This window comes from Crotalus tigris, unplaced genomic scaffold (assembly GCF_016545835.1).
Source record: "Crotalus tigris isolate CLP2741 ecotype Arizona unplaced genomic scaffold, ASM1654583v1 scf7180000020772.518028, whole genome shotgun sequence".
Lineage (NCBI taxonomy): Eukaryota > Metazoa > Chordata > Lepidosauria > Squamata > Viperidae > Crotalus > Crotalus tigris.
In genome coordinates, this window is record NW_024098172.1 from 390,001 (window position 1) to 518,028 (window position 128,028).

Below are 128,028 nucleotides of genomic sequence, written 5' to 3' on the forward strand. Positions count from 1 at the left end.
CTCCAGAATGTGTGGGTATCCGAACACTGGAGGTTTTTACAGAAGAGTTTGCATAGTACAAGGCAATGGTGACGAACCTATGCCCTCTCTGTGGGCACACGTGCCATTGCCCCAGCCTTGCCCCCCCGTGACCCCCCTCACACAGAAGCCCCGTGGAGGAGTTGCCCTAAGCGTGGCCCACGCGGAGCAGCGCAGCCAAGGCCAGGCGCCAGGCAGCGTTAGACAAGACTCTACCCACACGCCCCATCATGCACAGTGATGCTGCGGGCGCAAGCAGAGGGTTGTGGCCCTGGGCTGCCTGGGTGATCTGCGGTGGCCTTGGAGGCGGTGAGTGCCCTGCGGGTAGCGGGGGTGGGGGCGAGGCAGGGGGTGGAACAGGGGAGTGGGACCAGTTGTTGGGCATTTGGTCTCTAAAAGGTTCGCCATCACTGGTACGGGTCCCCTGCTTCGGCAGGGGGTTGGACAGATGACCTCCAAGGTCCCTTCTGTTATTCTGCTATTCAGTTATTCTCGTTAAGTTCATTTAACTGACTTTCCCTGCACAGTAATGGAGGCAAGATATTTGTCCTATCCAGTAAACTTTACTGTACTTCCTTGGGTGAGTAAGTACAAATTTGTAACTTTGAGTTCTAGCTTCCCTCTTTGCCTGACAGAATGCTTTTGAACTGGGAACGTTCTCAATAAATCCTAATCAAATGATCTTCCTGTCCTGGATTGCTTAATAGCGCGTGCCGGAGGCAGGAGGCGAGATCCAGATTTGGGCAACCATTTCTCCTCGCTGGCCCCTTGCCTTCCCTGCCCCATTAGCTTTATTACTAGCCCCCTGCCTTCCCTGACCCCCCATTAGCTCCGCTCGATTCCCCTGGCTGGTACCCTACCTTCCACGATCCCATTAGCTCTGCTAGTGGCAGACCGTTCCGCTGAGTAATTGTTCTTCCAGTTCGGAAATTTCTCCTTAGTTCTAGGTTGTTTGTCTCCTTGATTAGTTTCCATCCGTTGCTTCTTGTCCTGACTTCAGGAGAATAGGTGGACCCCCCCACACCCCTTTTCTTTGTGGCAGCCCCTCAGATATTGGAAGGCTGCTGTAATGTCACCCCTGGTCCTTCTTTTGACCACAAGCCACTCAGATTCACTCCAAGCATCTCTTTGCAACTAGGAGTTCTGTTTTAGAGGCCGCCTCGCATATGTGATCATTATCCACTTTAACTATTGTGGAATTCTACAATCAGTCCTCCGCGTTTTAACGGGAGGAAAGCTGGCTGTGTTCACAACGACCAGGCCTTATTAAGTCACAGACCAAGCAGCTGCATTCACACCGCAACCAAGCTGCCTGAAACTGACTGGACCTTAATCAGAGTCGCTCCGAAGACTTTTGTTGTTCTAAAAAGGCCTGCACTGCTTGGGAAATGAATTTTTAATCCCTGCCTGTTTGTGAACAGTCACAATCTGTGACAGTTGATAAACGAGGAACTACCTTGATAGGAGAGGAAGAAGATTCTTTTAACTTGCTGAAATCATTTCAGCCGCCTCAAACTTTAACTCCCAGGAAAAATGGGGATCACTGATCCCTAGGGGTGCTGCGACCGGCATCAATACACATTGATTTGCAATACCTAAAGTCTGATCAAGTTACCCTGGAAATGCTGCAACAGTCATAAGTGTGAGGAATGGTCATAAGTAGCTTTCTCCCATGGTATTTTAACTTTAAATAGCCATGAAATGCTATTCTCTTCATTAGACTAGATATACCCAATTCCAGCAACTGTTCCTTATATCTTTTAGCCTCCAGTCCCCTGATCCTCTTTGTTGCTCTTCTCTGCACTCTTTCTAGAGTCTCGACATCTTTTTGACATCGTGGTGACCAAAACTGGATGCCATATTCCAAGTGTGGCCTTACTGAGGCCTTGTAAAGTGGTATTAACACTTCATGTGATCCTGATTCTATCCCTCTGTTAATGCAGCCCAGCACTGTGTTGGCTTTTTGGCAGCTGCAGCACACGGCTGGCTCCTATTTTAACTTTAAATCGTCATGAAATGCTACACTTCAAAGTAAAATAGCGACCTAGGACCTTGCTTCACACTTACAACCGTCATAGCATGTTCATTGTTACGTGATCAAGATTTGGGTGCATATATTTATGACCCTGGCAGTGTCTGAGGTCTGTCGTCCCATTTGTGGACTCCTGGGGTTTGGACTAGAACAGTGGTTTCTCAACTTTTTAATGCCGCGACCCCCCCCCAACCAGGTCGTAAGTCGAGGACTACTCAACCGGTCGTAAGTCGAGGATACTCAACTGGTGCATCACCTTTTCCAGAATGGGACTTTTGGGGGGGCTCAGAGGGCAGAGACAGCCTGGACAATTCCTATTGGCTTTTGAAAGCCAATAGAATTAGACTCTATTCAAGAGAGTCTATTCTATTGGCTTTCAAAAGCCAATAGAATAAAAGGGAGTAGTACAGCTAAGGAAAAGGGGGGAAAAAATGGCGGACTGCGTTGTTCGGCAACCCCTGTGAAATGGTCGTTCGACCCCAAATGGGGTCCCGACCCACAGGTTGAGAACCACTGGACTACAAGGTCTTGATCTTGTAAATTGTGGTCACATGACTGCAGGAACGGGGCAGGCGGTGGCCGAACACCCAAAATGCAGCCACGTCAGAATTTTGGAACAGGGTCGTAAATGCCACTTAGTGACCAGTCGTAAATCAAGGACTGCCCATATAACTACAAAAGAACCTCCTACCCCTACTTTACAGAAAGGTGAGGAGTTGTGGCCTTCAAGATTTTAGTAACAAAGCGCTTCACACCTCAAGGGACTTCTCGTCATAAACCACGCATGAACAAATTTGTCACACAATGCAAGAAGGCTTTTATTCATTTAGCGCTGGTTGGGGGTAGAGTATTTACATCTTATTCTTAAACGGTTGTAGGCTTTGGGTCACTTTAGGGCAGCTTCGAATTCTAAGCCCGTTACGCCAATGAAACGCCAGTCCTCTGACACCTTAATAAAATTGTGGTTTTCCTTCTTGCTTGTTTGCCAGGTGCACCAGTCGGAGAAGGAGATCTCCGTCCGAACTGTCCAACATGGTCAAATTCCTTTCCAGAGATATCCATCCTCTCTCGCCGTTCTTATGCCTGCAGGCAGCATTGATGACGCAGAGCTCTGTAAAAAGATGGGAAGGAGAAGAACCCGTTGAGTTTTGGCACTGCCTGCCATGCCTCCAAGGTCAGTCCCAGACAGGTAGTCAAGATGAACAAAGCATTTCCTAGCCCTCATTTGTGGGGTTTTAGCTACACAGCACCGTGGTGGGGTTTGGATGGTCCCCAACCCGTGGAGTTGTCTGAAATGGTATAGGGCAGTGGTGGCGAACTTATGGCACGGGTGCCAGAGGTGGTATTCAGAGCCTTCTCTGTGGGCACACGCACCGTCTCCCCAGTCCTGATCTATCTGGGAATAGATTGGTGTTTCTCAACCTTGACCACTTTAAGATGTGTGGTCTTCAACTCCCAGAATTCTGGGTGTTGAAGTGACCACGGTTGTGGAAACACTCAACTAGGTAATGCTGTTTTTCATTCTGGGCCAATGGACAAAATAAAATGGCTGCTATTTCTGTCACAGCCAGTTTGTCTATTGGACTTATTATAGGGAGCTGAAAAACCTGATCATGCAGTAGAAAAAATGCCAATACGAGCAATCCTCATTGAGTGATTGCAGTTAGTTGCAACTCAGTGATTAAACAAAATATATATGTGTGTGTGTGTGTGTGTGTGTGTGTGTGAGAGAGAGAGAGAGAGAGAGAGAGATCACTGATTGTTATCTCATTCAGATAAATTTCTCTGTTACAGTCTCCTACGCCCAACCATTTCTTTTTCCTTGTTTTGTCCCCTAGCAAGGCAGAAAGCTACTTAATCAAGCTCGGTTTTATTGAGCAACTCTCCTCCCAGCATAACGTGTCTTTAAAATGTTGTGACTGCAAGTCAGCAAGTTCAGTTTTGTCACTTTAGTTGATTAGTATGGTCCCATCGGCTGCCAGCTGCTGCCTGAAACTGACTGGACCTTAATCAGAGTTACTCTGAAGACTTTTGTTGTTCTAAAACTTGGGAACTGCTTGGGAACTGAATTTTTAATCCGCTCCTTTTTGTGAACAGTCACAATCTGTGACAGTTGATAAACGAGGACGACCTTGATAGGAGAGGAAGAGGATGCTTTTAACTTGCTGAAATCATTTCAGCCGCCTCAAACTTTAACTCCCAGGACTACCGGGAGTTCTGGGAGTTGAAGTCCAACACATCTGGAAGGCATCTGGTTAGAGAACGGAATACTTTAGGGCTTCAGAGAAAAAAAATAACAATTCACAGCACTAATCAACCTAAAATTTGGCTGAGGATGTGTGCAATTAAATTCTTCTCTTCAATAGGCTAGACCAGGGATAGGCCACCTTGGCTCTTTTATGACTTGTGGACTTCAACTCCCAGAATTCCTGAGCCAGCCACGCTGAGGGGAAAGGGAGGTTTCCAAGCTGAGCCATGCTGGCTCAGGAATTCTGGAGTTGAAGTCCACGAGTCATAAGCGGCCTAGGCTTAGGCCAGAGGTAGGCAACCTTGCTACTCTTTTGATGGTGGACTTCAACTCCCAGAATTCCTGAGCCAGCATGACTCAGCTTGGAAATCTCTCCCTTTCCCCTCAGCGTGGCTGGCTCAGGAATTCTGGGAGTTGAAGTCCACGAGTCATAAAAGAGCCAAGGTTGCCTACCCCTGGGTTAGACGTACTTACGTCCCTCAACCGTTCGTCATATGAGGTAGGCTCCAGATCCTTCCTCATCTTTACGGATATCAGTGTCTATGGAGACTCTGAACCGTCCAGGTCATGATTGTCCCAAAGGTGCTTTTCAAAGAGCAACTGGATCATCCTTAGTTTTTTTTCTTGAAAACACTTCACTTCTTGGACAAGCGTTTGTCCGAAATGATGTTGGGTCTCCTGCTTGAGCAGGGGGTTGGACTAGAAGACCTCCAAGGTCCCTTCCAACTCTTGTTCTCCTCCTCCTCCAAGAAAGCTTCTTCAGTTCTTTCGTGGCAAACCGAGACAGCCAGGGGCAGAACTGAAGAAGCTCCCTGGGCGAGAAGGGAAACAACGTTTCCTGAGTTTATAACGTTTCATTAGATGATAGAATAAGATGCAAAAATTTACAAAAGCAAATCTTAGGACAGCGGGGGGGGGGAGGGAAAGGGGAAAGAAAGTGAGGAGGAGAGAGGGGAAGGAAAAAAGAAAAGAGAAAAGAGAAGAAACAAGAAAAGGAAAGGAAGGAAGGAGATGAAAGGAAGGGAAGGAAAGGAACGGAGTGAAAGGAAGGAGAGGAGAGGAGAGGAAAGGAAAGGAAAGGAAAGGAAAGAGAAGAGAAAAGAAAAGAGAAAAGAGGAGAAAAGGAAAGGAAAGGAAAGGAGAGGAAAGGAGAGGAGAGAAGAAAGGAAAGGAAAGGAAAGGAAAGGAGAGGCGAAGAAAGGAAAGGAAAGGAGAGGAGAAGAAAGGAAAGGAAAGGAAAGGAAAGGAGAGGAGAAGAAAGGAAAGGAAAGGAGAGGCGAAGAAAGGAAAGGAAAGGAGAGGAGAAGAAAGGAAAGGAAAGGAAAGGAAAGGAGAGGAGAAGAAAGGAAAGGAAAGGAGAGGAGAAGAAAGGAAAGGAAAGGAATGGAGAGGAGAGAAGAAAGGAAAGGAAAGGAAAGGAAAGGAGAGGCGAAGAAAGGAAAGGAAAGGAGAGGAGAGGAGAGGAGAAGAAAAGAAAGGAAAGGAAAGGAAAGGAAAGGAGAGGCGAAGAAAGGAAAGGAAAGGAGAGGAGAGGAAAGGAAAGGAGAGGAGAGGAGAGGAGAAGAAAAGAAAGGAAAAGAAAGGAAAGGAAAGGAAAGGCATTGACTTCCAACTCCCTCGGTTGCAGTAAAAAAGAGCATTAACATCGAACTTCAACTTTTTACTTTTCCATACTAGATTAAACTAGCCATTACTATAACAACAAACCAACCTGATCAGTAAAACCCAAAAACGAAACATTTTTGAAGGAAAAAAAAAAACACACAAACCAAGAAAGTCCAGTCACCTTTTGGAAAAAAAACAAACAAACAAAAAACACCTTTGGGATTTAACGGTACAGCTTACGTCTCCCACGGGTATGAATGCATGTCGGGCTCCTATTTTGCAAATAAGGGCAGGAAGGCTAAATGCAAACACCTGGGATGCTTTTTCTCCTTACCTGTCGGACTTCTGCATCGGGCATGGACCTCTTTCCTCCTCGGGGGCAGTTCTGGACGTAGCAGGCTGAAGACCAGGTGAGAAGGCAAAAGAGGAACACCGCTAGGATCCCGGCAGGCATCTTAGAAAACTTGGCAAACAGGTGCTCCAGCTGTCCTGTGCTGTTTGCATCTGATTCCCGCCTATTTATGTTGCTTGGAGCAATGATGCAGAGCTGTGTAACCCTCCCTCCATGCTTGCTAGAGGTGGGGGAGGGTGTGCCCAGACTTCCCACCCTTAAGATGCCGTAATTGTGTGATTGCTGGTTTGCTGCAGGGACAGCAAACAGCTAGCAAGGAGTGGAAGATTTCTCTCGGCTGGCCTCCTGCTCCCTCCATTTGCTCTGGTGGATTATGGGGTGAAGAAAGGAGTGTGGCCAACGGTAGGGATAAGTGTGTGAGGAAAGGTTGAGAACAGAGTAGGGAGGGGAAAGAGAGAGAATCGATAGAAAGGGAAGTAGGCAGCGGACTCAATGAATCAAACATGGGCCAGCCGTGTGCTGCAGCTGCCAAAAAAGCCAATGCAGTCCTAGGATGCATTGACGGAGGGATAACATTAACATCATGCGAACTGTTAGTACCACTTCACAAGGCCTTGGTAAGGCCACACTTGGAGCTTTGCATCCAGTTTTGGTCACCGTGATGTAAAAAAGATGCTGAGATTCTAGAACAGTGTTTCTCAATCTTTTTAATGCCGCGACCCCCCAACCGGTCGTAAGTTGAGGACTACTCAACTGATCGTAAGTCGAGGACTACTCAACTGGTGCAGCACCATTTGCAGACTGGGACTTTGGGCGGGCTCAGCAGGGCAGAGACAGCCTGGACAATTCCTATTGGCTTTTGAAAGCCAATAGAATTAGACTCTATTCAAGAGAGTCTATTCTATTGGTTTTCAAAAGCCAGTAGAATTAAAGGGGAGTAGCACAGCTAAGGAAAAGAGGGGGGAAAATGGCGGACTGCGTTGTTTGGCGACCCCCGTGAAATGGTCGTTTGACCCCAAATGGGGTCCCGACCCACAGGTTGAGAACCACTGTTCTAGAAAGAGTGCAGAGAAGAGCAACAAAGATGATTAAGGGACTGGAGGCTAAAACATATAAGGAACAGTTGCTGGAATTGGGGATGTTTAGTTTAATGAAGAGAAGGACGAGGGGGGACAGGATAGCAGCGTTCCAGTATCTCAGGGGCTGCCCCAAAGAAGAGGGAGTCAGGCTATTCTCCAAAGCTCCTGAGGGCAGGACAAGAAGCAACGGATGGAAACTAACCAAGGAGAGAAGCAACCTGGAACTAAGGAGAAACTTCCTGACAGTGAGAACAATTAACCAGTGGAACTGCTTGCCTCCAGAAGTTGTGGGTGCTCCATCACTGGAGGCTTTTACAGAAGAGATTGGACAATGGTTTGTCTGAAATGGAATAGGGTCTCCTGCTTGAGCAGAGGGTTAGACTAGATGGCCTCCAAGGTCCCTTCTGTGATTCTGCTATTCAGTTTATTCTGTTAAGTTCATTTAACTGACTTTCTCTGTACAGTAATGGAGGCAAGATATTTTGTCCTATCCAGTAAACTTTACTTTGTACTTACCTTGGATGAGTTAAAGTACAAAAAATTATAAATTCTGAGTTCCAGGTTCCCTCTTTGCATGAGAGAATGATTTTGAACGGGAACGTTCCCAATAAATCCTAACCAAATGATCCTCCTGTCCTGGATTGCTTAATAGCGCGTGCCGGAGGCAGGAAGCGAGATCCAGATTTGGGCAACCATTTCTCCTCGCTGGCCTCTTGCCTTCCCTGCCCCATTAGCTTTATTACTAGCCCCCTGCCTTCCCTGACCCCCCATTAGCTCCGCTCGATTCCTCTGGCTGGTCCCTTGCCTTCTATGTCCCCCCATTAGCTTCGCTCTGTTTCTCCTGGCTGGTACCCTGCCTTCCACTTACCTTCACTTACCCTGAGAAATCTTAATTATGGATCTTGATTCAAGCACTGTGTTGGCTTTTTTGGCAGCTGCAGCACACGGCTGGCTCCTATTTAAGGGATCGTCCACCAGGACGCTTGCCTAAAAGTAGAACCTTACTTTTTTCACCGTTGAATTTCATTTTGTCAGATAGCGCCCAGTGTTTCAGTCTTCCCAGATCCTTCGGTATCTTAAGCCTTTCTTCTGGAGGGTTGGCTATTCCTGTCACCTTGGTATCATCTGCAAATTTGATGAGTTCCCCATCTATCCCCTCGCCCAAATCGTTGATGAAGATGTTGCAGAGCACTGGGCCCAGAACAGAGCCCTGGGGCACCCCACGACAGGGCTTTTCAACCAGTGGTACAGGTACCACCTGTGGTACATTGGCACCTGGCAGGTGGTACGCGACCATCCTAGAAAAGGGGTAGCGGGGGAGGAGAATGAGCTGAACCGGTGGTGGCAGCACTGCACAAGCCTGAGTGAGAGATGGCTGGAGCTGCAGGGCTGTCAGGGCTCAGCGGAAGCGCCAGGATCAGCACTTCTTCGGGGCTGTCAGGCCTCAGCGGAAGCGCCAGGATCAGTGCCAGGCTCCAGCTGGAGCTCGGAGCTGCTCCTGGCGCTTCTGCTGAGTCCAGAAGAAACACCAATCAGCTGGACCTCAGCACTGATCCTGGTGTTTCTGCTGAGTCCAGAAGAAGCGCCGATCAGCTGGAATGTTGCAGCCTCTCCAGGGTCTTGTGATTTACATTCAGATACTTGGCAACTGATTCATATTTATGACGGTCACAGTCTGTCAGGGTCATATGAAGTGACCAAAACCTGCTGCAACCATCCAGCAGAGGGGGGGGAAATAAAAACCAAACACCCCACCCCACCCCCGCTGCCAATCCTCAACAGAAATGCTCACAACTAAGCGAACTGTTATAAGTCGAGGACTACCTGTACTTTATCACTTTTTTTCCTTTTGGGGGGGGTGTCATCAAGTTTTTGACACCTTGCTAGGCGACTCGGATGTTGCCATATCCTAAAAGTGGTACAATGGGTGAAAAGTTTGAAAAACCCTGCTGTAGATTGTCAAGGACGATTTCCAGCACTGGTTTTCTAGTCTCAGATGTATGTATGTGTTGAGTCCTCGAGTCAACGGCGAAAGAAGAACACACATTCTGTTGATTCTAACAGCCTTTATTCACAGCAGCTCTCTCCGACACAACTCAGAGGCTCGCAGGCCTCTCTGTCTCCTTTAATAGAATCCCCGGGCAAAAAGGTAACAAACTGGTGCACTTCCGCGCCTTGCGCATGCGTGCAGGCCGGCGCCACTCAGTCTGGTCCTAGGCAGCTTGCAACAGCCCAGGACCATTGCAACGTCCCGAGCCTGCTTTTGCAGGCTCAGGACACAACAGTATGTATTCAGAATCCAGAGAAGAGCAACTAAGATGATCCAAGACCTGGAGGCTAAAATATACGAAGAACGGCTGCGGGACTTGGGTTTGGCCAGTCTAAAGAAAAGAAGAAATAGGGGAGACATGATAGCAGCGTTCCAGTATCTGAGGGGCTGCCACAAAGAAGAGGGGGTCACGTTGTTCACCAGAGCACCAGAGGGAAGGACGAGAAACAATGGTTGGAAACTGACCAAAGAGAGAAGCAACCTGAAATTAGGGAGAAACTTCTTGACAGTGAGGACAATCAACCAGTGGAACTGCTTGCCACCAGAAATCGTGGGCGCTCCATCATTGGAGGTTTTTAACAAGAGACTACACAATCAGCTGTCTGAGATGGTATAGGTCAGGACATACCCAATTCCAGCAACCGTTCCTTACATGTTTTAGCCTCCAGTCCCCTAATCATCCTTGTTGCTCTTCTCTGCACTCTTTCTAGAGTCTCGACATCTGGTGACCAAAACTAGATGCCGTATTCCAAGTGTGGCCTTACCAAGGTCTTGTAAAGTGGTATAAACCCTTCACGTGATCTTGATTCTATCCCTCTGTTAATGCAGTCTAGCCCTGTGTTGGCTTTTTTGGCAGCTGCAGCACACAGCTGGCTCCTGTTTAAGGGATTGTCCACTAGGACTCTGAGATCCCTCTCGCAGTTGCTACTGTTGAGCAAGGTACCACCTATACTGTACCTGTGCATTTGGTTTTTCTTGCCTAAATGTAGAACCTTGCTTTTTTTGCAGAACCTTACTTAGTTGAGGATCACCTGTAATGTCTTCCTTAATGAGACTATACTTGGATCACGGTCTTCAGTTTCAGGTGTTGGGATTTACATTCCCCAAATTCTCAACCAGCACGACCAAAATAACAGAAGAACATGAGCAGCGTCATACTGGACGGGTCCCCCACCCTCTCTAGTCCAGCTCTTTGTTCTCCCAGTGGCCAGCCAACTGCACCAGGAAGCCCATCAATCTCCCAGTAGATGTCCAACCTTGATATTGTTTAGTGTCTAAGTTGTGCCCGACTCTTTATGACCCCATGAAGCACAGCACACCAGGCTCCCTGGTCCGCCATGTCTCCTAGAATTTGTCCAAATTCATGTTCACTGAGTCAATGACAATATCTAACCATCTCATCCTCTCCTCATAGACCAGGGGTCTTCAAACTTGGGCCCTTTTATGAGTTGTGGACTTCAACTCCCAGAATTCCTCAGCCTGCGTGCCTGACTGAGGAATTCTGGGAGTTGAAGACCACAAGTCATAAAAGGGCCAAGTTTGAAGACCCCCGATATAGACTTTAAGAGGAGTGGACTTCAACTCCCAGAATTCCTCAGCCTGCGTGCCTGGTTGAGGAATTCTGGGAGTTGAAGTCCACAAGTCATAAAAGGGCCAAGTTTGAAGACTCCTGATATAGACTTTAAGAGGAGTGGCCATCGACTCCCAGAATTCCTCAGCCAGCGTGCCTGGCTGAGGAATTCTGGGAGTTGAAGTCCACAAGTCATAAAAGGGCCAAGTTTGAAGACCCCTGTCATAGGCACTATCCATCTCATTCTAACCTTCCAACCTAGACCTAAGGAGAAATTTCCTGACAGGGAGAACAGTTAACCAGTGGAACAACTTGCCTCTAGAAGTTGTGGGTGCTCCATCACTGGAGGTTTTCAAGAAGAGACTGGACAGCCATTTGTCCAGAATGGTCTAAGGTCTCCTGCTGGAGCAGGGGGCTGGACTAGAAGACCTCCCAGGTGCCTTCCAACTCTATGATTCCCAAGTTCCTTCTGCCAAGCCAATCTTGAGGTCCATCCATGACTATCCAAGAGCAATATCAACTATTAAGGAATCTCATATTTGTTAGATTGAATCTGGTTTTTTTTTCTTCTTCTTTGACCTTCATTAGACCCAATCAAGCTTTTTGCTAACTTCTCAGCGCCGGACAAGATCTGGAAACACTTAACAATATTTGCAAGTTGGATTAGTAATCTGTCCACTCCTGTTTCCTATCAGCTAATTGTCCGGAAAGCAACCTTTGACACTTGCTGTCCCTGGCTTTAATATTGGGCACTTAAGCAGGACCCAGGTTGCTAATGGCAACGTTAAAGAACATTTTCAGCTCAGCCCTGGATTGCAAGAAGGACAATCAGCAGAATACATTTTAAGTAATATGTTTTTAAAAAATTTTAAAGACCGAACAGGGATGTCAACGCTGCTAACATCGGATGTTTTTGCATTGACAACAGAGGAAAATGCAGCCATCTTTTACCTTTTGCTTTTAGAGTTAAATCAGTGGTTCTCAACCTTTTTAATGCCGAGACCCCCAACCAGTCGTAAGTTGAGGGCTACTCAACCGGTCGTAAGTCGAGGACTACTCAACTGGTGCATCACCGTTTGCAGAATGGGACTTTTGGCGGGCTCAGCAGGGCAGAGACAGCCTGGACCATTCCTATGGGCTTTTGAAAGCCAATAGAATTAGACTCTATTCAAGAGAGTCTATTCTATTGGCTTTCAAAAGCCAATAGAATAAAAGGGAGTAGCACAACTAAGGAAAAGGGGGAAAAAAATGGTGGACTGCATTGTTTGGCGACCCCTGTGAAATGGTCATTCAACCCCAAATGGGGTCCCGACCCACAGGTTGAGAACCACTGAGTTAAATGATGCTGGGAGGGGGTATGTGAAGGAGAGTCCAGCTAGACATAACAACACTAAACCTAGCGTGAGAATCAAGGTTATTGTAACCAGAGCTGATAAGGAATTGGCGGGCTAGAGAACTGGAGAGGAAGCCTGTGCTTCAAGCTAATTGGGGAATGTGAATTATGACTGTTAATTGGAGGAGGGAATTGTGCTTTGATACTAGGTGCCAAAGGGAGGAGAATTCAGTTTTTGGCTTCGATTATGCACTGCCGATGTTATGCTACTCGAAATAAAGATTCTTTAAAGTCAACAATACTTTGAAGTTCTTTGAAGAGTTTCATCTGTCGGAGCCATGACAACGGGACTGTAGAGAGAGCTTTCTTCTACAATGGACCTGTGGAAGAAGAGAATAGGGAAGTCCAGGTAGTTTTCAACTTACGGCCACAAATGAGCCCCAAAAGGTCCGTTGCTAAGTGAATCATGCAGTCGTGAAGCGAATCTGCCTTGCCCCATTGACTTTGCTTGTCACAAGCCGGCTGGGATGGTCACTAATGGGGGATCACGTGACCCCAGGACACTGCCAGGGTCATAAATACCTGCACCCAAATTTTGATCACGTGACCATGGAGGTGCTGTGACGGTTGCAATTGTGAAGCGCGGTCCTAAGTCACTATTTTCAGCGCGGTTGTTACTTTGAAATGTAGCATTTCATGACTAAAGTTAAAATACCTTGGGAGAAAGTTACGTATGACCATTTCTCGCACTTATGACTATTGCAGCAAGCCCAAGGTAACATGATCAAACTTTAGGTATTGGAAATCAATATGTATTTATGACGGTCGCAGCATCCCAGGGGGTCACGTGATCCCCATTTGTGACCTGCCGAGCCAGTTTCTGACAAACAAAATTGATGAGGCAAGATGGATTTATTTAGCAGTCTCATCTCCAATCAAACTAGAGCTGGAAGGGACCTGGGAGGTCACCTAGTCCAACCCCCTGATCAAGCAGCAGACCCTATAGCAGTTCAAACGGGTGGCTGTCCAATCTCTTCTTAAACACTTGTAGTGATGGAACACCCACAACTTCTGGAGGCAAGCAGTTCCACTGGTAAATTGTCCTCAATCTTAGAAAGTTTCTCCTTAATTCCAGGTTGCTTCGCTCCTTGATTCGTTTCCATCCGTTGTTTCTTGTCCTGCCCTGTGATGCTTTGGAGAATAAGCTGACCCCTTCCCTCTTCTTTGTGGCAGCCCCTCAAATATTGGAAGACTGCTATCATGTCCCCGTTGGTCCTTTTTATTTGTTTTGTTGTTTCCTGTGTTTAATGTTGCACGCTGCTCGCATCACCTACATGAGATGGACAGCTATGAAAATTTGCCAGTAAATAAATATATGTTGATTCTTGGAACTTCAGAAACTCACAAGCATCCACCATCCTGATGAGCCATCCTAGCAGGCATGACACAACTTAGGACAGGGGTCTTCAAACGTGGCCTTTTTATGAGGCTGGCTGAGGAATTCTGGGAGTTGAAGTCCACAAGTCATAAAAGGGCCAAGTTTGAAGACCACTGGTATAGACTAAGAAGAGTGGACTTCAACTCCAAGAATTCCTCAGTCAACTGCATCCAGTTTTGGTCACCACGATGTAAAAAAGATGTTGAGACTCTAGAAAGAGTACAGAGAAGAGCACAAAGATGATTAGGGGACTGGAGGCTAAAACATATAAGGAATGGTGGCTGGAATTGGGTATGTCTCGTTTAGTGAAGAGAAGGATGAGGGGGGACATGATAGCAGTATTCCAATATCTCAGGGGCTACCCCAAAGAAGAGGGAGTCAAGCTATTTTCCAAAGCGCCTGAAGGCAGGACAAGAAGCAACGGATGGAAACTAATCAAGGAAAGAAGCAACCTAGAACTAAGGAGAAACTTTCTGACAGTGAGAACAATTAACCAGTGGAACCACCTGCCTCCAGAAGTGGTGAATGCTCCAACACTGGACGTTTTTAAGAAGAGACTGGACAGCCATTTGTCCGAAATGGTATAGGGTTTCCTGCCTGAGCAGGAGGTTGGAGTCGATGACCTCTAAGGTCCCTTCCAACTTTATTATTATTATTATTCATAAACGGGCCCCGTTTGAAGACCCCTGACTTGGGAGAACAAAGCCATCAGGACAAGATTCAGCAGTCCATCTGCATTTTGGAAAACCAAGGCCTCTCTTTTGACGACAGCAGAGTCCACATGCTGGACAGAGAGGGCTGCTGATTTGTAAGAGGAGTCCAAGGGGCATCTATGTCAAAACTGAACAAGCCTCTCTCAACATAGGAGGGGGGGGGAATCCGACATCACCTATCTCCAGTCTACAACACAGTCCTTTCAGCAGTCCCAAGAAGGCTCCACACCCATTTGCACCACTCAGGTGACCCTGAAGACACAGATAAGCCTCCAGGTAGCTTTAACGACTCGCTAAAAGAACGCAAATGACCAGCAGTCTGCAAGGCGTATAAATCCTTCCCTCCCCCACCATCCAGTCAGAGCTGAAGAAGCTTCTTAGATGAGAAGCAAAACGTCTTCAAGGAAAGGATCTCCTTGGAGGTCATCTAGTCCAATGGCTTGCCCAGCGCAGAAATGGTTAAGACTATGATCCCATCCCTGGCTGCTGGAATTGGGAATGTCTAATTTAATGAAGAGAAGGATTGTGGGGGGAGGGCTATGACATGATAGCAGCGTTCCAATATCTCAGGGGCTGCCCCAAAGAAGAGGGAGTCAAGCTATTCTCCAAAGCACCTGAAGGCAGGACGAGAAGCAACGGATGGAAACTCATCAAGGAGAGAAGCAAACCTGGAACCAAGGAGAAACTTTCTGACAGTGAGAACAATTAGCCAGTGGAACAACCTGCCTCCAGAAGCGGGGGTTGGACTGAGCAGGGGGTTGGACTAAATGACCTCCAAGGTCCCTTCCAAATTCTTCTTCTTCTTCTTCTTCTTCTTCTTCTTCTTCTTCTTCTTCTTCTTCTTCTTCTTCTTCTTCTTCTTCTTCTTCTTCTTCTTCTTCTTCCTATTATTATTATTATTATTATTATTATTATTATTATTATTATTACTATTATTATTATTAACAAAGAAAGTCCAGTTGCCCCTTGAAAAACACCTTTGGAACAAGCAACTCATCCTCTCTTGCTTCCTGTGGTGGGAAGAATGCATGAGAGCTGCTGGTGTATGAATGCTTGCAATTTGCTTCTCAGCATCCCGATGGGTTGGGTTGGAACAGAGCATCTCCAAGCTCCACCCACCCACCCCTTGGCTCCGCCTTTCCCTTGGCTCCACCTCCTCCCTTAGAATGCATAAAAGCCACTCGGTCCAAGCTGCATCCATCCTTCAGCCAAGGAGCATCCCTCCGCTGAACAGGTGAGTCAGCCGGCCCCTTTTCTTCCCTGATTCATAAGTTTGTCTTTTGACCACATCAGTGGTGGTGGTGCTGAATTTCTTAAAGGGGAACAGAGCTTATTTTAATTGGGCTTGCTGGGCGAGGGAGCTTAGTTGGAATCTATATTTCTGTTTTCTTTTTTTTTTTAATCTTTATACAGCAGGGTTTGGTTGTCTAACTCTAACCCAGTGGTTCTCAGCCTGTGGGTCGGGACCCCATTTGGGGTCGAACGACCATTTCACGGGGGTCGCCAAACAAGGCTGTCCGTCATTTTTTCCCCCTTTTCTTTGGTCACGCCCCTGGCACCCGGTGATGTATAAGTGGTTGGGGGTCACCACAACATGGGGAACTGTATTAGGGGGTCGCGGCATTAGAAAGGTTGAGAACCACTGGTCTAACCGATTTCCTCCGGTTTGGTGTCCTTGAGTTGAGTTTTGAAGGTGCTCAGAAGTTGAAATTAATGCAAATGTGGGTGGTAAAAGAGAAAGGAGGCATGATTTTGGTACCTCAGTGGAACAACCTGCCTCCAGAAGTTGTGAAAAGGGAAAAGAAGAAAAAGGGAGACACGATAGCAGTCTTCCAGTTTTTCAGGGGCTGCCCCAAAGAAGAGGGAGTCAAGCTATTCTCCAAAGCCCCTGAAGGCAGGACAAGAAGCAACGGATGGAAACTCATCAAGGAGAGAAGCAACCTAGAACTAAGGAGAAACTTCCTGACATAACAATTAACCAGTGGAACAACCTGCCTCCAGAAGCGGTGAATGCTCCAACACTGGAAGTTTTTAAGAAGAGACTGGACAGCCATTTGTCCGAAATGGTACAGGGTTTCCTGCCTGAGCAGGGGGTTGGACTAGATGACCTCCAATATCTCTTCCAACTATTCTATTCTATTCTATTCTATTCTATTCTATTCTATTCTATTCTATTCTATTCTATTCACACCTGAAGTTTTTAAGAAAAGTCTGGACAGCCATTTGTCTGAAATGGTATTGGGTTTCCTACCTGAGCAGGGGGTTGGACTAAATGACCTCCCAGGTCCCTTCATTGCTCCTCGAAGCACGAAGCTGAAAACACCAGCCTGAAGATGACGAATGGGACTTCATCGAAACATCGCCAAGATACTTCCAATTTTACACGGGAGAAAACCCGAATAACCAAAGACCTACATATAAATACCCGCGAAAACCTCAGAATATATATATATGTATGTATGTATGTATGTATGTATGTACGTACGTATGTATGTATATGAGGCATAGAATCAAAATTACGTGATGAGGCATAGAATCAAAATTGCGTGAAGTATTAGAATTGCTTTATAAAGCCTTAAGACCACATTTGGAATACCACATCAATGCAAAAAAGACGTTGAGACTTTGGAAAAAGTGCAGAGAAGAGCAACAAAGATGATTTAAAGGCCTGGAGATTAAAACATATGAAGAATGATTGGAGGAATTGGGTAAGGCCAGCCTAAAGAAAAGAAGAAATAGGGGAGACACGATAGCAAGTCTTCCAGTATCTCAGGGGCTGCCCCAAAGAAGAGGGAGCCAAGCTATTCTCCAAAGCACCTGAAGGCAGGAGAAGAAGCAACGGATGGCAACTCATCAAGGAGAGAAGCAACCTAGAACTAAGGAGAAACTTCCTGACAGTGAGAACAATTAACCAGTGGAACTACCTGCCTCCAGAAGCCGTGAATGCTCCAACACTGGAAGTTTTTAAGAAGAGACTGGACAGCCATTTGTCTGGAATGGTATAGGGTTTCCTGCCTGACCTCCAAGGTCCATTCTAATTCTATTATTGTTGTTGTTGTTGTTGTTATAATGCTTCACACCGCAAGGGACTACTGTTCACAAACCACACATGAACAAATTTGTCACACAATGCAAGAAGACTTTTATTCATTTAGCGCTGGTTGGGGGTAGAGTATTTACATCTTATTCTTAAACGGTTATAGGCTTTGGGTCACTTTAGGGGTGCTTCAGGTTCTAAGCCCGTTACGCCAATGGAAACGCCGGCTCTCCGACACCTTAATAAAATTGTGGTTTTCCTTGTTGTTGCTTGTTTGCCAGGTGCATCAGTCGGAGAAGGAGATCTCCAGCCGAGCCGTCCAACATGGTCAAATTCCTTTCCGGAAACATCCGTCCTCTCTCGCCGTTCTCATTTCCGCAGGCAACATCGGACACGCAGCTCTCTGTAGAAAGATGGGAAAGAGAAGAACCCGCTGAGTTTTGGCACTGCCTGCGATGCCTCCAAAGTCAGTCCCAGACAGGTAGTCAAGACGAACAAAGCTTTTCCTAGCTCTCGTTTGTGGGGTTTTAGCCACAAAGCACCCTGGGTGGGGTTAGGATGGTCCCCAACCCGTGGAGTTGTCTGAAATGGTATAGGGCAGTGGCGGCGAACTTGTGGCACGGGTGCCAGAGGTGGCACTCTGAGCCCTCTCTGTGGGCACGCGTGCCATCGCCCCAGTCCTAGGCCTTCAGCTGTGTTTTATAAAACTTTTTCGCTTTAGGCCTCCGCCGCCATGTGCAAAAAAAAAAAAAAAGGTTCAATCAATCAGTCAATTTCAAGTTCTCGCGGGAAAAAAAAACCCTGCAAAGTTGGAATTGATTGATTGAACTTTTTAGTCCCACCCAGTCTGCCGTGACCACCGCAGCCATGCCCACCCAATGGGCCACACCCACCTAATGGGCCACACCCCCCGGCACCCAACGATGCATAAGTAGGTTTTGGGTTGCAGTTTGGGCACTCGGTCTCTAAAAGGTTCGCCATCACTGGTATAGGGTCTCTTGCTTGAGCAGGGGGTTGGACTAGAAGACCTCCCAAGGTCCCTTCCAACCTATAATTCTATGTTCTAAGTCAGTGGTGGCGAACCTATGGCACACGTGCCAGAGGCGGCACTCAGAGCCCTCTCTGTTGGCACGCGCGCCACCGCCGCCAGCAGCAGGTGCATCAGGCTGCTACCGCCGCCCGGAGCAGGAGCCCCATCCAGCACAAAGGAGACGAAGTGGCCGACTAGCAAGCTTGAGTAGAGGTGGTAGAGCAGAGGTCACCAACCATTGATGATTGGTGGACTGGAAGAAAAGGGAGGGGGAAGTATTTTACACGTGTGCATGTGCACATGGGGTGGGGCAGTTAATAAACGAGGGCTAGGACAGTTTTGTCACTTAAGTTGATTAGTATGCTCCCATCAGCTGCCAGCTGCTGCCTGAAACTGACTGGACCTTAATCAGAGTTACTCTAAAGACTTTTGTCGTTCTAAAAAGGCCTGCACTGCTTGGGAAATGAATTTTTAATCCGCTCCTTTTTGTGAACAGTCACAATCTGTGACAGTTGATAAACGAGGACTACCTTGATAGGAGAGGAAGAGGATGCTTTTAACTTGCTGAAATCATTTCAGCCGCCTCAAACTTTAACTCCCAGGACTACCGGGAGTTCTGGGAGTTGAAGTCCAACACATCTGGAGGGCATCTGGTTAGAGAACGGAATGCTTTAGGGCAGCGGTTCTCAACCTGTGGGTCGCGACCCCATTTGGGGTCGAACGACCATTTCACGGGGGTCGCGAAACAATGCGATCCGCCATTTTTTTCCTCAGCTGGCGGCACCGCGCATGTGCGCAGTGCCACGCATGTGCGCTGTGCCACGCATGTGCCGCCGCGCATGGGGGCGCCGCCGCGCATGCGCGGCTTGTCCTTATGACTGGGGTCGCTGGTATAAAAAGGTTGAGAACCACTGCTTTAGGGCTTCAGAGAAAAAAAATAACAATTCACAGCACCAATCAACCTAAACTTTGGCTGAGGAGGTGTGCAATTAAATTTTTTACAACTTGTCTGATATTTCTTTTTCTCCCTCCAGTTCCCTTTTCTTCCCCACTCCTATTTTTCCCCCTCCCATTAATACCATCATTGCAGCAAATGCCAGGGGCTGCGCATCGCCCGCCCGCCCCGCAGGGCTTCCCACCAGCCTCGCAGGGAGAAGGGAGAAAGGTCTCTTCCAAGCAACGCAGAGTTTCCGAAGTCCCAAAATGGCAGCCCATCTCTTCTCCACAACAGATGTTGGGCCCGAAGCACTTTCCTCTGTTGCCAGGGCCACAAGGGATACACTAAGACAGAGAGAGAAAAAGGGGAAAGAAGAGGATTCACATCTGGAGGCATCAGTTCCTGCTGAGCTGCTGTAGTTCCTTCCTGGTGCTAAATCCCCAAAGATTAAGGTAGACTGCTGCTCAGCTTGGAGGTTCCCTAAATGGCCGCTAATTTCCTGTGCAATTTTTCAAGCGTCTTTCGAACATGGTGTCACCTTCAAATGCCAGGAATGCTCACACCCAATTGTAAGACACACATTGCAGAAAAAGCAAAAATGATAAAATGAAAAAATGGCAAGTGATCAGGAGTGCAATCCATCCTTTGAGGGTGGCTGCTTTAAGAGGCAGTTTGGTCTAGTGGTGGTTCAGGCACCAAGTTTGAAAGAAGGAAACGGTGAGGTCACATCCTGCCAAGCCCAGCGGGTGACTTTGGGCCACTCACCAGGAGACGGTGAGTTCTAGTCTCACCTTAAGCATGAAAGTTGGCAACGGTTCCTTCTATGTTTTAGCCCCTCAGTCCCCTGATCGTCTTTGTTGCTCTTCTCTGCACTCTTTCTAGAGTCTCAGCATCTTTTTTACACTGTGGTGACCAAAACTGGATGCCATATTCCAAGCGTGGCTTTACCAAGGCCTTGTAAAATGGTATTAGCACTTCACGTGATCTTGATCCTATCCCTCTATTAATGCAGCTAGCATTGCGTTGGCCTTTTTGGCAGCTGCAGCACACTGCTGGCTCATATTTAGGTGATTGTCTACTAGGACTCCGAGGTCCCTCTCACAGTTACTACTATTGAGCATGGTGACACCTATGCTGTACTTGTGCATTTGGTTTTTCTTGCCTAAATGTAGAACCTTACTTTTTTCACCACTGAATTTCATTTTGTTAGATAGTGCCCAGTGTTCAAGTCTGTCCAGATGCTCCTGTATCTTAAGTCTGTCTTCTGGAGGGTTGGCTATTCCTGCCATCTTGGTGTCATCCGCAAATTTGATGAGTTCCCCATCTATCCCCTCGTCCAAATCGTTGATGAAGATGTGGAAGAGCACTGGGCCTAGAATAGAGCCCTGGGGCACCCCACTACACACTTCCCTCCATGTGACAGCTCCTTGAGTACTGGAAGATAGTTATGATGTCCCCTCTAAATCTTCTCTTCAATAGGCTAGACCAGGACTAGGCAACCTTGGCTCTTTTATGACTCGTGGACTTCAACTCCCAGAATTCCTGAGCCAGCCATGCTGAGGGGAAAGTGAGAGGTTTCCAAGCTGAGCCATGCTGGCTCAGGAATTCTGGGAATTGAAGTCTACGAGTCACAAAGCGGCCTAGGCCTAGGCCAGAGGTAGGCCACCTTGGCTCTTTTATGACTTGTGGACTTCAACTCCCAGAATTCCTGAGCCAGCAGGGCTCAGCTTGGAAATCTCTCCCTTTCCCCTCAGCATGGCTGGCTCAGGAATTCTGGGAGTTGAAGTCCACGAGTCATAAAAGAGCCAAGGTTGCCTATCCCTGGGTTAGACGTACTTACTTCCCTCAACCGTTCGTCATATGATGTAGCCTCCAGATCCTTCCTCATCTTTACGAATATCAGTGTCTATGGAGACTCTCAACCGTCCAGGTCATGATTGTCCCAAAGGTGCTTTTCAAAGGGCAACTGGATCTTCCTTAGTTTTTTCCTTGAAAACACTTCACTTCTTGGACAACCGTTTGTCCGAAATGATGTTGGGTCTCCCGCTTGAGCAGGGGGTTGGACTAGAAGACCTCCAAGGTCCCTTCCAACTCTTGTTCTTCTCCTCCTCCAAGAAAACTTCTTCAGTTCTTTCGTGGCAAACGGAGACAGCCAGGGGCAGAACTGAAGAAGCTCCCTGGGCGAGAAGGGAAACAACATTTCCTGAGTTTGTAACGTTTCATTAGATGATAGAATAAGATGCAAAAATTTGCAAAAGCAAATCCTAGGACAGCGGGGGGGGGAGGGAAAGGGGAAAGAAAAGTGAGGAGGAGAGAGGGGGGGGGAAAGAAAAGAGAAGAGAAAAGAAAAGAGAAAAGAGGAGAAAAGGAAAGGAAAGGAATGGAGAGGAGAGGAAAGGAAAGGAAGGAGAGGAGAGGAGAGGAGAGAAGAGGAGAGAAAGGAAAGGAAAGGAAAGGAAAGGAAAGGAGAGGCGAAGAAAGGAAAGGAAAGGAGAGGAGAGGAAAGGAAAGGAGAGGAGAGGAGAAGAAAGGAAAGGAAAGGAAAGGAAAGGAGAGGCGAAGAAAGGAAAGGAAAGGAGAGGAGAGGAAAGGAAAGGAGAGGAGAGGAGAGGAGAAGAAAGGAAAGGAAAGGAAAGGAGAGGCGAAGAAAGGAAAGAAAAGGAGAGGAGAGGAAAGGAAAGGAGAGGAGAGGAGAGGAGAAGAAAGGAAAGGAAAGGAAAGGAAAGGAAAGGAGAGGCGAAGAAAGGAAAGGAAAGGAGAGGAGAGGAAAGGAAAGGAAAGGAGAGGAGAGGAGAAGAAAGGAAAGGAAAGGAAAGGAGAGGCGAAGAAAGGAAAGGAAAGGAGAGGAGAGGAAAGGAAAGGAGAGGAGAGGAGAGGAGAAGAAAAGAAAGGAAAAGAAAGGAAAGGAAAGGAAAGGCATTGACTTCCAACTCCCTCGGTTGCAGTAAAAAAGAGCATTAACATCGAACTTCAACTTTTTACTTTTCCATACTAGATTAAACTAGCCATTACTATAACAACAAACCAACCTGATCAGTAAAACCCAAAAACGAAACATTTTCAAAGAAACAAACAATCAAACAAAGTCCAGTTACCTTTTGGAGAAAAAAAAAAACCCACACCTTTGGGATTTAACGGTACAGCTTAGGTCTCCCACGGGTATGAATGCATGTCGGGCTCCTATTTTGCAAATAAGGGCAGGAAGGCTAAATGCAAACACCTGGGATGCTTTTTCTCCTTACCTGTCGGACTTCTGCATCGGGCATGGACCTCTTTCCTCCTCGGGGGCAGTTCTGGATGTAGCAGGCTGAAGACCAGGTGAGAAGGCAAAAGAGAGACACCGCAAGGATCCCGGCAGGCATCTTAAAAGGCTTGGCAACTGAGCGTGCTCCTGTTGTCTTTGCCTTCTTGCTGTTTGTGTCTCGTGTCCTGGCTGCATCCCGGCCCCGTATTTATATTGTTTGCATCAGTTATATTTGGAGCCCCGTAACGCTGCGCCCCCCCAATATTGCTGCAGGTGGGGGGCTCTCCGGCCCCCTCGCTCTGCAGGCCTCCCACCCACAAGCTGCCCTCCAAGCGAGGCCTGTAATTGAGCCATTTGGTGCCAAGAGTTGTTCATTTCTCCCAAGGCGCTGCTGGATTGTCAGCCAATTATTTTTTCTAATCAGGGCATCATCAAAATTGTGAGTCGGATGGCCTGCGGAGACGAGGTTGGCTGGCAGCGACAAGAAATAAAATCAGGGTGTTGTTGTTTTTTTTCCTCTTTGTCCAAAATCTTTTTTTTTATTATTATTATTGTTTTCCCCTCTCCCCTGGCAGGGATGTTGTTATTTTACAAAGGCTGAAAAGCTTCGTCAACATCGTTAGGTTGACGGCGAAAGGCCTCCAAATCTTCCCCCGCTTTGAAAAAGCATATGCCACGCTTGGAAAGGCATGTCTGGCACGGTCCTTTCTCCGAACGATGAAAGTGCGGCCTAAGTTTTGTGTTCTGGAAAAGCTCCCTTGGCTTAAAACTGGCTCCCGCCATCGTCCCGGAGGTGCTTTTTTTTCAAGAGGCAACTGGATGGACATTTTGCTTCTCATCCAATGAGCTTCTTCGGTTCGGGTTTTTGTGTGTGTGTGTGTGGTAAACTGAAGAAAGTCAGTTGCAGAGCAGAAGAAGCTTCTTGGAGGAGAAGCGAAACGTCTTCAAAGAAAAACAAGAAAGTCCAGTTGCCTCCTGAAAAAAGCTCCTTTGGGAGAACAGGATAACCTGGATGACTGAGAATCTCCATAGACATATAGAATGGAATGGACTGGAATAGAATGGAATGGAATGGGATGGGATGGGATAGGATAAGAATAGAGTAGAGTAGGAAAGAATAAGAGTAAGAGTAAGAGTAGAGTAGAGTAGAGTAGAGTAGAGTAGAATAGAATAGAATAGAATAGAATAGAATAGAATAGAATAGAATAGAATAGAATAGAATAGAATAGAATAGAAAATAGTCACTCAGCTGGCTGTCATGTCTAAGGCGAGACTAGAACTCACCGTCCCCTCTTGATTGGCCCAAAGTTACTCAGCTGGCTGTCATGGCTAAGGCGGGACTAGAACTCACCATTCCCTGATGATTGGCCCAAAGTCACTCAGCTGTCATGGCTAAGGCAGGACTAGAACTCATCGTCTCCTGCTGATTGGCCCAAAGTCACTCAGCTGGCTGTCATGTCTAAGGCGGGACAAGAACTCACCGTCCCCTGGTGATTGGCGCAAAGTCACTCAGCTGGCTGTCTAAGACGGGACTAGAATTCACCCTGGTGATTGGACTAGAACTCATGTTCTCTTGTTTTCTAGCCTGGTGCCTTAACCACTACACCAAACTGTCTCAAACTGGCTATTGCTGTTTTATGACATTGTAAGCCACTCAGAGTCTCTTGACTGTGAGATGGGCAGCATATCAATTTAATAAACAAACAAATGTCTGTACCCAGACTATTTGCTACTGAGCTTATTGATATTTAAAAAAAAAAAAAACACCCTTTCCATCCAGGATTTCCTGGTGGTCTCCTCTCCAGCCACATAACCTGTGATGAGCTAATTCTCTGCTTAATATGTGAGCAGGCAATCCTTCAGTCCTTCAATCCAAAAAGTCCACCTGATGCAGATGTTGGACCTGCCAGCTGTTTTCCCACTAACCATCTTATGACAACCCCCCCCCCCCATTGGCAAGTCAATGAAAAGGGATCTCTAACGGAGGCCAGATTTATGGTTTAATCCAGAGGATCCTTAAAACAAATATAAAACTGAAACCAGAAGTCTTTCTTTTAGGACTATTGGCCAAGGACCTTGAAGATAAACTCTGGAACTCTATTATTAGATATATTGGCTGCAGCAAGAATATACAGGCAAAAATGGAGTTTTCCCAGTTGAAACTATGGTGAAATTTCTGTTTTCTATTTTCTGTTCCATTGTAGTTTTCTATTTTATTCTATTTTCTATTCTTTTCTATTCTCTCTCTTCCCTTCCCTTCTGTTGTTTTCTATTTTCTATTTTTCTATTTTCTCTCCTTCCCTTCCATTTCATTACCTTCCATTCCATTCTATTGTTTTCTATTTTATTCTATTTTCTATTCTTTTCTATTTTCTCCTTTCCTTTCCTTTCCTTTCATTCCCTTCCATTCTATTGTTTTTTATTTTCTATTCTTTTTTATTTTCTCCCTTCCCTTCCCTCCCATTCCATTCCCTTCCCTTCCATTCTATTGTTTTCTATTTTCTATTCTTTTTTTATTTTCTCCCTTCCCTTCCCTCCCATTCCATTCCCTTCCCTACCATTCTATTGTTTTCTATTTTCTATTCTTTTGTATTTTCTCCTTTCCTTTCCTTTCATTCCCTTCCATTCTATTGTTTTTTATTTTCTATTCTTTTTTTATTTTCTCCCTTCCCTTCCCTCCCATTCCATTCTCTTCTCTTCCATTCTATTGTTTTCTTTTCTTTTCTATTTTCTCCTTTCCTTTCCTGTCCTTTCCTTTCATTCCATTCCATTCCATTGTATTGTTTTCTATTGTTTTCTATTTTCTATTCTTTTTTTATTTTCTCCCTTCCCTTCCCTTCCCTTCCATTCTATTGTTTTCTATTTTATTCTATTTTCTATTCTTTTTTTATTTTCTCCCTTCCCTTCCGTTCTATTGTTTTCTATTTTCTCCCTTCCCTTCCCTCCCCTCCCATTCTTCTTCCCTCTTTTCTTACTCCTATCCCTATCCCTTTTTCCATAGCTGCCCACGACAAACAAGTGACTCTTTTAGGCTCTTGGGTGAACTCCTGATTCAGTACGTCTTGTGAACACAAAACAGGTCAACCGAGCCATTGTGTGAACACGATCGGTGACATCTCCAACTTCTCTTTTGTGGCCAGGCCAAAAAAGATGGGGAGAAGGACCGGGGGGGGGGGGTGAGGGGGCTCCTGGCTATATATCAAACCATCCTCCGCACACCTGACTTCAGCCAAATAGCTGCAGCGATCTTCTGCCAAGCTGCAGATGGAAATTCCTCTGGCTCGGCATGACGAGGAACGTGGGACTCTTTGGCTGCAGCCCCCAAATTCCCCTGCGCCCATTTTCCCATCTATGTAGGACAAGAGACTAACAGGAGTGGCTTTGAAGGAAGACTTTCTCCTTTTTTCTCCTACTTTTCGTTCTGGAAAAACACAGTTTACGCAGAAGATTCCGGCCTCACTTCTTCCCAGCTTTAGGGAAATAATAATAATAACAATAATAATAATAATAATAATAATAATAACAACAACAACAACTAGGAACTGCTTCCATCCTACGACGATACCTGTAATACCATCAAACATCCACATCTGCCTATCCCAGGTCCTGGGTAAGGACTCGATAGGTAGACAAAATGCCAAATCCAGTCTGAACATCTGGCTGACTGTGCAATGATCCATAATAATAATAATAATAATAATAATAATAATAATAATAATAATAATAATAATAATAATAATAATACAAAGTCAAAATTGAGAAGACAGCAACAGACAGTAAGTGCCGCCTCTGCAAAGAAGCTGAAGAAACAGTGGACCACCTGGTAAGCTGTTGCAAGAAGATTGCACAGACTGATTATAAGCAGCGGCATGACAAAGTAGCAACAACGGTGCATTGGAAGATCTGCAAAAAATATCATTTGCCTGTAAGCAAAAACTGGTGGGATCATAAAATACAGAAAGTCATAGGAAATGATAAAATTAAACTGCTCTGGGACTTCAGAATTCAAACAGACAAGCACCTGCAACATAACACCACAGACATAACAATTGTCGGTAAGAAAGACAAAAAAGTCTGGATAGTGGACGTGGCAGTGCCTGGAGATAGCAGAATAGAAGAGAAAGAACTGGAGAAGATAACAAAATACAAAGACCTACAAATAGAAATAGAAAGACTGTGGCAAAAGCAAGCAAGGGTAGTACCAATAGTCATAGGATCCTTGGGTGCAATCCCAAAACAACTGGAGCACCACTTGAACACCATCATCGGCATTGACAAATTTGCTATTAGTCAATTGCAAAAGGCGGCCTTATTAGGAACTGCTTCCATCCTGCGACGATATCTGTAATACCATCAAACATCCACATCTGCCTATCCCAGGTCCTGGGTAAGGACTCGATAGGTAGACAAAATGCCAAATCCAGTCTGAACATCTGGCTGACTGTGCGATGATCCATAATAATAATAATAGAAATAATAAAGTTGGAAGGGACCTTGGAGGCCATCAAGTCCAACCCCTTGCTCAGGCAGGAAACCCTATATTATTTCGGACAATGGATGTCCAGTCTCTTCTTAAAAACGTCCAGTGTTGGAGCATTCACAGCTTCTGGTGGCAGATTGTTCCACTGGTTAATTGTTCTCACTGTCAGGAAGTTTCTCCTTAGTTCTAGGTTGCTTCTCTCCTTGATTACTTTTCATCTGTTGCTTCTTGTCCTGCCTTCAGGCGCTTTGGAGAAGAGCTTGACTCCCTCTTCTTTGGGGCAGCCCCTGAGATACTGGAAGATTGCTATCATGTCCTCCCTCATCCTTCTCTTTGTTAAACTAGACATTCCCAATTCCATCAACCGTTCCTTATATGTTTTAGCCTTGAGACCTTTAATCCTCTTTGTTGCTCTTCTCTGCACTCTTTCTAGAGCAGTGGTTCTCAACCTTTTTAATGCCGCGACCCCCAACCGGTCGTAAGTCGAGGACTACTCAACCGGTTGTAAGTCGAGGACTACTCAACTGGTGCAGCACCGTTTGAAGAATGGGACTTTTGGCGGGCTCAGCAGGGCAGAGACAGCCTGGACAATTCCTATTGGCTTTGGAAAGCCAATAGAATTAGACTCTATTCAAGAGAGTCTATTCTATTGGCTTTCAAAAACCAATAGAATAAAAGGGAGGAGCACAGCTAAGGAAAAGGGGGGAAAAATGGCGGACTGCATTGTTTGGCGACCCCCATGAAATGGTCATTCGACCCCAAATGGGGTACTGACCCACAGGTGAGAACCACTGTTCTAGAGTCTCAGCATCTTGTTTACATTGTGGTGACCAAAACTGGATGCTGTATTCCAAGTGTGGCCTTGCCACTTGGCAGGAAAAGGGTCTCAGCTTGAGCAAAAGGGGGTAAGGACTGGTGCTGTGATGTAACCATGGTTATGAGGATGGTTGGCTACCATTTAGCAGAGAGGCTCCAGAGATGTACCCCATTGCTGATCAGCAACCAAAAAAGCTAATACAATCCTGGGTTGTATAAACAGAGGCATAGAATCAAGACCACGCGAGGTATTAGTACCGCTTTATAAAACCCTAATGAGACCACACCTGGAACACTGCAGCCAATTTTGGTCACCATATCACAAAGAAGATGTTGAGAGTTTTGAAAAAATTTAGAGAAGAGCGGCTAAGATGATCCAAGGCCTGGAGACTAAAACATACAAAGAATGGCTACGGGACTTGGGTTTGGCTAGTCTAAAGAAAAGAAGAAATAGGGGAGACGTAATAGCAGTCTTCCAGTATCTGAGGGGCTGCCACAAAGAAGAGGGGGTCACATTATTCTCCAAAGCACCAGAGGGAAGGACGAGAAACAATGGTTGAAAATTGATCAAGGAGAGAAGCAACCTGGAATTAAGGAGAAACTTCCTGACAGTGAGGACAATTAACCAGTGGAACAGCTTGCCACCAGAAATCGTGGGCGCCCCATCACTGGAAATTTTCAAGGACAGACTGGACAGTCACTTGTCTGAAATGGTATAGGGCAGAGGTAGACAACCTTGGCTCTTTTATGACTCATGGACTTCAACTCCCAGAATTCCTGAGCCAGCCATGCTGAGGGGAAAGGGAGAGGTTTCCAAGCTGAGCCATGCTGGCTCAGGAATTCTGGGAGTTGAAGTCCACAAGTCAGAAAGCGGCCTAGGCCTAGGCCAGAGGTAGGCAACCTTGGCTCTTTTATGACTGGTGGACTTCAACTCCTATAATTCCTGAGCCAGCCATGCTGAGGGGAAAGGGAGAGGTTTCCAAGCTGAGCCATGTTGGCTCAGGAATTCTGGGAGTTGAAGTCCACGAGCCATAAAAGAGCCAAGGTTGCCTACCCCTGGTATAGGTTCTCCAGCTTGAGCAGGGGGCTGGACTAGAAGACCTCCAAGGTCCCTTCCAGCTCTATTCTATTCTAGGACGAGACTTGATGGCTCAGAAACTTTTCCTAACTCTAGGAAAACAACAGAGTGGGCTTGTCTTCTTCTTTTTTTTTTTTTTATTGAAAGTTTTATAAATTTTACAAAAAGACAAAAACAATACAAAACAAAAGACAACATATACAAAAAAGAAACTAAACATTACATATATTAAACCCCCCCCATCCCCCACCCCTCACAAAAACCCTCCCTTCCCCCCCATGAGCTTCCCAGAGCAGAATATAGGCTTAATTAAAAATTAAGAAATAAAAATAAAAAATTAAATTAAAAAATTTATATATATATATATATATATATATAAAAAATATCTATATATATATATAAAAATAAAACTTATAAAAAAGCTATATGATATTTTTGTATACCCAATCTAAAGTGTATAAATTTTATCCATTTGTCCCAAACAGCAAGGAACTTCTCTTGCGTTTGTTGCTTTAAGAAGGCCGAAATCTTTGCCATTTCCGCCAGATAAGCTACTTTAAGAAACCATTCCTGCAATGTAGGCAAAGATTCCTTCTTCCAATATTGTCCTACTAACAGCCTTGCGGCTGTAATCAGATTTAACATCAATACAACCTCCTTTGTATCACAATCTGTAACAATGCCTAACAAAAATAATTGCGGAGTAAATTTTACCCTCCTTCTAAAAATTCTCTGGATATTCCACCATATTTTAATCCAAAATGCTCTTATCTCTCTGCATGACCACCAAATATGATAATAGGAAGCATCCTTATAACCACATCTCCAACATTTAGGTTGCACGTCAGGGTACATGAAAGACATTTTTTGTGGATCAAGGTGCCATCTATAAAACATTTTATAAAAATTCTCCCTAAGGTTCTGTGCTTGTGTAAATTTGACATTTCTCACCCAAATGGTTTCCCAAATGTCCAATGAGACTGGGACACCAAAATTCTGCTTGTCTTCTTGTGATTACCCCTCCAGGCTATCGAAACCGCCCCACCTCCCATCCCTCATCCCTCCACCCTGATTCTTTTCAACCAAGCTAAACTCTCCCTGCGGTGCAGGTCCCCAAGGAAAGACATTGCAGGCCGGATGCCAGCGGGGAAGGACCCATGAATGTGCCATGAATATGCAGAAGGGCATCTGGCAAAGCGTAAAGACGTCAGCCAGGTCACCCTTGGAGGGCTGGCAGCTGCCCAGGATGGTCAACTCCACAGGCTTCCTTCCTTTAGGTCGGAGTAGCAATTCTCCAAGGTGGCTGTCATGGTTGAATTAAGTTTGGAGAAAAACAGCAAACGAGAAACGGAGAGGAGCAGCTGTGAAGACAACAACTTAGCAGAAGACACCCAACCGATGCGGATTTTAATCACCCAGAATTCTCCAACCGGGCACAGCCGAAACAAAGATTTCTCAAAGTTGGTCCAAAGTATTACAGATTTTATCGAAATATAAACTAGAAAGAAAAATGAAAATAAGGAAGGGAAAAGGTATAAGGTAAAAGATGAAATTCTACTCCTACTCTATTCTACTCTGCTCTACTCCTACTCCCTACTCTACTCTACTCTACTCTACTCTATTCTATTCTATTCTATTCCTTATTCTATTCTTATTTTCTATTCTATTCTATTCTATTCTTATTCCATATTCTATTCTATTCTATTCCACATTCTATTCTATTCTATTCTATTCTATTCTATTCTATTCTATTCTATTCTATTCCTATTCTATTCTATTCCTTATTTTCTATTCTATTCTATTCCTTATTCTATTCTATTCTATTCTATTCTATTCTATTCTTATTCCATATTCTATTCTATTCTATTCTATTCTATTCTATTCTATTCTATTCTATTCTATTCTATTCTATTTCTTATTCTATTCTATTCATTATTCTATTCTATTCTATTCTATTCTATTCTATTCTATTCTATTCTATTCTATTCTATTCTATTCTATTCACCCCCAGCTATAATTCTGATTGGAGACAAGTTTGAATTAAATTTCTTTTGTGCTTTTTGTTCCTGGCTGTTCAAGGAAGTTCACTATTTTATACAGGCAGTCCTCGACTTACGACACTTCATTTAGTGGCCGTTCAACGTTACGACATCACTGAAAAAAGGGACTTACGACCGTTTTTCACACTTAAGGACTGTTGCAGCATCCCCAAGGTCACATGCTCAAAATTCAGAGGCTTGGTAACCGGCTCGCCTTTGTGATGGTTCGCTGCGTCCTGGGGTCACGTGATCCCCTTTTGCGACCTTCTGACAAGCAAAGTCAATGGGGAAGCCAGATTCACATAACGACGGTGCTACTAAGTTAGCGACTGCAGGGATTTGCTTAAACCCTGTGGCAGGAAAGATGGTAAAATGGGGCAAAATTCACTTAAGTGTCTCGCTTAGCAATGGAAATTTGTGCCTCAGCTGTGGCCATAACTCAAGGATTACCTCTGTTTTTACCTACCTGATCTCTTGGTAATAATAATAATAAAAGTTGGAAGGGACCTTGGAGGTCATCGCGTCTAACCCCCTACTCAGGCAGGAACCCTATACCATTTCAGACAAATGGCTGTCCAGTCTCTTCTTAAAAACTTCCAGTGTTGGAGCATTCACCGTTTCTGGTGGCAGGTTGTTCCACTGGTTAATTATTCTAACTGTCAGGAAGTTTCTCCTTAGTTCCAGGTTGCTTCTCTCCTTGGTCAGTTTCCATCCGTTGCTTCTTATCCTGCCTTCAGGGGCTTTGGAGAATAGCTTGACTCCCTCTTTTTTGGGGCAGCCCCTGAGATACTGGAAGGTTGCTATCATGTCCCCCCCTCGTCCTCTTCATTAAACTAGACATACCCAATTCCATCAGCCTTTCCTTATATGTTTCAACCTCCTGTCCCCTAATCATCTTTGTTGCTCTTCTCTGTACTCTTTCTAGAGTCTCAGCATCTTTTTTACATCATGATGACCCAAACTGGATGCAGTATTCAAAGTGTGGCCTTATCAAGGCCTTGTAAAGTGGTATTAACACTTCACATGATCTTGATTCTATCCCTCTGTTAATGCAGCCCAGCACTGAGTTGGCCTTTTTGGCAGCTGCAGCACACAGCTGGCTCCTATTTAAGGGACTGTCCACTAGGACTCCGAGATCCCTCTCACAGTTACTACTATTGAGCAAGGCACCCCCTATACTATACCTGTACATTTGGTTTTTCTTGCCTAAATATAGAACCTTGCTTTTTTCACCACTGAATTTCATTTTGTTAAATAGTGCCCAGTGTTCAAGTCTGTATCTATTTGGAAGTGTTCAAGTCTATTCTATCAATTTGGATAAAATGAATTTCATTTTGTTAGATGAGGTAAGAATGTATTCAATCAGGGGCTCCTATGATCTTCATGTAATATATTCCACCCCTTGAGCTTCTCAAGCAGTTTCTCAAACTGAGTCAGGTCTGCAAATCATAGAATTATGACACAGAGAGAACTTCATTATTTTTCTCAAGTGTCATTTTAGACGGAATGACCGCATTAAGCGATCAGGCCAGACTCCGGATCACTGTATCGTAAAATGACATTAGCGGCAATTACCGAGCCTCAAATGAAACGAAGCCCTGAATGCTAATGCAGCCCTAAAAGATTAAAATGCAATAAACACTGTTTTTTAAAGTCAAAAAAAAAGGTTAATGAAATGTTTTTCAGAGGAAGGGAAATTTGCATGCAGCCTCCACACACACACACCCCATCGACAGCCTAAAAGCGATTAATAAAATCAAGTCGACGCAGCAAACTCGGGGGTGCTAGAGGCAAAATTAATTTAGCACGAGAGAAAAAAAGCTGAAAGGGCGAACATCTTTAAAGAATTTGATGAAAGAGACAGTGTATTTTTGAAGTATCCTGACATATTTGGCAATGTACAAATATAATAAAAAACTTTTTTTAAATAAAATCACATATGGCTTACGCAGAAAACACTCCCACCTGTGGGGTCCTTGGTGCTGAGATGGTTGTTCTCTTGCAGACGTTTCATGACCCAACTAGGTAACATCGTCAGTGCTAGAAGTGGAGTTTGCGAGGACAATGACTGTGGAGTCCTTGGTGCTCACTGAGTTTAGTGGTTTTCTTTTAGACATTTCATGACCCAACTAGGTAACATCATCAGTGTTTGGAGGGAATAAGGTTGCTCCTGTTTTTAGTGGCTAGGACCCCATCTTTGGAGAACCTGCATGACTCAATACTTACCCTATGACGGGTCTCTGTGAAGAGTGAGATAACAGAGAGTCCTCGACCTATGGCCGTAATTGAACCCACAATCCCAGACCCGAGTTGTGCTGGTCATAAAGAGGATCGCCACAGAACGGTCCCCAGTGTGGCGTCTTTTCGTGATGGTAATTGAATGCCGCCGTTGTTAAAACGAACCCATTGTTCACTATATGGTAAATGCAGACCAAGCATATAAAATGCTGTTATGTGGCCGTGTGTGTGTGTGTGTGTGTGTGTGTGTCACATGCTGGCTGGGGAATTGTGAAAGTGGGAGTCCACACGTCTTAAAAGTTGCCAAGACTGGGACCCTCTCATCCAGACCATGTTTTCCAACTGAGCCATTTTGAGTTGGGCGGACTTCAACTTACATTTTATTTTTTTTTTAATGTTGCGCCAGCTTCCACAAGCGACAAGCCACACAACTGCTGGTTAAGCCCCCTATGATTTTGGACCCTAATTTTATTAAGGTTTAAAATGATTGGTCTAAAGTCACTCAGCTGGCTATCATAGCTAAGGCGGGACTACAACTCACCATTCCCTGATGATTGGCCCAAAATTACTCAGCTGTCATGACTAAGGCGGGACTAGAACTCACCGTCCCCTGGAGATTGGACTAGAACTCATGTTCTCCGGTTTTCTAGCCTGGTGCCTTAACCACTACACCAAACTGTCTCAAACTGGCTATTGCTGTTTTATGACATTGTAAGTCACTCAGTCTCTTGACAGTGAGATGGGCAGCATATCAATTTAATAAACAAACAAACATCTGTACCCAGACTATTTGAGCTTATGGATATTTTGTAAAAAAAAACAACAAAAAAAACAACACCTTTTCCATCCAGGATTTCCTGGTGGTCTCCTCTCCAGCTACATAACCTGTGATGAGCTAATTCTCTGTTTAATACAGTGGTTCTCAACCTGTGGGTCGGGACCCCATTTGGGGTCGAACGACCATCTCACGGGGGTCGCCAAACAACGCAGTCCGCCATTTCCCCCCCCCCCTTTTCCTTAGCTGTGCTACTCCCTTTTATTCTATTGGCTTTTGAAAGCCAATAGAATAGACTCTCTTGAATAGCGTCTTAATTCTATTGGCTTTCAAAAGCCAATAGGAATTGTCCAGGCTGTCTCTGCCCTGCTGAGCCCGCCAAAAGTCCCATTCTGCAAAGGGTGCTGCACCAGTTGAGTAGTCCTCGACTTACGACCGATTGAGTAATCCTCAACTTACGACCGGTTGGGGGGTCGCGGCATTAAAAAGGTTGAGAACCACTGGTTTAATATGTGAGCAGGCAATTCTTCAATCCAAAAAGTCCACCTAACGCAGATGTTGTGCCAGCTTCCACAAGCGACAAGCCAACACACTGCTGGTTAAGTCCCCTATGATTTTGGACCCTAATTTTATTAAGGTTTAAAATGTCATCGGCCAGATGCACAACTTCTGGACAATAGAAAACCAGTATGTATAAAAGACACCTTTTCTGTTCTCCTTTTGCCGAATTGCACAATGAATTAAAACGCCCATGAGAACCGTTCAAACAGCACTTTTTTTGTTTTCTGGAAGGCTTCAGAACAGCTACCTCACTTCTTTGTTTTTTTCAGGTGTTCAGGGTTTGAATCTTACCAAATTCTTTATTTTAGGGGGGGGGCAGGGTTGGGCTGGTGCAGGTATGACTGCATCTTTGTAAGACTCAAGAGTATTTTTTTTCTTTTTTTTTTGCACATCTAGCAAAACAAATTGAAAACCCAGAGAGGAGATCATGGACAGATGCTTCGGGCCGATATGTTTTCCTGACATAAATTCTTTTTTCTCTTTTAAGTAAAAAAAAAAAAAAAAAGCACCTCTCACTGAATATCAAAAACAGTATCAAAAACAGTGACTGTGAGAAGGATCTTGGAGTCCTAGTGGATGATCACTTGACCATGAGCCAGCAGTGTGCAGCAGCAGCCAAAAAAGCTAATACAATCCTGGGTTGTATAAACAGAGGCACAGAATCAAGATCACGCGAAGTATTAGTGCCGCTTTGTAAAGCCTTAGTAAGGCCACATCTGGAATACTGCAGCAGGTTTTGGTCACCCTATCACAAAAAAGATGTTGAGAGTTTGGAAAAAGTGCAGAGAAGAGAAACTGGGATGATTAAAGACCTGGAGACTAAAACATATGAAGAACGGTTGCAGGAATTGGGACTGGCCAGTCTAGAAAAAAGGACTAGGGGTGACCCGATAGTAGAATTCTAGTATTTCAGTGGCTGCCACAAAGAAGAGGGGGCAAATTATTTTCCAAATCACCAGAAGTCAAAAGGATGGAAACTAATCAAGGAGAGAAGCAACCTGGAATTAAGGAGAAACTTCCTAACAGTGAGGACAATCAACCAGTGGAACAAAAATTGCCTCCAGAAGTTGTGGGTGCTCCATCACTGGAGGTTTTTAAGAAGAGACTGGATAGCCACTTGTCTCAAATTGCATAGGGTCTCCCGGTTCGAGCAGATCCCTTCCAGATCTATTCTATTCTATTCTATTCTATTCTGAATTGAATAGATCCTGTGAAAAGTGAACTGCTATTTCCCCTCCTTTGATGAATGCGAAGCCACTGATTAACATGGGCCGTTTGAAAAAGGGCCAAAGAACAGAACTTCAAGTTATACGGATGCAATTTGGACGTAGAAATGAACTTTTTGGAGAGAGAGAGAGAAAAAAAAAAAAATAGAGAAGCATATGGCTTTATTATCCTTTATCCTCCAACTCTAAAATGCGACCCTCATTCCAGCGTGTACAACCTCGTCAGTTCCTTGTTTTTTCTTTTTTCTTTAAAGTACAGCACGTGTAGGATTGTTGTCGTTGTGTGACTCGGCGGTGGCAGTGAGGGGGGGGGGAGAAACCAGTCACGTCTCTTGGCTCCTGCAATGAAGCCTGCCTGGGATATATATATATATCCTTTATATATATATATATATATATTCATCCTTCTCAGAAATGGACCCTCGAAATGTCCTGGGTGGCAAACAACCTTTTGCAATTCGTACACAAGATGGAGAGAGATTTCTGCTGCTCAGCCAAACAAGCGCGACACACCAGGGGCCTGCAGGGAAGCTGGTACACAGCATCGGTTTTGAAATACAACGAAAAGCCTCGAGAACAGGAAGAGCATCCTTGCGTGCTGAGGCTCCTGTTGTGCTCTGTGGGGAAAAACAAAACAAAAAAGGAGGGAAAAAATACACAAAAGTGAAAACGTGACAACTCAATGATTGCGTTTTTGGTGGCTGGCTGGAGGCAGTCCGGCTAGACCAGGGGTAGGCAACCTTGGCTCTTTTATGACTCGTGGACTTCAACTCCCAGAATTCTTGAGCCAGCATGGCTCAGCTTGGAAACCTCTCCCCTCAGCATGGCTGGCTCAGGAATTCTGGGAGATGAAGTCCACAAGTCATAAAAGAGACAAGGTTGCCTACCTCTGGCCTAGGCCTAGGCTCCTTCATGACATGTGGACTTCAACTCCCAGAATTCCTGAGCCAGCATGGGGGAAACTATGACCCCTTCATGACTTGCGGACTTCAACTCCCAGAATTCCTGAGCCAGCATGGCTCAGCTTGGAAACCTCCCTTTTCCCTCAGCGTGGCTGACTGAGGAATTCTGGGAGTTGAAGTCCGCAAGTCATGAAGGGGTCATAGTTTCCCCCATGCTGGCTCAGGAATTCTGGGAGTTGAAGTCCACATGTCATGAAGGAGCCTAGGCCTAGGCCAGAGGTAGGCAACCTTGTCTCTTTTATGACTTGTGGACTTCATCTCCCAGAATTCCTGAGCCAGCCATGCTGAGGGGAGAGGTTTCCAAGCTGAGCCATGCTGGCTCAAGAATTCTGGGAGTTGAAGTCCATGAGTCATAAAAGAGCCAAGGTTGCCTACCCGTGCTAGACTAAAGAAATGTATAGATGTAGCTGATCAGATCTGCGTTGATTTATCGGTATCGCCCCTTTATTGTTTTTACAAATAAGTCAAGACGGCGAACTTATCTAACATACCTTTCTCTTCCTGTTTTCCTCACAAAAACAACCCTGCGAGGTGGGCCGGGCTGAGAGTTAGTGAGTGATTGGCCCAAAGTCACCCAGCCAGCTTTCATTGGTAAGGCAGGACTAGAACTCACCGTCTCCCGGTGATTGGCCCAAACTCACCTAGCTGTCTTTTGTGCTTGAGGCAGCACTAGAACTCGCCATCTCCTGTTGATTGGCCCAAAGTCACCCAGCTGGCTTTCATGCCTATGGCGGGACTAGAACTCACAGTCTCCTGGTAATGAGCCCAGAGTCACCTACCCGGCTTTCATGCCTAAGGCAGGACTAGAACTCACCGTCTCCTGGTGATTGGCCCAAAGTCACCCAGCTGGCTCTCATGCCTAAGACGGGACTAGAATTCACAAGCTCCTGGTGACTGGCCCAGAGTTACCCAGCCAGTTTTCATGCCTAAGGTGGGACTTTAACTTTAAATATTAATTTTAATCCATCCTTGCCTTTTTCAATTTTATAGGCCATTTTCAGGTTTACTTGGGCACTACCCTGAGTCCCCCTGTGGGAAAGATGGGCGGTCTTCATAATTCGATAAATACATAAATAAAAATTCAGCAGGTATAGGGAAGCGAGCTATTTTTCGTATGGGTAAAAGAGTCAAACCCCCAAGGAGCCTGGCGGGCAGGCAGGGCCCCCGGTCCCTGAAAAGTAGGGCGAAGACCATGAGCGGGCCAACTTTTTGCCGGCTTTACCGTGAGCACCGCCTGTCCCAGAGAAAGTGCTGGAGCTGCTGCCGCTGCTGCTGTTGTTGTGGAGGTGTTGCCCGCCTTTAGCCAAAGTTGCAGTGAACGGCATCGTGCTAAGCGCGGAGTTCAAGGCGCTGTCCAAACTTTCGGACAGCCTCTGTTCATGAGTCGCCACTTCTGTAAAGAGAGCAAGAAAGATCTAGGAAGAGGCATGGTGTAAGAGCCAAATACCAGCTACCTCCCTGGCTGGTCAAGCTACCCAGATCGATTTATTTGTCTATCACTGGATTGCCAACAAAGAATTAAAGGGAGACTAGTATAGCTATTTCGAGCTATTTAGCTCTCATCAGCAAGCATACCCTTCTGAGATTCAAACCTGGGCCGCTTGCATGTTGGGCAGCTGTATTAACTTCTAGGCCAGACATGTCAAACCCGTGACGTCACGCAATGTATTGGGCCGGTTTTGCCATTGCTGGCAATGGGGTGGGCACGGCTTCTGGATGACACGTCTGGCCCATGGGGCGGAGGTTTAACACCCTGCTCTAGGCCACAGGCTCTTCTCACTTTTGTCAGCTGTGTCAGGAAGGGAGGAAGACCAGGGAGGAGATATATATGGAGTGTTTTTTTTTTTTTTTAAATTAACCTAGAGCAGTGGTTCTCAACCTTTTTAATGCCGCGACCCCCCAACCGGTTGTAAGTCGAGGACTACTCAACCGGTCGTAAGTCGAGGACTACTCAACTGGTGCAGCACCGTTTGCAGAATGGGACTTTTGGCGGGCTCAGCAGGGCAGAGACAGCCTGGACAATTCTTATTGGCTTTTGAAAGCCAATAGAATTAGACTCTATTCAAGAGAGTCTATTCTATTGGCTTTCAAAAGCCAATAGAATAAAAGGGAGTTTCACAGCTAAGGAAAAGGGGGAAAAAAATGGCAGACTGCGTTGTTTGGCGACCCCCGTGAAATGGTCGTTCGACCCCAAATGGGGTCCCGACCCACAGGTTGAGAACCACTGACCTAGAGGTTAATACAGCTGCCTAACGTGCAAACGGCCCAGGTTCGAATCTCAGAAGGGTATGGCTAGCTGATGAGAGCTAAATAGCTCGAAATAGCTATACTAGTCTCCCTTCTTGTTGGCAATCCAAATTTAACATAACAATGATTTGTAGCAGTAGCGACTGCTGCCTGGGATAGCACCTAGATTGGGGCTGAAAAAGGCAAAAAGTTTCCTTCCCGTATTTGGATATACCTATCTCACCAAAAGCAAGTCTGGGTAGCACGCCCAACAATCAGATACAAAAATAGCAAATAAAAACAAAGCTGACTTTGGGCCAATCACCAGGTGACAGTGAGTTTTAGCTCTGCCTTAGGCATGAAAGCCTGCTGGGTAACCTTGAGCCAATCACCAGGTGAGGGTGAGTTCTAGTTTGGCCTTAGGCATGAAAGGCAGCTGGGTGATTTTGGGCCAATCACTAGGAGGCGGTGAGTTCTAGTCCTGCCTTAGGCATGAAAGCCGGCTAGGTCACTTTGGGCCAGTCCCTATCTCTGTCAGACCAACCCACCTCACAGGGTTGTCGTAGTGGGAAAAATAGGAGGAAAATGTGTTGAACATGTCCACCGCCTTGAGTTATTTATAAAAACAACAAAAGTGGAAGACCAACCAACGAACAGAGACCGTGGTTGCAGAAGACCCTTGCAAACCTCTGAAAACGATGGCCAAAGCTATGCAGAATATTAAACAGACACTCGGCTCGTCGCCCCCAGAGGTGGACGGATCCCGCAGCAAGTTAAGAAACCCAAAGGCTCGGGATACCTGTGGAACAATCCATTTGGGAAGAATTCAAATCCCATTCCATTTTCACCCTCTTCGCGTGGGACTCCAAGCTGGACGCTACGGTCGAGAAGTGGCCGGGCTCCGCCGAGCCCTCCTGGTTTTGATCCACCAGATCGATTTTCCGTTTGAGCGAGGACATGGCTAGGGACGAAGTGACCACCGCCCCCGAGGCCCGGCTCCTCCCCAGCAGATTCACGCCGGGGATGTTGTGCTGGAGGAGGAAGTGGTCTATTCTCGCCTTGAGGGACGGGTGGGGAAGGGGCTGGGAATGAGGGCCGAAAGCCACCCCGGTGAACGGGTCGCTGGGCACCCGGCCCCACGTCGCCTCGCTGCGGTTGCACTTCTCCAGGGTTCCTTGGTCGATCACTTTCCCGGAGGGCAACAACATGGGGAGAGTCATGACTTCCAGGGTAATGGGGTCCAAGAATTCTTCCGGGATGTCCTGGAGAACCTCAACCAGCTTCTGCTCCTGGAAGGTGGAGTGTCCAAAGGGCACGACGTCGCTCTCCATGGGCAGAGGAAAGCTGGGGAGTTGACCTCCCGGGGCTTCCAACGGGGATCTGGTGGCCACCTGGAGGACATCATCCAACACTTCGTGAGAGCAGGACTTGGCCGGCTGGCCCCAGACCTCGACTCTCTTGATGCAAGGGAGGCCGCTGCCCGCTACATGCGTGATGCAGATTCTCAGGTGCGAGACGCTGTTTAAGGAAGTGGGACCTTTATTCCATAAGTCCAAAGAGGCAGAGCCAGGAAAGGACAGTAGGGGATCTGTCTGGTGATGGAAGGGAAGCCTGGGCCGGAAGCCGCGATGGCCGAAGGTCACTTTGCTTTGATTTTTTAAGATGGCTTTGCCCACCAGCGTGAATGTCTCTTTGTCCAACGGAGGCTGCTGGCTGGACGGAGCGGAGAAGGGAGGCTCGGGGTTATTCCAACAGGCCTTGTTGGATGAGGTAGACGTATAAATATCCAACCCGGTGATGTTGTGACAGCTTCCGGAAGACGTATCGATATTAATCCGGCAAATTTCCACATTGAAGGGGAAGGAAATTGTCACCTGGACCGGCGGCTTGATGAAGTATTCGCAGCGGAAGCCGCGATGTCTCTTGACAGGGTCTTCGGAGATGAGGTTTTCTGCTTCGTAGCCGTCAGCGGAAATCTACAATTGAGGAGGAGGGTCAGTGACGGGGAATGCAGGCAGTCCTCGACTTACGACAATTGAGCCCCAAATTTCTGTTGCTAAGCAAGACAGCTGCCGAGTCACATTGGCCCCATTTTACGACCTTCCTTGCCAGTGAATTATTGCAGTTGTTAAGTTCGTCACCGGATCCGTTAAGTGCATCCGGCTGCCCCACTGACATTGCTTGTCAGAAGGTCGTAAAAGGGGATCACACGACACTGCGACCGTCATAAATAGGAGTCAGTTGCCCAGTGTCTGAATGAAGCGACCACGGGGAATGCTGCAACGGTCGTTAAGTGTGAAAAAAAATATGGAAATAAGTCACTTTTTTCAGTGCTGTTGTCACTTGAACGGTCACTAAAACAAGCTGTTGTAAGTTGAGGACTATCTGTAGACTGGACAACCGTTTGTCCGGGATGGTACTATAAAGTCTCCTGCTTTGAGGCAGAGTTGGAATAGCAATAGCACTTAGCGCTTAGACTTATATGCCGCTTCACAGTGCTTCACAGCCCTCTCTAAACGGTTTACTGAGTCCGCCTATTGCAGCCTTCAACAAAGGTCCTCATTTAATGACCTCGGAAGGATGGAAGGCTGAGTCAACCTTGAGCGAACTCCTGGCAGTGGGCAGAGTCAGCCTGCAATACCGTTTTCTAACCACTGCGCCACCATGCATGGATAGATGGGTGGATGGAGAGAAGGAAGGGCAATAGCAATAAGACTTATATACCGCTTCACACTGCTTTACCGCCCTCTCTAAGCGGTTTACAGAGTCAGCCTACTGGCCCCAACAATCTGGGTCTTCATTTTCCCGACCTTGGAAGGATGGAAGGCTGAGTCAACCTTGAGCCCTGTCCAGATCGAACTTCTGGCAGTGGGCAGTCAGCCTGCAATACTGCATTCTAACCACCAGGACCCACCCTTCCTTCCTTCCTTCCTTCCTTCCTTCCTTCCTTCCTTCCTTCCTTCCTTCCTCTTCCAGCTCCCTCCCTTTATTTTCTTTCTTTCTTTTTCTTTCTTTCTTTCATTCTTTCTTTCTTTCTTTTTCTTTCTTTCCTTTTTTTCCTTCCTTCCAGCTCCCTCCTTCCTTCCTCTTTCCTTCCTTCCTTCCAGCTCCCTCCCTTTCCTTCCCTTTCCTTTCCCTCTTTTTTTCTTTTCCTTCTTTTTCTTTTCCTTCCTTCCAGCACTTTCTTCCTTTCTTTTTTTCCTTCCTTCCTTCCTTCCTTCCTTCCTCCCTCCCTCCCTCCCTCCCTCCCTCCCTTAGCACGCAGCAATAGCACTTAGACTTATATACTGCTTCACACTGCTTTACAGCCCTCTCTAAGCGGTTTACAGAGTCAGCCTATTGGCCCTGACAATCTGGGTCCTCATTTTTCCAACCTCGGAAGGACGGAAGGCTGAGTCAACCTTGAGTTGGTGAGAATCAAACTGCTGAACTGCTGGCAGCTGGCAGTCAGCAGAAGTCGCCTGCAGTACCGCACTTTAACCACTGCGCCACCATGGAATAAAAGACCTGGCAGGTCTTCTAAGATTCTGTGTTTTATGTCCTAAATCAGGGGTATCCAACTGTCGGCCCAAAGGCCGGAGGCATCACACGAAAGCCGCGCCCACCCCACTCCAGCAAGGGGAAAATAGCGGCAATATGTCGTGACACACGTCACGTGATGTGGCAACCTTGACACCCCTTTCCTAAGGGATCTGTTTGCCTGATGCCGCTGTGTAAGTTCTGAGAAAGGAGATGCATAAAGCAGCAGCGGGTTCCTCTGCCCAACCACCGCTGACTTTGTCATGCACTGTTGAATCACCGTGTCCCTTGATTCCTACGACAGTTGCCTCCGCTGATACACAACTGCTGTGCTCCATACCAAGTCCTCGGTCTATTTTGCTGTGTTGTACAGGTAGTCCTCGACTGTTCAAAGTTACAACGGCACTGGGAAAAGTAATAATAATGATAGTGATGATGATGATGATAATAATAATAATAAAAAAAGTTGGAAGGGACCTTGGAGGTCATCTAGTCCAACCCCCTGCTCAGGCAGGAAACCTTATACCATTTCAGACAAATGGCTGTCCAGACTCTTCTTAAAAACTTCCAGTGTTGTGGAGCATTCACCACTTCTGGAGGCAGGTTGTTCCACTGGTTAATTGTTCTGTCAGGAAGTTTCTCCTTAGTTCTAGGTTGCTTCTCTCCTTGATTAGTTTCCATCCGTTGCTTCTTGTCCTGCCTTCAGGAGCTTTGGAGAATAGCTTGACTCCCTCTTCTTTGTGGCAGCCCTCAAATATCGGAAGACTACTGTCATGTCCCCCCTCGTCCTTCTCTTCATTAAACTAGACCAGGGGTAGGCAACCTTGGCTCTTTTATGACTGGTGGACTTCAACTCCCAGAATTCCTGAGCCAACCATGCTGAGGGGAAAGGAGAGGTTTCCAAGCTGAGCCATGCTGACTCAGGAATTCTGGGAGTTGAAGTCCACAAGTCAGAAAGCGGCCTAGGCCTAGGCCAGAGGTAGGCAACCTTGGCTCTTTTATGACTTGTGAACTTCAACTCCCAGAATTCCTCAGCCAGCCTGGCTCAGCTTGGAAACCTCTCCCTTTCCCTCAGCATCGCTGGCTCAGGAATTCTGGGAGTTGAAATCCACCAATCATAAAAGAGCCAAGGTTGCCTACCCCTGGTGTAGACACCCAATTCCAGCAACTGTTCCTGATATGTTTTAGCCTTTAGTGAATAGGACCGTTCTTCACACAACCGTTGCAGCATCCCTGCAGTCATGTGATCAAAATTCAGAGGCTTGGCAACTGACTCATACTTATGACGGTCGCAGTGTCCCAGGGCCATTTGCGACATTCTGACAAGCAAAGTCAAAAAGGGAGCCAGAGTCACTTAACAACCGTGTTAAGTGCAGCAACTGCAGCCAGTCCCTTAACCGCTGTGGCAAGAATGGTCACAAAATGGGGCAAAACTGACTTAATTCACTGAACTGTCCTGCTTAGCAAATGGAAATTTCGGGCTCCCTTGCGGTCGCAAGTGGAGGACCGCCTGTGTTGTGTTGTGTTGTGTTGTGCTGGTACTTTTTTGGGGGGCCCAAATACCTTGTTGCAGTGAATCCTTGGCTTGAACTGTGGAAGGCAGACATTGATCACCATATTTATGGCTGTGAATGGAAATCGGCTTCCCCAATTTTTAATCCGGCTCTACAATAAAAACACAGAACGTTTTTTTAAATCCCAACAGACCAGCAAGGGAGGATCATAAAAAAGCAAAGGTCATCCTCGGGTTACAACCACAATGGAGCCCAAAATTTCTGTCGCTAAGCAAGACAGTTGTTAACTGAGTTTTGCCTCATTTTTACAACCTTTCTTGCCGCAGTTAAGTGAATTACTGTGGTTGTTAAGGTAGTAACACAGTTGTTAAGTGAATCCGGATTCCCCATTGACTTTGTCGAAAAAGAGGGATCATACGACCGCAGGACACTGCGACCGTCGTAAGTATGAGTCAGTTGCCAAGGGTCTGAATTTTGATCATGTGACCCCGGGGAACACTGCAGTGGTCGAAAGTGTGAAAAATGATAAGTCAGGGGGTTTTTTTTAGTGATGTTGTAACTTTGGCTACTAAATGAACCGTTGTAAGTCAAGGACATTGGGATGGCCTAGAATAGAGATGTCCAATCTTGGCCACTTTTAAGGCTTGTGGACTTCAATTGCCCGTCAAGGACCACCTTTACAAGACACTTCTGCAGGCAACCTGTCTTAATTAATTGAACGAGGAGGCAGCAATATAAAATTTCCAAATAAAGAAATTTGGTGCAGATGGAGGAGCGATGCAAACTTGTGACAAAGGTTGATAAGCCGCGAGGACGACGACGTTCTCCACCAGGGTCAACACGACAGGTCGCTGTTCCCAATCCTGAGGGCAGGTTCGCCATCCAGAGTCTGGGATAAGCTATTGCCAATGTGGGACTCTAATTAATTAATTAAATTCTTTTTAATTAAGGAGAAGCTGCCTAACAGGGAGGACAATTGACCAGTGGAACACCTTGCCTCCAGAAACTGTGGGTTCCTCATCACGGGAGGTTTTTAAGAAGAGACTGGACAGTCTCTTGTCTGAAATGGTATAGGCCATGGCGGCAAAGCTAGGGCCCGCGTGCCACAAGCGGCACGCGGAGCCGTCTCTGGTGGCACGCGAGCCATTGCTGGGCTGAGTTGCTCCCTCCTCCTCTCCACACGTGCGCAGCTCTCCGCACATGCGCAGTCTGGGATGAGGCAAGAGGCTATAAAGCAGCGGTTCTCAACCTGTGGGTCGGGACCCCATTTGGGTTCAAACGACCATTCCACGGGGGTCGCCAAACAACGCAGTCCGCCTTTTTTCTCCCTTTTCCTTGGCTGTGCTACTCCCTTTTATTCTATTGGCTTTTGAAAGCCAATAGAATAGACTCTCTTGAATAGAGTCTAATTCTATTGGCTTTCAAAAGCCAATAGGAATTGTCCAGGCTGTCTCTGCCCTGCTGAGCCCGCCAAAAGTCCCATTCTGCAAACGGTGCTGCAAGTTGTCTGAAGCGAAGGCGAGCTGTCTGGAAGCTTTCACCCCTCCCTGCTGAGCAACTACTAAAAATGTAAGGAAAAGAGGGCCAGGGGTGGGAGGTGGGAGGCCGGCGGGCGCAGGGAGGGTTGCTGGCGCACGTGGGGCCCGGCGGGTGCCTTACCTCCCTTTGGCTGGGCCAGCTGGTGGCCCAGCCGGTGGTTGCCCTGCGCCGTCTCTGCCGCTTGCCACCTACGCCTTGGCTGGTGCAGAGGGCGGCACCACGCTTGCGTGGCACTCCCGGGCAGGGAAAGTCCTCAACTTACGACCGGTTGGGTAGTCCTCGACTTACGACCGGTTGGGTAGTCCTCGACTTACGACCGGTTGGGGGTCGCGGCATTAAAAAGGTTGAGAACCACTGCTATAAAGGGAGCAACTTTCAGCGGAAGCAGGCACGGAAAGCGAGGCAGTAGCCCTACAGGTGTCCCCATGCGCAAACATGCCCCTGCCCTGCCACGCAAGTGGAGCTGCGGCATCTTCAGCAGAAGAGCGCAGGTGGGCAGCGGAAGGGAGCCCCAATCCCAGCCCAGCCCCTCCTCCCCCCCTCAGAAGAGCTGCGGGGCTCAGGAGCCTCCCCCCATGCCCCCCCACCCACTGAGCAAGACGCCCTCCTGCCCACTGCCCCACCCGCCAGAGCAACATGGAGTTGGCCACGCCCACCCAGCCTGCCATTTCCACCATAGCCACGCCCACCCAGCAATACATAAGTGGGATTTTGGCTGCAGTTTTGGCACTCGGTCTCTAAAAGGTTCGCCACCACTGGCATAAGGTCTCCTGCTTGAGCAGGGGGTTGGACTAGAAGACCTCTAAGGTCCCTTCTGGCTCTATTTTGATTTTCAGAACTCGTGATCAATTGGGCAAGCTTGGAATACAAGGCTTGGAATTTTGAATGGTGCTTTTGTAACAGTGGAAGGGCCTAGAATACAGATGTCCAACTTTGGCCACTTTTAAGACTTGTGGATTTCAACTCCCAGAATTCCCCAACCACCATAGCTGAGGTGTCCAAACTGGGCAACTTTAAGACTTGTGGACTTCAACTCCCAGAATTCCTCTGCTGGCTGGGGAATTCTGGGAGTGGAAGTCCGCACATCTTCAAACAGGGACGGTTGAGAAACACCAAAGTAGAATGCTGAAAAGGCCCTTAATACGTTTCACATCAAATGTCTGAAGTGGGTTTGAGGAGAGCCGTGCAGTTCCCACCAACTTTTCTCCACTGAAATTCACTTTCTTATTTTTCCAGGTGGTTTTGAAATTTTACAACTGAGCGGGTCTCTCCAACTTATTAAGTTGTAATAATTGCCTTCAGGAATTGTGGGCGCTCCATCACTGGAGGTTTTTAAGAAGACGCCAAACGGTCACTTGTCTGAGATGGTGTAGACTAGAGTAGGCCACCTTGGCTCTTTTTTGACTCATGGACTTCAACTTCCAGAATTCCTGAGCCAGCCATGCTGAGGGGAAAGGGAGCGGTTTCCAAGCTGAGCCATGCTGGCTCAGGAATTCTGGGAGTTGAAGTCCACGAGTCATAAAGCGGTCTAGGCCGGAGGTAGGCAACCTTGGCTCTTTTGTGACTCCTGAACTTCAACTCCCAGAATTCCTGAGCCAGCCAAGCTGAGGGGAAAGGGAGAGGTTTCCATGCTTAGCCGTGCTGGCTCAGGAATTCTGGGAGTTGAAGTCCATGAGTCGTAAAAGAGCCAAGGTTGCCTACCTCTGGCCTAGGCCTAGGCCTCTTTATGACCTGTGGACTTCAACTCCCAGAATTCCTGAGCCAGCATGGCTCAGCTTGGAAACCTCATTTTGCAAGCTCATTAATTAAAGAAAACAAAAAAACCCAATCAACTTGATAGCGATCATGTAACACACTGACAAAATGTCCTCCTCTCAGCTTCAATACGTGACATCGATAACCGGATCTGACTGTGATCTGATTGGCCCATGGCCAAAACAAGGTGACACCCGACTGGCTCTCTAAACACTCATGCTCATTGGCTACAATCAGAGGAAGGAAAGCTACCTGACATCCACCTGAGCAAGGTGTGCTTCCTTTTTCTGCTTATTTGGCTATAACTTTTCATAAAATACAGTACAGAGAATTGAACAAACTTGGCTGCATTACGTTCTTGATTAAATTATCTTTCCATCGATATGTAATTTGATGGTACTACTCGCCCCAAAAAGTGGTGTTATTAGCCATCCAACCTCAAAAACACTTTTCCCAAAAGGTTTCCACAATTTTGGCCACTGCTGTATTATAATACCAGTGATAATTAGCCACCCTCTGGAACAGAAAGGCAAGACTGAAGCCTAAATAAACAACACATGTGAATCTTAGAGCAACTATAATCCCATCATTAGGTGAGTTAGTGTTAGGAGATCATGCGGAACAAATTTTAATCCATTTTCTAACTCAAGTGTTCCTCAACCTTGGCATCCTGAAGACAGGTGGACTTCAACTCCCAGAATTCCCCAGGCAGCTGTGCTGGCTGGGGAATTCTGAGAGTTGGAAGTTCACCTATCAAGTGGCCAAGATTGAGAAACACGGTTCTAACTGAAGCCATCTGGGTTCTGTTCTCCCGTATGTGCCTTTGTTGATTCGACACGATGCAGCAGAATAAATAGGTAAATAAGTAGAACAAATAAAAACACACAAAAGCCATAAAAGTATATTTTAATTGCGGTAATGTTTTCCAGTCACTTAACTGGGGCATCCAGCTTTCCCCTTTTGAGCAAAGAATTAAAGCATTAAAAATGTGGGATGCGACAATATTGCCCAACTCTTTCCCATTAGCCAAGCTGCGTTTTCTTACACCGGGTTGATCTTGCCTACTGGAGTAATATCTAGGTAGTCCTCGACTTCTGACTGTTTTGTTTAGCGACCGTTCTAAATTACAGAAGGCACTGGGGGGAAAAAAAGCGACTTCTGACCGTTTTTCACACTTAGGGCTGCCGTAGCATCATGGGATCAAAGTTCAAAGGCTTGGCAGGGGACTCACATTTACGACGGTCGCAGTGTCCTGGAATCACGTGATCTCCTTTTGCGACCTTGTGACAAGCAAAGTCAGTGGGGGAAGCCAGATTCACTTAACCACCGTGTTACTACCTTAATGACGGTGGCAAGAAAAGTCGTAAAATGGGGCAAAATTCACAAAATGTCTTGCTTAGCAACAATTTTGGGCGTTAAGTCGAGGACTACCTATCCACGTGCAAATATATACCCAAGGGCTTAAATTCACTTTATGGTAACTTCGAAGCCTCTCCATGTCGGTTTGTTTCTTCGTTGATTTGGTGTGCAATGCAGAAGTGACTTTTCTGGGATATGTCCTGACTTCCCAATCTAACCTACATTCCAAGGATTTCTTAGTGGCCTCCCATTCAAATAATAACAAGGTTTGATCCTACTTACAGTAGTGGCCAAAATTGTGGAAACCTTTTGGGAAAAGTGTATTTGTGAGATTTTGATGGCTAATAACACTTTTTTTTGGAGGAGGAGTACCATAAAATTATATATCAATGGAAAGATAATTTAATCAAGAATGTAATGCAACTAAGTTTGTTCAATTATCTGTACTGTATTCTATGAAAAGTTATAGACAAATAACCGGAAAAAGGAAGCACGACTTGCTTAGGTTGATATCAGGTGGCTTTCCTTCACCTGATTGTAGCCAATGAGCATGAGTGTTTAGAGAGCCAATCAGGTGTCACCTTGTGTTGGCCATGAGCAAATCAGATCACAGTCGGATTCGGTTATTGATGTCCTGTATTGAAGCTGAGAGAAGGACATTTGTCGGTGTGTTACGTGATGGCTATCAAGTTGGCTGGGTTTTTTTGTGTTCTTTCATTTAGTGAGCTTGTAAAACGTAATAAAATTAAAGTGATGGTGCAAAGAGTTGACCGGTCGCCCAGAAAGTGATGGAAAATAGTATTATCAAGTGAACAAGGCTACCGTTGTAAAGAAATGAGAAGTATGCTTTTCCCAAAAGGTTTCCACAATTTTGGCCACCACTGTAGCTTCCAAGATCAATCCGCGTGGGACGGGTGCTGCCGCCCACTCCGATTAATACGCCCACATTTTGCAGCTCTCTTTCTCACTCGTGTATATACGCGCACCCCGAAAACATTTTACATTTCTTCTGACATCTCCCCAAATTCAGGCAAATTTTAAATTCCCATTTCACAGCCTGTCGACCTATGAGCGAGATGTGCTCCCTCAAACGATGGGCAAATCAATTGCTGGATTGTATATATACATAACGAATTAATTCTCAAAGCTTTGCTTTTCCCCCCACCGGTTTTTCAAGTGATGATGGCTGATCCTTCGCGGGCGAAGTGGTGGAGCACGACTAAAATAAAGTTGTATGAGTAGCAGCGTTTTATTTACGTAAGGATGGGCGCGAAATCCCTCCGCCCTCAGAGAAGTGGGCTGAAGGCTAGCATGAAAATACTGACTATGACGGTTTCCAGCTACGACGGCGGTCACCTTAAAAGCTAAAAAAACCCAAACCCTCAAGTCATTCCCCCCGAGGATTTTTAGTCCGGTTCTATGGGATGTTTTGGCTACGCTTCGTATACTTTTTGGCACAAATATTTCCTCTGTTCCTCCCGGTTACATTTGAGTAACGGAAACCACTCCCAAAAGGGCAGTTCCACTGGTATATATCCCATTCGGCGGAGTTGTCTCCTTTTCATGGCGTGGAGTCCCAGCAGCTCTTTTGAGTGGTACCTGTATTGGTTTCGGTTGGTGATTTGAAGAGCTAATTTCACACACTCTGGCTGCTTCTGGTTTATCGTAGAGGGTCGTCCTTCAGTTTTTGCATCGGCTGAAGGGTCCAAACCAGGTCCGGCATCGGAAAACTCCACTTTTTTCCAAACAGGCAGTCCACGAAATGCTGCCTTTTGCTGCATACCTTGGTTTTTCTCGCTTGCGTCAGGCTGGCCGAGCGATTTCCCTTTCAAAAGCTGGTTAATCAGGTTATCGGTCAGCAACGTGCCCTTTTTCTTCAGTTCTAAGCGCTCCGTGGTGGCCCCTTCTAAATTAAACGGCAACGGCTTTCGGCTGGCGTCTAAACGGACTTCTAAATCCACGGACCTGGCGTGGGGCAAGATGGCGTGGAACTTGACAAACTGGGGGCCCCCCAATACGTCCTCCAGGAGAGACCACGCCGCCTCAAATTCCGGCTTCAAGAAATAGTCCTGCATTTTTCCCGCCATCTCCTGTTTGTTTTGGACGCTCAGACGACTGCCGGCATAGGCCGGACACTCGATCCCCACCGTCCCGTCCAGGGTGAAAAAATCTTTCCAGAGATCATGTTTACAAACGCTGCTTAGCTGGATAAACTCGGGACTCAACACATAGTCCAGCAATTCGTAGGGGAAACGCTCCACAAAGGCCAAACCGATTAAGGAGGTGATCAAATGCTCGGGGAATTGGTTGTACTCGAACAACCGCGACTCCAGCTGCTCCAACAGGCTGTCGTAAAATTCTTCCCCATTGGGAGGCTGGTAGTTTAAGGTTCCAAAAGACCACAACAATTTCGCGATGTCCTTGGTTCGGCAAGAAGCCGCCTTGGGAGGCACCACCGTCGCAATGGCGTTCAGGATGTCTTCGTCGAAATAGCGCAACGAGGAGCAGGCAAACGCGATGTGCATGACCCCCGGCATGCTGATGGTGGAGATTCTGGGAGGAATGACATGCCGCAGCTCCTTTAGAAAGTCCATGTGATCCAAATGAATCCCCCGGAGCATTTTCAGCACGTTCACGATGGCAAAATTGCTCATGTCTCTCAGGGAGCCACAAATTTTGTCTCCGATTTTTCTCAAGAGAGGCTCGGACATGTTACTTTGCGCCTTGAAGAAACCCAAGCAGACGACTCCCACTTCCTCCAGACTGAGAGCCTGCAAATGTTTCGACACCGAGGCCTCCAACTTCTTGATTAACTCTTCAGGGGCCCGACGCCCTTCGCCGATGATGTAGACCAGCTGGACCAACTGGGTCAAAGACGGAGCCTGCCACTTCGCGTTGACGTCGTTCAACATCGCGTCCAGATACTGGGGGACTTTACAGTTCAAGCAACGCCACAGATCGGCCACTAGCAGTTGCTGGTCCAAGCTCAGCAGCTCGATTCGCCGGCTGCATTCGGCTTCCATGACCTTCAGCATATAATGGACGGGCGGAACGCCTAGGGCCACAAAGGCTTTCAAAAGCACGATCAGCTCGGCGTTCCCAAACCGCTGGACGCTCCGAACCACGCCCTGACAAAGCACCGCAAAGCTGGCGCTGGACTTGAAGGCCTGGCGTTTTTCTGCCGGCAAATGGCTCAGCCGGAAGAAAGAGTTCACGATGTCCTTGGGTTTCATGTACTCTTTCAACACGGAGACGTTCTGTAGGATGAAATGATACTCTTCGGCTGGAAGGGGCAGAAGGCGTTGATCTGGGCTGTAACACAGCGATTTGTACTCGGGTCTCTGCTTCTGGAATTGCCTAGCCACTTCCTTGCTGCCTTTTGCCTTTAAATGGACCTCATCCGTGCCATTCCTGATGGAGGACAACAGCCAGGAGTCCCTTGGGGAAGCTTGAGTGCAGAAAGCTTTGCCGTTTCTCCAATCTAGAAAACTGCTCTTTATTCTTGAAAGCCTTGGGAGACAGAGAATCCTGGGTGTATTCTGGATGCATCTAATACTAGTTCTGGAGCAAACAGATTCAAGACGTCCTTCTCTGAAAGCTAGGAGGGCAACATTGTGAAGGAGACCCTTAGATTCCCGGGAAATGGAAGGGTAAGGACTTAATTGGTAACCTGGTGGCTTCCATGCTTTGAGCACCACAGCAACTATCGGATTTCGGCCTCTTCTTTGGATGCTTTGGCTCGCTTCTTCTCGGGGGAAGCTCTTCGGGATCTCCGCCTTGGGAAATGTAGTTGTCCTACAAGACCGCCCTGAAAATCTTCGGCATATTATCCTCGTAGACATGGTCACAATTACCAGGCCGGGTACTGAAAAAAGGGCAGATGAAGAATAAGTGGCTTCCACTTCTGCTGTCGTTATCAAGATAATTTTCTGAAAGCGCTACATTTACTCAGAATCCAATGCGCTCTACGCCCAAAGAAAACCAACAGAGTAACTAGAAACAACGCTACTTAGCTTTGCATGCTCTTCTTTTACATACGTTTGGTAGTTAAGGCACCAGGCTCAAAAGCAGGAAATGGTGAGTTCTAGTCCTGCCTTATCTAGGAAAGCCGGGTTGGTGTTTTTGGGCCAGGCGAGTTCTAGTTCCACCTTAGGCATGAAAGCCGGCTGGGTGACTTTGGGCCAATCACCAGGTGATGGTGAGTTCTACTTCCGCCTTAGGCATGAAAGCCTGCTGGGTGACTTTGGGCCAATCACCAGGGGACGGTGAGTTCTAGTTCCGCCTTAGGCATGAAAGCCTGCTAGGTGACTTTGGGTCAATCACCAGGAGACGGTGAGTTCTAGTTCCGCCTTAGGCATGAAAGCCTGCTGGGTGACTTTGGGTCAATCACCAGGAGACGGTGAGTTCTGTCCCGCCTTAGACATGAAAGTCTGCTGGGTGACTTTGGGCCAATCACCAGGAGACGGTGAGTTCTAGTCCCGCCTTAGACATGAAAGTCTGCTGGGTGACTTTGGGCCAATCACCAGGAGACGGTGAATTCTAGTCCTGCCTTAGGCATGAAAGCCAGATGGGTGACTTTGAGCCAATCACCAGGAGACGGTGAATTCTAGTCCCGCCTTAGACATGAAAGTCTGCTGGGTGACTTTGGGCCAATCACCAGGAGACGGTGAATTCTAGTCCTGCCTTAGGCATGAAAGCCAGATGGGTGACTTTGAGCCAATCACCAGGAGACGGTGAATTCTAGTCCTGCCTTAGGCATGAAAGCCGTCTGGGTGACTTTGGGCCAGTCCCTCTCTCCCAGCCCAACCCACCTCACAGGGTTGTTGTAGGGAAAATAGGAAGAGGCAGGGGTGTTGGATATGTTCGCCGTCTTGAGGTATTTGTAAAAATAATAAAGGTGGGGAATGAATGAGTGAGTGAGTGAATGAAGGCACCCAGAAATGAAGGAATAATTATTTCAGAACTAGGAAATTTTCCTCCCCAAATTGGATTTATTTCTTCTTCCTGACCCATATACCATCCTTGTATTTACCAAAAGACAGAAGCATGCAATCCACTGGTAATTCCAGTGTCTGTCCTCCTCCCACACACACGTATGCAAAAACAAACACGGATAGTAAACCTTGAGCACACATCTCATCCCTCCCTCCCTCCATCCATCCTCCCTCCACCAAAAACCTTCAGGTTATCCCCACCAAGGTTTCTCTTTCAATCAATTCTGCCCTTTCCCTGACATCCTGGATGGATGTCATGATTTTGCTGCTACGAGCATCACCCAACTCTCAAACCCAAGCATGGCATCATGGCACCTGAAGTCTATTTCCCTACGATAAGAAACTTGAAATAATGCATGTCCCTTTCTTAGTTGGCTCAATCAATAGTGCAAAAGTTCCATTTTTGACACTCTTCAATGTTACGAAGCACAGATGCCTCCCACCCGGCCACTGGATACTCTGGGAGTGGAAGCCCACACATCTTAAAAGTTGCTGAGGCTGTGGAACAATGGAGTAATGGCTACAGTGCTAGGCTAGCAATCAGAATATTTATTGTGAGTTCTAGTCCCACTTTAGGCATGCAAGACAGCTGGGTGACTTTGGGCCAATCACCAGGAGACGGTGAGTTCGAGTTCCGCCTTAGGCATGAAAGCCAGCTGGGTGATTTTGGGCCAATCACCAGGAGATGGTGAGTTCTAGTCCTGCCTTAGGCACAAAAGCTGGCTGGGTGACATTGGGCCAATCACCAGGAGACAGTGAGTTCTAGTCCCGCATTAAGCATGAAAGCGGGCTGGGTGACTTTGGGCCAATCACCAGGAGACGGTGAGTTCTAGTCCCACCTTAGGCACGAAAGCCAGCTGGGTGACTTTGGGCCAATCACCACGCTGCAAACATAAACTACTTGTTTGTTTAGAAGAATTAGCATCCCCAAAAAAGGAAACAGGAAGCAAAAGAATCTATCAGGGTTGGCAAAGCCAAAACTAGCAGGACGTAAGAGACAGAGAAAGGCAATTGGGCAGAAAGGGGATAAACTGTATGTACTCTAAATTCTTATTTTTGTTTAAAAAGAGATTCCAATCAGAACCACTTTTTATTTTGTTTTCTGCAAAAAAAAAAAAAAAAAAAAAAAAAAAAAAAAAAAACCAAAACCCTGCACAATCTAGGAAGATTAAAAGGATTACACCAAGGACCTAACATTCATTTTCCCAAGCCCACGGAAGTGTTTAACTGTCTCTCTCTCTCTCAAATGAGTCATATCCCACATACAGGTAGTCCTCCAGTTACGACAGCTCATTTAGGGACCGTTCAAAGTGACCATGAAAAAAGGGACTTATGACCGTTGTTCACATCGACGAGCGGTGCAGCATCCCCGGGGTCACGTGATCAAAATTGAGACGCTTGGCCACTGACTCGTATTTATGACGGTTTGCAGTGTCCCCAGGGATCACGCGATTCCCCTTTTGCAGCCTTCTGAGAAGCAAAGTCAATGGGGGAAGCCAGATTCACTTAACCACCGTGTGACTAACTTAACAATCGCAGTGATTCACTTAATAACAGTGGCAAGAAAGGTCGTAAAATGAGGCAAAATTCACTTAACTGCCGTCTCGCTTAGCAACAGAAATTTTGGACTCAATTGTGGTTAAGTCGAGGACTAAATGCACTATATATTCTGTGTTTTCCCGAAAATAAGACCGGGTCTTATTTTATTTTTTTTTTGCCTCTAAAAAAGGCACCAGGTCTTATTTTCGGGGTAGGCCTTACCTCACCTCCAGCACCACCCAGCCGGTCCCGCTTCTTCTGGGGCCGAAGTTCTGCAGCTGCATTCGGGCCTGCACTTTGCAGTCAGGCCTTTCTGGAAGGCCTAAGCAGCCGAATACTGAGCTATGGATTCAATCCATAGCTTGGTACTCGGCTGCAGTGGATTGAACCCATAGCTCGGTTCTTGGCTGCAGAGGCCTTCTGGAAAGGCCCGTGATTGAGAAATGCAGGCCTGGCTGCAGAAGAGGCCTCAGAAGAAGTGGGCCGGCGAGGAGAGGCCTGGCTACAAGGGAAGCAGGTGCAGGACGCATGGGGCAGATCCACATTCCCCTACCTGTCCTAGCTTGATTTTTAGGTTTGTGCCTCGCCCCAAAACTAGGGCTTATTTTGGGGGTAGGGTTTATATTAGGCCCACGCCCCAAATCAAGCTAGGGCTTATTGTTGGTGTAGGCCAGGGGTAGGCAGCCTTGACTCTTTTATGACTCGTGGACTTCAACTCCCAGAATTCCTGAGCCAACATGGCTCAGCTTGGAAATTTCTCCCTTTCCCCTCAGCATGGCTGGCTCAGGAATTCTGGGAGTTGAAGTCCACGAGTCATAAAAGAGACAAGGTTGCCTACCTCTGGGCTAGGCCTAGGCTGCTTTATGACTTGTGGACGTCAACTCCCAGAATTCCTAAGCCAGCATGGCTTAGCTTCGAAACTTCTCCCTTTCCCCTCAGCATGGCTAGCTCAGGAATTCTGGGAGTTGAAGTCCATGAGTCATAAAAGAGCCAAGGTTGTCTACCCCTGGTGTAGGCCTTACATCCGGGGAAACACGGTAGTACATATTGTCATCATTTTTCCTTAGGGTTCATCTTTTGTCTGTAGAGCTATTGCGACAAATAGTGTTATAATTTTCAAAGCAGAAGCCCCAGAGAACTGCACAATTTGTCAAGCTAGGAAATCGAGGTACATTTTTTCAAGTTATTGATGCTACTGTAAAATGAATGAATGAAGTCAAGCTCTCAATAATCCTAAAATAGAGAAATTCACTCGCTCAAGCCAACCTTAAGAGCCAGGGTGATATGCAGCCAATTAAGTGACTTATCAGATTATTGTTGGCCAGGAAAGGGGGAGGGGGGAAAATTACTGGTAGTCCTCGACTTATATCCAAAATTTCCGCTGCTAAACAAGACAGTTGTTAAAACGAGTTTGGCTCCGTTTTCGCAACCTTTCTCGCCAGTTCTTAAAACAAATCGCTGCCGTTAAATGAATCATGCGACAGTGAAGCAAACCTGGTTTCCTCCATTGTCTTGGCTTGTTGGAAGCTGGCTGGAAAGGCTGACCAAGGGTAATCACGTGACCCAGGGACACTGCAACTGTTTAAGTACATGCCAGTTGCATCCGGATTTTGATCACGGGGATGTCGCGACGGTCGCGAAGTGTGAAAAACGGGGACGAGTTGCTTCTTTTCCGTCCAGTTGTAGCTTTGAACGGTCACTAAATGAACAGCTGTAACTTGAGGACTTACCTGTGTCGGGAGCTATAAGTTATTAGAGCTGTCTCTTATGCTTTCAAAAAAGGCTAAGAAGGGTTTCCAATCTTTTGAGAATGACGAGACCCATTAACAAACTTTTGGTCTACAAAATGCATATTGAAATACTGAAATAATAATAATAATAATAATAGTAAAGTTGGAAGGGACCTTGGAGGTCATCTAGTCCAACCCCCTACTCAGGCAGGAAACCCTATACCATTTCAGACAAATGGCTGTCCAGTCTCTTCTTAAAAACTTCCAGTGTTGGAGCATTCACCGCTTCTGGAGGCAGGTGGTTCCGCTGGTTAATTGTTCTAACAGTCAGGAAATTTCTCCTTAATTATAGGTTGCTTCTCTCCTTGATTAGTTTCCATCTATTGCTTCTTGTCCTGCCTTCAGGTGCTTTGGAGAATAGCTGGACCCCCTCCCTCTTCTTTGGGGCAGCCCCTGAGATATTGGAACATTGCTATCCTGCCCCCCCTCGTCCTTCTCTTCATTAAACTGGACATACCCAATTCCAGCAACCGTTTCTTATATGTCTTCTAATTATCTTTGTTGCTCTTCTCTGTACTCTTTCCAAAGTCTCAGCATTACATGATTCAGAATAACAGGGACCGTGGAGTACCAATTACCTCTTGTCCTTCCTTTGGGTGCTATGGAGAATAAATTGCCCCCCTCTTTCTTTTACAGCCCTTCAAGTATCAGGTCTTAGGGAAGCCTAAGCCTTAACAGAATAACAGAGGTGGAAGGGGCCGTGGAGGTCTTCTAGTCCAATCCCCTGCTCAGAGAGGAGACCCTATATCAGTGGTTCTCAACCTTTTTAATGCCGCGACCCCCCAACCGGTCGTTAAGTCGAGGACTATTCAACCAGTCGTAAGTCAAGGACTACTCAACTGGTGCAGCACCATTTGCAGAATGGGACTTTTGGTGGGCTCAGCAGGGCAGAGACAGCCTGGACAATTCCTATTGGCTTTTGAAAGCCAATAGAATTAGACTCGATTCAAGAGAGTCTATTCTATTGGCTTTCAAAAGCCAATAGAATAAAAGGGCGTAGCACAGCTAAGGAAAAGGGGGGAAAAATGGCGGACTGCGTTGTTTGGCAACCCCTGTGAAATGGTCGTTCGACCCCAAATGGGGTCCCGACCCACAGGTTGAGAACCACTGACCTATAGCATTCCAGACAAGTGGCTATCCAGTCTCTTCTTAAAAACCTCCAGTGATGGAGCACCCAGAACTTCTGGAGGCAAGTCGTTCCACTGGTTAATTGTTCTGTCGGGAAATTTCTCCTTAGTTTAATTCTTCCATTCATTTCATTTACATTTTTTTTTCACGTAGCACCCCCCCCCCATCCCGAATGAAGCATAACATAAAGACAGAATTTGTTTACAGCTGGTGTAAGATTTTCGAGCGGACATTTTGTTTTTATTTTTCAGAGAGCAAACGGGGCCACTGCGGTCTATTAAAATGGTGCAAAGGATAGGGAGTCCTTTGTCCCTCTCCTTCCATCTGTTTCTATCCTTGCCATCGATCCCTTCCAGAGAAAAAAAAAATAGAAATAGAAAGCAGGCAGGAAGATTCGGGAAACGGCACGCGGTGTACAGGATTTGGATTAAAGGGAGGGAGACTGCGATCTGTTATTGCCACCTAGTGCTAGGAAAGACCAGTAGTAAAATGAGAGCAGACCTCCTCTGAAAAACATGAGCATAAATTGGTGGCTACAACAAGGGTGAAGAACAACGTAACCCCAAAGGTGTTTTTTTTTTTTTTCAGGAGGCAAATGGACTTTGGGTTTTTTTTTTTTTTTTGAAGACGTTTCGCTTCTCATCCAAGAAGCTTCTTCAGCGGCGACACGTCTTCAAAGAAAACCAAGAAAGTTCCGTTTGCCTTCGGAAAAGCGCCTTAGGGACAACCATGACCTGGATGATTGACAAACTCCACAGACAGAGTTATTTTACAGTTGGTAAGGATTCTTATTGATTGTGCTGTTTCAGCATCACCCACCAGTTAAAATCTTCAAACATTTTCTAGTTCCCAGATGAACTCCAAATTGGAATGGCTTTTAATCTCTCTCCCTTTGGGGCTTCCTCTCCTTCAGCCAGTGGTTCCACTATAGCAGTGGTTCTCAACCTTTTTAATGCCGCGACCCCCAACCGGTCGCAAGTCGAGGACTACTCAACTGGTGCAGCACCGTTTGCAGAATGGGACTTTTGGCGGGCTCAGCAGGGCAGAGACAGCCTGGACAATTCCTATTGGCTTTTGAAAGCCAATAGAATTAGACTCTATTCAAGAGAGTCTATTCTATTGGCTTTCAAAAGCCAATAGAATAAAAGGGAGTAGCACAGCTAAGGAAAAGGGGGGGAAAAATGGCGGACTGCGTTGTTTGGCGACCCCCAAATGGGGTCCCGACCCACAGGTTGAGAACCACTGCACTATAGAGACGAGTCCTTAACTGGAAACCAGATGATGGGATAGGGAGAATAGAAGAGAAATAGAATATAGACTATAGAATAGAATATAGACTATAGGAATAGAATAGAATACAGAAATAGAATAGAATATAGGAATAGAATAGAGACTATAGGAATAGAATATAGAATATAGAGGAATAGAATAGGATAGGAGCTGGAAGGGACCTTGGAGGTCTTCTAGTCCAGCCCCCTGCTCAAGCAGGAGACCCTATAGTCTCTTTTTTTAAAAATCTCCAGTGATGGAGCGCCCAAGATTTCTGAAGGCAAGCTGGTCCTCACTGTGCTTCGTCGCAACATAAAAGTGTCTGTTTACTCCAGGTTCTCCTTTTAGGAAGAAGAGGGAGATTGCCGCTGGGATGGACAGCAGTTTCCCGGGGACTTAATTGTGGCTGCAAAACGAGGACTACCTGTACCTGGAGTTGGGAGTTCAGGAGCACCTTGGATGCCCACCTGTGGCTACCTAGCCCAGGGGGTCTTCAAACTTGGCCCTTTTATGACTTGTGGACTTCAACTCCCAGAACTCCTCAGCCAGCGTGCGTGGCTGAGGAATTCTGGGAGTTGAAGTCCACGTCATGAAAGGGCCACGTTTGAAGACCCCTGATCTAGCCGGGCAGAGGGGGCAGAAGCCCCACCCCCTGCCCCTCCCCTTCCAAATAAGCCCCACCCACCACTGTTTATTATCAGAGTCCAGCAGTCTCTGAGATGACAGCAGGCGCACCTGAGAAAAGGGGCGGGGGAGGAGTCAGGAACCCCCCCCCCGGCCAATCAAGGGGAGCAGGAGGAGGAGCCTCCGCAGGAGCCTCCCCTTCGATTGCGCAATTCCCGCGACTGACGTCGCAGGGGCGCACAGCCGCCTTCCCCAACGCGGCGCCCTCCAGACCACGAAACTCCCCTCGCCTGGGGGCGGGGCCACGGGGCTGTGACGTTGCGCGCGGGGGGCGGGGCTCACGCACCAGCCCTCCCCCTCCCCCGTGCGAATGCGTCCACGTCTCTGGGGGACGTGGGGGGGGAGGGGTGGCTAACCGGCCCGCTTCGTCCCTTTAGCCCCCCCTCGGCTCGAAAACACGGTCCAGCCATTCTTCCCCGTCCCACACTCACCGCGGGCTACCTTCCCGTTTTCCTTCGGCCGCGGCCGCCGCTCGCAGGGCGCTGGGCGAAGCTCCCCTTTCGCCCCCGCAGGACCACTTCCGGTCAGGTGGCGTCACGCAGTTCCGGCGAAGAGCCTAACGGCCGAGGTTAACCTCGCCGACAGAGGGGAATCTCGCGCAGGCGCTGTTGGTAAAAGGTAGCTTTGGGCCGGAAGGGAAATGGAAGCGGGCGTCTCGTCCGCTTCCGCGCGCATGCTCAGAGAAAGAAGCGACGACGACGGCGATATTGCGCAGGCGCTAGAGGGTGCGCGTGCAAGTCGGTAGTCCTCGACTTACGACCGCAATTGAGCCCAACCTTCATGTTGCTAAGCAGGACCGTTGTTGAGCGAGTTTTGCCCCGTTTTACAAATTTTCTTGTCGCTCTCGTTAAGTGACTCGTTGCAGGTGTTAAGTTAGTCATACGGTCGTTAAGCAAATCTGACTTTGCTCGTTGGAAGGTCGCAAAAGGGGATCATGCGATCTTTGAGACGCTGCGACCGTCATAAGTACGAGTCAGTTGCCCAGCGTCTGAATTTTGATCATATGTGACCCTGGGGACGCTGCAATGGTTGTAAAGGGTGAAAAATGGCTCTAAGTCCCTTTTTTTCTGTGCCCTTGTCACCTTGAACGGTCACTAAATGAATGGCTGTAAGTCGAGGACTAAAACCAGGAAACAACAGCGCTGGTGTTTTATTTTTATGATGATTAAATAATGTCTATCAAGGCTTCTTGAGTCTGCTTGATGGACCAGGGAAAGGAGGAAACATTTGCAAGATCAAAATACCTGAATGTTTGAAGAATAACGATTGTGAAAAGCATCCAGATGTCATTTTTTATTTTTAAAAAAAGATACTCCAAAAGTTGGACAATAATTGAGGTGAGGTGCTTTTCTGAGCTTGGTGGTTTTCTTGTAGACTTCTCGCAGTGATGATGTTACCTAGTTGGGTCATGAAACGTCTGCAAGAAAACCACCAAGCTCAGAGAGCACCAAAGACCTCACAGTCCTCCTCCCCCTCCTCCTTCTTCTTTTCCTCCTCCTCCTCCTCCTCCTCCTCCTCTCAGCAAACCTTAGTCCCTTCTAGTACTGAGGATGTTACCTAGATGGATCATGAAACATCTGTAAGAAAACCACCAAGCTCAGAGAGCACCAGAAACCCCACAGTCCTCCTCCTCCTCCTCTTCTTCTTCTTTTTCTCCTCCTCCTCCTCCTCCTCCTCCTCCTCCTCCTCCTCCTCTTCTTCTTCTTCTTCTTCTTCTTCTTCTCCTTCTTCTCCTTCTTTTCTTTCTCCTCCTACTCCTACTCCTACTCCTTCTCTCAACAAATCTTACTCCCTTCTAGTACTGAGGATGTTACCACATGAAACATGTGCAAGAAAACCACCAAGCTCAGAGAGCAAAAAGGACCCCATGGTGGTCCTCCTCCTCTCTGTAAAACCCACCCTCTTCTAGCACTGATGATGTTACCTAGTTGGGTCATGAAACGTCTGCAAGAAAACCATCAAATTCAGAGAGCACCCAGGACTCCACAGTTGTCTCCTCCTCCTCCTCCTCTCTGCAAATACTCCCTTCTAGCACTGATGATATTACCTAGTTAGATCATGAAACATTTGCAAGAAAACCACCCAGCTCTGGGAGCACCAAAGATTCCACAGTCTTCCTCCTCCTCCTCCTCCTCTCTTCAAACCCCCCTCCCTTCAAGCAGTAATGAGGTAACCTAGTTTGGGTCATGAAACATCTACAAGAAAACCACCAAGCTCAGAGAGCACTAAGGACCCCATGGTGGTCCTCCTCTTTCTCCTCCTCCTATCTGTAAAACCCACCCTCTTCTAGCACTGAGGATGTTACCTAGTTGGGCCATGAAACGTCTGGAAGAAAACCACTAAGCTCAGAGAGCATCAGGGGCTCTTCATTTCAGCCCTGAGCTACAAATATTCTCCTTTATCAGATTTTAAAACAGATCCAGAGAGTTAAACCAATTCCTCCCCCTGTTCTTGTAATCGTATACAGAGTTGGTTGCCTCATTTTGCCTACCTGGTGTCCCCAGAAAGAGAGCTGGGAGAGAAAGCGGCCTGGAAAAGCAACTTTGGACTGTTCACAGAATTCACTTATCAAGACCGAATAGTCCAGAACATGGCTATAAATAAGAGTATTTGCTTTTTACCCCAGTCGTTAAGTGAATCACTACAGTTTTTAAGTCAATCACGCTGTCCTTAAGCAAAGCTGGTATCCCCTTTTGACTTTGCTTGTCAGAAGGTCGCAAAAGGGGATCACTTGACCCCGGGACACTGCAACCGTCATAAATATGAGTCAGTTGCTAAGCGTCCAAATTTAGATCACATGACCCTGGGGGAAGCTCCAATGGTCTGTTGAAGGAAAAGTCTTCATCATGGTTCAGTCCAAGCCGGGAATAAACAACATGACGACTGCTTTAGAAAGAAGGTTGCAGTTTATTGAAGAGGGGAGCCAGACAGAAAGATGGCTCTGGAAGAAAAAAGAGAGAGCACATGTAGGGAGTGGATTTTTATACCTTCTTGAGCCTTTTGTTTGGAGTTGTTCCTGTGGCATGAACTTTGACCTGAGTCTGAGTGTGCCTTTCTGGTATTCTGATGGTGGTGGGTTAATCCTATTATGTCCCAAGGGTCCTATCCTGCTTCCCTGGGGGGCTGTGGCTGATGGCTGTTGGATGTTTTTAGTGTAAGGGATTTTTGATTCTAGGGATCTTTCTAATCCCAGCTTCCTGACTCCACAATCTTTCTGACAAGATTATCACATCTGCATTTCTGCAGATCTGGTTTATGTCTGGAGCAGAGAGACTTGGGGGGGGGGTTAAAAATCCTTTGGGGAAATATAGTCTGCCTTTTAAATATTTTCAAGAATATTTCTTTCTCGGGGGGGTACTGACTTCCCACAGGTCGTAAGTGCGAAAAACAGCCGTGTTACTTTTTCCAATGCCTTTGTAATCTTGAACGGTCACTGAACAAACTGGTTGTAAGCCAAGGACTTATAAAATCAGGAAACCAGGGGGCTGTTTTTAAAGCTTAAAATATCGGACTGAATTCAAGTCCATTCTCAAAATTGAGACTTGTTACACTGGTGTTTCTCTCAGCCCTGTTTTCCTCAGAGGTTATTTGAGGGATCAAATCTACTTTCCACGGAGCTTTGGATAAATGGCCAACTGGAAATGCCGTAAATCAGATATTTTCAAACGCGGGAATTCTAACAAGGCAGTAGCTGTGCAGCTAATTTTCCGCACAGGCAAGAATTGAATTGGCTTAAGAGTCTAATAATCCTAGACCTGTTTGTTCAGAAGATAGTCACACGATCCAGTCTAATCTCTTGTAAGTATTGTTAAGTTTGTGTGGCTATAGAAATAACACTTGGATTCCTAGCCTGGAGCCCCTTGGAATTCAGGGGCGTTTACTTCTGATTAAATCTGATTTTAAGTTTCTGATGCCATTGTGCAGATCCAGAATCGCTTGAGAGTTAATCTAAGACAGGGGTCTTCAAACTTGGCCCTTTTATGACTTGTGGACTTCAACTCCCAGAATTCTTCAGTCAGCATGCCTGGCTGAGGAATTCTGGAAGTTGAAGTCCACAAGTCATAAAAGGGCCAAGTTTGAAGACCCCTGATCTAAGAGGATCACGTAACACTGCATTCACTTTCCATGTTTTATTCAAGTTAAGTTGTGCTAGACAGGCCTTTTGTAATCTCCACTTTTCAAAGTGTCCCAAGCTTCTTGGGTGGTTTTGTCCTTCAGGATTCTCATCCAGGGCCTCCTTCCCACGTTCTCTCTAGGTTTATTGAAACCAGCTCTCTTAAAGTCCAAGAGGGAAGGACAGGAAACAATGGTTGGAAGCTGATCAAAGAGAGAAGCAACCTGGAATTAAGGAGAAACTTCCTGACAGTGAGGACAATCAACAGTGGAACAGCTTGCCACCAGAAATTGTGGGCTGAAGTTTTTAAAAAGAGACTGGACAATCACCTGTCTGAGATGGTGTAGGTCCTCTTGCTTAAGCGGGGGGCTGGACTAGAAGACCTCCAAGGTCCCTTCCAGCTCTATTCTATTCTAGTTTGGCTTTGTTCTATCACTTGTGCTTGCATAATGTTGAGTTCCAATGCAGGTAGTCCTCTACTTACAACGACAATTGAGCTCCACGTTTCTATCTCTAAGCAAGACACATGTTAAGTGAATTTTGCCCCATCTTACGATCAATATTTCCTAGAAATATAGGAAAGGTTTTTCCTGTTGAACTTCTTGCAAACAGTACATGATCTCACTTTGGAAATAAAATGGTTCCGAAGTGGACTTTTTCAAAGTTTTCTGTTCTTATCAGCCGAGAGGCAGACAGAGGACGGAGGCCAAGCTAATAAATTACCCGAATCAATCATTTTTTTCAAATGTTCTCCAGAACAAACATTCCACGTTTACAATCCAGTTTTACATTTGGACACCTACATTGGCGGTGTCCAAAATTCTTTTAGTCAATGCGATCCTCCTTTTTGGAAAATTCCTTTAGAAAAATCAACCAGCCTTTCAAAAACTAGAATTACAATCAAATTCTCTGAAAGCTATCCTTGGCCGTCTAGGAAGGCTCACCGCTGTTTGACTTTTAGTTCGATCATTTACGAACGTTAACAAAAAAACAAACTATCAAATGAAATTTTTTTTAAAAAGCAGCAGACAGGTTGTCCAGCCAGATGAGTTTCAAAAAAAAAAAAAAGCCTCCAGTGAGAGGCATGACTAAAATAATGTGGAAATTGATGACAGGCCCGTTAATTAAATCTGCTGTTTAGCAAAGGACTTAATTGGTCTGTGACAAATTCCCGGAATAAATGAAATGAAGAGTCGATTGCTTCTCTGTTCTTCTTAATGCTGCTTCCTCTTTGTGTTTGAATAACCGACTGAGAGTCCTGCATATATATAATAAATATCTATTATCTGTGAGGTCCAGTTACAGTAATAACTGAGAGATGAATTTAGATGTCCTCTAGAGCAGTGGTTCTCAACCTTTTTAATGCCACGACCCCCAACCGGTCGTAAGTTGAGGACTACTCAACCAGTCGTAAGTCGAGGACTACTGAACTGGTGCAGCACCGTTTGCAGAATGGGACTTTTGGCGGGCTCAGCAGGGCAGAGACAGCCTGGACAATTCCTATTGGCTTTTGAAAGCCAATAGAATTAGACTCTATTCAAGAGAGTCTATTCTATTGGCTTTCAAAAGCCAATAGAACAGTGTTCTCAACCTTGACAATTTTAAGGCATGTGGACTTCAACTCCCAGAATTCCACAGCCAGCATTGCTGGCTGTGGAATTCTGGGAGTTGAAGTCCACATGCCTTAAAATTGTCAAGGTTGAGAAACACTGCAATAGAATAAAAGGGAGTAGCACAGCTAAGGAAAAGGGAGAAAAATGGCGGACTGCGTTGTTTGGCGACCCCTGTGAAATGGTCGTTCGACCCCAAATGGGGTCCTGACCCACACGTTGAGAACCACTGCTCTAGAGGACTGGAATGGAGATTTGAGCTGAAACATGTGAAGAACAGTTGCAGGAATTGGATGTGTTTATTTTAATGAAAAAAAGGACTCAGAGTGACATGATAACAGTCTTCCAATATTTGAGGGGCTGCCACAAAGAAGAGGGGAGCGTCAACCTGTTCTCCAAAGCACCTGAAGGCAAGGGGTTTCAGAAGTGGTGGGCCATTGCCTCCTTCCTAGGGCTGAGAGAGGAGGACTGGCCCAAAGTCACCCAACCAGCTTTCATAGCTAAGGTGGGACTAGAACTCACCATCTCCCGATGATTGGCTCAAAATCACCCAGCTGGCTTTCATACCTAAGGCAGGACTAGAACTCACCGTCTCCTGGTGATTGGCCCAAAGTCACCCAGCCGGCTTTCATGCCTAAGGCGGGACTAGAACTCACCATCTCTGTATCTCTTTTACCGTTTTAAATGGAGGGGGAGTCTTGCTCCATTTTTCTTTCTCCTTGAATAAAAACCTTTCAGTGCCAGATGGGGATTAAGATAGATCAATACACATATAATGTGTATTGATCTATATATACAGCTGGCAAAAGTGAGAAAGAGCCTGTGGCTTAGAGGTTAAACACAGCTACTTAACATGCAGACAGCCCAGGTTCGAATCTCAGAAAAGGTATGTCTGGTTGATAAGAACTAAAAAGTGTATATGTGTGTCTATGCATGCATGTATATATACGTATGTATATATATATATATATATATATATATATATATATATATATATATATATGTCTCAGAAAACATATATGTCTGTGTGTATATATATATATGTATATGTATATATGTATATATATATATATTTGTAAATATGTATTTATATATATCTATATATATTTATATTTTTAAATATATATTTATATATATATCTATATATATTTACATTATCAAAAAAAACCCTACCCTCTTGGATGGCAGTAGTTGTTTTCGTATTTAGAGGGTCACGAAACCGAGTTATGCCATAGATTTAAGCAATTATTTAAAAACAGTTTTGTTATACAAAAAGACTGTGACTTTCTTTTATTAAATGCAAACAATCAGAAACGCGAAGTCGATCAAACACGGTTTGAATGCAAAAAAACTAGGTAAGAAACGTTTGGTTTTTTTTTGTTACTTTTAATTCTCTTTTTTTTTTTTCTTCTTTTGAGAAGAACGGTCTCCTCCAAGACAGTTCAAAATAAAAATAAAAATAATAATAAATCAACAGTCGAGAGTATGTGACAAAGGATTAACAGTTCTGATTCGGGAAGAAGGCCTGGCTTCAATTCGCAGGAAGAGCAGAGAAAAACAGGCGGAGCCTTTTAAATAAGGATATATAAAAGAACATCAAGGCAATTTGGCTTCCAAACTACCGGCCGTGCTCGACTTACGACGGTTCATTTAGTGACTGTTTTAAAAAAAAGTGACTTAGGACCTTTTTTTTTTGCACTTACAACCATAGTAGCATCACTGCGGTCACGTGATCAAAATTCAGACGCTGGGCCACTGACTCGTACTTGTGACAGTTGTCCCGAGGGCGTCATGTGATCCCCTTTTGCGACCTCAACGTCAATGGGGAAAGCAAGGTTCACTTAACAACCCAGTCACTAATGTAATCAGTGCAGTGATTCACAGGAAGGTCATGAAATGGTCGTAAAACGTGCAACAGCTGAGCCCCGAATTTTGCCACCGACCCAAGCCCAACAAGATTATGGACCCAAAAACCTAAACAGAAAAAGAGACGTCTTGTTGTAATCCTGGAAGAATCCAGAACGACTTTGGTACCATATGGGGAGTTGAGAATTTGCCAAGATGCCTCTTATAACCCCAGAACGTCCGTTCTGCTCTTCCTGCACGTCGTTGCAGAGAAATTTTTTTTTTTTTTTGGCCCTCTTTGTACACATCTTTTTGCTTTAATCATCACATAAACCGACACAGAGAGTATTTACATCCAAGTAACTTTGTTACTGTATAATGTTTTAGACGTGTGATCTCTTCTCTTTGCGTTTCCATTTATGTCCCTTTCCACCGACAAAAATCGGTTCGCCGTGGCCTCGGATAGTTAGGTTCCGCGCTCAATTCAAGAATGGCAAATCGTCTTTTAAACAAAAAAAAACCTAAGATAGCATATGTATAGATATAGATATAATATATTATATATTCTTTGTTCTCTCTTACCGGGCGAGGTACCAAAAAAAAGTGCCATTTCCCCCCCCCCCCAAAACTGATGTCTTCCCACAGGAAAGACAAGTCACAGTTTACGAAAAGACCTGACAGAGACCTTTGAGTCACTCAACACAAAAAGAAAATGAAGGGAAAGAAGGAAAGAGAGGAGAGGAGAGAGGAAGAAGAAGAAGAGGAGAGGAGAGAGAAGAACAGAGGGGGAGAGAAAAGAGGAGGGAGAGGAAGAGGAGAGATAAGAGAGAGGAGAGGGAAAGGAGAGGAGAGGAGGGAGAGGAGACAAAAGAAAGGAAGAGAGGAGAGGAAGAGGAGAGAGGAAGACAAGTGTAGAGAAGGAAGAGGGAAGGAGGAGAGGAGAGAGGGAAAGGAGAGGAGGAAGAGGAGAGAGGAGGAAGAGGGGAGAGGGAGAGGAAGTGGAGAGGAGAGAGGGAAAGGAGAGGAGGGAGAAGGAGAGGAGGAAGAGGAAAGGAGAGAGGACAGGAGGGAGAGGAGAGAGGAAGAGGAAAGGACAGAAGGAGGAAGAAGAGAGGAGAGAAGAGGGAGAGGAGGGAGAGGAAGAGGAAAGGAGAGAGGAAAGGAGAGAGGGAAAGGAGAGGAGGGAGAAGAAGAGGAGAGAGGAGGAAGAGGAAAGGAGAGAAGGAGGAAGAAGAGAGAGGAGAGGAGGGAGAGGAAGAGGAAAGGAGAGAGGAGAGGAGAGAGGGAAAGGAGAGGAGGGAGAAGAAGAGGAGAGAGGAGGAAGAGGAAAGGAGAGAAGGAGGAAGAAGAGAGAGGAGAGGAGGGAGAGGAAGAGGAAAGGAGAGAGGAGAGAGGGAAAGGAGAGGAGGGAGAAGAAGAGGAGAGAGGAGGAAGAGGAAAGGAGAGAGGAGAGAGGGAAAGGAGGGAGAGGAAGATGAGCGTAGAGGAGGAAGAGGAAAAGAGAGAGGAGAGAGGGAAAGGAGATGACGGAGAGGAAGAGGAAAGAGTGGAGAGAAGAGAGAGAAGAGAAAGGAGAAGATAAAGAAACTAGTAGAGGAGAGGAAAGAAGAGAGGAGGGAGAGGATGAGAAGAGAAAAACCTCAGTTGATCCAAGTACATGCCGAACGTAAAATCACGCAGAACGAGAGAGGTGGGGATTTTGCAGGCGGTTACCGGTGAAAAAATGTTTTTCGGTGGGATAAAGAGAGGCGCTTTATTCTTGCCCCCCAACACTGGATGTCTGAGCATAATTTTTTTTTTAAACTCCTAGGAAATCCACCTGGCATGAGAGGCAGGGCAGTGACCCCAGCTACTTCTCAAAATACCATCGTTTGTTTAGTGACCGGTTGAAGTTACAGCGGTGCTGAAGAAAAGTGACTTAGGACGGGTTTTCAGGCCTATGACCATCGCCAACACCCCTATAATCACACGATCAGCATTTGGGTGCCTTTCACTCCCACCCCCAAGTTGGTTTCTGACAAGCACAAGTCAATGGGGGAAAGCCGGATTCGCTGGACGACCGTGGGATCTGCTTAACGACTTTGGCAAAAAAAAAAATGTACTGCTGGGCAAGAGTCACTTAACAGCCCTCCTTGCTGAGCAGTGGAAATTCTGGTCCCAATTGTGGTTGTTAAGTTGGGGACGAGCTGTGCCGACATTTTAAAATGTAGATTCTCCTAGTTCAGTGGTTCTCAACCTGTGGGTTGGGACCCCATTTGGGGTCGAACGACCATTTCACGAGGGTCGCCAAACAACGCAGTCCACCATTTCCCCCCCCCTTTTCCTTGGCTGTGCTGCTCCCTTTTATTCTATTGGCTTTTGAAAGCCAATAGAATAGACTCTCTTGAATAGAGTCTAATTCTATTGGCTTTCAAAAGCCAATAGGAATTGTCCAGGCTGTCTCTGCCCTGCTGAGCCCGCCAAAAGTCCCATTCTGCAAACGGTGCTGCACCAGTTGAGTATTCCTTGACTTATGACCGGTTGAGTAGTCCTCGACTTACGACCGATTGGGGGTCGCGGCATTAAAAAGGTTGAGAACCACTGTCCTAGGGTAATGGTGAGGCAACCTTGGCTCTTTTAGGACTCGTGGACCTCAACTCCCAGAATTCCTGAGCCAGCCACGCTGAGGGGAAAGGGAGAGGTTTCCAAGCTCAGCCATGCTGGCTCAGGAATTCTGGGAGTTGAAGTCCACGAGTAATGAAGGGGCCAGAGTTCCCCATGCTGGCTCAGGAATTCTGGGAGTTGAAGTCCACGAGTCATAAAGCGGCCTAGGCCTAGACCAGGGGTAGGCAACCTTGGCTCTTTTACGACTCGTGGACTTCAACTCCCAGAATTCCTGAGCCAGCCATGTTGAGGGGAAATGGAGAGGTTTCCAAGCTGAGCCAGGTTGGCTCAGGAATTCTGGGAGTTGAAGTCCATGAGTAATGAAGGGGCCAGAGTTCCCCATGCTGGAATTCCTGAGCCAGCCACGCTGAGGGGATTTCCAAGCTCAGCCATGCTGGCTCAGGAATTCTGGGAGTTGAAGTCCACGAGTAATGAAGGGGCCAGAGTTCCCCATGCTGGCTCAGGAATTCTGGGAGTTGAAGTCCACGAGTCATAAAGCGGCCTAGGCCTAGACCAGGGGTAGGCAACCTTGGCTCTTTTACGACTCGTGGACTTCAACTCCCAGAATTCCTGAGCCAGCCATGTTGAGGGGAAATGGAGAGGTTTCCAAGCTGAGCCAGGTTGGCTCAGGAATTCTGGGAGTTGAAGTCCATGAGTCATAAAAAAGCCAAGGTTGCCTACCCCTGGCCTAGGTTTTTGGTAAGGCAAATGTTTAGTAGTACAGCTATCTTGCCTTCTATGATCTAGCAAAATTACTACAAAACTTCTCTTCTCATGCCAGCCTTTTTTCCTTCCTTCCTTCCCTTTCTTTCTTCGATCTTCCTTCCTTCAAGTTCTTTCATTTCCTTCCTCCTTCTCTCCTTCCTAAGATCTTCCTTCCTTCCATTTTTCCTTTCTTCCTGGAATCTTCCTTCCTTCCTAAAGTTCTTCTTTCCTTGCTCCCTCCCTCCTTCCTTCCTAAAATCGTCTTTCCTTCCTTCTTTCCCTTTTCCCTTCCTTCCTTCCCTCCTTTTTCTTCGATCTTCCTTCCTTCAAGTTTTCTTTTCCTTCCTCTCCCTCCCTAAGATCTTCTTTTCTTCCTTCCCTCCCTTCCTTTCTTCGATCTTCCTTCTAAAGTTCTTTCTTTCTTTCCTTCTTCCTTCCTAAGATCTTCCCTCCTTCCTTCCTTCCTTTCATCCATCCATCAGCACAATATTAACCTCCGTCACTTACCTGAAGTGTTTGTAAGTACAGCTAGTCCACAACTTACACAGTCCATTTAGTGGCCGTTCAAAGTTACAACGGCACTGGAAGAAAGGGACGGATGATCGTTTTTTATACCCTTACGGCATCCCCAGGGTCAGGCGATCAAAATTCAGACACTTTTGTCAATTGATTCCCAATTTATGACGGTTGCAGCCTCCCGGGGTCACGTGATCCCCTTTTGCTAGCTGCTGACAAGCAAAGCCAGACAGGTCGTAAAACGGGGCAAAATTCACTTAACAACAGAAATGGTTGGCTCAATTGTGGTCGTCAATCGAGGACTACCTGTAACCTGCATTTCATCTCAGGTTGAAGCTTGTAGAAATACTGAGAAAACCCAGCTGAGATTAACAAATGTGTTATGTCCTGACATTAACAAATGTGTTATGCAGACCATGTGGCCTGCCCTGGCCAGATAGGCTATCTCCAGCCTATTGAGCATGCGCAGAGTGGGAAAATACGTTGCATTTATTGGCTGACGCTGTTCCCTGCAGAAGGTATAAAAGGGAGCGGAGCCATTTTGTGTTGTTCTGTTAAAGCCAAAATAGAGAAGCATCTGTTGTTACTCCTACCTCGTTTCAATGCCTTATCAACGCAAAGAACAGAACAAAATGGATGGAAACTCATTAAGGAGAGAGGCAATCTGGAATCAAGGAGAAATTTCCTGACAGTGAGAACAATTCATCAGTGGAACTACCTGCCTCTAGAAGTTGTGAATGCTGCAACACTGGAAGTTTTTAAGAAGAGACTGGACAGCCATTTGTCATAGGGTTTCCTGCCTGAGCAGGGGGTTGGACTAGATGACCTCCAAGGTCCCTTCCAACTCTGGTATTCTGTTAAAATAAAACTCCAGGATTAAGAACAGGAAATCTAGACCTCTATTCTAGATGGGTGACTTCTGGAGTTGAAGTCCACAAGTCAGCAAAGGGCCAAGTTTGAAGATTCCTGATACAGACTTTAAGAGGAGTGGACTTCAACTCCCAGAATTCCTCAGCCAGCGTGCCTGGCTGAGGCATTCTGGGAGTTGAAGTCCACAAGTCATAAAAGGGCCAAGTTTGAAGATTCCTGATACAGACTTTAAGAGGAGTGGACTTCAACTCCCAGAATTCCTCAGCCAGCGTGCCTGGCTGAGGCATTCTGGGAGTTGAAGTCCACAAGTCATCAAAGGGCCAAGTTTGAAGACCCCTGATATAGACTTTAACAGTGGACTTCCACTCCCAGAATTCCTCAGCCAGGCACGCTGGCTGAGGAATTCTGGGAGTTGAAGTCCACAAGTCATAAAAGGGCCACGTTTGAAGACCCCCTGCTCTAGAAGGATGTTAAGTGCTGTTCCTTATTTTCCAGCAGGCATTAAATGCCTTTTGAGGTATCCTATAATTGAAGACCACTTTTAAACTGCTCAGTAGGTAGGCTTCCTCCCAATAAACCTTGGGAATTATAGTTTGCTCAGGGAACCGTGGCATTCTTTGGGAAAGACGAAAGTCTTCTCTCCCTGGAGGGATAGAAAGAGTTTCACAGAGGGAGAGGAAAGGGCAAAGGGGGAGGGGGGTCAGAAAACTTCCACCTGCCATAACTTCAAAGGTTCAACTCTATTCTCACAGAATATTTGTAGCTCAAGATTGAGCTGAGGGATCCTTGGTGCTCTCTGAGCTTAGTTATTTTCTTGCAGACATTTCCTGACCCAACTAGGTAACATCATCAGTGCTAGAAGACAGGGGGGCTGTGGATTGGAGGAGGAGGAGGAGGAGGAGGAGGAGGAGAAGAAGAAGAACTGTGGGGTCCTTGGTGCTCTCTGAGCTTAGCTATTTTCTTGCAGACGTTTCCTGAGCCAACTAGGTAACATGATCAGTGCTAGAAAAAAGTGGGGTTTGCTTCTCTTTCTGTATGCAAGTCAGTGTTAATGGGAGTATTCCGGGTAGTTCCTTGATTAGGCTGTTGTTTATTGTCAGCTTGTTTGTCTGAGTTGATAGTTCCTTGATTGGGGTATAGTGTTTGCTTCCAGATGATTGGCCTAGTATTAACCTTGGTTTTAACCTCTGGGTGTCGATTGCTGCTGAAGGAGTGTTTGGGTCTTTTTGTCTCCTTTTGGGTTTTCTGATTGTCTCTCTTGAATGGTGTGTAAATGTCGTTTATCTCCATGCGTCTGTGGATGGCCAATTTATCCGAGTGCCGGGCTTCCGCATTTGGGGACTCAGCTTGGTCTAGGATGCTCACACTTTCCCAGCTGAAACTATCGTTAGATTGGTCCACATGAAAGAGTTTACATCAGGGGTGTGTCAAACTCGCAACGTCACGTGACGTGACTTTTTCTCCATCGCCGGCAATGGGATGGGCGCGCTTTCGGCATGACGCATCCGGCCCGCGGGCCAGCAGTTTGACACCCCTGATTTACATCATGACTTCTCACTGCTAGATGGCATTCATGCAAACCAGTGGTTCTCAACCTGTGGGTCGGGACCCCATTTGGGGTCGAGCGACCATTTCATGGGGGTCGCCAAACAACATAGTCCGCCATTTTTCCCCCCTTTTCCTTAGCTGTGCTCTTCCCTTTTATTCTATTGGCTTTTGAAAGCCAATAGGAATTGTCCAGGCTGTCTCTGCCCTGCTGAGCCCGCCAAAACTCCCCTTCTGCAAATGGTGCTGCACCAGTTGAGTAGTCCTCGACTTACGACCGGTTGAGTAGTCCTCGACTTACGACCGGTTGGGGGGTCGCGGCATTAAAAAGGTTGAGAACCACTGATGCAGACGATCTGCTAGTCTCCTGCCCTGTTTACCCTTCAAAGCACGGGTGGTGTTACCTAGTTGGGTCAGGAAACGTCTGCAAGGACACAACCAAACTCAGAGAGCACCAAGGACCCCACAGAGCTAAACGTGCCGTATAAAGAATTTCAGAGGGGAGTCGAGATTGTAGTGCATTGGCTAATGGAGTCATAACAACAACAACAACAACAAAAACACCACATCAACTAAAAAGTACTCCTGATAACAAACCCTCCCTGGAACACAAAAGTATACCTGTGGCTTCCTCCCCCCCCACAATAAAAGCAATTTGTAGAGCACCAAAGTTATGTCTGAGGGGCCAAGTGCAAAGATTTATGCTGCTGGTTATTGTCACATATTCTACTTGGGAAGATCTCCAGCGGAATGACAGGCACCATAATTAGAAAAAACGTACACAAAATGCCTTGGTTCTTTCCTTTAGATTTCGGTGGATTCTATCCTTTCCAGTCGGGATGGAGTCCACGTTTTCTTTTCATCGGCGTGGGAGAGGCTGGCGGCCTTGCTGGTCATCTCGTTCACCTTGTGCTCCAGAAGTTGGTTCTTCTGATACATCTCCACGTAGTTCAACTGCAGCTGCTTCTGGTACTTGATGACTTTCTCCTTCTCCTCCTGCCACGTGCAACGCTCCTCCTCAAAGTCCACAATTTGCTGCTCCCGTAACTGGCGCTCGGCTTTCAGCTCCCCCTGGAGCCTCTCCACTTCTCTCCTCAAGGCGTTGAGGTTCTCCTCGCTCTGTCGTTTCATCTTGGCCTCGTCGCTCTCGCAGGCCACGGGATCCCTGGCGAGCTTCTCCGGCAGTTCCGAAGGGACATGGTTGGGGTGTCCTCCCAGCTGCACCAGCGTCTGCTTCAGGTTGGAGACTTCCAGCTCACACTGGCTGAGCTTCTCCCGCAACATCTGGACCTCGTCCATCTTCTGCTGCAGCTCGTTCTCGCAGAAGTCCAGGCTGAGGCTCTTGGTGCTGTAGGAGTCCTTCAGCGTCAAGAACTGCTCGTCCTTCTCTCTGAGGAAGCTCTGGCCTTCTTTGAGTTGGGTACGCAGCCCGACGATCTCGTTCAGCTTTTGGGAGACGTCGGCTTGAGAGTCCTTCAGCTGCTGCTTCAGCAGGGAAATCTCGCCGGCCTTTTGGCACACCTGGAAGAGAGAGATGCCCATGAGGTAACCTCTTAAAGCAGGGGTCCTCCAACCGGGCCCTTTTATGACTCGCAGACTTCAACTCCCAGAATTCCTCAGCCAGCGTGCCTATCTGAGGAATTCTGGGAGTTGAGGTCCACCAGTCATAAAAGGGCCCAGTTTGAAGACCCCTGATATAGACTTTAAGAGTGGACTTCAACTCCCAGAATTCCTCAGCCAGCGTGCCTGGCTGAGGAATTCTGGGAGTTGAAGTCCACCAGTCATAAAAGGGCCGAGTTTGAAGACCCCTGATATAGACTTTAAGAGGATGGACTTCAACTTCGAGAATTCCTCAGCCAGCATGCCTGTCTGAGGAATTCTGGAAGTTGAGGTCCACAAGTCATAAAAGGGCCCAGTTTGAAGACCCGATGTACACTTTAAGAGGAGTGGACTTCAACTCCCAGAATTCCTCAGCCAGGCATGCTGGCTGAGGAATTCTGGGAGTTGAAGTCCACCAGTCATAAAAGGGCCCAGTTTGAAGACCCCTGATATAGACTTTAAGAGGATGGACTTCAACTCCCAGAATTCCTCAGCCAGGCAAATTCTGAGAGTTGAAGTCCACAAGTCATCAAAGGGCCAAGTTTGAAGACCCCTGATATAGACATTAAGAGGAGTGGACTTCAACTCCCAGAATTCCTCAGCCAACGTGCCTGGCTCAGAAATTCTGGGAGGTCCACAAGTCATAAAAGGGCCCAGTTTGAAGACCCGATATATACTTTAAGAGGAGTGGACTTCAACTCCCAGAATTCCTCAGCCAAGCACACTGGCTGAGGAATTCTGGGAGTTGAAGTCCACCAGTCATAAAAGGGCCGAGTTTGAAGACCCCTGTCTTAAAAAAAGTCAGTTCCTGGGCATGACCAAATGTAGTTTCAGATCTGCACAGGGGACAAACTGAGCCCTTGTGAAGGACCTATATTCACCGGATAGTATCCCTGGCTCCTTTCATCACATTAGACCCTAGATCAGGGGTGGGGAACCATGGCTCCTTTGTGACTTGTGGGCTTCAACTCCCAGAATTCCTGAGCCGGCATGGGAAATTATAGCCCCTTCATGACTTGTGGACTTCAACTCCCAGAATTCCTGAGCCAGCATGGGGAACCTGGTTAATTGTTCTCACTGTCAGGAAATTTCTCCTTAGTTCTAGGTTGCTTCTTTCCTGGGTTGGTTTCCATCCACTGCTTCTTGTCCTGCCTTCAGCTGCTTTGGAGAAGAGCTTGACTCCCTCTTCTTTGGGGCAGCCCCTCAGATACTGGAAGACTGCTATCCTGTCCCCCCTCGTCCTTCTCTTCATTAAACTAGACCAGTGGTTCTCAACCTTTTTAATGCCGCGACCCCCAACCGGTCGTAAGTCGAGGACTACTCAACCGGTCATAAGTCGAGGACTACTCAACTGGTGCAGCACCGTTTTCAGAATGGGGCTTTTGGCGGGCTCAGCAGGGCAGAGACAGCCTGGACAATTCCTATTGGCTTTTGAAAGCCAATAGAATTAGACTCTATTCAAGAGAGTCTATTCTATTGGCTTTCAAAAGCCAATAGAATAAAAGGGAGTGGCACAGCTAAGGAAAAGGGGGAAAAAATGGCGGACTGTGTTTTTGGCGACCCCCGTGAAATGGTTGTTCGACCCCAAATGGGGTCCCGACCCACAGGTTGAGAACCACTGAACTAGACATCCCCAATTCCAGCAACCGTTCCTTACATGTTTTAGCCTCCAGTCCCTTAATCATCTTTGTTGCTCTTCTCTGCACTCTTTCTAGAGTCTCAACATCTTTTTTTCATCGTGGCGAATTATCTCCATATGCACGTGGTCCTCAACTTACCACCACAACTGAGCCTAGAATTATAGTCATATGTCATTGTGCTCCCAAAGGTGCTTTTTTTCAGCAGGCAAGCGGATTTCCTTGTTTTTCTTTGAAGACGTTTCGCTTTTCATCCCAGAGGCTTCTTCGGCTCCGACTGGATGGTGGGGAAGAAGTCAGAGCCGAAGAAGCTTCTGGGATGAGAAGGGAAACATCTTCAAAGAAAAACGAGGAAGTCCGGTTGCCTCCCCCAAAAAGCACCTTTGGGACAACCCTGACTGGAATGACAGAGAAGCTCCACTGACTTTAACCATCATGGTTACGCCACCTGCGCAATCCTGGCTCCCTGTGTTGCAGTTGTTATTGGGAGCACACGGTGCCTCAAGGGGTGTGTGGGAGCCCCTGGGTGGCTGAACGAATTGTCGTAAGGTGAGGACTACCTGTCATTGGAAGAGGAAGGAGAAGACTCCCTTTTTTCAAAACTACTACGGGCTGTCCAGGAGACCACTCACAACGTTGGTTGAATCCCTTGTTTGGTGTTGACCCTGGCTGACGCTCACCTCCCATCGGGTCTCTTCCATCTTGGGAAGGAACTCGGCCTGCTCTTTCTTGAAAGCCACAAATTTCTTCTCCAGCTCTTCCCGTTGTTGAAGGAGTTGAGCCACGTCCTCCTGGAGCTTCTTCTTCTCCTGCTGGAGCTTAAAGATCTGGAGCTGGAGAGCCTGTTGAGCTCTCTGGGCCTTCTTGGAGACTTGCTGAAACTTGTTGGCGTAGTTCTGCCTCAGCTCTTCCATCTCCCGTTCCCAAATCTTCTGCTTCTCCTCAAAGACCTGGTAGATGGCCGTCTCGCTCTTGTCCAGGTTCCTCCTCATCTGGAGGACTTCCTGCTCCTTCTCCCACAGCCGGTTCTCCAGATCTTCGATGATGTCGTCCGTGGAAGGCGAGTGGAAAGGCAGCGTCTCGTTGAGGTGGTTGAGTCGGCTGAACGAAGACGTGCTCTTGGTGGAAGATCGGCCGCTGTCTGAGGTAGATATCCCGTATCCCACCACGTTCTTCTCGCCGTAGGTGGTCCCGATGCGGTTGATGTGACTGGTGGAGGCGCTCATGGGACCCACGTGCTGGCTGTAGCCCGTGCCGTAGGTGGGCAAGCTGGTTAAAGAGTTGCGGCCGGAATCGGAGAGACCACCTCCCGCATTGGTAGTCCTGTTAAGGCTGGCCTTCTCCAAGCCGCTTTTGACCGGGGCGGGACTATTGCTGTGCGTGTGGTTTAAAGTCTTTCGGTTCTCGGTGGCCACGCCATTGTTCTGCGGTGGACACAGGTTTTGCATGGAATGGAAGTTTTTAGGAACAACTGGTTTAAAGGCTGAAGGTCTAAGTAAGGATTCGGTATTCTGAAAGGAGAAGTAGAAGCACACAGCAAATAAAGCAGAATTTTCATTTCTCTACAGATTCATTCAATTTATTAAAGAGAATTTGCTTCTTCGTTTGTTACATTTACAGTAACGGCCAAAATTGCGGAAACCTTTTTGGGAAAAGTGTATTTTTGAGGTTTGATGGCTAATAACACCGCTTTTTTTGGGAGGGGAGGAGTACCATAAAATGATATATCGATGGAAAGATAATTTAATCAAGAATGTAATGCAACAAATTTTGTTCAATTATCTGTACTGAATTCCTGATGCCAAAATGGGGGAACTGTGGCCCCTTCATGACTTGTGGACTTCAACTCCCAGAATTCCTGAGCCAAAATGGGGGAACGATGGCCCCTCTATGACTCGTGGACTTCAACTCCCAGAATTCCTGAGCCAAAATGGGGGAACTGTGGCCCCTTCATGATTTGTGGACTTCAACTCCCATAATTCCTGAGCCAAAATGGGGGAACTGTGGCCCCTTCATGATTTGTGGACTTCAACTCCCAGAATTCCTGAGCCAAAATGGGGGAACTGTGGCCCCTTCATGACTTGTGGACTTCAACTCCCAGAATTCCTGAGCCAAAATGGGGGAACTGTGGCCCCTTTATGACTTGTGGACTTCAACTCCCAGAATTCCTGAGCCAGCATGGGGAACTGTGGCCCCTTCATGACTTGTGGATTTCAACTCCCACAATTCCTGAGCCAAAATGGGGGAACTGTGGCCCCTTTATGACTTGTGGACTTCAACTCCCAGAATTTCTGAGCCAAAATGGGGGAACTGTGGCCCCTTCATGACTTGTGGACTTCAACTCCCAGAATTCCTGAGCCAAAACGGGGGAACGATGCCCCCTCTATGACTCGTGGACTTCAACTCCCAGAATTCCTGAGCCAAAATGGGGGAACTGTGACCCCTTCATGACTTGTGGACTTCAACTCCCAGAATTCCTGAGCCACCATGGGGAACTCTGGCCCCTTCATGATTTGTGGACTTCAACTCCCAGAATTCCTGAGCCAAAATGGGGGAACTGTGGCCCCTTCATAACTTGTGGACTTCAACTCCCAGAATTCTTGAGCCTGCATGGCTGGCACAGGAATTCTGGGAGTTGAAGTCCCCAAGCCATAAAGGGGCCATAGTCCCCCCACCTGTTAGGTTCTATGTGACTGACAAGGAACCCACCATCATCTTCAGATTTTTCTTATCTGAAGACGGAGACTCACCTGGTCCAGTTTCCCGGAGACTGGCAATATCTTTGGTGGTTTATTGGCTTCTCTGTACTGGGGCAGTGGCGGAGGCATGTTCTTCTCGTTGTTGGCCGCCACAGTCCCACAGACGTCGGCCTTTCCCTTCTCGTTCTTGCGCAAGTCCCCATTAATGTAGATGGAATTGGAGACCTTCTCCGCCTTGCAGGTCTTCTCCTCCCCAGCGTGACGCGTGGAGAGAGTGTAACTACTCCGGGTCCCATCCAGCTGCGGGTGGCTGTTCTGAGGCCTGGTGCCCAGGCTCTTCAGGGCAAAATCCTTTTCGGGAGGGACTCCGCTGCCCACGATGCTCTGCGAGGTGGACTCAGAGCTCCTGGGGTGGAAGGCGTGGAAGGTCTCCTGGCTGTGGTAGCTGGCGTCGCTCAGGATGGAGAGGGTCTCTAGTTTGGCCATGGCGAAAGGTGGAAGTCAGCGGTTCTGGGGAAAAGCCAAAAGAAAAAAGAGCATTGAGGGGGGAAAATGCTGTTTTTCCTACGCAGTACTGAGCATGAGAGAAATATAGAGCCGGAAAACAAGAGCTCTCAAAGCGAGACCAGGAATTAAGGATTAATCTACTTTTAGAAGAGAAAATGTGTAGCTCAGGGTTGAAATGAGGGGTTCTTGGTGCTCGTTGTTTCCTTGCAGACATTTCATGACCCAACTAGGGAACGTCATCAGTGCTAGAAGGGAAGGGGATGGGGGGGGGAGAGGAGGAGAAGGACTGTGGGGTCCTTGGTGCTCTCCGAGCTCGGTGGTTTTCTTGCAGACATTTTATTACCAAACTAGGTAAGATCATCATTGCTAGAAGAGAGTGGAATTCTGGAGAGGAGGAGGAGGAGGAGGAGGAGGAGGAGGAGGAGGAGGAGGAGGAGGAGGAGGAGGAGGACCATTGTGGGTCCTTGGTGCTTTCCAAGTTCAGTGTTTTTTTGCAGACATTTCATGACCCATATAGATAACATCATCAGAACTAGAAGGGAGTGAGATTGGAGGAGGAGGAGGAGGAGGAGGAGGAGGAGGAGGAGGAGGAGGAGGAGGAGGAGGAGGAGGAGGAGGAGGAGGACTGTGGGGTCCTTGATAGTCTGGGCATAGCTGTTTTCTTGCAGACGTTTTATGACCCAACTAGGGAACATCATCAGTGCTAGAAGGGAGGGAGGGAGGAAGAGGAGGAGAAGTGTGAAGTCCTTGGTGATCTCTGGACTTCATTTTCTTGCCGACGTTTCATGACCCAACTAGGTAACATCATCAGTGCTAGAAGGGAATGAGGTTTGCTAGGAGGAGGAAGATGACTGTGGGGTCCTTGGTGCTCTCCGAGCTTGGTAGCTCTTTTGCAAACATTTCATGACCCAACTAAGTAACATCATCAGAACTAGAAGGGAGTGAGATTGGAGGAGGAGGAGGAGGAGGAGGACGAGGACTGTGAGGTCCTTGGTGCTCTCTGAGCTGGGTGGTTTTCTTGTAGATGTTTCATGACCCAACTAGGTAACATCATCAGTCCTAGAAGGAAGTGAGGGTAGAGGAGGAAGAGGAAGAGGAGAAGGAGGGGGAGGAGGATGAAGAAGAAAAATAAGAGGAGGAGGAAGAAGTGGAAGTGGATGGAGGAGAAGAAGGAGAAGGAAGAAGGAGGAGGAGGAGGAGGACGGCTGTGGGGTCCTTGGTGCTCTCTGAACTCGGGGTTTTTCTTGCAGACATCTTATTACCAAACTAGGTAGCATCATCAGATGAAAAACGGAAGAAAGACGAGCACAACCAGCCTCGTACAATACCAAGGCAGAGGGGAGAAAGATCCTGAGGGTGGCATTAGGGGGCTGAGCAAAGCTGCTCGGTGTTTTGCTTCCAAGGCACCGGCACCCACCCACAATTACAAGCGAGAGAGCCCTTCCACACACTTTACACCTTCTCTACAAAAAGGGCAGCAGTCATACTTGGCGATTTGGAGAGGCGCCACTTCTCCCCCTTTCTGAACTGTTCAAGCGCTGCCTGGAAGGGAGACGTTTCAGCACGCAAGGGAGATGCAAAAATTAGAAAGAAAGGGAAAAAACACCCTTCCTTCTGTGCTGCCTGTGCTTTAGCTGTGAAAAACCCAGGCGTCATGTCACAGCAAAAATAAAATCATCCTATCCTTCGAGCACGTTTAAAAAAAAATACAGAATCTGGCTGGTAAACATCCAGCCAGCCTGTGTGGGCTCCAACTCCCAGAATTCCCCAGCCAGCCTGTGTGAACTAGAACTCCCAGAATTCCCCAGCCAGCCTGTGCGAACTAGAACTCCCAGAATTCCCCAGCCAGCCTATGTGAACTAGAACTCCCAGAATTCCCCAGCCAGTCTGTGTGAACTAGAACTCCCAGAATTCCCCAGCCAGCATGTGTGAACTAGAACTCCCAGAATTGCCCAGCCAGCCTGTGTCAACTAGAACTCCCAGAATTGCCCAGCCAGCCTGTGCGAACTAGAACTCCCAGAATTCCCCAGCCAGCCTGTGTGAACTAGAACTCCCAGAATTCCCTAGCCAGCCGGTGTGAACTAGAACTCCCAGAATTCTCCAGCCAGCCTATGCGAACTAGAACTCCCAGAATTCCCCAGCCAGCCTGTGTCAACTAGAACTCCCAGAATTCCCCAGCCAGCCTGTGCGAACTAGAACTCCCAGAATTCCCCAGCCAGCTTGTGTGGACTTCCAACTCCCAGAATTCCCCAGCCAGCCTGTGCGAACTAGAACTCCCAGAATTCCCCAGCGTGCTCGATGTTTGAAAAACCCTGTGCTTGAAGATGATTCCTTACACTCACAGAGGACTAGCCTCTTGCTCGCCTTATTTTGCTGCACTGTGCTAAAATCCTCAGGAACTCGTCCTCTAAAATCTGAGATCTGATTTCCTCCTGGCTGGTTCAACCTGACTGAGACGAAGGGCCGATCATTCTAGCAAAGCCATCTCGGAAGGCCAATTCTTCCTAATTCCAATGCAATTAGCAATAAAATCTTTCCCCCTTTTTTATTACCTCTTTTATCCGGAATGCTTTTGTTTTCTTTGACTGAAGCTGGGCAGGATTTACTCCAGAAAACCCCTCTAAATCCACAGTCAATATTTAACCAGCCCCTCCCCACTCCAGAGGCATCGGCTTTCCAAACACCCATTAAAAAGAGATTTTTTAAAAAAGGACAAAAAGTGCTTTTCTTTTATCGATGCCAATCTCAGTGGCTCTTTGTGGGGGGGAGTGGCTGAATTGAGAGTTATTTGCTTTCCTAATTCTAGGTTCGCCCCCCCCCCCGCACACACTTCAAATGTTCAAGCGAAACTCAAAACTCCCTTTTTCTTTTGGCCAGGTAGCTAGTCCTCAACGTAACGGCCATAATTGAGCCAAACATTTTGGTTGTTAAGTGAGACATATTAGCTAAGGGAGTTTGGGCCCATTTTGTAACCTTTCTTGCCACACTGATCAGTGAGTAACCCGGTCGTTAAATGAATCTGGCTCCTCCCCCCCCATTGGCTTTGCTCATCAGAAGGTCGCAAAAGCGGATCAGGTGAGCCCAGGGACACTTACGACCGTCGTAAGTATGAGTCAGTTGCCAGGCATCTGGATTATGATCGCGTGACCCTGGAGAAGTTGAAATGGTCGTAAGTGTGAAAAACAGTCTCTTTTTTTCAGTGCCGTTGTAACTTTGAACGGCCACTGAATGAACCGTCGTAAGTCAAGGACTCCCAGTACAGATTTATAGAGATTCCTCCCAATCTCTTTCTTTACTCACAGGGGATTAAAAAAAAAAAAAACTAAGGGGATCACGAAATATTTTTTCTTTGCAGGGTCTCAACATTTCCAGGAAAAAAAAAAATCACAATATTTTTGACAAGAAATTCCTTAGAGTTTCAAAGGGGAAGAAGGGTATTTTAGCCTGCAATTTGCTTTCTTGATCAGAATAGAGCTGGAAGGAACCTTGGAGGTCTTCTAGTCCAACCCCCTGCTAAAGTAGGAGACCCTATACCAGAGGTAGGCAACCTTGGCTCTTTTATGACTCGTGGACTTCAACTCCCAGAATTCCTGAGCCAGGCTCAGCTTGGAAACCTCTCCCTTTCCCCTCAGCATGGCTGGCTCAGGAATTCTGGGAGTTGAAGTCCACCAGTCATAAAAGAGCCAAGATTGCCCTATGCCCATTTCAGACAAGTGGCTGCCCAAACTCTTCTTTAAAACTTCCGGTGAACTTCTGGTGGCAAGTAGTTCCACTGGTTAATTTTCCTCACTGCTAGGAAGTTTCTCCTTAATTCCAGGTTGCTTCTCTCCCTGATGAGTTTCCATCCGTTGCTTCTTGTTCTGCCTTCAGGTGCTCTGGAAAATTAGGTTGACCCCCTCCTCTTCTTTGTGGCAGCCCCTCAGATACTAAAATTCTGCTATCAGGTCCCCCTTACTCCTTCTTTTCTCTAGATTAGTCGTGCCCAATTCTTGCAGCCGTTCTTTGTATGTTTTTATTCATTTATCTTATTTATTTGTATCTTATTTATCCCCCACCCCACAAGGCCTGATTTGAGTAACTTTGGAGGAGTTAAAGGAGTCCCCAGAAAATTGCAAATTTATTTATTTTTTTAAATTCGCCAGTGAGTTTGGGAGCTCCTAAATTCCTCCGATTTGTACAGAAAGAAAAGGGAGGAAATAAAACACAGAGACTTGTTTTGTGTCCCTTCTGAGCCAATAATGAGATAATTGTGGGTTTTCCTTGTCTGGAAAACAATATTGCATTTCTGGCTTGCATCGCCCATGGGTGGAAGCCATCCCAAGACAATAGACAATTAAGACTGACACTGATTGAAACCGACAACCTTACAATCATAACAATTGACAATGACAGAAAAGCAAAAGGTGCTTCCTTGTCCTCACTTCCCCCTGTCCTTACATCCATGCTAAATTTGACTATCTAGGATCAGGGGTAGGCAATCTCGGCTCTTTTATGACTCATGGACTTCAACTCCCAGAATTCCTGAGCCAGCCTGACTCAGCTTGGAAACCTCTCCCTTTCCCCTCAGCATGGCTGGCTCAGGAATTCTGGGAGTTGAAGTCCACCAGTCATAAAAGAGCCAAGGTTGCCTACCTCTGGGCTAAGTGAATTGTGCGGTCGTTAAGCACATACGCCTTCCCCCCACCCACCCCATCCCTTGACCTGCTTGTCGGTAACCAGCTTGGAAAAGTCACAAAGGACTTTTGCCCCAGGTTATGACCTTTTTTGCCACAGTTGTTCAGCGAATCTCTGCGGTGGTTAAGTGAATCATGCGCTCTTATGACGACAGATAGTCCTTGACTACAATTGTACCCAAAGTTTTGGCTGAGACCGTCTTAAAGTGAGTTTTCCCCATTTTACGACCTTCCTTGCCACACTTATTAAGCGAAGCACTGCAGCTGATAAATGAGTTAACGAATCTAGCTTCCCCCTCCCGACTTTGCTTTTTAGAAGGTCACAAAAGGGGATCGCGAAACCTTGGGTCGTAAGTATGAACCAACTGCTGAGCGTCTGAATTTCAATCACCTGATCGTGGGGGATGCTACAAAGGTCGTAAGTGTGAGCAACGGCCCTGGGTCCCTTTTTCCAGAGCTGTTGCAACTTTGAACGGACACTAAATGAACTGCCGTAAGTCGGGGACTATCTTAGAAAGGTCCTAGTTGCTTCTTTGTCCTATTTCGCGGCGTCCCTCGTCCCCTTGGCTTACCCTGAACCAGGAACAAAAGCCGAGCGTGGCCGAGTGCCAAAACTAGAAATATTTTAGCATGAAAGCCATCGTTCTTTGATCGTTTCCTGGTAGAAAAGCCAGGCTCAGCTTTTGCAAAGTTTAGGATGTCACGTGAAGAGAAAGGGAGCATTGTACGTTTCCCGTGTTTGATGTCAACCCCCCCCCCAGTCCCAGAAACTAATAACCTTAAAAATAAAACCCTAGTGAGGCCACACCTGGAATACCGCAGCCAATTTTGGTCACCATATCACAAAAAGGATGTTGAGAGTTTGGAAAAAGTTCAGAGAAGAGCAACTAAGAGGATGCAAGGCCTGGAGACAAAAACCTACGAAGAACGGCTGCGGGACTTGTGTTTGGCTAGTCTAAAGAAAAGAAGAAACAGGGGAGACACGATAGCAGTATTCCGGTATTTGAGGGGGGGTCACAAAGAAGAGGGGGGGTCAAACTATTCCCCAAAGCACCCAAGGGCAGGACAAGAAACAATGGTTGGAAGCTGATCGAAGAGAGAGAAGGAGAAACTTCTTGACAGTTTAACCAGTGGAACAGCTTGCCACCAGAAATCGTGGGCGCTCCATCACTGGAGATATTTAAGCATATAAGGAACGATTGCTTGGGTAGGTCTAGTTTAATGAAGAGAAGGACGAGGGGGGACATGATAGCAGCCTTCCAGTATCTCAGGGGCTGCCCCAAAGAAGAGGGAGTCAAGCTATTCTCCACAGCGCCTGAAGGCAGGACAAGAAGCAACGGATGGCAACTAATCAAGGAGAGAAGCAACCTAGAACTAAGGAGAAACTTCCTGACAGTGAGAACAATTAACCAGTGGAACAACCTGCCTCCAGAAGCTTTGAATGCTCCAACACTGGAAGTTTTTAAGAAGAGACTGGACAGCCATTTGTCCGAAATGGTGTAGGGTTTCCTGCCTGAGCAGGGGGTTGGACTAGATGACCTCCAAGATCCCTTCCAACTTTACTACTACTACTACTACTACTATAGAAGACCTCCAAGGTCCCTTCTATTCTAAATAAATAAATAGGTTCACCTACCTATATTTTTCTCCTGGAAAGGCCCACTTTTAATTCAGGGAGTCCTCGAAGTACGACTGCAATGGAGCCCAAAATTTCTGTGCTTAAGTGAGGCATTTGTTAAGTCAGTTTAGCCCCATTTTACGACCTTCCTTGCCAAGACTGTTAAGTGAATCACTGCAGTGGTTGAATTAGCAAAGAGAGAGACAGTTTGATCTAGTGGTTAAGGCACCAGGAAAAAAAGCGGAAGACTAAGTTCTAGTTTTGTCTTAGCTATGAATGCCGGTTGGGTGATTTTGAGCCAATCACCAGGAGGCAGTGAGTTGTAGTCCTGCCTTAGGCATGAAAGCCATTGGGTGACTTTGGGCCAATCACCAGGAGGCAGTGAGTTCTAGTCCTGCCTTAGGCATGAAAGCCATTGGGTGACTTTGAGCCAATCATCAGGAGGCAGTGAGTTCTAGTCCTGCCTTAGACATGAAAGCCATTGGGTGACTTTCGGCCAATCACCAGGAGGCAGTGAGTTCTAGTCCTGCCTTAGGCATGAAAGCCATTGGGTGACTTTGGGCCAATCACCAGGAGATGGTGAGTTCTAGTCCTGCCTTAGGCATGAAAGCAATTGGGTGACTTTGGGCCAATCACCAGGAGATGGTGAGTTCTAGTCCTGCCTTAGGCATGAAAGCCATTGGGTGACTTTGGGCCAATCACCAGGAGGTAGTGAGTTCTAGTCCTGCCTTAGACATGAAGGCCATTGGGGGAGTTTGGGCCAATCACCAAGAGACGGTGAGTTCTAGTCCTGCCTTAGGCACGAAAGCCATTGGGTGACTTTGGGCCAATCACCAGGAGGTAGTGAGTTCTAGTCCTGCCTTAGACATGAAATTCATTGGGTGAGTTTGGGCCAATCACCAGGAGACCGTGAGTTCTAGTCCCGCCTAAGATGAAAAACAACTTCGGACTACTCCCTCTCTCTCATCCCAACCCACCTCACAGGGCTGTCGTGTTGACAAGAGAACGAGAAAGCATGTTGGACCTGTTCGCTGCCTTGATTTATTTATTTTTTTAAAAAATAAATAAATAAACAAAGATAGTTGATAAAGAACAAAACGAAACAAAGGGAAACTGAGGCCGGCAAGCAAGCAAAAAACGGGCGCATTTTTCCAAGTCCCAGCTCCTGAGAGAACAGGAAAAGGCACGCTGCGTTTGTAGGCACGTGCGAAGTTTGCGCCCTCTTTCGGAAAAATCGCAGACGGCTTTTGCTCCCCGTGCTGGGAACGCAAGGCCTGGTTTGTCATTAACTAGGTTTGCAGATTTTTCAAGGGCAGCAATCCGGTTCTCATCCACGCCCTCCTGGTCTGGCACCAGCAAAAACAGGGGAGGGGGGAAAATGCTGCAATTTATCCGGGGTGGGGGCTGGGGGAGAGCCAGGAAGGGAAAAAAAACCTGCAATTAGAAACCGAATCCAGATAGTCCTCGGCTTACGACTGCAACGGACCCCCCGCCAAATTTCTGTCGCTAAGTGAGACATTGGCTCGGTGAGTTTTGCCCCGTTTTACGACTTGACTGGCCACGTTTGTGAAGTGAATCACTGCGGTTGTGCAGTTAGGAACAAGGTTGTTAAGTGGTCAGAAGGTCGCAAAAGGGAATCACGTGAGCCCAGTCCAGCTCTTCTCCAAAGCGCCTGATGGTAGGACAAGGAGCAACGGATGGAAACTCATCTCAGCAACTTAGAACTAAGTAGGAATTTCCTGACAGTTAGAACAATTAACCAGCGGAACAGCCTGCCTCCAGAAGCGGTGAATGCTCCAACACTGGAAGTTTTTAAGAAGAGACTGGACGGCCATTTGTCCGAAATGGTATAGGGTTTCCTGTCTGAGCAGGGGGTTGGACTAGATGACCTCCAAGGTCCCTTCCAACTATTATTGTATGTTCTAAGTTTTCAGAATCCAACATCATGAATTGCCTTGTTACCATTAGCTCCTAAACTCTGCAGTAACCGGATCTGAAGGCCCCCCTGGGGACATGATAGCAGTGTTCCTGTATCTCAGGGGCTGCCCCAAAGAAGAGGGAGTCAAGCTCTTCTCCAAAGCGCCTGAAGGCAGGACGAGAAGCAACGGATGGAAACTCATCAAGGAGAGAAGCAACCTGGAACTAAGGAGAAACTTCCTGACAGTGAGAACAATTAATCAGTGGAACAACCTGCCTCCAGAAGCGGTGAATGCTCCAACACTGGAAGTTTTTAAGAAGAGACTGGACAGCCATTTGTCTGGAATGGTATACTGTAGGGCAGTGATGGCGAACCTTTTAGAGACCGAGTGCCCAAACTGCAACCCCAAACCCACTTATGCATTGTCGGGTGCCAGGTGGGTGTGGCCCATTGGCTGGGCGTGGCCCATTGGGGGGCGTGGCTGCAGTGGTAACGGCAGACTGGGCGGGACTAAAAAGTTCAATCAATCAATTCCAACTTTGCAAGATTTCTTTTTTCCCGCAAGAAGTTGAAATTGACTGATTGATTGAACCTCTTTTTTTTGTACATGGCGGCGGAGGCCTAAAGCGAAAAGGTTTTATAAAACCCAGCTGAAGGCCTAGGACTGGGGCGACGGCGTGCGTGCCCACAGAGAGGGCTCTGAGTGCCGCCTCTGGCACCCATGCCATAGGTTCGCCATCACGGGTATAGAGTTTCCTGCCTGAGCAGGGGGTTGGACTAGATGACCTCCAAGGTCCCTTCCAACCTACAATTCTATGTTCTACATTTTCAGAATCCAGCGTCATGAGTCAAAGCCTTGTCACCGTTAGCTCCTAAACTCTGCAGTAACCAGATCTGAAGGCCTACTGGGGACATGATAGCAGTCTTCCAGTATCTCAGGGGCTGCCCCAAAGAAGAGGGAGTCAAGCTGTTCTCCAAAGCACCCGAAGGCAAGAAAAGAAGCAACGGATGGAAACTAATCAAGGACAGAAGCAACCTGGAACTAAAGAGAAACTTTCTGACAGTGAGAACAATTAACCAGTGGAACAACTTGCCACCAGAAGCTGTAGGTACTCCAACACTGGAGGCTTTTAAGAAGACAGTGGGCAGCCATTTGTCTGGAAACTCCCAGAATTCCTGAGCCAGCCACGCTGAGGGGAAAGGGAGAGGTTTCCAAGCTGGCTCAGGAATTCTGGGAGTTGAAGTCCACGAGTCATAAAAGAGCCAAGGTTGCCTACCCCTGGTATAGGGTCTGCTGCTTGAGCAGGGGGTTGGACTAGAAGACCTCCAATGTCCCAACTGTTATTCTGTTACTGTGAGATGTTACGAGAGCCCTCTTCTAAGGAAGTCCATCCGGTGGGACCAAGGGCCTTCTCCGTGGTGGCTCCTTCCCTGTGGAACATCAACCGTGCGGAGATAAGATCGGTCCCCACTTTGACACTCGTTCCAAAGTCCCTGAAGACCTGGTTCTGCCACTCGGCCTGGGGACCCCAAAGTGATGCAGACCCCATCAAGTGATGGGCTTGATTGTTGTTGCCACGGCGGGGGGGGGGGTATACTGTTACTGTCCTGTATTCAAATCTAGCCAAGCCCCCACAATTTGATCTAGTGCAGTGGTTCTCAACCTGTGGGTCGGGACCCCATTTGGGGTCAAACGACCATTTCACGGGGGTCGCCAAACAACGCAGTCCGCCATTTTTTCCCCCCTTTTCCTTAGCTGTGCTACTCCCTTTTATTCTATTGGCTTTTGAAAGCCAATAGAATAGACTCTCTTGAATAGAGTCTAATTCTATTGGCTTTCAAAAGCCAATAGGAATTGTCCAGGCTGACTCTGCCCTGCTGAGCCCGCCAAAAGTCCTAGTCTGCAAACGGTGCTGCACCAGTTGAGTAGTTCTCGACTTACGACCAGTTGAGTAGTCCTCGACTTACGACCGGTTGGGGGATCGCAGCATTAAAAAGGTTGAGAACCACTGATCTAGTGGTTGAAGGCATCAGGATGGAGAGCGGGAGACAGTGAGTTCAAATCCTGCTATTGGGGTTTGGGGTTTTTTGTTTTTGCTGTAAGCTGCACAGCGTCGCCGTGACTGAAAAGGGCAGCCACAACAATTTTCCTAATAAATCACACATCAATAACACCCTTTTCCTTCCTCAAAGAGCTTTCCTCCTGGTTTGGCACACGTCGCCACTCCGGCGGCTGATGCAATTGTTTATCGTCTCCTCTCAGCTCTCCTTTGGGATCAGACTCTGTGGACCAAGTCAAGGCTCCACCCTGCGAAGCGAGGTCCCTAACCGGTGACTTCATCCCCACCGATCGGGTGCCAGATCTGTCGATCCTTTTGCAAGCCGAACCCTCCAGGAGCTGACTTGCGTCAGCTTCAAGGCCTGCAATCCGCAAACCCCACAATGTAAAAATTCTAAAGAAATGCTGGGGTGCCGAGGAGCACAGATAATAGTCTAGAACTGTTCGGGTTCTAGATTCCTATCCCTTTCGGAGAAAAAATTCAACAGGGGATCGACAAGTTGATACACGTGGGGTCCCTCTGAGCTGGGTGGTTTTCTTGTCAATGTTTCATGACCCAAGTAGATAACATCATCGGTGCTAGAAGGGAGTGAGATTTGCAGAGAGGAGGAGGAGGACTGTGGTGCTCTCTGAGCCGAGTGGTTTTCTTGTAGATGTTTCATGACCCAACTAGGTAACATCATCAATGCTGGGAGGGAGGGAGGGAGGGAGGGAGGGAGGGAAGGAAGAAGAGAGGAGGAGGAGGAGGAGGAGGAGGAGGAGGAAGAGGAGGAGGAGAACTGTGGTTCCTTGGTGGTCTCTGAGTTTGGTTGTTTTCTTGTGGATGTTTCATGACCCAACTAGGTAACATCATCAGTGCTAAGAGGGAGGGAGGGAAGAAGGGAGGAGGAGGAGGAGGAGGAGGAGGAAGATGACTGTGGGGTCCTTAGTGCTCTCTAAGCTTGATTGTTTTCTGGTAGATGTTTCATGACCCAACTAGGTAACCTCATCAGTGCTGGGAGGGAGGGAAGGGGGAGAGAAGAAGGGAGGAGGAGGAGGAGGAGGAGGAGGAGGAGGAGGAGGAAGGAGAAAGAGGAGAAGGAGAAGGAGAAGGAGAAGAAGAAGAAGAAGAAGAAGAAGAAGAAGAAGAAGAAGAAGAAGAAGAAGAAGAAGAAGAAGAAGAAGAAGAAGAAGAAGATGATGATGATGATTGTGGGGTCCTTGATGCTCTCTGAGCTTGGGGGTTTCCTTACAGACATTTCATGACCCAACTAGGTAACGTCATCGGTGCTGGGAGAGAGGGAAGTAGGGAGGAGCAAGAGAACTGTGGTTCCGTGGTGCTTTCTGAGTTTGCTTGTTTTCTTGTAGATGTTTCATGATTCTACTAGATAACTACTAGACAACTCATTCATCAATGCTGGGAGGGAGGGGGAGGAGGAAGAGGGCCACCCATGGGTCCTTGGTGCTAGCTGATGCAAACCTCTGAGCTTGGCGGTTTTCTCGCCGGCGTTTCATGACCCACCTAGGTAACATCATCAGTGCTATAGTAACAGAACGGTAACCAGTAACATCACCAGCGCTGATGACGTTACTCAGGTGGGCCTTGAAACATCTGCAAGAAAACCACCAAGCTCAGAGAGCACCACAACTAAAGTTCCATAATTAGGTAATTCCCTAATTAAGTAGTTCCCTAAATCAAGGGAACTTGCAGGAGTCTTCTCCAGCCCCATAGTTCAAAGAATGGAGGCCTTGGAACTCTGGTGCTGGAGAAGACTCCTGCGAGTCCCCTGGACTGCAAGGTGATCAAACCGGTCAGTCCTAGAGGAGATCAACCCCAAGTGCTCTTTAGAAGGCCAGATCCTGAAGTTCAACTCAAGTACTTTGGCCATCTAATGAGAAGGAAGGACTCCCTGGAGAAGAGCCTGATGCTGAGAAAGATGGAGGGCAAGAGAAGAAGGGGACGACAGAGAAGGAGGTGGATGGATGGAGTCACTGAAGCAGGAGGCGTGAGCGTCAATGGACTCCAGAATAGATGGTAAAGAACAGGAAGGCCTGGAGGAACATGGTCCATGGAGTCACGATGGGTCGGACACGACTTCGCAACTAACAACAACTAAATCAAGGAGCTACCAAGAAAAAAACCACATCCGCACCAACATTAGCAAGTCAAACCATTTGTATCATAAGAGAGAGCAACCCCCCTCCCTTCTAGCACTGATGTTGTTCCCTAGCTGGGTCATGAAACGTCTGCAAGGAAACCACCAAGCTCAGAGAGCACCAGGGACCCCACAGTCCTCCTCCTCCTCCTCCTCCTCCTCCTCCCACACCCCACTCCCTCCTTGCACTGATGACATTACCTAGTTGGGTCATGAAATGAACTCGGAACAGAGAGGACAAATATCACAGAAAACCCTTTTAGGCTGGAGCCCTGGTGGGGCAGTGGCAAGAACGCAATATTGCAGGCAAATTCTGCCGACTGCCAGCAGTTCGATTCTCAATGGCTCAAGGTTGACTCAGCCTTCTGTCCTTCCGAGGTTGGTAAAATGAGGACCCGGATTGTTGGGGGCAAGAGGCTGACTTTGTAAACAACTTAGAGCAGGCTGTAAAGGACAGTGAAGCGGTATATAAATGTAAGTCCTATTCCTATTCCTATCCTATTCTATTCCTGTTCTGATTCTATTCTATTCTATTCTATTCTATTCTATTCTATTCTATTCTATATTCTATTCTATTCTATTCTATTCTGTTCTGTTCTGCTCTATTCTATTCTTATCATTATTCTATTCTATTCTATTCTATTCTATTCTATTCTATTCTATTCTATTATCATTATTCTATTCTATTCTATTCTTAATTCTATTCTATTCTATTCTATTCTATATTCTATTCTGCTGTGTTCTGCTCTATTCTATTCTTATTATTCTATTCTATATTCTATTCTATATTCTATTCTATATTCTGCTCTATTTTATTCTTATCATTATGCTTTTTTTTTCTACTCTACTCTACTCTACTCTACTCTACTCTACTCTATTGCCATGGTGGCGCAGTGGTTAGAATGAAGTATTGCAGGCTAACTCTGCCCACTGCCAGCAGTTCGATTCTCACCAGCTCAAGGTTGACTCAGCCTTCCGTCCTTCCGAGGTCGGTAAAATGAGGACCCGGATTGTTGGGGGGGGGGGCAAATAGGCCGACTGTGCAAACTGTTGAGAGAGGGCTGTAAGCGCAGTGCGAAGCAACATACTATATAAATCTAAGTGCTCTTGCTGTAAGGCTGGCTACCACAACAGAAAACCCTTTCTCTAAATTTCCACAGGAGAGACGTTTTTTAACGTCCCATAATATTCTTATCAAATAGAGATGGGAAAGTTTCTAACTACAGGTAGTCCTTACAACAGTTCATTTAGTGACCATTCAAAGTCACAAAAGCACTGGAAAAAAACGACACGGCCATTTTTTCACCCTGATGACCGTTGCAGCGTCCATGTGGTCCTGTGATCAAAATTCGGTCACTCGGCAACTGACTCATATTTACGACGGACGCAGCGTCCTGGGGGGTCACGTGGTCCCCTTCTGCGACCTTCTGACAAGCAAAATCAATGGGGGAAGCCCTATTCACTTAATGACTAACTGCAGGGACTCACTTAGCAACTGTGGCAAAAAAGGGCCATAAAATGAGGCAAAACTCATTTTTATAATAATAATAACAACAACAACAATAACAACAATAATAATAAAGTTGGAAGGGACCTTGAAGGTCATCTAGTCCAACTCCCTGTTCAGGCAGGAAACCCTATACCATTTCGGACAAATGGCTGTCCAGTCTCTTCTTAAAAACTTCCGGTGTTGGAGCATTCACAGCTTCTGGAGGCAGGTAGTTCCACTGGTTAATTGCTCTAACTGTCAGGAAGTTTCTCCTTAATGCTAGGTTGCTTCTTTCTTTGTTAGTTTCCATCCATTGTTTCTTGTCCTGCCTTCAGGCACTTTGGAGAATAGCTTGACTCCCTCTTCTTTGGGGCAGCCCCTGAGATACTGGATGACTGCTATCATATCCCCCCTCGTCCTTCTCTTCGTTAAACTAGACAATTCCAGCAACCGTTCCTCATATGTTTTAGCCTCCAGTCCCCTAATCATCTTCGTTGCTCTTCTCTACACTCTTTCTAGAGTCTCAGCATCTTTTTTACATCGTGGTGACCAAAACTGGATGCCGTATTCCAAGTGCGGCCTTACCAAGGCCTTGTAAAGTGGTATTAACACTTCACGTGATCTTGATTCTATCCCTCTGTTAATGCAGCCTAGCACTGTGTTGGTCTTTTTGGCAGCTGCAGCACACAGCTGGTTCCTATTTAAGTGATTGTCCATTAGGACTCCGAGATCCCTCTCACAGTTACTACTATTGAGCAAGGTACAAACATCTCACTTAGCAACAGATAAATTTGGGCTCAAATTTGTGGTCGTAAGTTGAGGACTGCCCGTATTTGTAGACCTGTTATGTAAGGGGAGCAGAAACTATGAGTTGCAGTCTTCAGCCCGGGTGGATTTTTTTATGAATGACCTACCGGTATTTGTTATTTGTTATTTTTTTCTTACACACTTTTTTTTTTTAAAAAATTACTATTAGTATCAGGTGATGGATTGTCACCTTGTTTCTTCTTTTTTCTTTATTTTGTATTTTAACTTTGGAAAAAAGTAAAAAAAAAAAAAAAAAAGAAATCCCTTCTCTCATTTAAGTGGCCTTTCCTTTGCATAAACCACCAAAGAGTTTCTAAATAATAAACCCGCTATAAACAGAAGCCACAATTGCCCAACCTCACACCAAACTGGAATAAAGACGGAGCCTCTGGTCCTTATTTAAAACAAAACAAAACACAGCTGAATTTCTTCTGCAGGTCAGAGCCGTGGTTCGTCAACAAGAGTCGCTCAAAGCATGTGCCGAGCGCAAAGCCAGCACCCCCAAATGCATCTGATATAAAACTGCGTGCTGGAGAGCCATTTTTAACAACGACCCACAGTTGCAAAGGGGAAAAAAACGACTCCGTTCTCCTGGGCTACAAAAAAAAAAAAACCACACAATTTTTTGGTCCCTCCAGAATTTAATTTCCTTCTGAAGGGAAAGTCAAGGCTGGCTTGAAGAAGCCCAGTAAAGTTATTTTTAAGCTCCACTTGGCGTGCCGTTCTAAACTGGAACATTTCAATCATTGTTTATTTCAAGATAATTTGCGGGTTGCCTTCATACTCAGCATTCTTGAATTCACCCAGTACCTTTGCCCACACTTAAGTAAACATACACACTCGATTCAATTAATCAGGATTTTTCCAACACACACACCCACACCCCGTTATCACAAACTCTCCCCCCAAGAGACGGGCGCAGAAAACCTCACTTAAGTTAAAACTGGGGAGGGGGGGACTGTTGTGTGAACGCAAGCCGAGCTTTGATTCCAGGACCTCAAAATGGGTTGCAATTCCAGGCAAAGCTCCACAACAACAATCCGAAGCTAGGAGAAAATTGAGCCAGAAAACATGGGGGAGGAGAGGGAAAAAAAAAAAAACAATTCCTCCAAATCACAATTTTTCAAACCAAGAGGAGGGGATGAAAGACACCCCCCCCATCTCCTCCCCACGTCCTTTGCCAGCCCCCTGCTCCACAACTCACATTTAGAAAAGACTTGCCTGCTTTTGTCAAAAGCCAGTGGGGAGAGTTGCACGTTCTCCGTGCAAGAACGAGACGGCGAAGGACGACGCAGAAGGCTTCTGAAAGGGACCCTTACCTTGATGTTCCAGGTGGTTTTCTTCACATCGCTCAGGCAAAAACCCCGGGTTGAAGTTGCTTCTTTTGTAGGCACTCTGGAGGAAGAAAAAAAAGGGAAAGCAGACACTAATAGCTGGTGGGAAGAACGTCCATCACCTGTTTGCTCAAAGAAAAGCTGGATTCAGCCTCGTTCCCACAGATGGCTGGAGCCAACCAGGAAGTTTGCGAGCTTGCAAACAGCCAGGCTCATTAACTCTTCTCTGGCAAGCTGGCAATTTTTCAGAAATTAAAAACTTTTCATCAGCCTAATAAAATGGATAATGGGAGACCTCTTGTTGCCTGTGTACAGTGTGGAAGGAGACAAGGGGACAGCCATTTGCGGAACTAGAGACTCGACTATGGAAACCTATTTGGAATCGAAAGAAACCCAGAATGAGATATTAATAATAATAATAATAATAATAATAATAATAATAATAACAACTTAACAATTGTCGATAAGAAAGACAAAAAAGTCTGGATAGTGGACATGGCAGTGCCTGTAGACAGCAGAATAGAAGAGAAAGAGCTGGAGAAGATAACAAAATACAAAGACCTACAAATAGAAATAGAAAGACTGTGGCAAAAGCAAGCAAGGGTAGTACCACTAGTCATAGGCTCCTTGGGTGCAATCCCAAAACAACTGGAGCACCACTTGAACACCATTGGCATTGACAAATTCGCTATTAGTCAATTGCAAAAGGCGGCCTTACTAGGAACTGCTTCCATCCTGCGACAATACCTGTAATACCATCAAACATCCACATCTGCCTATCCCAGGTCCTGGGTAAGGACTCGATAGGTAGACAAAATGTCAAATCCAGTCTGAACATCTGGCTGACTGTGCGATGATCCATAATAATAATAATAATAGCGGCATGACAAAGTAGCAACAATGGTGCATTGGAAGATCTGCAAAAAATATCATTTGCCTGTAAGCAAGAACTGGTGGGATCATAAAATAGAGAAAGTCATAGAAAATGATAAAGTTCAACTGCTCTGGGACTTCAGAATTCAAACAGACAAGCACCTGCAACATAACACCCCAGACTTAACAATTGTCGATAAGAAAGACAAAAAAGTCTGGATAGTGGACGTGGCAGTGCCTGGAGACAGCAGAATAGAAGAGAAAGAACTGGAGAAGATAACAAAATACAAAGACCTACAAATAGAAATAGAAAGACTGTGGCAAAAGCAAGCAAGGGTAGTACCAATAGTCATAGGCTCCTTGGGTGCAATCCCAAAACAACTGGAGCACCACTTGAACACCATTGGCATTGACAAATTCGCTATTAGTCAATTGCAAAAGGCGGCCTTATTAGGAACTGCTTCCATCCTGCGACGATACCTGTAATACCATCAAACATCCACATCTGCCTATCCCAGGTCCTGGGTAAGGACTCGATAGGTAGACAAAATGCCAAATCCAGTCTGAACATCTGGCTGACTGTGTGATGATCAATAATAATAATAATAATAGTAAAGTTGGAAGGGACCTTGGAGGTCATCTAGTCCAACCCCCTGCTCAGGCAAGAAACCCTATACCATTTCGGAGAAATGGCTGTCCAGTCTCTTCTTAAAAACTTCCAGTGTTGGAGCATTCACCGCTTCTGGAGGCAGGTTGTTCCACTGATTAATTGTTCTAACTGTCAGGAAGTTTCTCCTTATTTCTAGGTTGCTTCTCTCCTTGATGAGTTTCCATCCATTGCTTCTTGTCCTGCCTTCAGGCGCTTTGGAGAAGAGCTTGACTCCTTCTTCTTTGGGGCAGCCCCTGAGATATTGGAAGACTGCTATCATGTCCCCCCTCATCCTTCTCTTCATTAAATATTAAATTTGAGATGATAATTATGGATGATAAAATGTTTATAGCAATTCGGACTGTTTTAGATTTGGTTTTTGTTTAAAAGGGAGGCTATTATGAAATAATTTAGAATTTAATATTGAAGGATAGTAAGTATATGTATTTTTTTGTGTATGTTTGTTTTTTCTTGTTTGTGTTTTTTTTTTGAATGAGATGGAATTAATAATTGGAGAATTACTGAAAAAGAATAGAAATATAGTTGAGAAATATAAGAACTTAGTTTTGGAGCTAATATGTTTAAATAAGAGAAATTTGGGGTCCCTGAATAGTAAAATAAATAGGTTAATTTAAATTTAAATATTTGAAAAATTAATAAAGATTAAAACAGGATCTTTGGGATAGATAAGGAGCTTTTGTAAATGTTTAGTGATGAATGAAATTCATATTTAGCTATATATTTAATGAAAATCTGTGTTAGAAATGTACTAATGAGACTACAATAATTTAAACAGATAGCGCTAGTTTTGATTTAAGCACTTAATTTATATATAGCAATATATTAATGAACGAATTGGTTATAGGATTGTACTAATTTGATTATTATATTGATATTGAGCGGTTGAAAGTTTCTATTGATTAAGGAAACTTATATTTAGATATATTAATGAATGAATTTATTTGAATCTATTTAATTACTGTATAATATTCTACATAGAGAGGGAAATTTTGACAGACATTGTGTGAATTGTATATTTATTATGTTGTTGTTTCTTTTGTAATTGACCACCATATCTCCACGCTGGCTCTTAAGCTTCTGTTGGTGTAAAATGGAAAATCAATAAAAATTGTTTATAAAAAAAAACAACTTTTCATCCAAAAGGCTTAAGCCCATCGTCCTGTCAGAGAAGAAGCTGTAGTGCAGTGGTTCTCAACCTGTGGGTCGGGACCCCATTTGGGGTCGAACGACCATTTCACGGGGGTCGCCAAACAACGCAGTCCGCCATTTTTTCCCCCTTTTCCTTAGCTGTGCTACTCCCTTTTATTCTATTGGCTTTTGAAAGCCAATAGAATAGACTCTCTTGAATAGAGTCTAATTCTATTGGCTTTCAAAAGCCAATAGGAATTGTCCAGGCTGTCTCTGCCCTGCTGAGCCCGCCAAAAGTCCCATTCTGCAAACGGTGCTGCACCAGTTGAGTAGTCCTCGACTTACGACCGGTTGGGGGTCGCAGCATTAAAAAGGTTGAGAACCACTGCTGTAATGCTTTCTGACTCGAAGAATCAATACGGCTGGAAGGGATCCTGGAGGTCTTCTATTCCAGCCCCGTCAGAGACAAGAAAGCTTATTGTATGCTGGACCAAAGGCTGTCCGTTCTGGCCAGGGCTATAACAAGACCCATCAACAAAGCCACCAACTTGGTCAGTAGCACTTTAGCATTCCTACTTGGGGGGGCAAATGTCCATTTATTTATTTATTGCTGTCCTGCTTTGATTACTTTGCAAATAATTCAAGATGGCAAAGACACCCAATAGATCTTCCTCCTCCTATTTTCCTGAACAACAACCTTATGAGGTAGGTTGGCCGGAGAGAGAGACGGGGGGGGGGATTGGCCAAAAATCACTCAGCTGGGTTTAAAGGCCAAGGCGTTAGTAGAACTCACCATCTCCCAAAGTCACCCAGCCAGCTTTTGTGCATAAGGTGGGATTAGAACTCAGAGCCTCCTGGGGACTGGCCCAAAATCACCTAGCCAGCTTTCGTGCCCTAAATAGCACTAGAACTCATGGTCTCTGGGTCACTGGCCCACTCAACCAATTTTTGTGCCATAGACGACACTAGAACTCACAGTCTCCTGGTTATTGGCCCAAAGTCACTCAGCCAACTTTTGTGCCTTAGACGACACTAGAACTCACAGTCTCCGGGTGATTGGCCCAAAATCACTCAGCCAACTTTTGTGCCAGACACTAGAACTCACAATCTCCTGGTTATTGGCTCAAAGTCACTCAGCCAACTTTTGTGCCTTAGATGGGACTAGAACTCACAGTCTGCTGGTTATTGGCCCAAAAAGTCACTCAGCCAACTTTTGTGCCTTAGACGACACTAGAATTCACAGTCTCCGGGTGATTGGCCCACTCAGCCAACTTTTGTGCCATAGACACTAGAACTCACAGTCTCCTGGTTATTGGCCCAAAGACACTCAGCTTTGGTGATTGGCTCAAAGTCACCTAGCCGTTTTTCTAGTCCCTAAGGCAAGACTAGAACTCACCATCTCCTGCTTTCTGGCCTGGTGCCTTCATCCCTAGACCTCTGTTCTGCGGCGTCCACACAACCCTGCCTTCAAGCCAATCCCGGGTAGAACCATATCGTCCTTAGCTAGTTCCATTTTAAAACTTTCCGGCAGTCAACAAAGCTCAGCACTTTGACTTGGGTACAATCCAAGATATTTTATTTTTGGCTTCTTGAGGCTGGTGTGAAAACACACACACACACACACACACAAACACAAACTGCTCCAGTCTGTAGCCACCCTCCCCCTGATCTCAGGAGGATCAGATTTTTTTTTTTTTTGAAGTGGCTTTTCCCTGTATTCACCTGTCAATCTTCCAGGTAGACCATACCTACGAAACCACGCAGGCTAATCCGGCTTTGCCTACTATAAGGTTACAGTAACAGAATCTCTGCAAGCTTGGATGCGCTTCCCACCTCCTTCCTTTCATCTTCGTGAGAACTGGGATTGGCAGCGTGTGTGTGTGTGTGTGTGTGTGTGTGTGTGTGTGTGTGTGTGTGTGTGTGTTGTCTGAGGCGCCTTCTCCGGTTACAGTTCCGGACGGGACTCCGGTTTCTCTTCTCTGACCATGGTCTTAGTTGCCACACTTCCTCCTGTTTCTCAAGGGGATTCCCACCTGCCCATTAGGTCACCAGATCTCCGAGTTGATCCAGAGATCTGGCTTAGAAACAGCCTTAACAGCAGACACCTGTTAGCTGGCACTGATGACCTTAACCTAATCTGAGTCATGAAACCTCTGCAAGAAAACGACCAATGTCAGAGAGCAGCAAGGACCCCCACAATCGTCTGCCTTTTTCTCCTCCTCCTCCCCTTCCCAAACCACACTCCCTTCTAGCACTGATGATGTTACCTAGTTGGGTCATGAAACGTTTGCAAGGAAACCATCAAGCTCAGAGAGCACCAGGGACCCCACAGCCTTCCTCCTCCTCTTCCTCCTCCCCCCCACTCCCTTCTAGCACTGATGATATTACCTAGTTGGGTCATGAAATGTCTGCAAGAAAAGGACCAAGCCCAGATAACACTAAGGACCCCATGGTGCTGCTGTTCCTCTTCCTCCTCCTCCTCCTCCTCCTCCTCCTTCACCATCACCACCACCACCACCACCACAAACCCCACTGCCTTCTAGCACTGATTATGTTACCTAGTTGGGTCATGAAACGTCTGCAAGAAAACGACCAAGCCCAGAGAACACTAAGGACTCTATAGTGCTCCTCCTCCTCCTCCTCCTCCTCCTCCTCCTCCTCCTCCTCCTCCTCCTCCTTCACCACCACCACTACCACCACCACCACCACCACAAACCCCACTGCCTTCTAGCACTGATCATGTTACCTAGTTGGGTCATGAAACGTCTGCAAGAAAACGACCAAGCCCAGAGAACACTAAGGACCCCATGGTGCTCCTCCTCCTCCTCCTCCTCCTCCTCCTCCTCCTCCTCCTCCTCCTCCTCTACCACCACCGCCACCACAAACCCCACTGCCTTCTAGCACTGATGATGTTACCTAGTTTGGGTAATGCAATGTCTGCAAGAAAACCACCCAGCTAGGACTTTTTATGCATACGCTGAAATGAACATGGCGTTGCAATGACCGACTGAGTCTTTTGCTAATAACTGATACGGTTCTGACTCCATTGATCCATGATGCCATTAAGCCAATCCAGGTGTTCGACTCCATGCTTAAAAGCCACGAGGGCTGGACGATGGGGAAAGGGGGGGGAAGTGGGGATCCATTAAAGCAGAGCCCCCCCCCAACCTTTCGGGTACCAGGGACCGGTTCCGTGGAGAGAAGTTTTTCCGCAGACCGGAGAGTGCGTGGTTTTGTGTGCTGCCTGCATCCCACGGAGGGGGTTCACTTGTTTGTGCGGACCGGTTGCCGGCGTGCTGCAGCCGAAGGTTGGGGACCTCTGCATTAAGGAATTTCTCAGTAGGTATGTGGAGTACATCTGTTGTAGCAGCTTTTTGGCAATCTGCTAGGACAGTGGTTCTCAACCTTTCTAATGCCGCAACCCCATAATACAGTTCCCCATGTTGTGGTGACCCCCAACCACTTATACATCACCGGGTGCCAGGGGCATGGCCAAAGAAAAGGGGAAAAAAATGGTGGACAGCCTTGTTTGGCGACCCCCGTGAAATGGTCGTTCGACCCCAAATGGGGTCCCGACCCACAGGTTGAGAACCACTATGCTAGGAGAAGTCACTGCAAAAAGGCATCACCATTTCAGAGAAAAACCTTCTTCACAGCCACAGTTGCATTTCGACACCCCCAGCCCTTTGGCAAACCAACAAATAAGCTTAGAGCCTACGGCGATTCTCCATCATCCAGGCCATGGGTTGTCCCAAAGGCAACTGGGCTTTCTTCGGGGGGGGGGAGGTTTCCTGGAGAATATTCCACTTCTCATCCACAAAGCTTGTTCAGTTCTGAAACTTCTTCCGAACTGAAGAAGCTTCTTGGAGAAGAAGCGAAATGTTTTCAAGGGGGGAAAAAAACACCCCCAAAAGTCCAATTTTGGAAAAGCATCTTTCGGGCAATGAAGCTCAGAGAGCACCAAGGATCCCACAATCCTCCTCCTCCTCCTCCTCTTTGCAAACTCCCTTCCCTCCTAGCACTGATAATGTTACCTAGTTGGGTCACGAAATGTCTGCCATAAAAGAACAAAGCTCAGAGAGCATCAAGAACTCCCACAGTCTTCCTCCTCTCTCTCTTCCTCCTCTTCTTCCTCCTCCGCTTCCTCCTCCCCCAAAACCCCACTTTCTTTTAACACTGATGATGTTACCTAGTTGGGTAATGAAACATCTGCAAGAAAACAAACAAACAGAGAGAGGACTCCACAGACTGAGGACTCCACTGTCATTGTTGTCGTCGTCGCCGTCCTCCTCCTCCTCCTCTTCCTCCTCCTCCCCCTCCTCTTCCTCCTCCCCCTCCTCTTCTTCTTTGCAAACTCTCTCTCTCCTAGCACTGATAACGTTACCTACTTGGGTCATGAAATGTCTGCAATAACAGAACAAAGCTCAGAAATTATCAAGAATCCCCAAAGTCTTCCTCCTCTTTCTCTTCCTCCTCTTCCTCTTCCTCCTCCCCCAAAACCCCACTCCCTTTTAACACTGATGATGTTACCTAGTTGGGTCATGAAATGTCTGCACGAAAACAAACAAACTGAGAGAGCACTGAGGACTCCACAGTCTTCTTCCTCCTCCTCCTCCTCCTCCTCCTCCTCCTCCTCCTCCTCCTCCTCCTCCTCCTCTTCTTTGTAAACTCCCTCCCTCTTAGCACTGATAATGTTACTTAGTTGGGTCACGAAATGTCTGCAATAAAAGAACAAAGCTCAGAGAGCATCAACAACTCCCATAGTCTTCCTCCTCTTTCTCTTCCTCCTCTTCCTCTTCCTCCTCCCCCAAAACCCCACTCCCTTTTAACACTGATGATGTTACCTAATTGGGTCATGAAACGTCTGCAAGAAAACAAACAAACAGAGAGAGGACTCCACAGTCGTCATCGTTGCTGTCCTCCTCCTCCTCCTCTTCCTCCTCCTCTTCCTCCTCTTCCTCCTCTTCCTCCTCCTCCTCCTCTTCCTCCTCCTCTTCTTCTTTGCAAACTCTCTCTCTCCTAGTACTGATAATGTTACCTACTTGGGTCATGAAATGTCTGCAATAACAGAACAAAGCTCAGAAACCATCAAGAATCCCCAAAGTCATCCTCCTCTTTCTTCCTCCTCCTCCTCTTCCTCCCCACAAACCTCACTCCATTCTAGCACTGTTAATGTTACCTAGTTGGGTCATGAAACGTCTGCAATAAAAAAGCAAAGCTTGACAAAGTTACAACATCACTGAAAAAAGGGATTTATGACCCGTTTTTCAAGCTACAACCATCCCAGAATCCCCCCCCCCCCCGTGGTCACCTCATTAAAATCCAGACACTTGGCAACTGACTCGTAGTTATGACGGTTGCAGGGTCTCAGAGTCACGCCATCCCCTTTTTGCGACCTCCTAGAAAGCCAAGTCAACGGGAGAAGCCCGATTCAGTTAACAACCGCGTTACTCACTTAACAACCGCAGTGATTCATTTAACGAGAGTGGCCAAAACAAGTCGTAAAATGGGGCAAAACCCGCTAAACAACCGTCTCACTAAAGCAACAGAAATCTTAGGCTGAACTGTGGTCCTAAGTCAAGAATTATCTGTATGGTTTTGCTGAAAACCAGGGTTTGTATGAGTTCCTGAAACCACATATATAAGGTTGCGCAGCCCAGAATGTGAACTCCTAGCTCCTGGGGAGGAAAGCTATGGCAAATCTAGACAGCATACTAAAAAGCAGAGACGTCACCCTGCCAACAAAAGTGCGTATAGTCCAGGCCATGGTTTTCCCAGTTGCAATGTAGGGCTGTGAAAGTTGGACCATAAGAAAGGCCGAGCGCCAAATGGAGGCCTTTGAACTCTGGTGCTGGAGAAGACTCCTGCAAGTCCCCTGGACTGCAAGACGATCAAACCGGTCAGTCCTAGAGAAGATCAACCCTAACTGCTCTTTAGAAGGCCAGATCCTGAAGTTGAAACTCAACTATGTTGGCCGCCTAATGAGAAGGAAGGACTCATTGGAGAAGGGCCTGATGCTGGGAAAAATGGAGGGCAAGAGAAGAAGGGGACACAGAGAAGGAGGTGGCTGGATGGAGTCCCTGAAGCAGGAGGCATGAGCTTAAATGGACTCCAGAAGATGGTAGAGGACAGGAAGGCCTGGAGGAACGTGGTCCATGGGGTCGCGATGGGTCGGACACGACTTCGCAACTAACAAGAAGAAGAAGAAGAAAAATATCTATTTCTCAGAGACGATGGCTTTAAGAGTATTTATTTAACGCCAAGAAAGGCAGAGGCTGGCATTAGCATTTTTTACTGTTCATTGTCGTATTAAAATAAATAAATAAAACAGAGTCAGCAGGGGTATCAATTTAATAAATTGCTGTTCCTACTCTTATCAGAGCCTGTTTGCGTCCCGTTTAAAGAACAGCATGCCAAATATAATCACTCACAGTCTCGCTTCCAAGGGAATATTTAGAATATTTGTCTACAAATATTGCAAATTAATAGGTGCATTAAAAGGGAAAAATCAGAAAGCCAACTGTTCTTTTTTTTTTACTTTCCATTTTCTTTTCTCTATCTTGTTAAATCTGCCTCATTTTGGCATTTTTTCCCCCTTTCGTTTGCATGTACAAAGACACACACACACACACACACACTGAGAAACAAAACAATGGAGACTTTGGTCTTAAATAATCAGCTTACTATTGAAATCTTTCTCGTATTCACAATTATTTTGATGAAAATGACAGCAGATCTTTCCCCCCCCCCCAGTGTTATATTCTCCTTTGGATGAAAAAGTCAAATAATTTTTATGCTTGTATCATTGACATCCTAAATTGTAAATTACAGGTAATCCTCGGCATACGACCGCAATGGAGCCCAAAATTTCCGTTGCTAAGCAAGACCGTTGTTAAGGTGAGCATTGCCCCATTTTACGACCTTTCAGTGCCATACTGGGTCAATGCAAACGAGAAAAGAGGCGTTAGGTTTTGTCAACCGTGCCAAGTCAAGAAAGCCTATATGGTCTGGTAAATAAGACACCACTCTAGAAAGTGGGAGACAGTAAGTTCTAGTCCCACCTTAAGTATATAAAAGCTGGCTGGGTGACTGTGAGTTCTAGTCCTGTCTTAGCCACGGTAGCCAACTGTGTGACTTTGGGCCAATCACCAAGTGACCAAACTTGGCTGTGGTATTCCAGGTGTGGTCTCACTAGGGTTTTATATTTAAAGTTATTAGTTTCTCGGGGGGGGTAGGGAGCAACATCAAACACGGGAAACGTACAATGCTCCCTTTCTCTTCATGTGACATCCTAAACTTTGCCAAACCGGCTGGAGCTGAGCCCGGCTTTTCTACCAGGAAACGATCAAAAACGACGGCTTTGATGCTGAAATATTTCTAGTTCTGGCGCTCGGCCACGCTCGGCTTTTGTTCCTGGTTCAGGGTAAGCCAAGGGGACGAGGGACGCCGTGAAATAGGACAAAGAAGCAACTAGGACCTTTCTAAGATAGTCCCCGACTTACGGCAGTTCATTTAGTGTCCGTTCAAAGTTGCAACAGCCCTGGAAAAAGAGGCCCAGGACCGTTTCTCACACTTACGACCTTTGTAGCATCCCCCTACGATCACGTGATTGAAATTCAACATCTTTTTTGTGATATGGTGACCAAAATTGGTTACAGTATTCCAGGTGTGGTCTTACTCGGGCTTTACTAGGGTTCTGTGGAGAGAGTTTTTTCCGCGGACCGGGGAGGGGGGAACGTGGTTTTGCACATGCTTCCTGCATCCCATGGATGGGGCTTTGCTTGTTTGCGTGGACTGTTTTCTAGCATGCCGTGGACCGGTGGAGGTCCACAGACTGGGTGTTGGGGCCCCATGGGCTACAGGACAGACAGAGAAACCAGCCATTCGAAGCGACAGCAGTGTGGTGATTCTCCCCCACCAGCAGATACAGGTGGTCCTCGACTTACGACCACAAGGGAGCCCAAAATTTCTGTTGTTAAGTGAGACGTTTGCAAAAGTGAGCTTTGTCCTATTTTTATGACTTTTCTTTCCTCCATTGTTAAGTGAATCACCACAGTTGATCAGTTAGTAACCCGGTTGTTAAGTGAATCGGGCTTCCCCATTGCCTTTGCTTGTCAAAAGGTCGCAAAAGGGGATCACGTGACTCAACCCGGGACATGCAACCGTCATAAATATGAACCAATTGCCAAGCCTTTGAATTTTGATCACGTGACCGTGGGGATGCTGGAAAGGTCGTAACTGTGAAAAATGGGCAGAAGTCGCTTTTTTTCAGTGGCGTAACTTTGAAAGGTCACTAAGCAAACTGTTGTAAGTTGAGGACTATCCATAGTAAGAGAAGTAAAACTGGGAGAATCCAACAATTTCTCTCCGTAATTTGACCCACGATCAATTTGCCGTCACACTACATTGAACCATTGGTTTAATGACGGTTCAAAGTTACAGTGGGCCTAGAAAAAAAGTAATTTACCACCTTTCCTTGCACTTACAACCGTCATAGCATCCCCAGGATCAAAGTACAAGGCGCTTGGCAACCGGCCCATATTTATTAATTTAATTTTATTTATTTTAGAGAATTTATAGAGCCGCCTACTGCCTCAGAGAGACTCTAGGCCCGGGTAGGCAACCTTGGCTCTTTTATGAATCGTGGACTTCAACTCCCAGAATTCCTGAGCCAGCATGGCTCAGCTTGGAAACTCTCCCTTTCCCCTCAGCATGGCTGGCTCAGGAATTCTGGGAGTTGAAGTCCACGAGTCATGAAGGGGCCAAAGTTTCCCCCATGTTGGCTCAGGAATTCTGGGAGTTGAAGTCCACGAGTCATAAAAGGGCCAAGTTTGAAGACCCTTGGCATAGAGAGACATTTTCCACAGTGAAAGGTTTAGGTCTAGAGCAGGGGTAGGCAACCTTGGCTCTTTTATGACTCGTGGACTTCAACTCCCAGAATTCCTAAGACAGCATGGCTCAGCATGGAAACCTCTCCCTTTCCCCTCAGCATGGCTGACTCGGGAATTCTGGGAGTTGAAGTCCATGAGTCATAAAAAAGCCAAGATTGCCTACCTCTGGCCTAGGCCGCTTTCTGACTCATGGACTTCAACTCCCAGAATTCCTGAGCCAACATGGCTCAGCTTGGAAACTCTCCCTTTCCCCTCAGCATGGCTGGCTCAGGAATTCTGGGAATTGAAGTCCACCAGTCATAAAAGAGCCAAAGTTGCCTACCCCTGCTCTAGGCGGCTCACACATAATAAAAACACAATGTAGAAAGAAATTAAAATAATAAAAAGTAAAACAATAGTAAAATGATAATAAAAATCACTACCCTCTCACAGTGACAACACACACTCAGTCAAATCAGCCATTTTTAATGGGCTTCTCCCCATTTACAACAGTTGTAAATTGTTTGACATTGCTGGCTGGTTTCCAACCGGCAGATTCATTGGGGGAAACTGGATTCACTTAACAACTTCCTGATTCGCTTAACAACTGCATGATTCCCTTAACAATGGTTTTCTTCACACCGATGGCCAAAGCAGATCATCCCTGCCTTGCTTAGCGACGAAAATTCTATTCCCCATTGTGGTCGTAAAACGAGGACTATCTCGGGCAGCTTGGCCGGGAGAGAAATTCACCTTCCCTTGTCATGCCGAAAAACTCGAAGCCATTCCTGGAACTCACCATTCCTCAAATGAAATCTACACATAGTCCTCGACTTACAACGGTTTCATTTAGTGACCTTCATTCGAAGTTACCAGGGCACTGCAAAAAAGGACTGCTGGCCATTTTTCACATCTACAACGGTCACCGCCTCCCCAGGATCAAAATTCAGCCGCTTGGTGAACTGATTCATACTTATGACGGCTGCAGCGTCCCGGGGTCACGTGATCACCTCCTTTTGCGGACCGTCTGACACGTCGAGTCAACGGGGAGGCCGGATTCACTACACAACTTAACAACCGCAGGGATCCACTTAACAGCGGCGACAAGGTCGTAAAAGGGAGCAAAACTCACTTAACAGCAGCAGAAAACAACGGGCTCCATTGTGGTTGTTAAGTCCAGACACGTGGCCTCCGACGGTGTGCCAAGCTTTGTGGTTTTGTGTGTTTGTGTGTGCCTCATCTCTCCACTTCAGCCTGTGCCAACACACTTAAAACATGCTCAGCCAGCCTGGAAATAAAACGCAAAACGCTCGGTACCCAGAGCCAGCTAAAAGAGGATTATTTCCTGGATTTTTTTTTTTTCCTCATGCAGCACTGCAGATCTGGGTTGCTCTCTCTCTTTTAGAAAAAAAAAAAAGCTGTCAGTAAAACACACGTACACACTCCCCAAAGCACTGGGATTAGATGCCAAGCTGCAGAAAACACGCTGTCTGGATTGTCATATATACACACCCAAGCCATCGACTCCAGACCAGCCTAGAAAATGATTGGGGAGGGAGGATAATAATAATAATAGTAATAATAGTAATAATAGTAATAATAGTAATAATAATAATAATAATAATAATAATAATAATAATAAAAGACAGCAGAATAAGCCATCTTCTTTCTCTCTCCCTCCTGCTGGACAGCCAGAAAAAATTTATGTCTCTCCTGACATCAGTGCAAGCTCAGAAAGACTTCCAGGAAAGAATTCGGGAAGGATGGTGTGGAAGAGATACACACACACAAACACACACACACACACACACACACACACACACACACACACACACGAGACACACTATTTTAAGAAAAACTGGCGAGCTGTGAACAGATCAGGTTTTTACATCCACGATTGTCCACTAGATCTAAAAAAAAAATAAGGCCAGTTTCCAATCAAACCAAAAAGGCACAAAAATAGCTTTAAAAAGAAAACATTTTCTGGGGGAAAAAAAAATAAGACCAATTTCTAATCAAAGCAGAAAGGCAGAAGAATTGCTTAAAAAAAAATTTTTTTTTCCCTGGGGACAAAAATAAATAAAGGCCAATTTCCAATCAAAGCACAGTCACAAAAATTGTGTTTAAAAAGATAATAATAACTCCAGGCTGGGGAGTGGGGTGGGAGGGGAAAATAAGAGCTATTTCCAATCAAACCAGAAAGGCAGAAGAATTGTCTTTTAAAACATTCTCCAGGGTGTGGGGGGGAATAAATAAATAAATTAATTAAAACCCCAAATATCTGGCGTGCAGGAGAGACCCACCTGCGTTCCAGCTAAAGAGGATTTAGAAAATGGGTTTCCGCGTGGATAGGATCAGAGACCACAGAGAGAAGCAAAAGATTTGCAAAAAAAAAGATACTTTTTAAATTTATTTATTTATTTAGCTTATGGGCTATCGTAACATATCTACACACACACAGACACACACACACACACACACACACGTTTTCTGAGGTTTTCGTGTTTGTATGTAGGTCTTTGGTTATTCGGGTTTTCTCCCGCGTAAAATTGGAAGTGTCTTGGCGATGTTTCAACGAAGTCCCATTCGTCATCTTCAGGCTGGTGTTTTCGGCTTCATCCTAGAAGCACGAAGCCGAAAACACCAGCCTGAAGATGAAGAATGGGACTTCGTCGAAACATCGCCAAGACACTTCCAGTTTTACGCGGGAGAAAACCTGAATAACCAAAGACCTACCTACCTACCTACCTATATATAGGGAGTTGAAGTCCACATGCCTTAAAATTGTCAAGGTTGAGAAACACTGCATAGAGAAATATGCCCTCAGATATAGATAGATAAATAGACAGAGAGAAATATGCCCTCAGATAGATATACTGTAGAGAGATAGAGAGATATAGAGCAATAGATAGAGATAAATATGCCTCAGATGTGTGTGGTGTGTCTGTGTGTGTGTATGTGTGTATATATATATATGTTTTCTGAGGTTTTCGCGGGTGTTTGTATGTAGGTCTTTGGTTATTCGGGTTTTCTCCCATGTAAAATTGGAAGTGTCTTGGCGACGTTTTTACGTGGAGAAAACCCGAATAACCAAATATATATATATATATATAGAGAGAGAGAGAGAGAGAGAGTTATATATAGATAAATATGCCCTCAGATATAGATAGATATAGAGAGATAGAGATATAGAGAGATAGATATAGAGAGATAGATATAGAGAGACAGAGATATAGAGATAAATATGCCCTCAGATTTGTGTGTGTGTGTGTGGAGAGAGAGAGAGAGAGAGAAAGAGAAAGAGAAAGAGAGAGAAATGGATGCCCTCAGCTTAAAGCCAGTCACTTTTTAAATATTGTAGCTTCTTTCCAAAAGAAAGTTGTCCTTTTTCCAATCGATCCCGGAGGAAAAGGGGGATTTATCCCGCCTTCTCCTGGCTTCCCAATGACAGCCAGGGGATGCTTTTGGTCCTAAGGCTGGACAGGTTTGCAAAAAAAAAAAAATTATGATTAAAATTCTCCTCTGCTCTCTCTCTCTCTCTCTCTCTCCATCTCTCCCCCCGCCCCCCCAGTCTGCATCATTACTCAGCCCCCAAAGGGTGGCGTGATCAGCCAGCCTCCCCACGACACAGGATGACATAATCGGAGCCGCGGCCCCGCTTGCTGCGCTTCCAAAGTCTGCCGTCGCTCCCCCCCCCTCCGCTTTCCATCCCCGGACGCTGGACGGTCCCGTCTTTACGACCTGCTCCTCCAATTCGAATCAAATCGAATCAAAAAACACAATCCCAACTAACCAAACCTCTCTCGCCCTTCACACGAATCACTCTTTCTGCCCCCATCCCACCCCCACCCCGCAACGCTTTTTCCCACGGTAGCTGGGTTCGTGGGCACGCGTATGCACACACCCGGGGAGACACAAAAGCGCACATAGGCGCACACAAACACACACACACACACACACACGGGCGCCTCATCCGTGCAACTTTGCACGGGGAACGGAGCGAAGCGGGGAACCGTTTGAGACGCAGGCTGAAAATTGTGCCCTGTTTGCTGTGGATACACACACACACACACACACACACACACACACACACACACACACACAGAGCCACAAGTACAGGCGCATCAACCGCGCAAGCTTGCACAGGGAAGGAGCAAAGCGGGCGCCGTGGGAGATGCGTGCTGAAAAATGCGTCCTAGTTGCTTTGCGCACACGCGCGCGCGCGCGCACACACACACACACACACAGCCAGCCACGAACATGAGCGCACCATCCTTGCAACGTTTCACAAGGATGGAGCAACCCAAAGATGCATGCTGAAAAATGTGCCCTATTTCTCCGGATCACCCCCCCCCCACACACACACACACTTACTCACACACACAGCCAGCCAGCCAGCCAGCCAGCCACGAGCATGGGCGCATCATCCGTGCAACCTTGCGCGGGGAATGGAGCCGTTTGAGATGCGGGCTGAAAATTGCGGTCTATTGGCTCCGCATACACACACACACCCTTACACACACACACCCTTACACACACAACCCTACACACACACACACACACACACACACACACACACACACAGAGCCAGCCACGAGCATCCTCCACCGCGAGGTACCTTCTCCCAGGTGGGTGTGCTTTACACGCGCGCACACACACACACACGCACACAGAAGCGCCCGCGCGCGCCCGCGGATGCTCCCCGCAGCAATCCTGGACAATGTTGCAAAAGCCACGCATGCTGCCCCCTTCGGGCAACACGCCCCCCACTCCACGCCCCCTTCCCCAAAATCCCTCCGGGCGGGGGTCCAAAGAAGGAGGGGACCCCCCCCCTTCCCCGGGATCCCCGCGTGCTCCGCCCTTACTCTTTGCAAGCTGAGGTCCGGACCCAGCTGCCCTCTGCCCGGAATCCGGAGCCTTTTTTGCAATCCAATCCAAGGGGGTGGGTGGGAATCGCGTGGGGTTCAACCCCGAGCCAGCCCCGGGCAGCCCGGCGGCGGCGCCCTCCTTGCGCGGGAATTGGAGCGATCCGGACGAAAAGCGCAACCCGGCGAGGTTGCCCCGGCGCTCCTCCGGCGGGCGGGCATCGCAGCCGGAGTCAGGCGTCCCCACGCGCGCGCGCTAGCCGACACGCGTCTTGCTCCCTTTTCTTGCGGCAAACGGCGACCACGCCCCCCTGGCCCCGGCTTCAGCCTATCAGCGGGCAGGATCGAGGAGGAGGAGGAAGAGGGTGGATCGCCGGCTGTGTAACTCTTCTCTCCCCGGCGTAGAGCCCTTGCCTGCCCGGGGCTGTCGGCGAAGGCCGGAAGGCTTCGGGTCTGTCCGTTCCCACGTGCACGAAGCGCCGGGAAAAGAAGGGGGACCGGGAGGGGAGCGTAACGTGGGAATGCAAGGTGGCTCCCGCCTAGAGCAGAAGGTGTAATGTGCTTGGTTGGATGGGTGGATGGGGTAGGTGCGCGGTGCGAATCCCGGCAGTCGGGCTGATCTCGTTCCGTGAACCGAGAGGCAGGGTGTCGGCTGAAAGTGGCTAACGTTCGCACTTGCGTGTTGTGTGTGGAGAGCGACTTGGCAAAGCGGATGGTGCAAACAGCCTGGCCCTGCACGTGTGCCGGCATCTGGCTCGTGGAAGCGTGCAGGTAGCTAGCATGTCTGTCTATATATAGACAGACAGACAGATAGATTATAGACAGACAGACACAGATAATAGAATAGATATGGATGGATGGACGGATAGACACTGGTACAGATAAGACGATAGAGTAGACAGATTATAGTGAACAATGATAGAATAGGATGGATGGATAGATGATGGATGGATGGATGGATAGACAGACAGACATGATAATAGAGAGATAATACATACTTAGATGAAAGAGATAGAGATATAGATAGATAGACAGACAGACAGATAGATAGACAAACAGATGATAGAGAGAGAAGAGAGAGAAGATAGATAGATAGATAGATAGATAGATAGATAGATAGATAGACAGACAAACAGACATGATAATAGAGAGATAATACATACTTAGATGAAAGAGATAGAGAGATAGATAGATAGACAGATGATATAGAGAGAGAAGAGAGAGAAGATAGACAGATAGATAGATAGATAGATAGATAGATAGATAGATAGATAGATAGATAGATAGATAGATACTGTAAAAAGACAGAAAGATAGATAGGAATATTTCCACTTGATTGATAGTTGTGTTTAAGTCTAGATAAGTATGCACATACGTAACACACACACACACACACACACACATACACACACACAGAGAGAGAGAGAGAGAGAGAGAGAGAGAGAGAGAGAGAGAGAGAGAGAGAGAGACTTATACATAAGTGGAAACACAGCTGAACTGGCAACGTCTGCCTTTCTCCAGGCTTGGCTAGGATAAGATTTGATTTCGACCTCTCAGGGCTGTTGTTCAGTTGCCCCCACCACCACCAGCACTTTATAAATTGCCCCATTGCAGCTCCTGCAGCAGAGCAGTACCAATCAATGGAAGTTTCTGATGTCTTCCAGGGCAGCCCCACAGAGAGCGAATTGCAGTAATCTAGTCAAGGAACACCAAGGGTGCAAGCAATTGCCTTCAGTGCTTCCTGTTGAAAGCAAAAGTGGTGCAAAGCTGGGCAAAAGTCCTCCGAACTATCATCGCTCATCTGCTGGGTGGCAACTAACCAACTTTGACTAAGATGGTCTAATCTTGGCATCAGTGGTCCGGGGAAATCCACAGCTGCTCCATCTTGCTTGGATTGAGTTGGATTGAGTCATGAATTTCTATCCCAGCTAACATTGAATTTTACAAGGATCCCGCACAGATCCCCATCTTCCCATCCTCGCACCCACCTTCATTGCAGGAATTGGATGTGTCTAGTTCAGTGGTTCTCAACCTGTGGGTCGGGACCCCATTTGGGGTCGAATGACCATTTCATGGGGGTCGCCAAACAACGCAGTCCACCATTTTTTTCCCCCTTTTCCTTAGCTGTGCTACTCCCTTTTATTCTATTGGCTTTTGAAAGCCAACAGAATAGACTCTCTTGAATAGACTCTAATTCTATTGGCTTTCAAAAGCCAATAGGAATTGTCCAGGCTGTCTCTGCCCTGCTGAGCCCGCCAAAAGTCCCATTCTGCAAACGGTGCTGAGTAGTCCTCGACTTACGACCAGTTGAGTAGTCCTCGACTTACGACCGGTTAGGGGTCGCGGCATTAAAAAGATTGAGAACCACTGATCTAGTTTAATGAAAAGACGAAGTAGGGATGATGTGACAGTTGTCTTCCGACTTTTGAGGGGCTGCCACAAAGAAGAGGGGGGTCAACCTCTTCTCCAAAGCACCAGAAGGCAGGACAAGAAGCAACGGATGGAAACTAATCAAGGAGAGGAGCAACCTGGAACAAAAGTGGAATTTCCTGACCGTGAAAACAATCCGTGGAATGGCTTAGTAGTTGCGGGTGCCCCCATCACTGGAAGTTTTGAAGAAGAGATTGGACAGCCCTTTATCTGGACTACTATAAGGTCCCTTGCTTGAGCAGGGGGTTGGACTAGAAGACCTCCAAGTTCCCTTCCAACTCTGGGATTCTATTCTGCCATTTCTGCACTGGTTTTTTTCCATCTCCCACGGATATTATGCTGCTATAGAGACAGGGCTTAAATAAACTCCCAACTTACTAAGCACACTAGTGGAAGTCATTATACAACGGTGTGCTATCGGTGCATAACCGTCCTTTTTTTTTTCCCCACCGGGGTGGGAATAGTTGCCCCAATTTTTTATTTAGTAAGGTGTGAGGTACGTGACAAGGAATTCAAGATTCTGAAGATAGAAAAAGAGTTTGAAAGAATAATAAATAAGGATAATAATAAATTACCCAGAAGAAGGATTTGGGCATTTTACTGTCGGATAACATCAGGCATAGACAGGTTAAAAATGTGATTAGTAAAGAATGCAGGCAGTCCTCAATTTATGCCTATACTTGAGCCTCAAAATTCCGTTGCTAAGCGAGACAGATGTTAAGGGAGCTTTGTCCCATTTTATGACCTTTCTTGACACCGTTGTTAAGTGAGTCACTGCCTTTGTGAAGTTAGTCACAAGGTTGTTAAGTGAATCTCGCTTCCCCCGTTCATAGCCCAGAGATGATATGTCTATCATTCCAGTATCACCTTGAATTGGGAACAAGAGATCAGTTGAATTTTGGGGTCCTGGGAAGAAGAAGAGGTGGACTGGGGGGGGGGTCCTTGGTGCTCAACATCCTCAGTACTAGAAAGAAGTAAGGTTTGCTGAGAGGAGGAGGAGGAGGAAGAAGAAGAAGGAAGAGGAGGAGGAGGAGGAGGAGGAGGGGGGGAGGAGGAGGACGACGACTGTGGGGTCCTTGGTGCTCTCTGAGCTTGGTGGTTTTCTTGCAGACGTTGCATAACCCAAGTAGGTAACAACATCAGTGCTAGAAGGGAATGGGATTTGTGGAAAGGAGGAGGAGGGGGGGAGGGGGAGGAGGAAGAGGACTGTGGGGTCCTTGGTGCTCTCTGAGCTTGGTGGTTTTCTTGCAGATGTTTCATTACCCAACTAGATAACATTATCAGTGCTAGAAGGGAGTGGGGTTTGCTGTCTGTCTATATACAATAGTGTGCCCTGTTGTTTGTCAATAGTGTGCTTGGTTGCTTGTCTGGTGTTAATCCCCGCTTATCTAAATGCTGAAAAGGAGTTTTCTGCACGGTGGGTGACCCTGCTCCATCCATGAAACTGGAGCGAAGACGGTCCAGATTTAAGAGACGACCCCAGAGGAGGCCATGTTTGCAAACCTCCGTTCTCCCCCCCCCCGCCGCCTTGGAACATTTCCCTGGCAGAGTACCTGCGCGTTGGTGCAGTTTTGCCAACTGCAGCTTTGGCATTTGATCTGTTTTCATCCAGCAGGAGAACATTTGTAGGCGTTACGGAGGCTCCAGTGCGCAGCTTTTGCTCAAGCAGAAAACCAAAAAAAAAGGGGTGGAAGAGGACGCTGCCCCAGGTCCCGCAGACAGATTCCCAGACTTGTGTTCACACAACACACGGAGTCGCAGTAGAAGGTCGATGGATCTGGGGTGCTGGATAGGTCGCCTGTCTTATTCACCGATTCCTATTCCACCCCAGCCCCTCCGCTCCAATCTAGCAAGGTGCATTCAAAACATGGACGAAGGAACATCTACGGCAGGTAGATGAAAGTGCAGACAACCCCATGGGTTTCTTATAGGCGGTTGGGCCTCTTCCTTGGGATTTTCTGGTGGTCTCCCATCCAAGTATTAACCGGGGGATGCTTCAAAGTGTTTTTCCTCCTTCGCTTCATTTCTGCAAAATGTCTTGGTAGCTGTTTTGCACATCTTTTCCTTCCTTCCTTCCTTCCTTCCTTCCTTCCTTCCTTCCTTCCTTCCTTCCTTCCTTCTCCTTTTCTTTCTCTTTCTCCTTCTTTTCTTCCTTCATTCCTCCTTCCCTTCCTTTGCTCTCCTCCCCTCCCTCCTTCCTTTGCTTTTTCCTTCCTTTCTTCCTTCATTCCTCCTTCCCTTCCTTTGTCTTTCCTCCCCTGCCTCCCTCTCTCTCCTTTTTCTTTTTTCTTCCTTCCTTCCTTCCTTCCTTGTTTCTTTCTTTCTTCTTCTTTTTCCTTTGTTCCTCCCTCCCTCCTCTCCTCTCTTCTTTTTCTTTCTCTTTTCCTTCCTTCCTTCCCCTTTTCTTTCTCTCTTTCTCCCTCCTTCCTTTCTTCCCTTGTTCCTCCCTCCTTCCCTTCTCTCTCCTCTCCTTTTTCTCTTTCTCTTTCTCTTTTTCCTTCCTTCCTTTCTTCCTTCTCTCCTTCCATCCTTCCCTTCCTCCCTCTCCCCTTCCTTCCTTCCACTTCCTCCCCCCAATACCCTAACATGGTTCACCCAGATATTCTGGACTTCCATGCCCAAACGTTGGTGGGAAAAAAGCACATCTGATACGGTAGATAGAACACATCTGGACCAGGCTGTCTGGCGGCCTTCTTTTCCTCTGCCTCCTTCCATTTTAAATTAGAAAATGCCATTTCCCCTCACCTTCTTTTCTATTTAGCTGAGGAGCGATTATGACTTTTGCCAAGATCTCCCAGTGATTTTTTTGGCATATTTGTGGGTGGAGGAACTGGGTGGATTTTTTTTCTTTCTTTCTGAATTTCTTCTGCCGTAGAAGAAAATCTCTTAATTTCACAGGGCCTCTGCTTCAGAAGTGACAGAAACTGCCTTTCTCCATAAGACACCTCACTCAGAAATTTCCTCCTGGCTTTCTTATCCCAAAGATGCTTTTTCCAAAAGGCAACTGGATTTTCCTGGTTTTTTTTCCCTTGAAAACATTTCACTTCTCATCCAAGAAGCTTCTTCAGTTCTAGGTGAATGGTGAGGAATGGAAGGAGTCCAAAATTCCTTTTTTCTAAGCAAGACATTTGTTAAGTGAGTTATGCCCCATTTTACAACCTTTCGTGCCACGGTTGTTAAGTAAATCACTGCAGTTGTTAAGGGAATCTGGCTTCCCCGTTGACTTTGCTTGTCCATATTTTCGTCTCTCACACTTGTCACACGGTCGCAAAATGGAATCACGTGACCCCCGGGACACTGCAACGGTCATAAATATGAACCAGTTGCCCAGGGTCTGAATTCTGATCACGGGACCATAGGGATGATGCAACGGTTGTAAGTGTAAAAAATAGTCATGTCATTTTTTTTAATGCTGTTGTAATTTTGAACAGTCACAGTCCAAAGAGCTGGGTCTTCACATCCGTTAAGATATTTAAAATTTAATAGCTGGAGCAGTGAAGGATTCGAGTAGACCAGCGGTTCTCAACCTATGGGTTGCGACCCCATTTGGGGTCGATCGACCATTTTACGGGGGTCGCGAAACAACGCGATCCGCCATTTTCCCCCCAGGGGGCGGCGCCGCACATGCGCGCCGCGCATGGGGGCGGCGCCGCGCATGGGGTCGCCGTCACACGAAGATTGAGAACCGCTGGAGTAGACCATGACTAAGAACACACACTTCTCCAGTGTGCCTGTATCCTCTCTGTCATTTACCTCACGATGTTCCTACTGGGTTGATATAGAACAGAACAGAAGAGAAGAGTTGGAAGATCTTCTAGTCCAGCCCCCTGCCCATGCAGGAGAACCTATGCCATCTCAGACAATGAGATTTACCTCATAATGTTTCTGTTTGCCTCTCTTATTTACTGTAAATGTATTTATTTATGAAGGCAGAAGAGGCCTTCATCTGGCGGTGGATAGACAATGGCTAATATGATGATGATGATGATATTTATTTCTCTAAAACCACAAGTTCTTGTCAGCGTCTCTGACTCCTTTTGGATATCGGCTGCGCAATTCTCTGACAAATGTCTGTGGAGATTCTCAGTCATCCAGGTCATGGTTGTCCCAAAGAAAAGATGGCAGACTACAGGAACCATTTGTGCTTCAGTCTGAGATGCAGACAACACAGACTCATCCCGAACAGCCTGCACCCTTCTTCAACAGTAAAGGGACACTGGGCAGAAAACATCCTGCCGCCAAGAAGGCTCCATACACATTTGCACTACTTGGGTGTCTCTGAGGATATAGATAAACCTCCAGGTGGCCTCAACGACTTTCTAAAAGGAGGCAAATGACCAGTTGTCTGCAAGGAGTATAAATCCTTCCATCCTCCACCATTCAGTCAAAACTGAAGAAGCTTCTGGGATGAGAAGCAAAACATTTTCAAAGGAAAACAAGAAAGTCCAGTTGTTGCCTCATGAAAAAGCACCTTTGGGAATTCCCTGACAACTTCATGTGTCCAAAGGAGGATAATTTGACCCTGGTCATTTGTGTTGGAGTGAGACTTCGGGTTGATCGGTTCAATGCTCCATCGGTTTTGTATTTCATGGCTCTCCACGGTCTTCTCAGGAATCTTGTCCACCACCAAAGTTCAAAGGGAGTCTTTCTCTCCCTCAAAGTCCAATGTTCGCTTCTGCAGTGTCACAGCAAAAACCATAGCTTGCACAATTCACTTCAGGGACTCATTTTTGGTTTTTTTTAAAAAATAGATTATGTAACTCTTAAATTTAACTGAGCGATGAGTCACTGGATTCTTCCATCTGAAGAAAAGTGGAACTGTAGTAGTAAACAGATGTCCATATGCGCACACATTTACACACACAAACACACACATATAAGTTGTATAGGGCAGGAGTAGGCAACCCTGGCTCTTTTATGACTCATGGACTTCAACTCCCAGAATTCCTGAGCCACCATGAGGAATTGCGGCCTCTTTATGACCTGTGGACTTCAACTCCCAGAATTCCTGAGCCAGCATGGGGAACTATGATCCCTTTATGACTGGTGGACTTCAACTCCCAGAATTCCTGAGCCAGCATGGCTCAGCTTGGAAACTCTCCCTTTCCCCTCAACATGGCTGGCTCAGGAATTCTGGGAGTTGAAGTGCACGAGTCATAAAAGAGCCAAGGTTGCCTACCCCTTGTTTAGGGTTTCCTGCCTGAGCAGGGGGTTGGACTAGATGACCTCGAAGGTCCCTTCCAACTTTATTATTATTAATAATATTTCCACTATGGATTTGGGGTTGCAAATGACAGTCACGTGACCCTGGGACACTGCAACCATCATAAATCCATGCCAGGGGCAATTTTGATCACGTGATCTCAGGGATGCTGTGACACTCATAAGTGTGAGGAACAGTTGTAAGTCATATTTTTCAACACTGCCATAACTTTAAAATGAATGGAGGAAATATGAACCTTTCTCCAAATGATATTCATTTTTTTTACTCCATTCTTATTTATGTATTTTTAATTTTTATGAATGACTATATACACATTTTTCATATGTATTTTCGAAAGGTGGTTACGTTACATTCAACAGATCTTCCGACCCTGATTTTGTTCATTTGATTTGATTTCAGCAGGCATCCGTTTCACCACATGATACATACAGATAGTCCTCAACTAAAAATGCTTCATTTAGTGACAGTTCGAAGTTACAACCGCACTGAGAAAGTGGCTTATGACTGGCTTTCGCATAACCGTTGTAGCTTCCCCAGGGTCCCGTGATCAAAATTCAGACACTTGCCAACTGACTCATAGTTATGACGGTTGCAGGGTCACGTGATCCCCTTTTTCGACCTTCTGACTAGCAAAGTTAACGGGGTAAGCCAGATTCACTTAATTGCAGCTTTACAACTGCAATGATTCCCTTAACAACTGTGGCAAGAAAGGTCGTAAAAAGAGGCCAGATTCACTTAATGACGGTCCCGCTTAGTGACAGAAATTATGGGCTCCATTTAGGACATAAGTTGAGGACTACCTGTAAGGAGATTCCTAGCTGCAGGGAGAAATCACATCAAGGGTTTAGGGAAATTCCCAAGGAATTCATCGAGAAGAACTGAATTCAAGATTCTGTAAACGCTAACGGTTCTGGCGACAGGAGACTAAGAATATATCACAGTGACCTACATTTCATTCTACAAATAGACCCGAAACTCCTTTAGTGATCTTGGAGTAAATAAGAGCACAGATGACAAATTTAATAGATGCACAGATCTGCACAAAAACAGAGACCGCTCAAGGAAGATTGTGAAGCGCATGAGGTGGGTGAACTAAAGATAAAGCATACTTCAAAGGCTGGTTTGGCTTTGTGGCGATGGCACCAGCCTAGAAACTGGGAGATTGTGAGTTCTAGTCCTGCTTTATGCATGAAAGCCATCTGGATGACTTTGGACCAATCACCAGGAGATGGTGAGTTCCAGTCCTGCCATAGGCATAAAAGCCAGCTGGATGACTTTGGACCAATCACCAGGAGATGGTGAGTTCCGGTCCTGCCATAGGCATGAAAGCTGGCTGGCTGACTTTGAGCCAATCGTCAGGAGATAGTCAGTTCTAGTCCCACCTTAGGCATGAAAGCCAATGGGTGACTTTGAGCCAATCACCAGGAGATGGTGAGTTCTAGTCCCGCCTTAGGCCTGAAAGCTGGCTTGGTAACTTTGGGCGAATCACCAGGAGATGGTAAATTCTAGTCCCGCCTTAGACATGAAAGCCGGCTGGCTGACTTTGATCCAATTATCAGGAGATGGTGAGTTCTAGTCCTGCCTTAGTCATGAAAGCCAATAGGTGACTTTGAGCCAATCACCAGGAGATGGTGAGTTCTAGTCCTGCCATAGGCATGAAAGCCAGCTGGCTGACTTTGAGCCAATCATCAGTAGATGGTCAATTCTAGTCCTGCCTTAGCCATGAAAGCCAATGGGCAACTTTGAGACAATCACCAGGAGATGGTGAGTTCTAGTCCTGCCTTACGCATGAAAGCTGGCTGGATGACTTTGGGCCAGTCCTCAGGAGACTGAGAGTTCTAGTTCCAACGTAGCCATGAAAGTCAGCTGTGTGACTTCGGGCCAATCTCCAGGAGATGGTGAGTTCTAGTCCTGCCTTAGGTACAAAACTCAGCTGGGTGACCTTGGGTCAGTCCCCCTCTTTCAGAGGAACCCACTACTCAGGATCGTTGTTGTGGGGGAAAACAGGAAGAGGAAGGGGTATTAAGTATGTTCGCTACCTTAAATTACTAACAAAGCAATAAAGGCAGGATAAAAAAATCTATTAGATAAATACACTTCCCTAACTTCTCATTTATCCACTGCTCTGCAGCCTCCTGTTTGTCCACTTTTAGCAAACACCAAAAACTGACTTTTCCCCCAGACAGTTCTCCCCCCAACGTCAGCGACATCTCAAACCGAAAATGGAAAGAAACTTTTTGCAAATTGCAAAGCGTCAGCATGAAAAACCCAAAAGATGTAAGCCGTGTCTCAGCCCACAGCATCCATGTTCACGTCCAGCTACAAAGTCAGCTCCCCCCCCCCCAAAAAAAACACCACCAGAGAAAAAGATGAAAGCCAAATCTCTCCAGGATCTTGAAAGAAGGCAGAAAAAAGAGAAACTCTTTTTTTTTTAGGGTAGGAAAACATGTCAAAAATCGCAAAGCATATTTTAGCAAGAACATTTGATGTCAGCTCTTTGCAAGTTGGCAGCCCCAGCTTCAGAGGTAGATGCTGCCGTGAGCTCCTTCCTTCGTATCTTTTTTTTTTTTTAGGGCAAGGACTGGCTTATTTTGAAGTAGAGACCACGAGTGTCTTCCTGCCATTTACGACTAGAGATGGGAAGCCCTGGGAAAAAAAACCTGGAAAAATTGGGAAAACAGAAAAAAACAACCTGTTTTTTTAAATTTTCTGGGTTTTTTTTTTTTCCCCCAGGCCTTTCCATCTCTACTTACGATCACGATTAAGCCCGCAAAGGTGGGGAATAGAAGGAGTCCAAAATTTATTTTTTCTAAGCGTGACCTTTGTTCAGTGAGTTTTGCCCCACTTTACGGCCTACGTTAAGTGAATCACTGCAAGTTGTTAAGTGAGTAACATCAGGGTTGACTGAACCAGGCTTCCCCCCCTTGACTTTGCTTATCCGAAGGACGCAAAAGGGGATTGCGTGACCCCGGGGAACACCACGACCGTCGTAAATATGAGTCAGTGGCCAAGCGTCTCTGTTTTGATCACGTGACCCTGGGGATGCCTAGATGACCTCCAAGGTCCCTTCCAACTTTATTATTATTATAATGGATGTAAGTGTGGAAAATGGTCATAAGTCACTTTTTTCCGGGCCGTTGTAACTTTGAGCGGTCGCTAAACACAAAGTTGTAAGACAAGGATGTTCTCGCTGCTATCAACATACAAAGTAACAGAGTTCCAAATTTTCTTTCGAGTTCTTTATGCATCCGTCTTAAAAAGAAAATTTTATAATTTGCTTTAAAAATCGTCTGGATAAGGACAAAATATTCTGACCTCAATATTTCTTTGTTTGATCGCAGGTCCAACAGAGGTGATTAAAAAAGTGTCTTCTTTACAGTTCCTTACACACCTTTCTACATCTTGGATCATTTCTTGACACAGGCATACACTCTTGTGATGATTGTGCTATTCTTTTGTGCTTCAAAATTAAAGCCTATCCTCAATACAGGTGGTCCTCGACTTACGACCGCAACGGAGCCCAAAATTTCTGTTGCTAAGTGGGACAGTTGTTAAGTGAATTGTGTGTCTCATTTTACGACCTTCCTTGGCACGGTTGTTAAGTGAATCACTGCAGTGGATGAGTTAGTAACCTGGTCGTTAAGTGAATCTGGCGTCCCCATTGACCTGGCTTGTCAGAAAGTCGCAAAAGGGAATCATGTGACCCGGGGATGCTGCGACCGTCATAAATGTGAATTAGCTGTCAAGTGTCCAAATTCTGATCAGGTGACCAATGGGGATGCTGCAAGGGTCGTTAAGTGTGAAAAACGGTCATAAGTCACTTTTTTCAGAACGGTCACTAAATGAACTGTTGTAAGTTGAGGACTCTCTGTAATCTAGAAAGATCTGTAGGTTTTGCTCTCACCGCCAAACTTCTTCCTGATTTGGAAATTATTTGGTTCCCTCCTATTTTTACACACACACAGACACGTATAATGAAATGTGCTTTGCGGAACAACAGACACAATTATTTGCAATGTTTGAAGACAGCATTAAACTGAGCTCACACCTTTTTCAGCTGTATAATAAAAAGTGTGAACAAGTTCCCTGAAGATGGCAAAAATTAACATCTTAGAATGTACTGCTAGCTCACACAGCAAACAAAGTGGACCCATAGTATAACGTAGTATGGTGCATCGTGGCTAGGGAATTCTGGGAGCTGAAGTCCACAAATGCTGCCTGGGGGATTCTGGGAGTGGAGCATCAGACATGCCGGCAAGACAGTTCTGGGGGTTGACGTCCATGGATTCTGGGAGTTCAACTCCACGCATGCTGGCTGATGAATTCTGGGAGTTGAAGTCCACAAATGTCGGCTGAGGAATTTTGGGAGTTGAAGTCCACACATCTTCAACTGGCCAAGATTGAGCAATATGGTTCTAACAGATGGAAGCTCACATTCCAAGTTTCTCTGAGAACAAAAGAAAGTGATTGGCCCAAAGTCACCCAGCCGGCTTTCATGCCTAAGGTGGGACTAGAATTCACCATCTCCCGGTGATTGGCCCAAAGTCGCCCAGCCGGCTTTCCTGCCTAAGGCAGGACTAGAACTCACCGTCTCCTGGTGATTGGCCCAAAGTCGCCCAGCCGGCTTTCCTGCCTAAGGCGGGACTAGAACTCACCGTCTCCTGGTGATTGGCCCAAAGTCACCCAGCCGGCTTTCCTGCCTAAGGCGGGACTAGAACTCACCGTCTCCTGGTGATTGGCCCAAAGTCGCCCAGCCGGCTTTCCTGCCTAAGGCGGGACTAGAACTCACCGTCTCCTGGTGATTGGCCCAAAGTCGCCCAGCCGGCTTTCCTGCCTAAGGCGGGACTAGAACTCACCGTCTCCTGGTGATTGGCCCAAAGTCGCCCAGCCGGCTTTCCTGCCTAAGGCGGGACTAGAACTCACCTTCTCCTGGTGATTGGCCCAAAGTCGCCCAGCCGGCTTTCCTGCCTAAGGCGGGACTAGAACTCACCGTCTCCTGGTGATTGGCCCAAAATCACCCAGCCAGCTTTCATGCTTAAAGCGGGACTAGAACTCACCACCTCCTGGTGATTGGCCCAAAGTCACCCAGCCGGCTTTCCTGCCTAAGGCAGGACTAGAATTCACCACCTCCTGGTGATTGCCCATTGCAGAGTGACATGACACCCTTCCATTCTGTGCATCCATGTCTTGTCTTTCACCTCTTCCTTTAAGGCAGCAAATTTCCCTGGAGCAGCTTGCACCCATCTAACCTTTGTGTGCACAGGGAACATCTGGAGCGCATAGAAATCTACCCCGGGGCTGGGGGGGGGAAAGAGTTTTAGAGACAAAGTCAGTGGCAATTCTTGCAACTCTCAAAAGCATTATTAGTCTGTAACAACTACAAAGCGGCTTTGTTAAAACTCATTGAACAAGCTGGCCGTAATGAGGCATCAGCAACTGATCTAATCCCCGGATTGCTGAGCCATTCAGAGCGGAGGGTTTGATGAATATACGGCTCGACAAGGCTTCCAGCGTACAAAGGCTGGCCACAGACTTGATGATCAGCCTGTTCCCAGGATCAGAATTAGGAAAACAATCCAGTTTTGGTCACCACGATGTAAAAAAGATGTTGAGACTCTAGAAAGAGTACAGAGAAGAGCAACAAAGATGATCGGGAACTGGAGGCTAAAATATATAAGGAACAGTTGCTGGAATTGGGTCTGTCTAGTTTAATGAAGAGAAGGACGAGGGGGGACAGGATAGCAGTCTTCCAATATCTCAGGGGCTGCCATAAAGAAGAGGGAGTCAAGCTATTCTCCAAAGTGCCTGAAGGCAGGACAAGAAGCAATAGGTGGAAACTAATCAAGGAGAGAAGCAACCTAGAACTAAGGAGAAACTTCCTGACAATGAGAACAATTAGTCAGTGGAACCGCCTGCCTCCAGAAGCAGTAAATGCTCCAACACTGGAAGTTTTTAAGAAGAGACTAGACAGCCATTTTTCTGAAATGGTGTAGGGTTTCCTGCCTGAGCAAGGGGTTGGACTAAATGACCTCCAAGGTCCCTTCCAACTTTACTATTCTTCTTCTTCTTCTTCTTCTTCTTCTTCTTCTTCTTCTTCTTCTTCTTCTTCTTCTTCTTCTTCTTCTTCTTCTTCTTCTTCTTCTTCTTCTTCTTATTATTATTATTATTATTATTATTATTCTTATTATTATTATTATTATTATTATTATTATTATGGATCATCGCACAGTCAGCCAGATGTTCAGACTGGATTTGGCATTTTGTCTACCTATCGAGTCCTTACCCAGGACCTGGGATAGGCAGATGTGGATGTTTGATGGTATACAGATATCGTCGCAGGATGGAAGCAGTTCCTAGTAAGGCCGCCTTTTGCAATTGACTAATAGCGAATTTGTCAATGCCAATAGTGTTCAAGTGGTGCTCCAGTTGTTTTGGGATTGCACCCAAGGAGCCTATGACTATTGGTACTACCCTTGCTTGCTTTTGCCATAGTCTTTCTATTTCTATTTGTAGGTCTTTGTATTTTGTTATCTTCTCCAGTTCTTTCTCTTCTATTCTGCTATCTCCAGGCACCGCCACATCCACTATCCAGACTTTTTTGTCTTTCTTATCGACAATTGTTAAGTCTGGGGTGTTATGTTGCAGGTGCTTGTCTGTTTGAATTCTGAAGTCCCAGAGCAGTTTAATTTTATCATTTTCTATGACTTTCTCTATTTTACGATCACACCAGTTTTTGTTTACAGGCAAATGATATTTTTTGCAGATCTTCCCATGCACCATTGTTGCTACTTTGTCATGCCGCTGCTTGTAATCAGTTTGTGCAATCTTCTTGCAACAGCTTACCAAGTGGTCCACTGTTTCTTCAGCTTCTTTGCATAGGCGGCACTTACTGTCTGTTGCTGTCTTCTCAATTTTGACTTTGTATGCATTTGTCCTTAAGGCTTGGTCTTGTGCAGCCAGAATTAGTCCCTCGTCTCTTTCTTCAATTTTCCTGCTCTTAGCCATTGCCAGGTTTTATTATTATCTGCTTTCCCAGCTATTTTTTTCATGTATTGGCCATGTAGTGCTTTGTCTTCCCATGCCTCTATTCTGTTCTTCCTTTGGTCTTTCTTGAAGGCCAGTTTGGTCTCTCCAGTAGTTAGTAAGCCTTCCTGATATACTAATTTCAGTGCATCTTCATCATTGTTCTTCAGATATTCTTCCAAAGCCATTTTTTCTTCTTCAACCATCTGATTTACTTGTAGCATTCCACGCCCACCTATTTGCCTTGGTAGATAAAGTCTGTCAATGTCACTGTGTGGATGAAGGGCATGATTCATTGTCATTATTTTTTCTGGTCTTCCTATCCATTGCTTTTAGTTCTGCTTGAGTCCAGTCCATTATTCCAGCTGTGTATTTAATGACTGGAATTGCCCAGGTGTTGATTGCCTTTATGGTATTTCCTCCATTCAGTTTGGACTTTAAGATC

General features: G+C 46.5%; 4 protein-coding genes across 9 annotated transcripts; all 4 read right to left on the reverse strand.

The window, feature by feature from the left end:
* Positions 1–17,613: 17,613 nt before the first annotated feature.
* Positions 17,614–23,685, reverse strand: LOC120319498 (vasotocin-neurophysin VT-like). The gene is made up of 3 exons (XM_039368409.1): positions 22,685–23,685; positions 19,585–19,786; positions 17,614–17,878 (listed from the first exon to the last, which is right to left on the reverse strand). The coding sequence occupies exons 1-3, from the start codon at positions 22,802–22,804 to the stop codon at positions 17,715–17,717; spliced, it is 486 nt and encodes a 161-aa protein (XP_039224343.1). The 5' UTR covers positions 22,805–23,685; the 3' UTR covers positions 17,614–17,714.
* A 12,359-nt stretch (positions 23,686–36,044) lies between these two features.
* On the reverse strand, positions 36,045–60,739 carry UBOX5 (U-box domain containing 5). The gene is made up of 5 exons (XM_039368395.1): positions 60,609–60,739; positions 44,170–44,271; positions 39,887–41,063; positions 38,084–38,254; positions 36,045–36,516 (listed from the first exon to the last, which is right to left on the reverse strand). Exons 2-5 carry the CDS (start codon positions 44,221–44,223, stop codon positions 36,308–36,310), a joined length of 1,611 nt encoding a protein of 536 aa, XP_039224329.1. The 5' UTR covers positions 44,224–44,271; positions 60,609–60,739; the 3' UTR covers positions 36,045–36,307.
* On the reverse strand, positions 48,305–60,710 carry FASTKD5 (FAST kinase domains 5). The gene is made up of 2 exons (XM_039368394.1): positions 60,609–60,710; positions 48,305–52,638 (listed from the first exon to the last, which is right to left on the reverse strand). Exon 2 carries the CDS (start codon positions 52,613–52,615, stop codon positions 50,207–50,209), a length of 2,409 nt encoding a protein of 802 aa, XP_039224328.1. The 5' UTR covers positions 52,616–52,638; positions 60,609–60,710; the 3' UTR covers positions 48,305–50,206.
* Positions 60,740–74,536: 13,797 nt separating the features above from the next.
* On the reverse strand, positions 74,537–113,196 carry LZTS3 (leucine zipper tumor suppressor family member 3). Of its 6 annotated transcripts, none has more exons than XM_039368387.1 (5): positions 112,907–113,195; positions 96,486–96,561; positions 80,012–80,470; positions 77,894–78,772; positions 74,537–75,546 (listed from the first exon to the last, which is right to left on the reverse strand). In XM_039368387.1, the coding sequence occupies exons 3-5, from the start codon at positions 80,444–80,446 to the stop codon at positions 74,830–74,832; spliced, it is 2,031 nt and encodes a 676-aa protein (XP_039224321.1). In that variant the 5' UTR covers positions 80,447–80,470; positions 96,486–96,561; positions 112,907–113,195; the 3' UTR covers positions 74,537–74,829. The 6 variants fall into 6 exon arrangements, with proteins under 6 accessions (XP_039224321.1, XP_039224322.1, XP_039224325.1 ...); XM_039368388.1 differs by lacking the exon at positions 112,907–113,195 and adding an exon at positions 100,568–101,010; XM_039368391.1 differs by lacking the exon at positions 96,486–96,561 and having other exon boundaries at positions 112,907–113,196.
* Positions 113,197–128,028: the final 14,832 nt, after the last annotated feature.

What these genes read in the sequence shown, in the direction of transcription:
- LOC120319498 (XM_039368409.1), bottom strand. Translation starts at nt 22,804, where the DNA reads ATGCCTGCCGGGATCCTTGCGGTGTCTCTCTTTTGCCTTCTCACCTGG. An exon ending in CCGATGCAGAAGTCCGACAG is followed by an intron (nt 19,787 to 22,684) that starts GTAAGGAGAAAA and finishes TCTCTGTCTTAG; the next exon opens with TGTATCCCTTGTGGCCCTGG. An exon ending in TGGCATTTGCTGCAATGATG is followed by an intron (nt 17,879 to 19,584) that starts GTATTAATGGGA and finishes ATCTTTCTACAG; the next exon opens with AGAGCTGCGTGTCCGATGTT.
- UBOX5 (XM_039368395.1), bottom strand. Translation starts at nt 44,223, where the DNA reads ATGGTGATCAATGTCTGCCTTCCACAGTTCAAGCCAAGGATTCACTGC. An exon ending in CCAAATGGATTGTTCCACAG is followed by an intron (nt 38,255 to 39,886) that starts GTATCCCGAGCC and finishes CTCTCTTTACAG; the next exon opens with AAGTGGCGACTCATGAACAG. An exon ending in TGGGACAGGCGGTGCTCACG is followed by an intron (nt 36,517 to 38,083) that starts GTAAAGCCGGCA and finishes TTTTCCCCACAG; the next exon opens with AGCACAACAGGAGCCTCAGC.
- FASTKD5 (XM_039368394.1), bottom strand. Translation starts at nt 52,615, where the DNA reads ATGTCTACGAGGATAATATGCCGAAGATTTTCAGGGCGGTCTTGTAGG.
- LZTS3 (XM_039368391.1), bottom strand. Translation starts at nt 80,446, where the DNA reads ATGGCCAAACTAGAGACCCTCTCCATCCTGAGCGACGCCAGCTACCAC. An exon ending in TCTCCGGGAAACTGGACCAG is followed by an intron (nt 78,773 to 80,011) that starts GTGAGTCTCCGT and finishes TTCTCCTTTCAG; the next exon opens with AATACCGAATCCTTACTTAG. An exon ending in CAAGGGATTCAACCAACGTT is followed by an intron (nt 75,547 to 77,893) that starts GTGAGTGGTCTC and finishes TCTCTCTTCCAG; the next exon opens with GTGTGCCAAAAGGCCGGCGA.